The sequence below is a fragment of the Pithys albifrons genome, chromosome 7, assembly GCF_047495875.1.
Source record: "Pithys albifrons albifrons isolate INPA30051 chromosome 7, PitAlb_v1, whole genome shotgun sequence".
NCBI classification, from domain to species: Eukaryota; Metazoa; Chordata; class Aves; order Passeriformes; family Thamnophilidae; genus Pithys; species Pithys albifrons.
Window position 1 is genome coordinate 29,927,258 of NC_092464.1, and position 136,143 is coordinate 30,063,400.

At 37.1% G+C, this 136,143-nt stretch overlaps 2 protein-coding genes across 4 annotated transcripts in view; both read right to left on the reverse strand.

The window, feature by feature from the left end:
- Positions 1 to 14,070: 14,070 nt before the first annotated feature.
- On the reverse strand, positions 14,071 to 121,653 carry CRPPA (CDP-L-ribitol pyrophosphorylase A). Of its 3 annotated transcripts, XM_071560840.1 has the most exons (11): positions 121,345 to 121,653; positions 114,197 to 114,476; positions 96,824 to 96,973; positions 82,480 to 82,584; positions 76,361 to 76,406; positions 68,142 to 68,239; positions 64,342 to 64,431; positions 63,603 to 63,695; positions 60,707 to 60,835; positions 28,656 to 28,793; positions 14,071 to 16,663 (listed from the first exon to the last, which is right to left on the reverse strand). In XM_071560840.1, exons 1-11 carry the CDS (start codon positions 121,527 to 121,529, stop codon positions 16,559 to 16,561), a joined length of 1,419 nt encoding a protein of 472 aa, XP_071416941.1. In that variant the 5' UTR covers positions 121,530 to 121,653; the 3' UTR covers positions 14,071 to 16,558. The 3 variants fall into 3 exon arrangements, with proteins under 3 accessions (XP_071416941.1, XP_071416942.1, XP_071416943.1); XM_071560841.1 differs by lacking the exon at positions 28,656 to 28,793 and having other exon boundaries at positions 121,345 to 121,648; XM_071560842.1 differs by lacking the exons at positions 14,071 to 16,663; positions 28,656 to 28,793 and adding an exon at positions 20,498 to 21,207 and having other exon boundaries at positions 121,345 to 121,652.
- Positions 121,654 to 133,577: 11,924 nt separating this feature from the next.
- SOSTDC1 (sclerostin domain containing 1) overlaps positions 133,578 to 136,143 on the reverse strand; it is a 3,891-nt gene continuing 1,325 nt past the window's right edge. The window contains exon 2 of the mRNA XM_071560104.1: positions 133,578 to 134,897. Coding sequence (XP_071416205.1) covers positions 134,482 to 134,897 — 416 coding nt within the window. The 3' untranslated portion in view covers positions 133,578 to 134,481. The remainder of the gene's footprint in view (positions 134,898 to 136,143) is intronic.

Genomic DNA, 136,143 nt, shown 5'->3' on the forward strand with positions numbered 1-136,143 from the left:
AGGCTAATCATCTCACCCACTTTGGGAACTGTACTGCTGCCCTTTAAAGACCTGGAAAGTCTTCCCACTGGCTCAGGTGAGGGTTTGGATTGGGTTCCCCCATATAGGTACAGGAGAAAGCCTCTAACCAAGCAAATAAAGCTTCATGACATCAAAATATTTTATGGTTTGCAGTTCTGCTATAATGCATTTAATAATTGAAATCTTCACCATTTTGTGGGGGTTACATAAAAAAATGGAAATGAATGTAGAGAAAGATATAATGTCATGTATTATAAATAGGCAATTTTAGCACACACGGTAGTACAGAGGCAGAGATCTTCAGAGCCATGCAATAGACCATGGCAGCTATCATCTATTGTAGCTGACATATGCTTTCTAGATCTCATAACATTTGAAAAAATGACTGTCTAATACAGTACTGTGCCATGCCACACCACATCACACACCTCCTCTTTCGCAAACACTAGGACATCTTTAGGGACTGGTGAGAGAAAAAAAAAACTACTGGGGGAAAATGTTTGCTGACTTTGTCTGTTCAGTGTTGTTTGTACTGTTTTTAAATGCCTCAGCAAGTTGTTCTTAGGTGAAAGATAACAGTCTGCCAAGTCTAGGGAGTAAACATTTTAAGTTGGTCCATCCACACAGCATTTAAGTAAGAAACTGGAGTTTATCCAGTGCAACTCAGGTTTAACCACCTCATTTTCAGCACAGTTCACTCTTCATGGCCTTCCAGATCCTGGACTCTTCATGTTTGTTCTCAGCCTCCTGAACCTTCCGTACATGCTCTTTCATGTTTGACATTTGGCTTAATCAGACTTAGGTTATCATTATATTTGTGAGCATGTCTGATGAAGGTGCCTTTTTTATTACTCACCTGCAGTCTGGTTTCGAACATTAACATCTTAAATGTTGACAGGTTCTATTCTCATTCTCATTGTTTACATGTGTTTCTCCTAGGCCTATAGACATTAAAATGTAAACGAATATAAATATATATATATGTATGTAACTGCATCCATACACTTCTTATGTATATATTAAAGATTTTATGTATAGATAGATATAAGTGCATACTATATATATAATATACACATCTTTGTGCACATGTTTTTTCACTTGGATTTGGCTCTAAAATCAAATATTTTTGAATTTCTGAGCATCTATTGATCTCTCTGTAAGCTTATTTAACATTTAGTATGAACTTCTGTTGACAATAAAGCAGCCCAGAAGCTCACAGTGCCATATACATGAGAGCCCTTTCCACATGCAGCTGTAGCAAGTAGAAGAGGATTATATAACCAATGAGAAGAAAAGTGTTGTCTCTGATATTATAGAGCTGGGGAGGAAAAAAGTCAAGGGTACAAATAGTATTGTTCTAGGAAATAGAAGAGGGAGTTCCCAGAGATGGTTTCTGGTCTCTCAAGGAAACTGAGGTCAATGAGATTTTTCAATTCAAAGTAGATCAGGAAAAGGTAATCAGAAAACACACTGTAAAAGCACACCTGAACCTCGTGAAAGTATGGGGCTGGAGATGATGGATTTGAGGTCGACAACATCTGTCTATAAAGGGAAGAAGAGCTTTGCAGCTGGTGTAGCTGAAGGGAGTTTGGCCAGTGGGACATGTAGCTGAGGCACAGTCTGGAAAGAAGAGCAGCTGATCGAGAACTGCCAGACAGCCTTAAATATTCTGAGCAGTATGTGCAGTGGTAAGTTCTGGCAGTGGGTTCCTATTTCTCTCCCTCCCTGAAGCTATTTTTCAGCTACAGTTTCTACCTCTGACCTGTGCAGAGATCTCTGAAGGACACAAATCTCTGCAATAAGCCTTTATCTGAGGAATTTTGCTATTCTTATAGTAACTTGCTTGGAGATTACCATAGGTCATACATGTGACTTCAATCCTGTTCTACTTCAGAAGATAAGAATGCAGTGCTTTTACCGGCCAATACTGAGTTATATAGTTTCTTGGTCTCTGTTCCTCAGGAGAAATCTGATAAAGTACTTTGAACAATCTGTCAAAGCTTCTGCTCTTGTTATCTTTTTGGACCTGAGAAAATAGCCAACATTGAAGGACTCCAGACTGTTCCAAAGAAATAAAACTTGCAGAAGTCAATACTTCTCTCAAACAATGTTGTATTGACCCTCTTTTCCCAAGTAGAAAACCCACACTTATTCACCACATCTATGTCCTTCTAAGTTACCTCACCATGAGGACTCTCCCCAGGCTTTTCAGGGTTCTGCAACAAGCTGTTTGTTGGTGTATGCTCCTTTTCCTTCTATACCATGCAAAAGAGTATATTGCAGAGGGATTACAAGTAGCAGAAGCAAGGCTAACAGAAGAATCAAATTAACACAGTCGCATCAGACCTGTGTTGCACGTGAGCTATTAAGATTTGCAGAAGGTAGTGCTTATAAGTGTAATCTCAGTACAATATGCAGGCAGCTGATTTGTTTGAGTGATATTGTTTATAATCTCCAGAAGCAACACCTTGTACAGTGTAGCTGGGCCACTGCGTTACTGTGGGGGATATCAAGGCATGTCTCCTTTCTGCTGCCATTTATTTCTCTCATTGGTGCAACCATTACTTTAAATGATACCCTTTTCAATCCTTCACCCAGACAGCTGAGATTCCTCAGCTGATTTCAACATGTCTTTGTATTAGTGTGGACAACAGTGGCACTCTGTGAACAATTTGTTTACTTGATTCCAGGTGGTCAAAACTGCCCACTTCAGAGGAGCTTCACTGGATGGTCAGTGACTGAAAGTACAAGGAAATGTTTCAATATCAGCAGCTGTTTTCTCTTTCTTTGAACAACATATACAAAGACATAGGTGTACCATATGCTGCTTTACCAGTTGTACCTGGAGTAAGCTTCTGATATTTAATGTGGACACTCTGAGTTTTAATTGGAGTATCTGGGATCTTAGGTCTTAGTCATGTCTGGTTTTAAAGCATCAGCTAGCTAAATCCTTTGAAACAACTGGATTGTCACAGTCTTCTATAGAAATAGCCAATGAGATAATATGGATAGGTGGTCAAAGGAACAAACTATTGTTAAAAAAAGGTGGGGGCAGAAATAACAGCAATTCTTGAGCTTGTGCTTCCATCAAGAAGTGTGATTGCATTATCTTGCTGTCAAGGTGGTGGGTAAATCAAGACAATGACATTATGTCTTTCAGCAAAATGGGAACAGCTCTCCCTGGCCACTACACATTGCTTTGTATCATCTTTAATGAATATTTATAAAGTTCTTGGGTATCTTCCCATGCACAGGGTTACATATGAGCCACTGATAATTAACTTTTCTAATGTACTTGATTAAGTTAATGTTAACAGTAACTACTGGAAAACATCAGTCTCTGTGTCAAATAGGTCAAAATAATTGGAAAGAGATGACTGTGTAAAATGCGTACAATCTGAAAAAAGCCTTTCTGAAGAGTGTGGTGTATTCTCACAAATAAATGGAGAAAGGGAGGTTGTTATTTACCGGACCTGTATTTATAGATAATTTATATAATATATCATACAATATATAATGTTTATATAATATTTATAAATATATAATATTTATAGCATATAACATGTATTTATATATAATATGAAATATTAAGAATACAGCAATCTGACACAGCCAGTTGCCAGTCAGAGCATGTTGCACTGCTAACAGTCAGCACTTAAGTTGGATCCAGTATCTATATGATATTCAAACATCTTATATGTAAGTAGTCATTAGTCAACTTTAACATTGAGCAAAAGAGACCAATTGGCTTGGAGCGATGAGTCTTCTCTGAACTGGGGTGAAGCACTTGTTAACTACTCCTCTACTCCTCCACTGGTGCTTAAAATAAATGGATGCAACAAACAGTTCAAAAGAATAAAAAGATTGGTAACAACTGCAAATAACACTGAGTAGCCCTGTCTTAAACACAGGACCTATAAATTAATGTGTGTGCAGGTGCAATTCTGAACGTGCCTTTGTGCATGTGTGCTTATTTTCAGTGTCTGCCAGACAGTGTCTGCTATGGCAGCTCCCTCAATCCCTGCTTGGCCCTGGCAACAGTTGAGAAGCTGGTAATTGTTTCCCTAAACTACACACCAGGTGCAGCTCCATTGGCTGTAGATTGTCATTCACAACACTGAACTGCACCCACTTAGGAAGAGCCCACACCCTCTGCATACACCATCCTAAAGAAAGAGGACAAGTCAGAACCACAGAACAAGTACTTTGGTGTTAAACAGATATACATCTTCAGCCTTTGCTGGTTCTATCTCTAGCTATTAATATGTGATTGTATGACATTATATTTACAATAATAAATTATCACAAATGTAATTTAAAAACAAATTTTCTGTCAGATTGGTTGAACAATAGATTCCCTTGTTTTAAGCTTTAAGCTCAAATATGCTTTTGAAATAGCTTTAATACAATTTAAGCTTCATGAAACTACCCGTGAGGCTGGGACTGACTGACTAGGTCAGCGGGCAGAGATTTTAGGCTGTAGTTCCTCACCTGGAAGTCCACAACCCAAACGTGCCAGGAGGCTGCCCTTTCTCCCTCACATGCACATCCACCTCATGATCTCTTAGATTACTTTACATTAGTGAAACCCATCACCTAACCTCTATTACATACAGCATATAAATCACAGCTAATAGAGTTAAGCTGCTAAGGAGTTCAATAGGTGACGAGGTGTGCGTTACACGCGGCGGCGCGGGCCGGGATCCCGTGGGATGCCCCGGGAGCCGCTCCCGCCCGCTCCCCATTCCTGGTGTTCGACTCCCCCTGCAGGGAGAGCCTGTCCGCCGCGGCCACTCCGCTCCGAGCCCTCTCCCAGTCGTGTTTGCTCCCTGTGCCCTGCTTTCACCCCCTGTTCACCACCGCCTTTATCAGGAGTATCCCCCTGAAAAGGCTTGTAAGGACTAACACCCTACGTTTATCACAGGAACAATCTTAATCCCATCATCACTTACTCTTACTCACTATGTTAAGAGTTTGTCTGTTTCTTTGTGGCTTTCAAATACTTCCAGCCATCCCGTTTTCACCTTCCCTCCCTTTCTAGATGCCTTGGGGTACAGCCCCTTTCTTCTGCACCACTGTCCTCAGCACACCTCTCCATCATCCCTCTCACCACAGCTCTGCAGCAAGAGCTGAAGGGCACAGATTATTTTTATGTCCCTCCATGAGGACTGACACTTGAATCTCTAACCTAAATCAAAGTCAGAGAGCAGCACTTCCATTTTCTTGATATGACTGAGAGAAAAGGGAAATTTTGAAACATCTGCATGAGTATTTTCAATCAAACATCCAAATGCATCCAAATGCAGCTTTCTCCCATTAACAGCATATTGCCCTGTGGGAGGAATATTCTGCTGTTTAATGCCACATCTTATCCATGGAGAAGTCTTCCTGGCCGAATATCTTTCACAAAGGCTCAAGAGTCGTCCAACTTCCTCCCCGCACCTGCAGCTTGCTTGGGGGAGGGTCTTTGCTGCCCTGTGGAAGATGGTGTCCCACAGCCACCTGGCAGAGGACAACTGCAGGGATGCGATGAGGGCCTGAGCTACTCTCCTTCCATGTCAGCATAGTACCACAGAAATGCAAGGTTGTGGCTTTGGTGAATTGAAGACCACATGTTTTTAGCTGGCTAAAACCCCTGAATTTCTCTTATTTGGTTCCATGGATCATTTCAACTTTGTAGACACTGTTTTCCTCCAAAAAACTCATTCAGGTTGAAGATTCCCAAGGGTTTTCTCATCCTCATCCTACAAAATGTCAGCCTCAGCCCTGGGCAGAGAACAGGCAGCAGTGAATTGGGATGTGGGGACTGTTCCCTGCTCAGGGTCCCTCAGGGGAGCATGGTCCTGAGTTCAGCCACAGCCAAGCCTGCTGGAACAGGGGTGGGCTGAGCAGGGGTCTGGACTGGGCTGTGGGTACAAATGGGTGTAGAGCAAAGCCTGTCCTGGTATCAAGAAGGAGGCTCTGCCTGGAAATGGATGCCAGACAAAGAGCAAGGGAAGCCTGTCCCCCAGCCCTCTCCTGAGGCAAGTTGGCCCCCAGCTGGCCCCAGCCAAAGGGACATTATCATCTGGGGGGCACAGCCCAGGCCTGGCAGGGTTACACACACTCTGACCAGCCCTGCTTCCCTAGCACTGCTCACACAATTTGAAAGTCCAGTTTCCTCTATTAAATGTTTTTTCAAAAAATCACAGTTCTTAACAGCATTGTCATCAGTGTGACAATCCCAGGTCTGCCCAAAAGAGATTTCTGCTCAATTCACGTTGTTGATGCAGAACATAAACAGAGGTAAGCATTTCTAAATCTACTGCAAAACATAAAATGAGTCAAATGAGAAATATGGCTGGGTAATTTTAATTCACTGATAAATTCTGTGGTCCAAGGTCCTTGCATATTCTTCAGGTACATGAGTAATATCACCTATTATCTCTAGAGCCACTGGAAAATGAATGCAGGCAAAGTGAGATTTCCATGGTTCAACTAGTTAATCAAGGATTAGTAGTTTTCAGCAATCAAGTATCATCTCAGCAGTAATAAATTTTTTAAGACAGCACTTTAAAGCTTTTACAGTTTTTAATTTACAAAAGACTTCATGAACATGAATACGTTCACTGTAACAAATGCTGCTGTGAAGCAGCCATTATTCATGTTGCACAGAGGGAGAGGCTGGAGCATAGTGATGTTTACCAGCCTGCCAGAGCCCATCTTTCCCTAGTGCCCAGACTTTTTGGTCTGTCTTGAAACATGGGACCATGGTCACTACACACACTTTCCTCTTTTATGAGGAGAAAAGAGAGCAGTGAGATACAGTGGGGGACTAAGGGGTCTCTGTGATCTGGCATTGGCTGAATCATCCTGGGACTTTGTGTTTCCTCAAGCAGTCACTGGGTTTGTGGCCCTCCCGACTCCTTACAGCACCTGTGTCCAGCCTCACTCCTTGGGTGGTTTATTTAGGCTATGAAGTTCCTTCAAGAAGAGTCACTGTTTTAAAAGTGAGTGGCACATTAATGTCTCAGTCAAGATCAGAAACCTATTCCATTTATAGCAATATATTAGTTTCTTCAGAAATACTTCCATGAGACCAGTGTCTGAGTCCAAGTGTTGTTTCTGCTAATGAATATGGCAATGACAGTGACAGCCATAGCCCATAAAGCTTTCAGGAGTTATTATAATTTCAATTACATATATATATATATATACATATATATATTTATATATGCAGAGAACTGGAAGGCACAGGCAAGAAATTACCTGTTCTAGTCCATGGTGGAAGTCCAAACCAGAGTCAGTAACAGGCAGTTACTCTTGAAAAATATCATGGGTATGGCAAATAAAATATCTTTGATGTTTTAAACAGCAAATCATCTTCTCAGCACTGTTGACTTTTGCTTTTTTTAATTCTTTTTTTTTCATGATAATTATTATTACTGCTGGTTTTATTCATTCTTTCAATTATATCATACTTGTTCTTTCTTTTCCAGGAGACCTTTTCTTAGTACTTCAGGACTGACCTTTGGTACTGCAGAAACAGGGAAGAACATATTCCTCAGACTACTTTCTGATAAAACTTCTATTTTCATACACATGTGGCATCTCTATGGATAATGAGTATGGCATCCTTTGCTAAAATACTAAAATGCTTTGCCAGGGTAGGACCTAGGAAAGCTATTTACAGTCCTTATTTTCATCTGAGTGACCATTTCTTCTTTTACCCAATGAAATTTTTATGTACTCTTGCACATTTCAAATGTAAATAGATGAGGTATGATTCACTATATTACAATTCTGTATGTCCAAAAGTTAGACATCTCTTTGAAATTAGTTGAGTGTAATTGAGGTACGATCAACCGAAATAAGACACTTTTCCTCACCTGTTTTTATAACTTTTGAGTAGGATGAATCACTTCAACTGATTCTATGCAAAAATATGATCAGCACTCTCTGAAAGTGAGGCTAAAAAAAATTACATTAATGATGGACTCACGGTTGTTTTAAAGCAGTTTATACAGTCATCTGTGCATAATTTCTACCTGACAGCAAATACGCATGAAAATCCAGACTTTAGTGGAGATGGACGCATGCATGTAGTGAAACCTAGTCTGCACCAGCAAAGATCTCATACAGGAGGGCACCTCTCTTTACTTCTGTGCTCTCAGCTCTTGCTATGTAAGAGGTATCACAACTGTGAAAGAATAGGATCATCTGCTTTACCCTAATGCTTGCTAGATATGAGTGTATAATGAAAGTCATGACCTAGCCTACAGGTCGCTCAAAAAAATTCCAATAGTGTTTACTGTTCTACAGTTTTCATTAACCCTACATTCTGCAATCAGGGAAAACACATTTCGACTGTATAGATACAAAACAGTTTTGACTGCAGAGGGCATGAAAGAGCTATTGGAGAGCACAGTGTTTTACTTACAAGGCAATATTACCTGCAGAATAATTTTCTACGAGTTTGATTTCTTCCACCATGAATATTTACAATATCACATTTTGGTCATAAAAGATCCTCTAAGGATCCATCTGATTGCAGTTTTTTGGGAAAAATACAAACTTAATAAAGAATATAAATTATCAGATTAATTCTAAAGGATATGATAATCATGGATTAGAAATTATTCTGTTATCCTTGCTGAATCTAATGGATGTCACTTCTTACTGAGATATTCTTTCCTGCTTAACTTGACACTTAAAAGGAGTGGCTTGCTCTTTTTTTTTTAATTTGCATACAAGATTGCTAGTGTAGGAAGAGCTGACACTTACCTGCTTCCCACTTAATGCCACTTTGAAAACCTCCAGACATTCATGAATGCTTACTCAAGTCACTGACCACCTCCATCACAGTGCAGTTCAGCTATCTTCTAAAGTTTTTCTAGGCTTCTAAGGCTTTAATCAAATTTGGCCTCAGAGTAAAAAAAAAAAAAAAAAGGGGGGGAGCTGAGATTTTCACTAAAGTACAAAATAACATTCAAAAAAGCACTTGAGGATTCATAACTTGAACACAGAATTGTCCAGACCTTGCCCACTTGGGTTGTAATTTGGGGTTTTCCAGAAATCTGAAACAAATATAATTCCGTGTATGTTTTGAGAGGAATGAGAAAAGTCTGCAAAAACCACTACCAAGAATCCAGCCTGAGGCAGGTACATGCTGGCAGGAGCTGTCCCAGATGATAAATGCCTTGCCATCTTCCACCCACTCAACCTGATTAGCACGAATCCCGACTTTCCCATTAATCCACATGTTAAGGGTGTTTTCCAGCCTCCTCTTGAAGGTAGTTGCATCTTTATTATTTATGTTGTAGTCATTGGGACTTATGTGGGGCCGATGGCTGTGTAGCCCACACCATGCTCAGTGTTTTTTCAGCCCATTTTAACATCTCAGGTTACCACTCCTGGGAATCAGAAAAGGAGAGGAAAATACTGGCCTTTCTTCTACCATCAGCAGTGTTTGTCGATAGTTAAACTGGGGAAGATTTTGGATAAAACATTGACAGGCACCAGCAGAGGGTGCATTGCTGCCACTGTAATGCCTGTTATTACACTGTAAGTAACCGTAAATAACCATGCTCTGGTGTAGCAAAGCCTTGGACAAATCCTGCACATTCCATTTCTGTGGAGCTGCCTAATCAAAAGCAGGATTAAAGAACAAAGTCAGTGAAGCCAATTGGTTTAAAGAAGAAAAAAACCAAGAAACCAAGGAAAAGTAATGTGCCTTTTGTGCTGTGCACTCAAGGCATTTTGCAGCTTTTCTTGAAATATCTATCATAGTAATTCTTTGATCTGCTGTAAGCAGCCACTCCCAGAAAGAGTGAGAGACACCTCATTTCCTTCCTTCCTTCCTTCCTTCCTTCCTTCCTTCCTTCCTTCCTTCCTTCCTTCCTTCCTTCCTTCCTTCCTTCCTTCCTTCCTTCCTTCCTTCCTTCCTTCCTTCCTTCCTTCCTTCCTTCCTTCCTTCCTTCCTTCCTTCCTTCCTTCCTTCCTTCCTTCCTTCCTTCCTTCCTTCCTTCCTTCCTTCCTTCCTTCCTTCCTTCCTTCCTTCCTTCCCTCCCTCCTTCCTTCCCTCCTTCCCTCCTTCCTTCCCTCCTTCCTTCCTTTTCTTATCCTGACCTACCAGTCTGGAATGTAGTTACCTCTGAGCATTTTCAGATATATCATTTTCGGAGAGGTTTGCATGTCACAACACAAACGAAGGCTTACTTCACTGCTTACAAAGCCTGCACACGACAGCCAAAGAGAGGAGACATGTACAGCATGTGACCCTCCTGTGCTTCACTGGTGTATATGCCCTTGTCTGCAGAAGGGTCACAACAATGTTAGAATAACAAATATTCATCTCATACTCAACATAGGCAGGGTCCGAGACTGCAAACATACAAAACTAGTGCTCCACAGTACAGTCAAGTGGCAGTTTAGGCTCATCTATGATTCTGTTGCTGCAGCCCTACGTGCCTCCAGCACATCCCCTTGCAGCAGGAATCACGAGGTACCGCCTCCCCCAAAGGCATCCCATCTGGTGACTGGTGAAAGCTAATCACTTTTTGCAGTTAGTTTCCTCCTGGATAACAGTTTTCCAGCTTCCTCCACTGAATTGCTACACGCAGTATAGCCCTCAGTGTACAGGAATGAGGGACAAAACATAGTGTCCAGAGGCCAAGACTTCTTCTAATCCTGCACAAAATCATCCTTTTAGGATTACCGTGCTGTCACTGGATTCACAGTGAGTATTCAAAAGAGAGATTTTAAATTCCAAACTGCCCTTCAGACGTGCACCTATAATCTCAAGTACCATAGGCCTGTGGGTGCTTAAGCTGGAGTCACAATTAAATTCCAAAACATAGTTGGCATTTATCAAGAACATAATATTGCCCCACCAAATGGCAAGGGAGTTGAACACAGCATAAATACACACTTAAAACTGCAGCACAATAAAAATAATGATGATAATAATAAAATCCCAGCATAACCAGTATGGTTATGTGTGGGTTAGCTGAAGGTGGCTGGAGGGGTGAGATGCCAAGCATTCCTCAGTGCACTGCAAGGAACTTTCCATCTCATTGACTTCAGCAGGACTTCAGTGAGGCCGTGTTTCTGCTGTGGAAAGCAACTGCTTAACACAGCATCATGGGGTTCCTTTATTTTTGCCTCTGAGCAACTCCTGGCAAAGCCACTGTTTAGTAAGTGAAAACACTTTTCCCAGTCACCAGGACTGCAAGCCATACCTGGATTGGCTTCTTTTCTTTCAATTTTTGTTGCTGCTGCCATTCTGAGAGATTTGAAAACCTGACTCCTTGACTAGGTGCAGACTTTCCAAACCAAAGTTTGGCTACTGAAGCAGGGGAAGGGGGTGCCTGACCTTGGAGTGGATTATTTTCCCTTCAATGGAATGGCTCTGCTGGCAGCATGATGCCAGATAATAAGCGGCATTCAGTGTCAGCCCAGCAGCTGCCATGCAGGAGGTCTGTCCCTTCGGGCAGCTGCTGCTCCTCTCCCGGCAGCTGGCAGCGGAAGTGACATCTGTTTTCAGTCGCAGCTGTGAGCTGCACAGAGGTGCCAAAGCCCAAATCCTTCAGTTCTCGATCCAGGAGCAAGGAAAGGCTTCTGATGCCAGACCACAGCCTGGCTTGCAAGTCAAGGAAGGGGGGGGATCTCCTCCTTCAACAATAGTGGGCAGGGAGGAATGGAAAAAGAGAAACACAGAGAGAAAGAATAAGCAACAGAAGTAGGGGAAAGGATGGGAGAAGGCTGCAGAAGAAGACAGGAATGGCTGAAATGAAAAGGAAATATGAAATCTGAAGAGTCCAGTCTGAGGGACAGACTCAAAAGGAAGGAGGCAGAGTGATGCAAAAGAAAAGAGACGCAGAAGTAGCAACAAACAACTAACAAAGGGACATGATTATCTAAAATGGCTGCTGGATAGGAAAATGTCTGACTGAGCTGCCATTTCAAGTGCTACTGAATCTGGAAGGCATTCCTGCCTGCAGACCTTAGCCTGCTGTGCCATTCAAGGGGTCTTCCCTGCAGGTTTTGCCATCTGGAGGAGCTCTGGTATATTCTCTCTTGCTTCCTTGCTTCTCCATGTTATTTAAATTCACATCACTTTTTCCTTGTCCAAGCCTCTTACTCTCTCATTTATCTTTGTAACTGTGTTATAATTCAGTGTTGTGGCATTTTAACTGAATTATAATTTTAGTTTCTGAGACAGGAATAGCTGCAGGATGAAGGACAAGATCCATTTAAATCTGAAGATTGACAAGTATACTTAAATTAATCTTGGAATAAGTACATTAAGAAATGCCACTTTGCTCACCAGGTTTGTGTATTCAAGGCAAGTGAGTATATTCTATCAAAAAAGTATTTTCACAGTTGGGACTGTTTCCTCAGCACAGGTGCTGAAATTGTGTTTGTTAGATCTCAAAACTAATTCAGTATTCCTGGAAGAAATAACAATGGAAAATGTGTATTTAACAAGTGCTTTACAGCCCTGTCAATCAAAATCAACTTACACTGGGAAAAAATGCAGTCAGTGACTACTTCTTTCCCTTGGTGCTTGCCAGAAGCACAAGACAAACTGAATTGTGGTAAACAACTATACTGGGGAATGGGTCAAGGAAGATGGATGTCATAAAAAATTACCAGTCTGAAGTTGAAAGTGCAGGCATTTGAGGCACAAAGATTTGAACCCATTTTCATACTTTGCCTTGTAGACACCTAGAGCAAGGCATTACTCATCAAAATGGGTGCCATTGCAAATTATTCAAAATCAGTAGCAAAAGATGGGATTAATTGAGTTGGGCAGGAATAATGAAAGCAGTTTCTTAAGTCTCTCCGAATTCAGCTCTTCAAGACTAGCCTTAAATATGACTGCAGTTATAGTTGAACTTCTTTTCATGTCACAATTATATATTTCTAGAACATAAAGATCAGATGTACACTTACATATTAACATTTCATAACAGATTTTACCAGTGCAAGCCCTTGAAGATATTGTTCTTTTCACAAGTCTCAGCAGCTCTCCCTCTTTCAGTGAGAATTACTTGGGATTTTAATTAGTGATCTTTCAAACAAACAAAAGGAAAGTCCCCTGAATACCATTCTATCACTACCTACCCAAGGAAAAAACTGACCATCTAGTAAACTATGCATCTGAATCAATCAATCTAGTAACTAAATACTGGGAGTGTTTCCAGTTAGACAGGAATAAGAACAGAAAATAATCAGCAATCTTAAAAACGATGAGGCTGAGGCAGTACTAATACTCTGAAAGGCTCAAATTGTCTCATAACACACAGTTTTTAAAACTACCAGCCATGTACACATTCCAGTCAGGAAAAGTTGCTGTATCTTCAGAAAGTGCCAAGCAGTAATCAGAAACCTTACATGTCTTTGGAAGCTCCTCTTTGGATGGCATCTACAACAGCACCATGGCAATGTTGAGACTTTGGTGTGACATAGAAATACAAATTTGAATGCACCAAAACCTTCATGGCATACAGAAAAACTTTTTATTCTTCAGCCTACATTAATTATCAAGATAAGCCCAAAGTTTTTTTGCGATATTTTAAAAGTCAACTAAAGTTGACACTAGTATGCCATTGATTGCAATAGGGTAACATCTCACTTGGTTTCTCTTTGCTTTTTGGTTTGGTTTGGGAGTGTGGGGTGTTTTTAATTTTTAATTCCACCATCTATCCTTTTCATTCCTTCAGCCATTTTTAGAGGACCATCAAACCATTTTTTTTTTCCAAGCTAGGACTTGGCAGTTACAAAAAGCATTTCTGGGGCCATATTCTGTATTCTCTTTTCTGATGAACACTGCCCAAGGAATACTAATTAGAGTGCTTAAGGAGTAAGGTAAGCAAGGCTGGCAGAGTCTCAGCTTTTATTTATACTCTGTTATCTCTGTCCAAATGTTCAAAGCAATATGGGTGGTGACTGATTCACTAGTTAAATTCAAAACAGCATGTGTGTACAAAAGTCTGCCAAGTTTCTCATGCATACTGCTATTTGTGAGAAGCAATGCACAGACAAAAAACAATCAGCTTCTTAATTTAATTTTATGTTTTTATTCCCATTGTATGTACTAACAATCACTCAAAAGACCATTTCAATTTGGTTTGGATACACAATAGCATTAATCACAGTCCAGTTTGGTTTTTTCCTACTGCATTCTAGCATTTCATGATCTGGTTCAGTAGTTCTGTTGTTGGTGGATTTGCTTCCAGCAAAATAGATTTTTCAATGTTTGTAGATTATTTTAAAAGATTGTTAAATATTAAAAAATCCATAATGCAATGATTAACAGTACATTAGCAATTAAGCATATTATCTTCCATTTAAGATTAGTACTAAGTATATTTCATGACCCAAAACCTACTTTTTGTGGTGCGTTGTCTGTTCTCTTTTGAAAATAATTCCATAAACAACTATAATATATTTTTCACATTACAGCCATTCCTTGTAGTATCATTTTTAATTGGACTGAAATCCTTTTAGGAGAATAGTAGAAGTAAAACAACCCTAAAAAACGAAAGGTTCTGTTTAAGAAAATGATGTTACACACAAACCAATATTGAGGCAGTATCATGACGTATAAATTAAGAGTGGCTACAAAACATGAGGGATGTTCCAAATTCACTTGCTTATTAATTGGGGTAAACACATCACAATGTATTCTAGTCTTCAAGCAAAGAAGAATCACAAAATACAGCAAAGAGACATCTTTCATCATGTCTTTTAAAAGCCTGTGAAATGAATTCCTTCATCAAATTTATTAATGTAAAAGCAAATTCAGAAAATTCATTTGTGAAAGCTGTCTTGTTAAATTATGAATACAAGTAATAAATTCTTTAGTTCTTAATTTATTTGCATACTCTGCATATGAACAGACATGAATATATGTATGAACAAAATATGCCTATTGTATAGTCATACACAAAGCTAATATGAATGCTCATGCTGTACAGTGTCAGAAAAGGACAAATTATTAATCAAAGTAGAGAGGAGAAACAAGCAAAGAAGAAAGCAGATGATGCATATGAACTTTGTTACTTGTCTTTGCATGAATTCTGTGTGGAAGAAAATGTCTGCTTTGAAATAGAATCATCAGCTAAAACCCTCTTTATTTTACTATGCGATGATGGAAGTTTGGGATCACGATCAGCTTCTAAAAGGGATTTAAACTAGACATATAGGTAGTCGCATGAAGGGAAGGAGGAAGGGAATCAAGTGAGGAGCATGTTATCCTAAGTTTTGTCTGAGCATGAGAGAGTGTGGAACGTGATGGTAGGTAAGGGGAGAAATGATGCTTTTAGAGGGAAACTTGTTGAACTGATAGTGCTCTCACTCAGGACAGACTGAATCAGGGACTCACTCAACACTTCTGGTGGGGATACTGATCCAAGACCTTATTCCCAGTCACCGCAGGTATGTGAGGCGTTAATTGAGCCCCTTCAAAAATTGCAGGAGACATGGGATTCCTGAGTCTGATGCATAGCGAGGGACAGATGATTTCAGGGACTCTTCTTGTATTGCTCTTAATGATTGTGACACTTGAAGATACTCCACATAATAATCATTCACCATTTCATCTTTCTGTCCCAACTATTCACACTTGACTATCCATGGAGCATATATCTGAATTCATAACACTTAGTCTCTTTGCTACTATTTAATAAAAACATATGCTAGCCAGCAAGAGATGAAAATTGTATTCTTATAGAGGAACTAACAGAATCTTTGTATTTCTCCACTACCTACAGACTGGGTTGATTTTTTCAATCTAACCCTTTTCTCACCCTTCAAGCATTCATACACACATACATGCATATACATGCACAGATGGGCAAACAGTACTCAGTGGTCCTTCACAAGCTATGAATGATGGCACATGGGCACTGGAAGAAGTGTAGTAACAAGGAGGCTACAGCTAGAGCATACTGTGTCTGGAAAAGTGGGGTTTAGCACCTTGTCCCCATGCACATATTTTCTTTGATCTGAGGTTACCTTCATTCCATGGCGAACAGGGTTCTGACCCTTCCAACGCTTCTTGTGACATGCGTTTCTGCTGATGTCAGGAAGGCCACACTCGGTAATGGACTCTACATTCACTAATAGGTATTACAGCAGCATTTCAAAAATAATTTCACATAAAGTAGATGAGCTATGCTTTAGGATTAATTTATCTAAATAAAATTCAGGTCATGCATTCCTTGAGTACCACACACACACATGGTCAGAGAAAATTCTGCATGAATGCTTTGGTGTCCTGTGTGCACCTTTATAAATGATCAGTACCTTAAAAAACATATCATTCCTCAAAGTATGTACCCAGTGTATCTCAGAATTATTTGTGTTCCCTTTTTCACTTTATACCTAATATCAGACTTGCATTTTAAGTATCAAAAATATGCTGTTAGAGGATCTCAATTGTAAATGGCATAAATCCAGAGTTTTAATCAAAGGGTAAAATGACTTAAGACCTTTGGTGAATACATGACGAAAAGCAAACATTTCCAAAAGCTACATGTGATTTATGGTCTTATGCTACCAACAGCTGGCCAATCAACCCTGTGTTTCTGTCCTTTATTAATGCCATGATAAGAGTAGCAGCAGAATTTACTGTCTCCTGAAGCAGCAAAGGGTCCTGGAAAAAAAAAAAAAAAGGTGAGGGGAGCAGAGAAAATAATATGTTTACAAAAGTGGGGAAAAGTAAATATGAAAAATCAATTTTCAAGTATGCAAAATTACCATATTATTGTTGAAATAGGTAAAACCCTTTATTTGTACTTACTAAAAGAACTTCTAAAACTTATATTTAAGGAAGCACAACTTGATAGTAATAACCATTTTCTCCAATCTCCATGATGCAAAACTGCTAGAATTAATGTCATCTCTCCAGAGACCACCCAAGTGCTTGATTCTGTCACTTGGTTTCTAACTGATTTTTAAAAGCTAATAAAAAGGAGTAAAAATGTTGGGTTTGAAAAGATAGAACAAAATTGAGGGCTTAATTGAGTAGCATAGTTAAAGACCTGCAACTTTAAGCACCTACTGAATTTCATCAGTAATCTACAAACTACTCAAAGACATTTAAGCACTAGGACTTCACTGGTTTGTAGAAACTAACACAGGAAACAGTAATAAAATGACACATTGATTCCGTGCTTCTAACTGAGCACTCCAGCTCACATTGGAAAGTCTTTTGCCTAATTGCCAAGTTTTTTTAATTGTATTGATTATAAAAGTTTGGCCTTTTGCTACCAGTGTCATTTACAGTGTCATTTACAGTGTCATTTGCTCACTGGGAAAGTAGGTGTAGTCAGGCACAGAGACACCTCTAGATAAAGAAATGAGAGGACAATTTCTGTGAAGCAACAGAGAAAAAGAAATGTCTACAAAACTGTAGTGTAGGGAGAATCTAGAAGTTATAAATACTAAAGGGAAGTTACAAAGAGAAATCAAAAGCTGTTCTCCATAGCCATGATGAATAAAACTGGAAGCAATAGATTTTGACAGTAAGGACTGCTATCCAGTGGAACAGACATATTAAGGAAATTCATCATGAGGGTGCTGTAATATGAGACCTGCGTCCATGTAAAATGGGATGCTGCAGATACAGCTTTCTTCCTGGGGTAGAAGGATGGAACAGTTTTATTCTGTATCTTTTCACCTCTTTTTTTATTAAGATGCTACATGAAGGAAGAATTTGTACAGAATGTTTAAAAACTTAGATTAACAGAGAAGAAACAGTTTCCACAACTTGTACAAAAACATAGCATCCAAACATGCTTTTTAAGGAACAAGGCAACTGCTGAAGAGACCTACCTATTCAGCTAGCAGAGAGTAGAGCTGGAGATTAAGACATTGCAGTTGAAGGAAAAACCAAAAGTGGAAAGGTGTCCCTGGAACACTCTCAATGTGGAAGCAGGCCCAGAGAAGGGCCACAAAAACGGTGAGGGGGCTGGAGTAACTCTACTATGAAGAAAGGCTGAGAGAGTTGGGGTTGTTCCCCCTGGAAAAAAGAGGGCCCTGGAGTGACCTTACTGAAGCTTTTCAGTACTTTAAGGGGACCTACAAGAAAGATGGGGTCAGACCTTCTAGTAAGGCCTGTAGTGATAGGACAAGGAGTAATGGTTTTAACCTAAGGGAGGGTTAATTCAGACTAGATACAGAGAAGAATTTTTCTGATGGAGTGGTGAAATAACAGGGCAGGTTTCCCTGAGAGGTGGTGGATGTGCCATCCCTTGAAACATTCAAGGCCAAGTTGGACTCAGCTTTGAGCAACCTGATTTAGTTGAAGATCTCCCTGCTCACTGCAGGGGGGTTGGAGTAGATAACTAACCTTTAAAGGACCCTTCCAAACCAAACTATTCTATGATTCTATGATAATGTTCTTATTAACTTCATGATTTACGTAATTTACAGAAAACATGCTAGAGAGGTAACGATAGAATTAAAAATAGCTAGTTCATAACTGATTCTCTTATCGTTCCTGAAAAAAAAAGTTTGTATTTGACTAGAATTTTGTCCTAAAATTCATCAAATATATTACAATTTTTAACCATGCAAAAGATTACACTCCTCACAAATTCATGTTATATATTGTAATATGAAGTAAAATATTTATTAGAGTTCTAAAGAATTGTGGTAGAATAAAAATGTTCACCACGTATGTATCTTGCTGTTCACTGAGTGACGCTTCCTATCAGTTAAACAAGGAGTGTGGAAGTGTAGTTTAGGACGTTATGTCATGGATCAAGGGTGTAAAGGCAAACTCAGAATTTACTATTCTAGTTCAGTAGGACTTTCATTCCCTCATTTCCCACGGGTATAAACTACCATATAATGAATGAGGAGAGCCGAAGTCATGTACACACACCCACTCAGAGGGCAAACACTTGCAGTCACTTTCAAGATCGAACAACACATTTCTTGCTGTTCAGCAGTTCCAAATCTCTTTGTGCCCCTCATCAATTTTTGTTCAATTTGTCTTGAGAAGCACTTCACAGTTACAGACACTGTTTTCCAAATGGGCTCCCAGCCATATCTGAAGTTGGCTTGAGGTGTCTATTCTTTTTTCCATTTCACAAAAAGAAATAAAATACACCTGGCCAGGAATGCTCTTTATATTTCTCCCAATAAATCTTTCCACATCCTCTGTTGGTTACTGGATTCAGTACACATTCCTTTGTGGTAATAAATTATTTAAGATTTTGAACATAAAAGAAAGCAAGAGAAAGAAATTTAACTTTCACAAGAGAGATTGAAAGTGACACCATAAGATTCCTTTAGACTGAAGAAAGCCTTTTTTAAAGCTAAACCTAAGGCTTTAGTTATAATTTCCATGTTCTGAAGAAAAGACATCCAAAAAAGTATGAGTAATACTTTTAACACAGGCAATGCAGCAGACCAATCCATACAGAAACCTGTGTGAAGAAGTGGTCTATAAACCACCCTGAAATCAACTGCTGAATTGAAATTGGTTCAAAAATAGAAACACAAAAAGTAAGCAGCACAACTTAAAACTTGAAATTTTACAATTACTTCACTTCTAATAATGTGATTATTAATACTATTATTATAACTATTCAGGAAACTGACTGGCCCCTGTGCAGGATTGGTCCTTGTAAGTATGTTTTTTAGGAAATAATCAGACGCACTTTTCATTAAGGGAATATATATTATGTTACTAAATAGCAAATTTAATAGAAAATACATTCTTAATTCTTAGTATAGTTACAGTTAATGGTACAATGACCTCACGAAGCAGGTACTGTGGATTTCAATATCGCAATCCTTTAAAGTATTTATCAGAGGGGTTACTAATTTTAGATTTATGCTTCTGCTCCTTCACGGTAACATAGTGCCATTCTGATCTCAGGGTCACACATTCACTGAAAAATGTCCAGCACTTGGACTCATGAGCGTCTGAGCACAGGAGAAATCAGTGCCACAGAGGTCAAGCATGTTCTGACTCTAACTTGCTTCACTAACTCAGCCACAGCCTTACTGGAAAGAGGTAGTAAATAACACAACGCAGTGGTCTCCCAGGAATTTCAAAATCATTGTATATCCTGTATCTTTCAATATATTCAATAGTCATTGCCTGGCCATGATTTAAAACTTTTGCTGATCATTCCTAGTTATTATCACAAAAAAAAAAATCAACCAAAAAAAAGAGAACGGAAAAAGAAATTCTAGCAACTGAAAGGGAATGCATTGTTCAAAGTGTAGGCATAATGCCGACTGATGCAAGAGCTAAGGTATATCGTAAGCATTCTTTCTCTCCTCTGAATCCTACTGGGACTTTATTTAGGCCAATACTGTGCCCATAAGTAGATATTTGCAATGTGCTGCCATGATACTTAGCTTTTTCTTAAGTATTTATATGTAATTTGGACACCAGCAGTCTTTACAAAGAATATTGAAACTAATTAAAAAGACAGAATTCAAGAACAATCCAGGAAAATTAAAAGAATTGTGTGGGTCTTTATTAATTTAAACAAACAAGCAAACACTTCAAGTGCCCCAGCTATACCCTTAAGACACCCATGTTTTCAACACTACAATGTTATTTCTGGCAACAGTCCTGATTATAGCTGATAGGGTCTACAAAGAGGCTTCAATACAGATGCCAGGACAAATTTAATCTATCACACCTAACTCCATTGCACATACAGGCCTCCAATCTTCTTTTATATTCAATGGCATAGCACTAATCTTTCGAAAGTCTCATTATTAGTTGCAGGAAGTCAAATAATCAAGTAGAACCACGTCTTCACATGTCTAATTGCCTGATGTGTTTGCATATACTTTAAGCAAGATAAAGACCAGGATGTCAGAACAGGACAATCAATACAAATCCCCATGTCGCCCACAAGAGCTCTTGCACATTATGCACCCCCCCCACACACTGCTCTGAGCTGCCAATCCCAAGCAAAGAACGTCCTTCAGCACACCAGCCAGTGAGTGCACATCTGTGCATGAGCACAAACACGAGCAGTTCTTTTCCTTAGTAACTAAATTCTTAAAAAAGACTGTGACCTTTAAATAAGACTCAGAGGCAGTAATGAGTTTAATGAAGTAATAACTGAAGTTCCACAAGGTCAACTGGTGTGCCATGATCCCCCCAAACCATTGTGATATTCACTGTTTATTCATTTCATCCAGTTGATTTAAAAGATCCTCCTGTAAAAAGAAAAATCAACCCCACTTACATTTCTTGGCCATTAATAAATCGAATTTTTTATAGTTTGAACAGATTATTAACTAAATTTATATACTAAAACCAAAACTTTTACCACTTTATATTTATGTACTTTGGAAAAGAAAGTACTCAGAAACATTGCCAACCTTATAAACCATAAATCCACAAAACAGCACTTTGATTCCAAAATAAAATATCCACTTTGTCTGTTATTAAGCAGTAAAAATATTCCAACGTAACCATATTGTGTGATGGCTGTAACTTATACTCAGAATTTATTTGATGTAGAGTTCTGACCATAGGGGTTCTCTGGTCTGCAGACTAAGACTGGGAATGGATACAGGGACAGAGTTAAAGCTGTGTTTGGAATAAAGCAATCTGATATTTTATAAATGTGCATTTATTTAAGAAACTCTGAGGATATCTGAATATTTACTGACATTCCCCAGCTATTCAGTTCCTTGCTTCAATCTGTTTAGGATTTTTTTTTTAAACCCAGCTGGAACTTCACATACATGCACTTCAATTTACATATGTACTAGTTCAGTTTAAAAATAGCTTGAAAAACACACCTACCCTTTTTAGGTCAAAAAAAAGGAAAGCAGGTTCTTCTGCAGGTATTACCTCTCTCTTTTTCTCTCTCATCCTACATCCCACCAAAAGAGTAAAACTGCTGTGTTCCATTATTTGCACTCTGTTTTGCTGTAAAAGTATTTTACTTTCCATTTAATATTGTTTTTAAAAAGTAATAGAATTGTAATGCCACTTTTGATTATATGGCTTACACAAAACCTGAAAACAGGATTTAAAGACATTGCTAAACTTAGGGAACATCAATATTAACATGGTTATGTTTGTAACAGGAACGAGAAGAGGGCCAGGACATGCACTGGCATGCTGGCATGCTCCTCCCTGTGCTGTTCCATTGTAAGTCTGCTCCCTGGCACAGTTGTGGCTCCTGACAGCTAAGATTTTTCCAGACAATGACTGGGCATGGTTCAGGGGACAGCACAGACCAGGGACTGCTCCCAAGGCATAGGCTGAATGAGGCCAACCCCTTTTGGGAAATAAGAACTTAGCCGTATGGAGACAAAGCATGCTGTGCCTTTTAACCCCAGGACAAGAGAAACATCCCTAGCCTGTTTTACTTACCAGTATGAATGTAGCCTAAATATCGCTGGGAAGTCACAGCTGAGCCATTCTCTACCCAAATGCATCAGGAATACATAGAACAACAATCAAATAGTGCCCCCCAGAACAAGGCACAAATCCCGTGTAGCTAACATATAAGCACAGTCATTAAAGAAAAAGATTAACTACTCTGTGGACACCTTTCCTGTCAAAACAGAGGAGAGAGGGATGAATCGCACTGGAAGACAGCACTCCTGCCACTTTATGCTAAAAGGCTGGAGCCAGCAAAAGGAAGTCATTCCCACTGCTCCTTTTCATGGGGTGGGCAAGGGTGCAAACCAGGTACACCAAATAGTTTCTTTTCTGGCAAGCATCTTGCAAAATACTAAGCTGGCAGTACAAGAGTTAATTTAAAACTCCACAGAATGCTGCAATTTATACTAAGGCTATTCCAGGTCCCTCAAAAACTCAACTGATGTCACAGACTAAGTGTTTTATTTGCACTAAGAGAAACTGAGTAGAGAATTTAGCCTCAAAAACAATACTTGAAATTTTGTTTCTCAATTAATACTTTCCATTTAAACAGTTGTTCTGAAGAGGGACTGAGGTTCTTCCACTACCAGAAATCAACTGTCTAACATGGTTTGTTGTTTAGCCTCACCATGAGGAATTCACTGGTAGATTCACGAAGAAGCATTTTTTCCCACTCAAGATAAGCAGTTGCATACACTTACATATTAAAGCAACCTCCACTTCTGTAAAAATACAAATTAATCTGAAGTTTCCTTTCTTCTTAAAATGCTTCCACATCACATTTTTTAATCCATGTGCCAAAGGATCTATTGATAAGTGAAATCTCATACATAATATCAATGCAGCAATTTATCTCAATAAGATAGTTATGAAGATCACTCTAAAAGATAAGAAAACTATTTCTCTGAATATTTTGGGCTTCCTTTCAAGTACTATATAAGTAATTAAGGCAGCATTTGAGCTCAGATAGGTAGCTGCATTCAAAATTACTTGAGCAGGTTCATAATTGAACCTCTTAACACACAGCCGTGCTTCCATTCTGAGCTACGAAAATGCAATCAATTCTTCATTAGTGGATACTCGTTAAAATAGAAACAATTTTGAAATCTAGATACTGAGGATGCAACAATGATTAAGGGAAAAGATGAGTAGCACTGGAAGAACCAACCTGACACTATTCTAAAGTAGCCTAGCAGACCTCTTAGTTAATGAACTCTGACAGATCTGAGTTAAATCCCTGCAGTTAAAGAGTCGTACATTCATGCTAATCAATCCAAACTTCAATAAATTGTGCATAAATACGTGATATTGTACTGTATCTTCATCTCCTGTGCTATTTATCAACCATACTTCTTATAGTTTGTCCTAAGAAAATAGAGGGCCATTGACATTTAAAATTACTGTGTGGATACACTGAGAACAGACAATTTTTTTAAAATCTGGAGTCTGTGAGGATTACGTTGCTAGTGCTTTCACTTTTATCGTTTCACCTGCGATTTACAGATTTAAAATTGAAGGTTAATGTTGTTCTTTTGCTAAAAAAACTCCAACAAAACAGCACAAACAAACATAAAAACTCAAATAGGATTCCTTTCCCTACTGTGAATAGAATAGACAGATTTACCCTTAATCAGCAGGTTTAAAACAGCTCCATTATCTATATGGCCTGCAGCATGTAGGTGACCAGGGTTCAGTTCCCTTCTTTGCATGCAGTGGTTACTCCATCCCCAGTTCACACTGGTTTTAGTCTGGGGTTAAAAGGCCTGTGGAGGAATACCCATTTCACACACAGTTGCTGCATTACAGCAGAATGACAAGAATCCAGTCTAGATGCTAGTGCAGACACCTCACAGACATAAGCCTGGGGCCAATGTCTGTGTCTTGTGCAGATCTAGATTTTATATTTACTTGGATTTGTCTTCCCCAAGTTTTTGGGGGACTTTGTTTTTTGTTTTGGTTTTTTGGTTGTTTTTGGGTTTAGTTTGTTGTTTTTTTTTTTACCCTGTAACACTGTTAGCATGATCATACTGAATGATCAGTAAAAGTTCTTGGGCCAAAAAACTTCCCTGAAGAGTTTGTTATAAAGAACATTTTCACCACATTCAATCATTGCAACTTAAGCAAGAGTTTCATTCAGCACTTACCACTATCTGATTGAAGCTCTTGGCAAGAATGAGTGTGCCAGCAGTGATAACACAAATGCTTGTCAACCATCTTTCTCCCTAAGTTGCTCAAAAAACTACCTAATGCGTGAGCTAGCAGCCAGTTCTGCCACCTGTATGGGACTGGTGCAAAAGTACTGGCAGAAATGGGCCATTTAGCATATGTGGTTGCCTGAAAAAGTATATTATGTGTTTAAGGTTTCTTAGAGGTGGTCTCTTAATACATTATGTTACCAAATAAGTCTATAATATGAAACGGACTCATGTTATTATATGTTAGTCTGCTACTTATAGGCTCCATGAGGTATCACTCACTAACTTTGTAAAAAACACCATAAGGCATTTTAGGGGAAAGGAGAAATTGTTTCTTACTATCAATACAGGAAAACTGGAATGCTACCAAGACACAGAAGGCTTGCTTTCTCCTCTGACAACCTGCACTGTGTCCTGCTGAAAATCTAAGATTGGTCTGAAGTCAAATGAAGCTGTGGCAAGTGTTTTCTCCAGTTTCAGAAAGCTGTGGATCAATCTGATAGCATTAACAAATTCAAGTGGGAGTGGGATTTAAGCCTTCCATGCAGCAGCAGCATACAGAATCTTGCAATTACAGAATACCTTTGGTTGGAAGGGACTCACTAGGATCAAAGTTCAACTCCTGGACCTGCACAGGACAACCTCAAGAATCACACCCTGTGTCTGATAGTGTTGTCCAAACACTTCTTGAACTCTGCCAGGCTTGATGCTGTGACCACTTCCCTGGGGAGCCTGCACCAGTCCCCTACCATTCTCTGGGTGAAGAACCTTTTCCTAACATCCAACTTAAAGCTTCCCTGACACAACTTCATACCATTTCTTTGGGTCCTATCACTGGTCACTGGAGAGATCAGTGCCTGCCCTACCACTTCCCCTCAAGAGGAAGTTATAACAGCATTTTCCTTACTGTGTATGTGTGGTGGATTCTCTGCTGCCTGTTCCACTCTGAGAGTCTATAAATACTTGGACGGGCTGCAGCGTTAAGTTGTGCAGCAAGCCAGGACCACACAGCAGACCCACCACACACACACATGCAGCAAAAACGGGTTAAGTAGTTCTGGCCTCCTGCAAAGTATAACACCCCAATCATGCAAATCATTACAGACTGTTGCAGTACACCAGTCACTGAGCAAAGATGAAGCAGATATGGATCTGCATGCATGCATTTGACACATGGGCTTAGGAGCAGAGCAAAAGCAGTTCAACACAGTTTAGCTGGTTTTCTCCTATCATAAACTAAGAAATGCAGCACTTTCAAACTCCATTTCACTCAGTGACTGGTGTTTTAGTCCCAGTTGGCAGTAAGGAAGGCAAAAATGTGTATGTAGGGAAGACAGTGAGAAGTGATGGGGAAGCAAGTTAGAAGAAACCACAGAGTTAAAAGTTAAAGTACAAAAGTATCTCGATCCTCAAAATATAAAAAGATATGCTATTGCTAAAGATCAAGTAAGATTATATCTATGCTCTATCTGATAGGCAAACTGTGTCATATACTGTAGGTAAAATAAATAATTTTTTAAAAATCTTCAAAGAAGCACATAGGACATTTCTACCCAGTGAGATTTGAGGTCATCACTGTAATCATAAAATTATTTTTTTAAAACATACAAAAAAATCACAAAACCTACCTAATGGGGATAGAGCAAACAATATAGTGCTTGTTCATATAAATTTCTACCATGAACAAAAACGTATGTATTTTATCATACATTTAACACAGTATATTTCAATATTAGAGACTTTGCCTTTCTAGACCATATTTTATTCATAACACGGATTGGTTGTGTTACTTTTCAAGAAAAAAATGAACACAGTAGTTCACAAACATCTAAGTTTGCTAATATGCAGTACAAGACATGAAATGCTTTAGCTATCACAGGTTACAGAATTTGCATACAAATGTGCTACAGCAGTTTCATAAAGCTTGTTACATATGATTTGTGATTGTGACTATCAGTATCATGTAGAAAGACTGGGCAACTTTTAACTAGTGACTGTATCCAAATGGCACAATCTTTGAAAAGAACTAGTGATGCACTTGAATCTGCTGGGGGATGCTAAATATCAGTGCAGAGGAAATGTGAGCATTTTTGCTTTTTTCCAGTCTGAAGCATATTTTTCTTCCCTTCTATATGTGCTAACATCTTATGGAATATTATGCATAATAGGCATCCAGCTCTCAAAAATAAGAAGAGGCATATGTCCATTCATTAAAATGGACACATGCCAACATTCAGTCATTAAAATCTTCATTATACAACTCCTACAGACTGTGAATAATCTGAAATACAAGCATACAGCTGCAGTAACTAATTGATTGGAAACATTCCTCTTGATTACAGATAATTTATTTGAGATGGTTCAGAGGGAAAACTGTATAGCCTACTAAAAAATAAAATTAAAACTTCTCCTTTGGGGAATGAAGTAAACAAAACTGAAGATATTCTGAGTGGCAAAGTATGCACACACATGTGCTGGGCTATTGTTCACATCCAGCCTTGTGGCTTCCAAACTTTTAGGAGGATAGTATCAGTTCAGTGGGGTAAAGGCCACATTCCAATCTTAGTTACAGAAATACAAACCAAAGTAATGACAGTATTATGAGCTTGGTTATTTTGCAGTTGCAGAAACTTAAAGCTCTGTATTTTGCTACAGAGGACCTAATATGTAACTGGTGCTAAACTGCTCTCTCAAAATCTCAAAAGCAGCTTTAAAATAACCCAAATGTCAGTGTTTTGGGCAGTGAGACACAGTGAGAGGGAATGGCTGTCCAGAAGCTCCTTGTTAGGCATTTAATATCACTGATTTCACTAATTTGATACTCTTAACTGATTCTAGATAGTTGCATGCAAAGTGGATCTCAAGTTGCATCATCTCATCATTCTGTGAGAAGAGACCAATTGAGAATTAATAATAAAAACTTCATATGTAAGTTACATACTGAAATATGAAAACATCCTTACATCCTTCAATTACACCTTAACATTTAAAACTGAATGTCCATCCTACAGCTTTTACCTCCTCATTCAAATTCTACTTCTTTGACTAAATCTATGTGATGTTTAGGCATAGTTTATGTCCCATCTCTGATTTTCCTTTCCACAGCTGAGGGTCTACAGCCTACTGGAAGGCAAAAAATATAAATTCCTTACAACTCAAGACCTTTTTTAAGGCCAAGCGGGTCCAAACTGATGGAGAATTGTCCAGAAATGAGAAATTACAATGACATGAGGGGACATCTCTCCTTGAAGAGTAAGAGGAGAGAAGTCAGCAGGGGTAAAACAAGTTACAACCAAAGTTACTAATAAGATTCATTCCCTTTGTCTCTCACACCAATAAAACATTTTAATACACTAATTTTGCAGTAATTCAGATGTTTCTCAACATTCCTTTGCACAGAACACGGACTTGTTCCCTGCACCAAAGCAGTTTCCACGCAGTGAATATAACAAGCAGGAAAAGTAATAAGCTTGCATTTCTTGCAAGAATAAATAATTCCAGGAGTAAAAGAGCTCAAGCTCAGGTACCCTCAAATATACTCAAATGCATTCAGAACTGCTGGGAATGAAGGACCTGCATTTTCCTGTCTCTCTTGTTTTCTTTCAGATATGTTGCCTTCAAATGTTTACCTACTCACTTAAGACTGGACAGTTTATCAGTGTCACCATAGGACATGAACTCAGTGAATTCCTATCCAGTATCTAGGAGGAAATAATAATAATTTCTAAAAATATTGATCCAAACTCTGTATTTCTCTTATTCATTACATCTTTGTTCTCCTTAATCCATAGCCTACAGCCAGTGCAAATAGAGCATCTATCCTTGCTAAAGTTTTCAGCTAAGCAATGGGGGGAGCATATAAATTTTGAAAAATTAATCCTAGAGGAAAGATGAGTCTTAAAATCTGGTGTGAGCAGAGACTCTGGGTTCAGATAGCAGCAGCAGTCTGCATCTAATCCAACAGATGGGGCAGACAATTATCATAAAAACACACTAGAAAACTACTGTGGCAAAGAGCTCCTGTTGCACCAAGTGGCCAAGAGGAATGGCAAGTGCCAGACACACCATACCTTCCCATGGAAGTGTGGATGGCAGTAGTGCCATTTGCTCTCTACAGCTACTTGAAAGAAGGTTGCAGCAAGGTGGGGGTCAGCCTCTTCTTCCAGGCAACCAGTGACAGGACAAGGGGAAGTGGCCTCAAGTTGCACCTGGGGAGGTTCAGGTTGGATATTAGGAAAAATTTCTTCACTGAAACAGTGGTTAAGCATTGTGAAGTCACTATCTCTGGAAGTGTACAAAAAATGAGTACATGTGTCACTTTGTGATGCAGTTTAGTGGGCATGATGGTATTTTGTCAAAGGTTGGATTTGATGACCTTGGAGAACTTTTCCAATGGTAATGCTTATGATGTGATAGCTATTTGGAGTCTGACCCTGCACCTGATCATCTCTCCACTGTTAAATCCAGTGGGGGAATGCCTCCTGCCACTAGCTACTGATCAAACCATGGCATAGCTGGAGAATGTAGAGGGATTTCTTACAGAAAATGGCCACGTGAGTGATCCAGACTGTATTGTCTCTGTGAGATTGAAGCAGCTACCAGCAAAGAATAAACAAAGGCACAGCTGCTGCTGAGTGGTAAAGAAAAAATCACTCCCCAGGAGTTCACACAGCAACTCCCCAGATTTTCACACAAGAACTCTTGAAAGTTTCTCACAGGACTCTTGAGATTCACCTGGGAACCATTAGGATGTTTTATCAAAACACTGGACTTGTGAGATATGGAATATAACCAATAAGAAATGTTGCTTTATGGTGTGAAAATTACTATAGCCAATTAGCACATAGCTTTGACCCTATATAAACCACTTGCAGTGTATCAATAAATGGCATTCTATGTAAAACCATATTGGTTAGCTGTGTGATGTCCTTTGATCCTCCACATTATCTGCATTAGGAAGGCAAACAGCCAGTTTCAAAAAAACACCCTTTGAGTATAAGCCCAGTGATAGGAAGGCAGAAGCACATAACTTGCCTTCTAGCAAAACCCTGGTACACATAAAGCAGATAGTACCATTCCTCAGGATTCACCAATAAATCCTTACCCTTAACTGAAAATGTATAATCCTTATAGCTGTAAGGGGGCAAAATATGCTTGCTTTTAGATTCTAGTTTTCTCTTAGGCTATGAGATCCAACTACACCTCAAAGATGAGTTCATAGATATTCTCTTACAGAAAATCAGGGTTTGCCAAGACAGACTTCTTTTTCTTTTTGCCAACAACTATCAGTTCAAACTATATAACACAATAGTCTGTCTATATACAAAGGCACTCAAAATGAAAATATATTCAAATGATAAAACTCTTGTAAAAATAACAAAAAAAAGAGGTGCTACTAGAAGAAAGGCTATTTTAAAGCTCTAAAGAGAAACAGAAAGGAAGAGAATTAAAAATGAATGATTTTTGGTTTAGCAGGTGGATTAATTGTACTCTATAATTAAGACATTTTATTAGAAGTGAAGCAGATGAAAATTTTTTAGCTACGAACACATCTGGTTTTATGAGATTAGCATTCAGTGTTAAAGCTTATTCTTCAGGTATGTTGCATCTTGAGTTACATAACAGAAGAGTCTATGTTTTACAGTCTTTAACACCTTCAATTAAATTGTTAATAAAGTTTCCTTTCAAAATGCCCTAAAACCATCTTGTGTCTACTTGCAACTTTAAATATGTCTATGACTGGCTGCAAAGATAAGTTTTATTCTAGTACCTTCTTGTAATAGGCATTTGATTAAGAAACTATTTATGGCAGTTTCCAAGGGCATGACTAAACATCATGTGTAAGAGTTTACCCATCGCTTACTACTCACTTTAAAATTTGGGTCGTCCAACACTAATTGAAATCCAAGGGCTAAGAACAAGTTACCAGTGCTATTTTCACAGTGATGGATGGCACTAGTATTTTTTCATGACAGAAGGGATTGCCATTTTTTTACACAGTAAAAGAGGTCATATTAGTGTCTTGTAGACTCCCTGCATGTGAAGTGGTTTTGTTTTGAATATTCATCTACATTACTGATGACAATATTTAGAAGTGATGCAAGAATCATGATATTGGATATTGATACTTGTATAATTGACTTGCAGAATCTCTAAAGTATTTTAAAATATGCTAATTGTGAACTATCTTTAAAATAAACTCAAGAATAATTTAGACAGTTTAACAAAAACTGGATTATTTTCTGAATACAACAGAAATGAAAGCAAACAGAACACTAAGCCTTCAGTCTTATAGCAAAAAATTTGACAGCAGTTAGATCCCAGACATGAAAATACAGAGGAATTTTAAAGGAAATGTACTAAATTTTGTGGTGGTTCTGGTTTTGATATCCACAGCTACCAAGGAAATAAACCTCATGAAATGGTCAGTTACTCAAGTGAGAACACTGGATGGCAGAGATATGAATCCCAGCACCCACCATGTGAGCCCAGCCATCAGAGCTTGCAGAGCTGTTATGTTACGGATTTGTTTGGCTAAAAAGAAAAGGAATGTAGCTCTGTTTAAGCCCGATCCAGAATTTAAAAATAGTTCAGCTGATCAAATAAGTTAGTGGTTAGTTAAGAACAAATCTCCCAGTACTTCAACTAGAAAGCACAACTTTTACTCTTTCTCTGATTTTGACTCATTTTTTTTTTCCCTTCCAGTCAATATTTGTTTCCAAGTTCACAGCTGCACTTAGAATTGCATGTATCTTTTTACATGGACCCTGATTTCACATTGTTCATTTCCTCAGCCTGTATTGATTAGATGAATGTGTGGTTTGGCTTTTCACGGACACGTTTTAAAAGTTTCCCCTGCACAAAAGAAGTAATCTCAAACTCCATTTCCACTAATTCCTCTCTTGACTCAATATCTCTTTTGTCTTCAACAAACTATTCCCTTGTGCCTGCTCTTGGCCTCGGCATTTACCCTGCATGCTCTGGCTTCCATAAATCTGCTGCCTGTTCAGTCAGCAGCTATGTCTGCAGCAGTAGACATGCCACAGCCTCATCTCTTGACACTCCCAGTTGTCCTCAGTCACAATGTCCCCTTCACAATGACTACTGAAAATAATTTTCCATTCTTTACTTGAAGCTTACCTGTTAAGAACTTTTGCATTTTTTACTGCTTAATACCCTTTTATTGCTCAAAGTGAGGTTCCATTCTCTGAGTCAAACAAATCTAACAGCTACACATTCCCTTCAAGGTCCATTAACAAAATACAGACTGTCTTGTGCTTGAGACTGTCTGTGGACTTGTTCCAGTCCAAAAATGGGACTTAAAAATCCTTGCTTAGTTATTTCTTTTTCATTATTTCCCACTGGTTTCTACACATCCTTTCCTTTAACCAGATCAGACACTAGCTGAAAGGATTGTTTAGCCTAACCTTCATGTGAAAAAAATATTCTTGTCTTCATGCCTCAGTGATTTTACTCCTTTTAACATTAATAGTGCAGCACATATTTTTACTGTATACAAACTAGACAGTATTATAGAAATGTGTACTAGAAAAAAATTTCCTGACTTCCACTCCCCTGAAATTTTTGAAATTTTTTTCAAATCTTTGCTCTCTCTACCAATATCCTGGACATACCGTCCAGCAATGAGTTCCAAAACCTACACTTCTAAGACACAGATCTTGCTTTTATATAGAGAGCCATTAGGTCCAAACCCACTATTGAAATCTTTCATAGTAGTAATGCATATATATGCCAAGTGTATTCCTCTAGCTGATAGTAAATTATGTGACACTTTTCCTTTTATTTATTTTCAAATATTTTCAATACATTTCATAGGATTCTAATAGTAGATGGGAGATTTGAAGTGCCAATTTTAATTTTTGTGTATTTCTTCATGACCAATCTCGCTAAACATCAACCTAGGTATCAGAAATAATATATTTTAAAATTCAGAGCTATTTATAAAATAAATTGTAATTATGCCAAAAGTCATCTTTCCCAAAACACTTCTAGATTCACTCCAGGTCATTAGGATGCATTTATGGAAGTAATTAATTTAAAGAGCACTGTATATGAATCCTTGGTTCTGCAACTATAATCATATTGACTAAATAAATCACTGAATCATCAAGGTTGGAAGAGACCTTCAAGACCAGTGAGTCCAACTGTCAATCCAGCACCAACACAATCATCCCTAAACGATATTCCCAAGTGTCACATCCAGATGCAACTTGAACACTTCCAGAAACAATGACTCCACCACATCCCTGGGCAACTTATCCTGAGACTGAACCACTCATTAAATGAAATTTTTCTTTTTCTAATATCTAAATATGTGACAACCAAATTCATACACTGCATTCAGTAAATACCAGGAGCTCTAAGACAAATCAGTCCATAGAAGCAATCCTTTAATGTGCTTAACTGATACTGTTCTGAGAAAGCTGCAATGGGCACCACAATTCCGTAGTGTTGGCCATTGTGATGTTACTTTCTGATTCGATTTTAGTATGTGTTTAAAGGAACCAATACTGTATTTACACAATAGATAATACATAAACTGTAATAAGTTATGACAAGCATTGTATTTCAAGACAATTACAATTTGCCTCTAGTGGCTTTATAAGGCATGAGACTAAATACCTATTGAGTTTTACCACCCAAGAAGTACTGCTCTGTAGTGAAATGCCTGTATTATATTACTGATATAAAATGGAAAATAAGCTTCAAAAATAAGAAAAACAGGCCATATACTGATTTGTGAATGATCTCAGCTCCAGGACATCAATTTTATCAAGAAATCTGAAGCTATTTATAATTGCTATCAGTTAATTTTCGATTTCTTAACCTGTTAGGCAAAGAGAAATACAGTTTAGGAAAAGAACAAGAAAAGAGTCTCCTAAACAGCATTACAAAGCAGAGGTATTGCACGATTGTAAGATTCTGCCAGCACCCACTGTTTACAATTCATACACTAATATGATCTGATTTGATAACTTAGAATCTGAAAATAACATTTTAAAATGTTCAGATTTACAGTAAAGTGATCATTCATGGCCAAAGGGTCAAAATTCAAGAAACACTCATACAAAAACAGTCCATGAACCCTTGTATCTAAGTAAGGTAACTCAAACTGCCATGTAATTTGCAATTGCAGTTAAGTTTTGTTTATTCTGAAATCTTCTAAAGTTTATTTTGGAATCAGTTCCTTCCCTTGCAAGAACTGCAAAAATATAAAAAGCATCAGAAGCCATCAGAATATTTAGCTACTGCACAGACTGCCAGTCCTACCTTATGCAGAAACACACATCCAAGATTCAACATGAACAGATCATCAAGACTTGGTTTCATTCATTTCACTGGATGAAACCAAGTACTAGCAGAGGCTGTTGGCAATTACAAACTCAATCAGCCTAAAAGTAGGTAGACAGGTACTTGCTGACATCACACAGAATGAAGTTTGCTGTCATGTACTTCAGGTGCAATAACTGAGGCTGGCTCCAAGGAAGTGCACTACAAGGTTCTGGTGGCATCTCAACAACATTGTCTTTCTTGGAAAGGTATAAATACTTCTCATATAAATTGCTCATTTGTCACAAACATGTCCACAGAGTACTTAAGCTAGGATTCTAAACCTCTTATTTGTCTTAAGTATCTGTACCTCAACAGTATTTGAAATTAGTATTGATAAAACATGTAAAATGCATACCTTTGTTTCTACTATAAAAAATTTCAACTGCATCTTCAAATGTGAGCCATCATAAGGAGAAATCAGAATGAAAAATGTTATGTTCACCCAAAGTACACTTTGTTCACCCCTTCTGTTAGCTGTCTACTGTTCTCTCTTTTTGGCAAATTTTGCTTTGCAACGTGGCTTCAGACATCACATGAAAAGTAAAGAATGAAAAAAAAGAAGGTAGAACACTTCTGTGTAACCTAAACATAAGAACTATATAATCCTATTACATAAAAAAGTAGGAATCAGATTCTGAAGGCCAACATAAGAAAGTGAGAAATTTGGCTTGTATACCAGTCAGAAATACTGTTTCATATTTTATTTAATGTGAAAGAAGTTGAAAGTAATGGTGAACTACAGCCTTCTGGGGTACATGTATTAAAAGCAAGTGAATGACAGCAGAATTTACCAATAATACATCATGTGCACATGCTCATTCATAAAACAGGTTAATAGATGAATTAATTTCTAGTAACAATTAAGTCAATTTTGGATACAAGACCATCATTATTTCATAATGATTCTTCTGTTACTTTTTGTTCCGCATCCAAGTTCAGAACAGTTTGCAATAGGAGTTCAGAGAGAAGGCAAACAACTGGGCAGTTAAAGGATTAACACGGAGTTGATACAACTAATGGATAATCCCCCAAAAACCCTAGGTAATAATTTGAGGTGCCATATGTAGAAAAATGTTTTTAAATATATGTTTTTAAAATATCCTTCTGTATAACATAAGGAGCTCTCAGTGGCTATAGGGATGGAAGAGAGATGCAGCTACAAAAGCTTTCTTTAAAATCAGACAAACAGATTGACAAAATCCACAAGAAATCAGAATTACAAAACCAGACAAGGGGAGAACAGCTCATAACATAGTTCTGAAATTTACTCCTATATCAGATGACAGAATCCAAAAACATACCAGATTCAGACACAGATTCACAGAAAAGCTTTACGGTTTTCAATAGATCTTGGACAAAAAATGGGTGCTTAAGCCCAGAAGTATAGCTTTCAAAATCCAAGGACATCACATGTGTCTGACACTAATCTCCTGATACACTCTGCATTTAGAAGAACCAAAGTGCTAAAAATCAGAATCACTAAACCCAAAAATCTGCTAAAACTCTCTACATTTTCTATAAATTGTCTGACTTACTCTAGTCCAACATTATGTCCTCAGTTTGAGGAGCAGGTCCTTGCTCAGATCACAAGAAGCCCCTTCCAACCTGAACAATTCTGTGATTCTGTGACCTGGAATTATAGGGAAATAATTTCTGACAGTGATGTAGTAGGGATCAACCTGCAGGTACAACTGTCAATATTCATGAGATTATGAAGCAAAACACCAGTAGAAAAACTCAATGTACTTTATTATCATACTTTTGAAGCAGCACCGTTCCCAGCTGTAGAACACATCTCAGTGCACTAGTGAAATCACTGCACACATATCCTCACTGTTCTCTGAACACACTTCTTGCAATCACCTGCCTCTCTTTTAGGTTTTAGAATTCTATTTTGCATAGAGGTGTTTACTCTTAGATGTCATATCACAGTCCTGCTTTTTTAGTTTGGAGTGTGTGTGTGTTTCAAAAATGTGGTATTTGAAGTGCAAATAAGAGTATGGGTGGAGATACTGTATGTTGCTGAACAGCCTTCAGTAATTTATTACCACAAACAGATGTTAAAGTTCTAGCTTTCCTGAAATAGTGAGATTGCGTGCTTAATCAGGGTACAGTAATATTTTGTAAGGTATATGCACATTGCCATGCTAACTTAACATTTCAGAAGTAAATTGTGGTGTGGCCAGATGTAAAACCAGTATTGTACCACTGTAAAACAGTTTTCAATTCATAATATACAGCTACAAGAATGGAATCAAGTCTAAAGTCTCAAGTTTAGTGCTACAACTTGATGTGTTTCAAAACTCTGAGCAGTGTTTTCAAAATCAAAGCATATGTGAGTGTTCAGCTTCGATGGTAAAGTTAATGTAGATAAGGAAGGCTTCTGTTACAGTCTCACTCAAGAAATTCAGTCCCCACCATCATGAGGTTTCAGCAAAACTTTGTTTTAACAAAGTTTAAACAGCATTTATGGAGAAGTTTTTTAAAAAACACCTGATCAAACACATTATCTGGTTGATACTGGCTTACTATTGGTACTGGTTTGTATCAGCAGTAATGTGGCCAGGAGGACCAGGACAATTATTGTTCCACTGTACATGGCTCTAGTGAGGCCTTACCTCAAATCCTGTGTTTAGTTTTGGGTCCCTCACGACAAAAAAAGTCATTGAGCTGCCAGGGCATGTCCAGAGGGCAACAGAACTGGGGGTTGTTTAGCCAGGAGAAAAGAAGGCTCACGAGAGACCTTATCATTCTCTACAACTACCTGAAAGGAGGGTGTAGCCAGGTGGAGGTCAGCGCGTCTTCTCCCAGGCAACAAGTTACAGGACAAGAGGACATATTCTCAAGCTACACTGGGGAGGTTCAGGTTAGACATCACGAAGAATTTTTTCACAGTAAGGGCTGTCAGGCATTGAACAGGCTGTCCAGGGAGGTGGTGGAGTCACCATCCCTGGAGATCTTCAAGAAATTACGGGGCTTGGCACTTAGTGCCATAGTCTAGTTGACAAGGTGGTGTTTCGCCAAAGGTTGGATTTGATGATCTTGAAAGTCTTTTTCATCCTGAATGGTTTGGTGATTATTCACAGACAAGCCTTACAATTGTTCATAAAACCAGCAAGTCATCAATCATTTGTCTTATATACATTGTAAGACAGGTGTTTAAACTTGACAGAAAAGCACATTCTGCAGTCTGAGGACTAAAACTGACAAACAGACTGCATAAAGCTGTACAAAATTGCTATGTTAATACCAGTTGGCTTGCAATGTCCCTACACACTGTGATAAAATGCCTTTTTGGTAACTGCATTCCCACCACTTTCCAATTTTAAAACATTCTCTAGTTAATGACCAAAATACTACTTAGCAATAACAATGGCTATTGTTTTCACATTCTTTTCATCTTCAGTCTATCAAAATAAACTGTGATGAAAAAAAGATGATGAAGTCTGTTCCAACCAAGAGAAGATCCTTATCTACATGCATTTCTTTAAATTATAAATTTTAGATTATGCATGAATTAATGAAGCATTTCCCATTACAGTTTGTTTTGCACTCAATTTTAGGTACACAGTACCTGCACTGCCTGCAGTTTTGTCTTCCTTGCAACTACACTAGCAAGTACAATCCTGGATATCCGTAGGCAACGTGGGTTTGTGTCAGCTGCTTGTCTCACTGTAAAAGCATGTGAACAGCACTGAAATAGAGTCATAAACTCCCCTCAGGATCACACCACTCTTGGGTATGCTGCAGAACTATTCAGATTACCACACATACCCACTGGAGAGCGCTTACTGAACTTCAGGATATGTCAGGAAGAATTTCTGATTGTTGATATTTGAGCAAAACTACCTGTTGGGGCCAACCTCCTCAGGATATTTTCTCTTGATGAGGGACATGAACAAAATAACATCTGGAGGTCTTTTACAGCCCCACGCCTGTTTAAAAAAAAACCCAAAAAACAGAAAACAAAAAACCAAATGATTGTCTGACTTGATTGTTCTAATTTTTCTAGTAACTGTCAACTTTCTGTTGCCAATTATTTAAATATCAAAATAATATATTCGCCTGAGGCAATAAAAACCAATAAGACTTGGCAGTTAATTACTTCCATTTATAAAAATCTCGATCCAAAGAGTTCATCCAATTAGGGAAAGAATGAATTGTATAGTGTAATTTTAACTAAAGTGTTTAATGCTGTTTTCATTTAGATTGTATTTGTGAACAAGTCCAATAACAGTGAGTGAGAGTGACAGGGATCTATTTTGTAGATCCTGCCATCTGGCACAGGATCCCTCGGAAGAGTCAGAGAACAGCTATTTAAGTACCAGATGCTGTCAAGGGAGACAGAGTACTTGTGTGAGGGGCAAGAGGGGAAAAGATCAGTCAGATCAGTCTCACTGGGCTGGAAAATACATCCTCCCAAACAAAGCCTCTAGACTAGTGGCATCGAGGCTTTTTAGGTTTGGCTTGACCAAAACACCCATTCCAGACCACCTCTACTCCATACCAGTAGCCAGAGGCATAGGAGATGAGTGGAAACTTCCAAGCAGAGTGAGAAAGTAAGGGAAATGAAGATAATTTGGAGTAAATAATGAGGGTCAAAGGTAATTCCACTGCTGAAAGGAGTAAGGGGAAGGGACTAATTGCCTATAAAAAAGATGCTACTGCTGAAGGTGAAAGTAAAGAAAGGAGAATTTCCTGTAACATAAAGATGAAAGGTGAGCGGGAGGTTGCCTGGCAAGGAAGTAAAGTAGGCAGCTGTTGCAGGGAGAGGAGAGAGATGCCTGCTGCTTTCAAGTGCAGGAGGAACTAACAGCTGAAGTTCAGGCATAGGATGGCTTGGGTTAATATTTTAACCTAAGAAACTCAGGAAAAAGATAGTTCCTGGTGTTTGCTACGTTCAGACCTCTTAACCAAGTTGGGCAGCACAGTAACAGCAGATCAATGAAATGTAGCAGTTGCTGCTGAGGACTTTGCAATTACATAATATAAATTTTGGGAATTTTACTTCAGACTAGTTCAAATCTCATGCCCAGATCAAGTGTTCTCACCTCAGCAATTCCAAGGATAGCTATCCCACAAATCTTTGGTTTACAAGAAGCAGTTATATGCACTAGATACTCTGGGAAGTTTTTGTCTGTAACACATAATAATGCCAGGTGGTAGAGGCAGCAACATGCAGCTCCCTTATAAGCCTCATATATGGAGCCAACCCTTATTTCTGTTTCTGCTTCTGCTTTCTGTCTTTGCTTACACGGAAGTGCCACCATAAAGCTATCATGAATTCCCTGTCCATTCTGATCCTCCCTTTCCTACTCCTCTGTCCATAGTAGTCACTACATGAGAATACCCCATATGAACTGACTTCAGATTTCATGAAGGCACTTGAGTCTAAGGAGGGAATGTTTTCTAGGAGTCTCTAGCACCACTGCTGCTTTGACTCTAGTCTGATACTACCTGGAGGTGCCAGAATCTCTGGATGGGATCGTGTCATCCTGGGGCATGGGATGAAGTACACAGCATGTGCAGAACTTGAGGATGGAGAGGCACAGTCAAAGCCTTCTGGTATGAGTTGACTTTTGATTTCACCATATTCATAATAAATTTCAGATGCCTCTAATTGTGTCCAGTTACAGTACGCAAAGGCATAATCCAGATTTCTGGAGTCACTTTTTAAACCGTATTCTTTTAACAGTGTATACATAACTATATGTAGAGTATCTTTAACTTAGATGAAATAAAATCTCGAAATTAGAGATGATCACATTATTCATGAAAACTCTAGTGGAATTCATACTGGACATTGACAGGTAGCATTGAGGTCAATGGCAAAGACTATGAGGTTTTATTAGTCTATTGTGGTATGAGCAGAACATTTCGTTAATATATTCCATAGGCAGTAACACAATATCATATGATTTCACAGAGGTTCCCTTTGTTACAATAGTGTTAAAAATTAACAAACAAAACAAAAACAGGCAACATACTGTTAATATATGTAACACTTGTCAACTATGCTAATGTACTACAACATTAATACCAGTGGATTATCTTGGAAAGACTCACTTGGGGCTCTGCTTTCTATTCTACTCAAGTATCAAAGTGGTCTGAAAACATCTTTATTCTGACAGCCTAAAGCAGCAGTGAATAACTAAAAATCTTCTCCAAACCCTGTCCTGGTGTACCACAGTATAAATCTAAAATTTTACAGTAAAAATGTCCAGAAAATATAATCTACAACTCTAATGGGAGAAGCCTTATTCTTGCAAGTTCTTACAAATCTGCATATTTGATGGACTTGGGTTTTAAATTTTATTTTGCAATTTCAAAGGAATTAGTAGCCTTGCCATTACTTTTTGTAACCTTTATAATCTTGCTTTAAAATGTTATCATTAATAACTTTCCATTGTCTTCCGAATTAAAAATTTTACTTTGCTAATCTTATTTTTTACAGTATTATCAACCAGTCTGCAAGCATAGCAAGTTTTTTCTTTTCAATAGCATATACCAGCATGACTGAGGAATTCAGTTAATTGACACTAAAATTCTTTTTCCCTAAGCATCTGAGATGATAATTGGGTCTCCACTGAACATCTTCATCAGCCACAGAAAAAAGCTTTTTAACATGCATATGCAGTGAAATATGAATAGTCTGGCACAAACATTTTCATAACTGAGCAGCTGTTATAAATTCTATTTGCTTAAATAGCAGCATAAAACTAGAGAAAATCTTCATAGCCCTCCTGTTCAAACTCTTTCTCCTGAGCTATCCACAAACAAGATGATTGAAAAATGGAAGCACCATTACTATGACAACACAGACTGTAACACTAACTGAACCCTGCTTCTCGCAGCCAGGCATGCAGACAAACCCTCCGTTCTCCTAGGACTCCTGGGTTCCAGGCTTCTACCCAGTCTACTTGAAATTCAGCTTTCTTGAATATAATTAACCAAACCTCACAATGTTATATACATATATAAATACTAGAATGAGGTGTCAAAGTAAGTTCTGAAAGAGTGCATAAGTAATTTGGATGTGACAAAGAGAATATTCTTTTAAATTAACAGTGTTCTCTTTAAACACCATGATTGTGGAATATCAATAAGAAGAAAGAAATCAAAATAATGCAGGGTACAACAATAACAACGAAACAACGAAACAAACAAAAAAGCAAAATAGAATAAAAAAGAAACCAAAACACCATTATTCAGCCTAAAAGCTCAGAGAGAGGTAGAACCTTTCCTCTATTCTGAGCTTAGGATGAAGAATTCCTCACCACCTTTTCTTTCTTTTAAATCTGATCCTGTGTGTTCATTCCTCTCAGATCTTCTTACACAAGACAACAGAGAGACTAAGATCTGTATCTCCAGATCTGGCCAGACAGAGCATTCCCTAGAATGTGTTCCCCCGCACACAGCACAGCATCAGTGGTCCTGTCATCAATCACAGATGCCAAGAAATTAATATAAATATGTTATTTCTAAACCTGATAGCTTGTTGATACTTGAAAAGAGATAAATCACTCTACAAGTATCTCATAAATTATGTTCATTTACAAGGAAAGCATTAAAATATATAATATATATAAAGATCTATGCAATAGGCTATTCACCTATCATAGGGTGTGGAAAGGGAAAACTAATAGCATGAACAGTTCAAAAACTCTGAGACACAACAGTCTTCAAAGATATAAAATGCTGTTGGAGAAAAATGCAGAATCACACTAAGATCTTGTGAATTAAAGCTATGAATCCATATGCATTCCACTCCTCCGCAGATTCTTGCCTGGGGCTACTATATGTCTGAAAGAGGGTGTCTGTGTGGAGATTTATGAATTAACTGCACTTGATTTTCAAAAACTGTTATTCATCATCGTATCATTTTTTCAACGAGGGCAGTCAAGTTAAAATGTTTCAGCTGCAGCCACTAAGTATTTGCTAACTTGATATTGATGTCAATTCCAGGGTGGAGAAAGGCACAGAAATTAAGGATCATGGTAGGCCAATTTCACAAGAATTTTGCAGAGCACTATTTTCTGACTTTCACAGCTCCTTTCTGCTACTTGAACTTTTACTAGACTCACTCTTCCTCTTTGCTTATACTAAAAACGTAGTATCCTAGTTTCTTCTCTACTGAAAGATGCTGACAATCCCTAGCAAGTGGGAAAGACAGATTCACAAGAACATAATCTGCATCGCTGGTACTTTTACTTATATTTGAAAGTTTGAGGATAAAAGAACAGTTTTGTAGTTGCTCCCACTTTAACCTTCAATATACCATGATGAACAGATACTGTTAACAATATTAAAATAACACACCATGTTTCTTCAATATAGTGCATTTGTAATGCCTAGTAGGCCTGACTGTCCGTGCATGGATGAACAAGGATAGGAATGTCTTATTTCAAAATAAACATTAGAAATTTGAGTAATAAATATATAATTATCTTCTGGATAAAGTCAGATGCCTAAAATCCAATTGCCTCTGAGTATAATTATAGTAATAAAAGTATTGCTAACTGATGAAGAAATGTGCTATTTATGCTGCAGGACTGCACATCAAGACTTTTTTTATAATCAGCCAGGTAAAAATCCAGTCTGCATTATTACATTCATTAATATATAAAATTCATTGGTATATTAAATAATTTACCTTTAGACTGTAGTGATTAATCCTACTGGCTTTCTCCTCCTGTAATATCTTTTTACTATGATCTCTATTATTGTCATAAAAACAAACTCATCAATTCAAGACAATATTTGGTCTTTACTGGATAAAATATGTTTATGTAAAATGCATGCTCATTGTCCTAAATCACATCTTCAAAATATCTTTGATACATTGTCTCAGTAGATTAGAGCAAATATTTCCAAACATGCCTACAAAGCACAACCCTCAGAAATCTCCTAACTTATTTTAAAATCATATCTTTAATCTTATTTTGCTTACTATATCTCTGGAGTGAATATTAAAAAGAAGGCCTATTTTACAGTTGCCAAGTGGGGATATATCATCTCAACTGCAAATTTAAATTTAAATGCTTTAGATCTTTTAGAAATATTAAAAATGTGCATAGTGTTTTCATCTATATTTATGAAGTACTTATTGATAGAGTTTCCAGATTCTGTCAGTAGGGGTAGAAGATCCTTCTCTCATTCAGACATGATGTGGTTATTGCAATGTCTTTCCTGTTCTCAGTGGAAGAGTTGGAGGCAGTGGTCTAGATTCAATTAAGCCAGCTCATAATTAATTTTACATTAGTTCCATTTTTGAGAAAATAGGAAATACACTGTTCACTTATATGAATTTTTGATTTTAAAATATGAAGATTCATTTTAATGCCAGAACTCCAATAATTAAGGTGTTTCTGTGCAGACTATTTCAGGATATTTTTTTCATAAAACATTTTAATATCATATTGTTATTCACTTTTTCACCCCACAAGACCCATTGAGAACAGCACTGACAAGTGTGGCAGGCAGACTGCTAGGACTGATAAAATTATGGACTTCATTGTATACTCCATCTGTGCCACAAAAATCCATGTTCATTGCTACTGCCCTGCTTCCAGCCTTTTTCCTTTTTCTGTCCTGCAATGTTCACTCCTATCTTGCCTATTTTCTTCCTCTCCCACTAAAATGTCTCTTCTTGACACCAAGTGCCCAAGTTGAGGCAGATTGTGAGCACACGAAAATCATTCTACACCATGTCAACTAAAACACATTGTACAACAGTACCAAATGGGCACCATGAGCCGCACTGTGTTCCCTGGGGAAAAAAACCCACAACAAAAAAAGCATGTGTGGGGTCTGGTCAAAGGCCTTGTAGAAGGGACAGCCACAGAGAAAGCTGAAACCCAGGAACAATACTCCACAATGACTACAGAAGAATGTCTACAAATTTCAGAGTTGTAGCTTTCACTAGCATCAATGGGTGTATGTACAAAGAGAGAATGTTTATAGAGCTGCATCACTTGGCTAAATCTGGATTAATCATCAGTAATATAGTATCCTGAGCTGAAAGGGACCCACAAGGATCATCGAGTCCAACTCCAGGTCTTCCATAGGACAACCCCCAAAATTTTGTCATGTGCCTGAAAGTACTGTCTTACAGAAAAGGAGGAAAAAATATTCCTGATACTATGTTGACTCTCCCTACCAGCAAGTATCTTATCTTACTTATTAAAGAGGAAAGGGAGAATCTAAAATAAAATTTAGTCACTTATTGTCACTTCATTGCATAGTTTGGGTTTGGAAGGGACCCTTAAAGCTCAGCTAGTCCAAACCCCTCCAATGAGTCGGGAAATCTTCAAATAGATCAGGTTGCTCAGTGCCTCATCCAACCTGAACATGAATGTTTCCAGGGATAGGACAACCACCATGTCTCCGGGCAACCTGTGCCGGTATTTCACCACCCTCAGTGTAAAAAACTTATTTACCTAATCTAAATCAACTCTCCCTCAGCTAAAAACCATTAAAGTTTCTAGTCCTTCTCTGCAATAACATCACTTCAGCTTGTAAACTCAAATGCCTGTGCTCTTTTGTTGAAGAACAGCAGCAAGAAGGACATTCTGTTGTTATATTGTCAGGATATAAAGGGCTTTTAATGCCAAACTCATGTCCTGGGATTTAAAACAAAATTTAGCTGTATTTCAATGTGAAAACAATGTCAGGAGCCATGTGCAACTATCCCATTTCATATTGAACTGATGCTGTCTCAAATGATTTAGTGATATTTTAGGGTGGACAGAGTATGAGTCCCATTTTGACATAATTTAGTGCAAGCTTATGCTATAAATTAGCACTCTGAGATATTCTGCCCAATGTTCCCATCCCAGGTGAATCTGATCCTTCACATCCTTAATCATCCTGGCAAGTACTCTCTTAAATACAGCAGTACCGCTTCTAGAAAAATGGAATATTGACACAGAATCTCAGAAAAAAACCCAACTTGATGGTTTCACCAGTGCTACTACTTTTTTTAGGAAAAACCCTTATTTTAAAATATATTTCCTGTCCTTTTTTTATTGTGAAGAAAAAACTATTTTAGCTCTGCCCTGTTGCAGCACTTTAGTCTGTGATGGCCTTTGATTTAAGGCAAGAGTGAACATCATTTTCAAAAGGCAACATCAAGAAAGATCTTAACTTACAAGAAAGATGTATGCTACTGTGATTTGGACAGCTGTTTTTTAATAATAACCCTGAACATTTCTGTGTGTCTGTGAGTCCGAAAAGATGTTGCTCATGTCCCACTTAACTATGAATATGTAGGTGGTAATTAGGCCCAGAGCCAGTGAGTCTCCAAGCAGTTTCTCTTAATGCTGTAATATCAGTTAGCAAAAAATATGTTCCTAGGACAGGAAAAATATGCAAAGTTAATTACATAACAGTTTTTGAAACAGTGAAAAGCTGCAATGGATGGGTATACAAAACAAATGCATGTTTCAGATGAAATTTATCAAGTCATGAAGGCAAGATGGCGAAAGGCATTAAAACCAATACAGAAAGAAGGCAAAGAAAATAATATTTGTTTAAAGGAATAATCTTGCATGTAGTGTGGAGGAGCTGGATGATTATTCTTTCTGTCTATTAATTCCTTTCTTTCTGTGTATGAAGAAAAAGAAGCAATATTAGCCACCATTTTTATTCAGAACTGAACGTTCATTCTCTTCTACAAACAGACCAGTTTCAAGCTCTTACATACAGGGCTACAAGGAGCTGCTGGCACATGACATCTCTGCTCTTCCACTGCAAACCCCTAACAACAGCAAAAGCATCACTGCAGCTAACAAAACTACCAAGTTACCAATGCTATTGTTGTGTCTGACACACAACCTGACTATGAAAAACTTTCAGCAGCTATTTTCTTATACTGCTGAATTTTATTCTCACTCTTCTCCTTGGAACTACTTCAGCAAAGAGATTATATTATTTAGGAAAATTAATTCATCCAAGTGATAGAAAGATTTTTTTCAATCCATGCCTGAAAAAGTGGAGCGGCAAGGTATCTTGTAGCAAACCTTTACCAGTCAGATATGGAATTAGGGAAAATGAGGAAATCATCTGAGTTCACCAGGCCAATTATTCACTAAGTTCTAGAAGAACATTAACTAATATTCTAGGCAGTAAAGTGTACATTCTCAATCATCACGGGAAAAACTCAAAACAAACTGCAAAAAAATCACCTAAGTTTTCAGTAGAATGTTAAAAAGCTAAAGAGTTGCACCTACAGGCAACTATAAATGTTATCTTTTCTAAAATTTCTATCCATAGCAAAATTTATGCAAAATTTGAAATTACTGAGATTTTAACTTCTCTTTCTGTGACATACCTGTAAGAGTTATTAGTAAGTTTATCAGGGAAATCTTTACATCAACTGGATGTAATAAATGCTTGGTTAGCTGTTATTTGATCAGAGTGACGGAGCACCTCTCCTATGAGGAAAGGCAGAGAGAATTGGGATTGTTCAGCCAGAAAAAGAGAAGGCTTTGGAGTGACCTAATTGCGGCCTTCAAGTACCTGAAGGGAACTTACAGGAAAGATGGAGCAAGACTATTTACATGAGCATGTAGTGACAGGACAAAAGGGAATGGTCTCAAACTGAAGAAGAAAAGGTTTAGATCAGATATTAGGAAGAAATTCTTTACTGTTATGGTGGTGAGGCTCTAGGACATGTTGCCTGGGGAACTTATGTCCCATGCCTGGCAGCATGCAAGGCTGGGCTGGATGGGTTTAAGCAATCTGGTCTTGTGAAATGTGTCCCTGCTTATGGCAGAGGGGTTGGAATTAGATGATCTTCAAGGTTCCCTTCCAACTCAAACCATTCTAAGATTCTATGATATTTAACAACACAGCTAACTACTTAAAATTGGTTTTGGAGTAAACTTGAGTAAGCCAAATTTTGACATACAAACATACTTAATGGAACTTTACAAGCTCCCAAACAGTGCAGCAATAAATCACTCCCAAACATTTTGAAGTTTCATAAACAAAGCAGACTCATGTCCGTAGTGCCACTTTCAATAGAACTTTTTAAAAAGCATTTGGTGTGGCTTTATGAGAATGGGCTTAAATTTACTCTTGAGCCAGTGTATTGCACGACACAGCAGGGCAAACTACCTTTAAAACAGCTGAGTCAGATATCTAAGGCATGGACAAAATTTGCCTTTAAATCTGGCACATAACTAGTACCAAGCAGAGATTTATTGTTCAGAAGGTTTCCACCACTAAACTTTTAGTAGTAATTTAGCAAGTAAGACCTGTTGCAGAAATGTCATGGTTATACTCAGTTCAGAACTAAGCAGGTATCAGTTACAGACGCCTTAACTGCAAACCTATCACAGTATCAGAGTAATTATAACTGATCATCTACTCTTAGGCACACAGCAGACATTGTGGTTTCTATCAGGCCAAATCTGCCCAGCCAGAGGTGGAGGGTGAAGTCTGAGAAGTGACTTATGTGGGTCTCCCATCTTGACAGACCTAAAACCATACTCTATGTTTCATTTACTTCACCCTCTGCTATGGGATCAAATACCCATAGGTGGGTCTGGCTGAGCAGGAATTTATTTCCCCATAGTAGCCCACAGTAGACATAGTGTTGTGCTCTGCATTGGTAGCTATAAGAGTGCTGATAACACACCAATGTTTGGCTGAATACAGCACTGTAACATTCCTTCTTCAATCGAGGGTGAGATCCTGGGAGGGGACACAAGTAGGCCAGCTGACTCACACTGACCAAGGGGATATTCTATACCATAAGGTGTCAACTCAGACATAAAAGCTGGGGCAAGGAGCAGGAACAGGGGCATTCATTGTCCCTGATGGCTGCCTGCTGACAACCACTATGGGTGCTGGAGCCCTGCTTCTCAGAGGAGTGGCACCACTGCTGACCACCACTGCTTATGGAAGTAGAGATTAACTGTCAGCTCCTGCTTTGTGCATGCGCACTCACACTCCTTTGCTTTTCTTTTGGATAAACGTAAACTGCCTTATCACAGCCCACAATTCTGTGTTGTTTTTTCCTCCACCTTACTCTCTCCTGTGTCCAGCCAGGAAGGAGAGTGATAGAACAGCTGGGTGGGCGTCGGGCATTCAGACAAGGTGAACCCACCACACCACCTACAAATTTACCAGGTCATATATCTAACATTAGTAATCTGCCTTATCTCCCTTTGTGTTCCTGAAAATGTGCATGTTATTAAGTATTGGCTGCTACAATAAGCTTCTCTTAAAGATGCATTTGCAGTACAGCATAACAAAATGGACACACAGTTTGAGAGAAAATATGTCACAAAATCCTTTCCTATCCTAAAATATCTCCCCTCTTAGACTTCTGCTCCCTAATAGGATTCTAATAATATTATGATTTTTTTTCCTTCCTGACGGATAACATAATGCTTAAAGAATGTTTTCAACATAAAATATTTTATCTATAACAAGCACAGCATGCTCTGCTTACATAATTTGAAAATACTCTGAATACAAACTTTTCACTGGAAACCTTCCCATACAAATTTTGAGGTAACTAGATCTTTCATACCAACCACTGTAGAAAAGGTTCTGAAAAAATCAAAATCGGCAAGGTTAAAGTTCAGAATCTCAATATTTCAGTCTCTTTGCAGCAATGTAATTATTTTTAGGACATAATCATTTCAGTGTGTTTATTAATCAGGAAGCAAAATAAAAGTTATAATCCTGACTAATGCAAGCATCTGGAGCATTTTATGGATAGTTTTAAAAATTCAAGAAATAAAACCAAATTCTGAAACACTAATACCTTTGCTTCAGTTTTTTGTCTGCCCAAACACAATGTTTTAAGGGCAGACTCCTCCTCAGCTACTGCCACTACTTTTCAGAAACGGAATCCAGAATATTTTATCTCTGCTCTGGGTAACTGCATCATGTTTTGCCAAGTCGTCCCATACTTTACAGAACAAGGACTTAAACCTCTAAAAGTTATGTTGCTATGTAACATATACATCTAGTAGAGAAGAGAAGAGAAAATGTTTTAATTAAAATTTCTTATTTTCAGAACAAGGAAAAGCTGCACTGACCAGCAGTCAGCACAAGAAATGGAGCTTCAGCCTGACCCAGAGAAGGTGGTCATTGAAAGAAGAAATTTAACTTTTACAGAAGGCACTAACACCCCCTCTGCCTACAGAGCCAACATCAAAAGAGGTCATTTAGTCTCTGCTTCCAAGGAAAAGGCACATGCTATCCCTCTGACAACACCAACTATTTTGGTTCATGAACTCTATGAGCTTATAATGATCGTTATGCCGTAATTCCATGCAGAAATCTTTGTGCCTTGAACACTGCAAGCACAGAGCACGCTTTGAGGACAATAATCGAAAGCCGAACTATGGAACTGGTAACTGATATAGCTGAAGGAAAGTTCTGAAGTAATTTTACCTCATTTTGATTAAGGAAAGATTTCACAGGACAGGGAGAAGCATCTAAAATTGCACAGCTCAAGGAGCAAGTAGCCATAAAAGTTGGTGTGTAGTCAGCCTTACAAAGCATACATCATTTTACTGCCATTGTTTAAGTAGAAATCACACATTATCTCTGTCTCTCAGATCTTTTGGTAAAATTTTGCCTACAAAATTCAACATCTGGTCTGCTAAATTTAAGCACAGAACACTAGAATTAAATATGCAAGTGAGAGACACTTGACGACATAGCTGCGTAAGAATGAAAAGACTGAGTCAGGGAAAAAGTTGAAGGCACAGGCTCTGCCAAAAATGCACACTCGTGCTGCTGCCAGTACCACATAGGTTGAATAAAATTCAAATGTAAACAATCCCATTTTTTTAAAATATTCAGCTTGCTGGAAACTTCAGATATCAAAACAGTTATAAATCAAGCAGATTTATTTAAGTACATTGCAAAGTAATGGGCCATGACACTTAGTAGAAAGTAAGACTTCTGAGCTGATGAGAAAGTACACTGTAAGGCTTGGGAAATAGTTAAAATATTATTTAGAAGGATGAATAAGAATTGGCTTAGAAAAGCAAGTGCTCAAAGAATGTTTTTAAATCAAATATAATGAGTTCAGACTGAACATGCTGGAAAATCTATAATGGTGATATTTTACAATTAAATTCAATTAAAGTATCTGATAGGAAAACAACTTCCAGAAAATACTTCACAACAAAATCCAGATTAAAATCACTACCCAGTGGAGGCTTCCGATACCCTGAGATTAGCTCAGTTGGTTAAAACTTGGTTGTAATAATGCCAAGGTCATGGGTTCAATCCCCTGTATGGTCCATTGACTTAAGAGTTGGACTCGATGATTCTTGTGGGTCCCTTCCAACTCAGAATAGTCTGTGAGTCTGTGATAATCTGACCTCTGTTAAGCCTAAATCCATGCATTTTCATAGCTTAAGAGAACAGTTTAATCTAACTTCAAATGCTCTGTATCTCACAGCCTTGAGATATGAACATATTTTCATATTAAGATGCTCCAAAACATATTTAGGTGAAAACCAGCAGAAATGTTTAGAGACTTAACATTAGTGAGACAAAGTTGCCACAAGATTTGCTTCTGTTATCCTTAAATGATAAAAAATAAATAGCCCTCAGCAACCACAAGCTAATAGCAGAATGCACTCAGAGATTGTTCTGGCCTTATGACTGGTGAAGAGAAACAACATATATTTATCGGCTGTAAGTGAATTTGTTTGCTTGTCTCTCACTTGGACTAGATGCTGCTTTCAGTAAGCTCTGTGAGCTGCTTGGTATAAATACAGGTAAGCAGTGCTGAAGGAGCAAGGGCATGTTTGGACTTTGAATGCAGGAACTGACTGGATGAGGCAAGTGACAAACGAGAAACCATGGCTGACAAGGGCACAAGCATGCGGGGATCTGGCATAAGAATGTTCTCTCGTCCTTTCCCCATAGAGATAGACAGAAGATGACTGGAGACACTAAGTACCTCCCTTCCTAGGAAAGTCTAAGAGAGTTGGGGTTCCACTCGGAGAAGAGAAGGCTCCAGGGAGACCTTATAGCAGTTTTTCAGTACCTAGAGGGGGCTTGTAACAAAGATGGGGACAAACTTTTTAGTACTGCCTGTAGCAATAGGACAAGGGGGTTAATGGTTTTCAACTGAAAAAGGATTGATTTAGATTAAATATAAAGAAGAAGATTTTTACTGTGAGGATGGTGAAATACTGAAACACGTTGCTCAGAGAGGGAGTTTATGCCTAACCCCTTGAAACACTCATGATCAGGCTGGACAAGGCTCTGAAATACTTAAATTAACTTAAATTGGATAAAATTGGATATACGGAAAGAATTTAGAGGTGCATATATGCTTGCCCTGATCTGATTCCCTCCTAGGCATTTCCAGGTGATTGCTGGACACAAGACAATCACCTAGATAAACTTCTGATCTGATCCATTATGGCAATCTTTGATAGCACTACATTATACCCCAAAGAAACACAGGCCTAGGATCTATCAGCACAGATTCTTCCAGAGGAAATGGGTGACATAGTGGTACAAATCTGAAAAAGGCTCAAGTGCACAAAGGAGCTACTAGGATAGACAGGATATCATTCGGACCTGAAGGCTGTGAGTAGGCTGGGAAGTAAAGGGCATTTTTCATTGTTGACATTACATGGCTTTTGCCATAAAATGTAATATCACATATTATTTTTATATACTCCAACACTGGGTATGTTCCATAATGGATTACTTTTATTTGAACTATCTGATATAAGCAACAAACCGGATTTGGGGCTTAGTATCTCAAATCCGTATAGAAACTTCAACCACAGGCTTCCAGCCCTTCTAAAGCAATTCCCCAAAGTCAGCCTGAGGCTGGATTACCCAATTTCTGTTTCTAAATAGTAGGAGAGGGTGAAAGAGGAAATTAATACTCTTACTATAGATTTGATGGTCACTGCCTCTGCTGTCCAAACTTTAGGCACTACCAGACCATGAGGATTGCAGCAAAAGTCATAGAATGGTTACATTCGCTACAATTTACAGCTTGAAGGGAATTTCTTCTTGTGTTTAAAAAGCGTCCTAGTTGAGCAGGAGGAACCAGTTGACACTGTGTGGGGGTGATCAAAACTGTGTATTCTACCCCCTCCATTCATTCCCCAAGGACAATGGGCCATTAGCAGCAGCTGCCCAGGGAGTCATTATCACCTTCACACTCAGCCTGAGGGGGAGGAGCTGCTAATGGGCCATCAACAGTTCAATACCCCCTGGCTCCCAGAGTTAATCACCCATTGTGTGAGTCCCCGCCCAAGGGGAGGGACTGGGTGCTCCCTGAGGGTACATAAGTGGTGGGTAAGAAGACTTTGATAACTTCTCATCGGATCCAGAGGAGCAGCAGGACCTCGACAGGAGGAGATCACTGCTCTCACCCAGACCACAGCCCTTGCCTGCACCAACAGGTTTTTCATTTCCTTTTGCTCTGGACTTGGGGGAGCCACAGGGGTCTCAGCACAAGGGCAAACAAACCCCCTTAGGTTTGTGCCCCAGGACACTGGGTTATACTGCTGGGTTTTTGTGAGTTGAAAGCAATTTCCCTTTTGTGTCAGTGTTTTTGTTGCAATACTATTATTAAATTTTAGGTCTGACTTATAATCTCTCTCTCGTGGTGAGTTCATTTCCCCTGCTGGTTCACCTTTAAACCAGCACAAAAAGTTTAAGAACTTAGTAAGTTTACATGGTCAAATACAATGAAAATGAGCTACAAACCATGAGGGAGTCAAATAGTTGAAAGGGAAAGTTACACGGCATAGTAAAAAAAAAACCTAAATTAAGGCACAACTGATATCTTTACCATTGGATGCAAACAAATTAATGGAGCAGAAATTACTGATCTTTATCTATAGAAACCCTAAATTCCACAGAACTGTTATGTATCTTCACCATGATTATTTAAAATGTGCAAGAGAACAGAAAACACATCTTTCAGAGATGACTCTACAGTAAAATAACAATCAACTTCTATATTCACTAGCCAAGCTAGCACTGACTTTATATGAGTTTAATACTTTCTCTATAAAACTAAATTGCATTAAAACTTGTAAAAGTTATCTGAATAATTTTAGCCATATTTTTGATTTTTAAAAAGTGCATCCAAAATACAAAAGCTCATTAGAAAACTAACACAACAGCAAGTTGTTAACATTTTCAAAATGGTTCCTCAGCATACCTAATCATTTTAGTAAGTTTATTTGTTATTGTTTTGTCATCAGACCTATGACAGAAGAAACAGGTGTATTTTGTACCACAAGGGAGTAACTTAGTTATGGGCTAAATGATGCTTTTAGGGGACAGCATGGAAGTCAGGTGAGAAGACTAATTTTTGATGCCCAGTTTAGACAGTGAAAGAGTACAAGCACTGCTTTTTAAGTCAAGAACTGCAGCACTAACACCTCCAAAGTTCAACTGTCCAAAAACAGATACAATAGATTTCATAGATTTCTATTAGGCAAGCTAGCAATGGAAAAGTTAAAAGCTGTTTGTTTGCAAACAGAGTTTTGTGTCGAAATTCTTTCATCTTAAATGTTTATATGTTCTCACTAAGAGATAGCAGGTCAACAACAAAGCTTTCATAAGGAAAAAAAAAATCAGAGTAACTCGTACTAACAGATTTGAAGATGAAACTCGGATTTGACGCTCATAGTATTTGTTTTTGCAAATGGTTCCAATTCAATGTTTATTTCCTATTACTTTAAAGTATCTAGAATAATTAATACTTACCTACTTTTCTAAGTTGCTATATTGTACATTACATATTTTCCTTGCCTCTAGGAAGCTTGGCATTTCACCTTAAATTGATTTGTTACCTAATTCCAGTCCATACTATGAAGCAATTTTAGAGTAATATAGTTTATAAAATTAAAATATCTACAAAAGAAACAACTGGCAATGTTTATTGCCTAACATTGCCAGAATGGATGAACTGGGGTGTAAGAGCAAGGATGTTTGAAGACCATTTTATGAAGACAGGAACTTTTAAGACATATCTACCTGCCTTAATCATTTTTGTTGCCAAACTGATGGTAGGACTCCGATTTCTCCAATTATAAGTTCAATAGCTGAAACAAGTCTAAAAAGGTCATGTGTAAAAGGCATAAAACATTAACCTCATCATTTTCTGTGCAGCTTGTTAACTCCTAGAAGTTGTAACAGCAGAGACAAATTGAGCTACTTTCTGACCTTTCTCTGATAAAAACCTAAACAGTTCTTTAATAAAAACCCAAAAGGTTACCAATTATTTTTCTTAAAATCTATCCTCATCAGACTGGAAATTTGGCACTGCACTGCAAAGTTAGTTTGTGGAAATGCTTCATTTGAATGCCTTTAGTAGAGCTGCACAGTTGTAATGAATCCACTAACTTGTTACTTGTTTTGGCTAGAAGAGAAGGAAGACTTCAGAGAAAACAAGAAAAGGCAAGAGAGAGAACAACAGAGGAAAAAAGGCAGCAAGAGAAAACAAGCATTCAAGGTAGACACGTTAAAACGCTGAAATAAAAGAATAGCAGTCCCAATTCATTGATCAATATGATCCAGTATCAAGCTTCAGGATATCTACTACAAGAAGCAGTAGTACAGCCAAACAGCTGTGCTTCCCATACAGGGTGTTGCAAGAAAAAGTGAGATTGCAAGGTTCTGTGTTTATGACCTTTCCTGACTCAAAGCCCAAAGTTTAACCAACATTTTGGTAAATGTTGAACAAATATATTTCTTAACTGACTCGTGCTATGGAGACATCGTTTTAATTTCTTGACAACCTTTGAATAGTGCAAAAAAGATGCAGAAGGCTTATTTGATCAAACAGATTTTAGTTCAAAATACAAAGCCATCTACCTTGTTTGTGGCAGAAAAAAGTATTCACACATTTATTTCTGTGGGACTACTCAGCTTTCTGTCTTTCAAATGATGCCGAAAGGGTTTTTGTTCTGATTTTCACATTTTGTAGATTTTAGGAACACAGTAGTTGTAGATTTTTAGAGGGTTAATATTTCTAACAGTTTAATGCCTTTCTATCACTACCCCTGTCCCAGAACAGGGAGCTCAAATTCCTTTAGTTAATTAATCTTGTTTAGACTCCTTTCCAAGGTAAAGAGCTGAAGGATATCAGAAGGCCTACAGAATGAAACATAAACATAGGTCAGAGTGACCCAAAAGCCAGAATTGGATGAGCTCCAAGAGACCTTTGTGTGCCTGAGGAAGAAGAGCTGATGAAGACAGAGGGTCCTGACGACCCCAGACCCAATTCCAGGGGGCTGGACCAGGGGTGGGACTGGGGCTGGACTGAGAAATGTGTAAAGCAATGATTGGAGGGATCTTATTATAAAAGCCATGGAAACAAGAACTAAGACACATGCATGTCATCCTGTATTCCTGTGGGCTGTAGGCCCTGTGTTATTAAAGGACCTTTACTTTTTATCTTACCCTACACTAACGCGGCTCGAAGTCCTGTTTTTGGGGGGAAGGGTCATTCACGGCAACACAAACATTAGATTTAGAACTGATTTGCTGTAGATAAGTAGTATAATCATCTAATTGACAGAAATCTTAGAACTTTTAAACAATTATGATACTAATATTATAGAAATAAATTATGATACTAATATTAAATTATAGAAATAGAAAAATTATAGAAATATGTTATGTGAACAGGCAGTTGTCACAAATAGTATGACTAAATCTATATTTAAAAACTGTGCTATTTTCAGAAGTCCTGTATTTTCCTGTAGTTTATTTCAGAAGTCAGTGATTGCAAATCTTTTCCATCATGTCACTTCTACCTATTACAAAATATTCATTAATGGCAGACTACAGACAGTAGTAATAATTAAGGACAAAATAGTGTCCAGCCTCCATAAGTATCAATCTCTGGGTTTATGGGTGAATGACTGGCTAGAACTTTGTATTAATAAACTTACAGATGCTGATTTCTATGAGGTTACTTATCTAGAAAATTTCAAACTGATTTAGTTTCCCTGTCTGTCCCAAACTCTGTGGAATGAAGATCGCTCGGGCTAATCACACATTTGTAAAATTTTCCGTGATGAAAGGGTGAATAGACCATAGGATTCTGATACTTTGAAGTTCAGTTTTTGACTCTGGAAAATACTAGAGAGTAATTACTTGGCCCTAAGGAATTCTATGAATAAATTTAGGTTCCAGAATGAATACAATCTATGATGTCATTGTAGCTGAAATAAAAGAGTGCCATCTTGGGCGGGGATGGGGGGGGAGGGGGGGCAGGGAGAAAAAGGAGGTCTTCAGGCAGCATCCCTAATAATTTTAATCAGATTGCAATCATTTGACCAATTCAATGATGATTATTAAATGAATTAAGAAGCATGCAGGGGTCATGCAGGGCACGACTCATTTGTTTTTAATGAGTTTTCAAAGCTTTAGTTTGTGATCTTACTTCAATTGCCTTTCAGGCTTATTATCTCACTACTACTTGCCAAACCACCTTCTGCTTTGTGGATTACGCCCGTTGGGGTTGTGTTCCCTGTTTTGAGAACTGCTGCCTTAATGTTTGCACATAATACCATATCAAGTGATCTTATATTAAAAAGAAACCATAAATGTTTACTTTTAGGGTTTACTGAATCAGACAGAAAACACTTTCAGCATCCTAAGTATTTCTTGAGCTGTCAAGCACACTGTAGATGAGCCTCTTGTTTTCAAAAAGTCTTTAAGGTTCCAGTAAGTGTCCATCCAGCATGTTTACATAAGAAATCACCCACAGTTCAGTTTTCTTTTAGTCTCAAGCACCTTCATAAAAATTATTCTATTGTGTCATTTGTCTCTTTTTAATGTATGGCCAGTAATGTTTCTGGCTGTAATTGAATAGTTCCTTTATCTTAATCAAACAGAATTTTCAGAGGCAAAATTATTTGGGGTCCCCTTACCCCAGGCAAGCCTTAGCACGTGTTTGCTGTTCTGACACAACATTCTGTCAGTTGACTCTCTGAAATAGGATTATTTTAAATTAATACAGTTCCATAAGCAAGATATATTGATATTATTTCCACATTTTAACACTTCTGTGGCTTCCTCTGACCATCCAAATGTGCTTTATTTTGGATGATCACTGTTCCTTTTTATTCTCTGTGAAAAGTAATAAAGTTATTACTGAAATCTACAGACCAAGATTTTATTACTGTAACCTTTACAAGATGCTGAATTTGAGCTCCCATGCTAGGAAATGCTGCTTATATGTTCTTTTTAAGTGAGATGACTAATTTTTGTAATTTGGTTAAAAGACATTACTATTTTAAAAGGGAGATGAGCAGTAAATAAACAGTATCTTTAAAACTATTACTGTCATATTTAAGCATAAACCCATTCACTACCTAGGATATGTTTAAAGATACCTACACATGTGTGTGTGAGATAAAGGCCCAAGTGCACTACTACTCCATTGCTCAGAACATGGAAAACAAATTACTACCAAATGCAGCTGAGGTTTTCTCCCAAATCTTGTAGTTCAAATGATATAAACAAATGACTTTAAGATTAATGTATTTCCAGCCCTGTATAGATGCAATGATTTGATATTATCTTTCATATTCTTCGGGGTTTTAGCAGCTCTTGACTTCTAAATAAAATGTTGTTTATTTAAGAATAACTCTGCTTCTTTTTATAGGCTTTCCTCCTAATATTCAGAATTTTCTGTTCTGCCTTACATCCTACTAGACCATTATTAAAACAAAGATCCTTATTTCAATATAGAATAGTACCATAACAGTTGCTGCCATTTTCAAGGTGAACTACTCAATAAATCAAAGCAGTTGGTATTTCACTAACATTTTCATCAACATATGCCGGTAACATCTTCCATAAAAAAACGTATTTTTCACCCTACTTTTAATTGACCTTGTTTATCAGTCATTTCCTTCAACTGATCTGAGAAATCCTCAAAAACTAACTCCCTAAGTTCAGACTCTGGAATTTACTGACTACTCTTTTCCCCTTTGTATTTTGAATGAATAAACTATTTCTAACATTGCAGGTCTGTTAGAGAAAAGAAAAAAAATACAATTAGTTTCATAAGTGAATTTTAAATTATCAGTATTTTCAGGATGTAAAGTTATTATGTGGATCCAATCTTACTATTAATATCAGTAATCTGGTATTCCACACATGATGTTTACAAAAGAAATAACTATTTGTGTACCAGCTTATGCACTCAACTTTGAGCAAATGAAAGGTATAAAGCAAGTCATTTATACAGCACATTAAAATATTTTCCTTTAATTCTCCTGACTTGCTTCTTGGTCTATCAAATATTCATAAAAATACTTCATATCTTTTTCTAAATACCAAACTAATACTGCATTTAAGAAGTGAAAATAAAGACTCATCCTTTTTCTTAGAACTCCTTTAATGTCAACAAAAAAACACTCCTTGGTTCCAAAAGCATTTCATTTCCAGTTACAAAAGATTTTTAAAGAACTTATATATTGAAAAAATATTTATTTCAATAAATTTGCTTTTCTAATGTGCAGTCTGAATGAGTGCCCTCATATTCTTTTATACCAACATATCATCACACCCATTTAATCATATAACCTTTCTAAATGTAACATAATTTCACATCGTATTACCACGGTCATGCATCTCAGTAGATGTCTCATTCCTTACATTTCCTCTCTGTGTTTGAATTAGTAAATATGTCTATCAGCTGTGTATGTCCGGTAGTAAGGATATAAACCTGTCAACTAGAGGGAAGCTCCATGAAGTTATCTGTCATCACTCTTTTCCTGAAATAAACTATTGGTTTCCAGGACTTCTGGAAGGCAGATAATGACAGAAGTTATTGAACAATAAGCTGAGTATCCTGCATTACAGTGGCAGGTGCTTTTTGTATTTCCACTTCTTCTGGACCCCCCATCATGCCTGTATGAAATTTACCTTTCCATCTGCAAGCATGGACTGTGCCTATTAATGGCTATTACTACAAATGACATTTGTGACTCTCAAAAATCATGTGTTGGACTTAAAAGCCAACAGAAAATGTTTTAAAGATGTATTTTCATATAACAAATTGCTTTTGTTAGCAGTCTCTGTTTCACCCAGACCTGCAGTAAAGTTTGGGTTATGTCATTTCCAGATTTATATGTCAATTCTTTCCACAGGTTTTCACTAGAAACAAGTATATTCTTTGTAGATCTGTAGCCAAAAGAAAACCTGATACGTATGTCAGAAACATACATATATACTATCAAAACACTGACAAGCAGGAACTCAAGATTCTATCCCTGTCTTTGTGAGTAGGATGTGTTTTAAAGCCATTTTTAAACACAACAGATAGCTACAAGTAGTTTTCTTAGTCTGCAAAGTGTTTAACTCCAATTAATACTTTTTCCACACTAATAAATTATGACTCTGCCTGCAGTGATCTTAAATAATGATTCCAGCTTTTTATTTTCAAAAAAATGGAGGCAGCACTCTGCTGCAATTCTCTTACCACCAAGGATAAAAAAGACATCTCGTACATGCCACTTAATATTGAAATGTTTTGGTGCCATGATCATAAAAATTTACTGAAAATCTAAAAGTTCCTCCTTTTTTTTACAGTCAGCTTTACTAACTGTTGCTATCCATATATGTCTATCTGATGAACTTGCCTATAAAATCATATAGATACTTAATGAATTGTAAAAGGAAATATTGTAGTTCCACTAAAGCAGTATTTTTTCAGTGTTACTTTCTACCATGATAAGGTGCCTCTTAGAGCTCTTTCCAACAGTTATTCAAATGTTTCTTACCAAAGGAAGCCAGAATTCACTCTGGAAAAAAAAATGGGGTTTGATAGTACCAGAAAGAAGACTGAAAATTGTTGTATGCCCCTGTATGTTTTACAAACAAGAGATAAAGTAATGTCATATAATAGCAATATTCATATTCTGTTGGCATAAAAAGTCCGGAAAAGCCTAAACTGATAGGTGTTGATACTCATAAGCTCTTAATAAAGCCATAGAATTTGAAGTGAAAATCAAGTGTTTGGTAAATCAGAAAAAGTTACAAAACTATAGCCATATTAAATCTATTAGATATAAACCCAAACTCCTAACTCAACTGAAAAAGAATCAGTTAAGATTACATTTGTTCTTTTTGTTAAAATTTCTATGGAATATCTAACTTACTTCTTCCTTCACTCCTGACTGAGTTAAGAAGCTGCAAAACTCTATCTGCACTGGAGGCAAGGCAGCCCATTCTTCTGGCTGACAGAACACGTTTCCCAGGCAAAATGGTTTATTTTAAATAGCTTTCGTAAGTACAAAGGATGCTGCAGTGCTAACTCTTTTTGCCTCCAGCTGAGGCAATTTGCTGCTATTACAGACACAAACACTGTTTGTTTCAACACCTTCGTTCCATGCCCTTCCTGTCCCCTGAATACCAAACGCTGTTTTGATGAGGGATGCAAAATACTGCAGAACCACTGATTGAATGTACTTTTACTATTTCTTTACATTTTTATTGCTACAAAAAGCAAGTTTCAAAGTAGAAAAGAAAAGGAGTCCTGATGTTTTTATGTGCTTCTAAAAAATGTTTACCATTTATTCCTCTAAAATCAAAAAGCCTACATTTTTGCCTATAACTACAGGCTTGTCTGAATTTTGAACAAGAACAGGCAAGAATCTTCAAAAAAATCCTTTTCAACTCATATTTATTTCCCTTTGATTTTGTTTTAAATGAAGATTCTATCATTAATCATATAAATCGCAAAAGAAGATAATTTGCACATAGAAAAATAATTACATACCTTATATTGGATAAGGAGACCATAAACCAAAATGTTTTTCTTTTTAGTTTCTCTTGCAAATTTCTTGATGCTAGTTAGTTCTTCTACCCCAATGCTGAAAGAATTATATTCTGATGTATCCAAGTGCACCTGCAAAGGAACAAATAGGGGGGAAAAAATCCAATTTTCAATAGTTTGCCATTTTGCACTGCCAGTTTTATATTTTAGTTTCATGTTAAGCACACAAAAATACAGGCTAACAAAGGTTTTTCTTAGCTAGCTTCTACTACTAATGCATTTCACTACTTACAGATTTAGTGAATTATTTCTTTACAAAGCACAATGAAACCAATATGCCAGAATACGTCAGAACAAAATGTACTAACTGCATCTTAAAAACATTCAATTAAATCAGAAAACAAACAGGATTTCTTTCTAAGCTCTATTCTAACTTTCACAGGTGGTTTGGTTCAGGGTTTGTTTTTTGACTATCAGGATACTATAGAAATACAGGTGTTTTTCTTAAACATCTTGAAGGTTTTCAAGACAGAATTGCATTCTTTAAAATTTTGTTTTGCATTTACTGTCCTTTCAATATATCATCTTAGTTGCCTAAATTGCATTAATTTCATGATAAGACTTCAAGCTTGAAAAGCAGAAACCACTTCAAAAGAAGGCAGGGATATGACTATACTGAGCTCTTGATCAGGGAAAGGCTGGTCTCATATTCATCAGGGATGCTGCACAAACATGGCAAGTCTTACAGGACCCGAACTGGTATTTCCAGGGACATACCAACTAGCTCAACCCTTTCCCAAGGCTTATGTATTCCACAGTTTAACAAATTTACAAACCTTCTACTGACTGTGGAAATCAAAATTAGGATAATGATTTGTACATATAAAGTTTCAGCATCTATTAATAGCAGAAATAACTTTCACCCTAAAAGAAAGAAGAAACATTTTTCTGGTTGAATGATTCCATTGATCTAAAATTTATCTATAACCACTAGACAGAGGTAGGTTGCCCCAAAGACCACTGCTTGGGAAGATTATTTCAAGTTCTCTTTGTACCTTATGTTCAATTTATCCTGACAGAAAATAGGTCTTCACTCATTTTTCCTAGCAACACTTTCTAAAAAAGCTATTTATTGTCTAAATGCATACTCACCAGAAGCAAAGTTATTGTCTTTTACTGCACAAGCAAAGATTAATTTTCCCATACTCACTATTTTGTTATTTTTTTACCCAAACCAAAGCTAAGTACTGCTCATTTACAGCTATTTATAAGAAATTATAAACCCTGATATTTTTAGAGAACTCAACCTAGCTTCTCTTTATCATTCACCTGTTTCACAGCTTTAAAAAGAGATTTTTCTCCAACTTACTTTTGTACTGGTATACTAATTCCAACTACAGAGCTGAAGTACCAGCATTCCTTTCTTTCAAACCCTAAGTAATAGCAACAAAATAAAAATCATAGCCATTCTACAAACATGAACATGTATTGCTCTAAAAAGTAATGTCAGTTTAAGAATATGATTTGTTTGGTTATAGTAGAGTTGGAGAGGATATTGGCTCGATGCAAACAAATAATTGCATGACATTTACCTCTGTGCTTCCTATTTCTCCTGTAATATTGATCCTTCCTTTTGTTGAAATACAGTAATCCAACAGCTGCTTCAGGTTACAGAAGCCTCAAAATAATCCAGTCAGGCATCAAGATAAAGGACAGACTTCGAAATCCATAGCAAGTGATAGGTGGGAATATGGACAGAAGTCATCATGTCCAGCTCATCCTTTTACTGGGAAGTCTTTTCCAAACTAAATTATTATGTGATTCTACACAACTTTTTTCCTTTATAAAATTAATTGACCTTCACGATACCTCATTCAGTTGTAAGATCAGCAATGAAATTTCATCACTTAAATTTCAGATTAAGCTAAAATTGTGAAGTAAATGCTCAGTTTTACCCTCAGATCACAGACTATGGACTTCGGCAACTATTCAGGACCCATGAAAATATCTATTCCTTTTTCAAGAACTTCATATATGGAATTATACGTTAAAATCACAACATATTATCCTGTGTTATTGCTGGAGAACATAGTAAATGAAGTCCAGAGGCACACACTTTGTGAGAGATGGCATTAATAACACTCATTCCACACATAACTTCTCATCCCTAGCTATTTGTTCAGAAAACACAATGACAGTATTATTTGGAGCTGGTTACACTACATGGACACTTTCAAATCTACTCATATTTTCTCATTTTTAACAGTCTGAGTAAAATAAAAGTCATGTACAGCTTCAGTTATCATTTGTGCAAACTGGTAAATTATTCTGGCATTCATTTCAAATAAGTAGATTCATTATTACTCTGACATTCATTTCAAACAATGAGAAATTCAGTTAAAAGTACACCAGAATAGACTTTTCAGTCTTACAACATCTTAGTAAATAATGTGTGTATTTGTTATATTGCAAAGTAATTGGAAGTTAATTTTTAATTCTTGGACCAGAAAAGCAACAGTAATTTTAAAACTTTGAATAAACTACACATCATTAAACAAAAAAAAAAGAAGCCACTTAATTCTGTTTCAATCGAGCATTTAAACACAGCACAGGATTTGCAGCATCCCCAGCAGCGATGGAGCCAACGGCAAGGCAGGAGTTAACAGTTCAATACAACCAGAGAGTTTCGTAGAAATATACAACTAATAAATTGTCATTTGCATGTGTCAGTTTATTTCCTGACAACATGCACTTGTTGAAGTGCAAATGAGGCTCTTTGAGTCCAGCTTACAGTCTGAATTTACAATTTTATTCTGAGCTAGCACCAGTTTAAACTCAGTCTATCATTTAAAAATGTTTCATGAGACGCTTTCTACAGTAACTTACAGAAGTTACCTACCAAAATAAGGACAACTGGATAGAAGAGAGGAACATCTGATTTTTCCAACATATCCACTAGTTGCTGGGTTTCTTGAATGGCACAGTTTTTATCCTAAATGAAAATAAATGTTTAGAATTACTGAAAACATCAAACAATTACTTCATAAAAACTATAAAAATGGAATTACAAGATCTGTTATTTACAAAAAAAAAAAGATACATCACTTTTTTGTTTGAGAGGGTTTTGGTCGGTTAATTTTGTGGATTTAATATATTTGTAAAGGTATTGTTGGGTAAAGTTACAGCTATTTGAAAAAAATTGAGATTAATAATAATACTCTTAAGAAATATCTATATATAAAACAAGATTAAGGATCTTGATTAATCCCAGATATGGTTTATCTAAAACCTTCCTGTTCCCATAGAGGGTCCCAAGCACATATTGGATTGCACATGTGTGTCCAAAATGGGAAACACTAATTTTGACCATGGTAGCAATGGACCATTAGATGAGTACACATATGACAGACCTTTCCTTGAGACAATTCAATACAAAAGGAAATTTTCAACTATTTTTAGTTTCATACTTTTTTTTTCAAGAATTCACGGCTGGTTTAACAACATAGTGATGCTCAAAAGTCCATGTCTGATGTTTGGTGCACATTAGAAACACCAAATACCAAATTCAAATAATTATTATTTACCATCATTTAACAAGTTTAAGTGCAAAAGTAAAAGCAAGCATTCTTACTACTTACATTTACACAAACAAAATTGTAGCACTGTCCTGACAAGATGTTTTGTAGATGGCTATCATTTTTGCTTTGAGAGGTTGACACAGCTTCAACCTAATGAGACAAAAAAAATGCCACAAATTTTACTTTGTGCTTATCTGTCTGCTAAAGCTTCCACTATCATGGCAGAGTTTGTTCATTCAAATTATTTAAAGACAGCAGTTATTATTGCCACTACAAGAATTGAAAATTTTTCAAATTTTTAGGTGACTCAAGAGGGAAGCACGGAGTCCAACACATGCTGAGGCATACCAACAGAGAAAGCCATTCCAGAAACAGCCCTGGAAGCACCAGACCAAAGTGATTCTGCCTGGGTTAGGATGTTCAACTGTTCCCAGAGACAAAAATACTGTTCATAGGACCAAGATGATCTAGTGATTTTAGACTTCTAATTCAGAGAAAATCTCTATAATATTCAAATATATAAATATTTTGTCTTCATGATATATATGTATGGCCAAACTTCGTGAACGAAGATTTGGGAAGGGCTCTCCCCACGTGGGTGTGCCCTTTGAGCCTGCACAGTGGAATTTTTTAGGTGAGGTACAGTGTGCACAGAACTGGCCCCACCGTTTAAGTCCTAATGTCCATTTGTCACGGCTGAGCAAGCTTGGACAGTGACAGTGAAGTCCTCGGGACTTGTCACAGCACCCGGTACTAACCGGGGCTGACCCTGCTGAGCATCCAAGATGTGACAGGATGGGATGGCAGGGAGGCATTTAACTGCCAGGGGACGGTCCCCACTGAGACTCAAACTCAGGACCTTGGGATTCAGAGTCCAGAGTGCTCTCCTTTACACCACAGGACTTCCCCCTGTCTTCATGAAGTTAAAAATAAAATACATTAAGTATTCATGAAAGACCAGGTACACCAGTACTTTAGGATTCTGCATACAACAAGACTTATCTAGAGTTTCTCCTGAAAAACGTTTCCTCAATGAACACCCTAAAACACTTTCTTAATCACAGACATACTTATTTTGCAACCTTTAACACAAGCTAAGAAACTATCTTATCCCAGTTAAAATTAAAAGTAGATTCTACTGCATTATCAGCTTCAGGATTGCCTTAACTAAAACAGCACACCAGGTAGCAGAGCGGGACTTTTTTCCCTAAAAGAAGATAAGACTTTGAAGGAAATAAAAAAAATCTTTAAAATCAGTGAAAAAAAAAATTCATATTGCTTCTATTAAACCAGCAAACCCCCAAATGAAAAATTATATATAACAGCAAGAAACAGAAGCAATACACTGCTATGTTCCCTCCAAATGTCACTCAATCCACAATCCAACAGAAGTACAAATTACAACATTTAAAATGGCTTTGCAATGTTATCTAAAGCTGTATTTATTTTTTAACACTCAGAGAGCTAACTAGTTTGCAAATGAAGGCGGTTTGGAACCCAAAAGTTGTTATTTATGTTCTATGGATTTTAGAAAAATTACGAGTTGAAAACCCTGGTACTTTACAGCCTTGCACAAAGTTTGAGGAACAGGAGCATAGTGCAAGCCAGAATCTTTTCAGAAGGTATTTGGAACATGATCCAAGGCAGAAGGTCTACTTTTATTTTTTCCTTTGAAATTTTACAATACATGACACTTAAATATTCCTGAATATTTAAGAATTAACTTAGTGTATCAAAATTTTGATTTAACTTCAATAATTCAATAAAGTAGCACACTAAGCATTTTTTACAGCTGTATTATTCAGTAAAATTAAATCAAATTTTTCTGTTGGAAAACATAGCACATCTGCCTAACCAGAAGCTTCAATAAATCATCAATTAAATAAAATTAATTCTTACTCTATTTGGCATGTTAGTATCCTACACAAAAGTACATTTTATTAATTAAAATTTATATTAATCAATGTTATCAGCTACTTGAGAGAGCAAAAATTATCTAAAAATAACACCTCAGTGAAACATGATTGTAACATGTTTCAGTGTTTAAATAAAAAGGAGCAAATGGATTTGCTTAATTTCTTCTGGTCCTGGTAACAATTGATAGTCATCTAGTACTGAGAAGTAAACATGGCAAGAACATGTAGACAGGGATAATAAATATATTTTCTTTAATATTTTTCTACTTATCAGATGCCCTGTGCTATTCAACGCCTCCTTTCATCCAGTTGATTACATTTCATGTGACAGCAGCACCTTGCCACTAAATAAGCAGGAGTAATTTCCAGTCACAGAAGAAAACACCTTTTCATTTTCTTTGCCAGTTCAATTTTTAGGTCTTTTTTCCCCTGATACTGGCATTATCATGTTATTAAGAGTGTCTCTCAGAAATCCCTCTAACAAAATTTCTTTTAAATTCTTCTTCAATGATACATATAGGAGTTAAGAAATATCTTGAAAGTAAATCTGGCTGCTACTAAGAATTAGAGTATCAAAACTGACTAAAATGTTAAAATACATTTAGTTTAAATTTCAGACAATATGTACTCTACCAAATGATTCCCAGTTGTTCTGTTATTTAGATCAAATACCCTCCAGTTAGATCTCTGAAAAGACCAAGCTTTCAGTGCAGTAAATTAAATTGCTTAAAATGGTTATCACATTGCAAAAAATCAAATCTCTCTCTCTCACACAAGTTTACTGTGTTTCATTTAGGAAATAATAGGTCAGTGGATATCATACAATAATCGAATGGTTTGGGTTGAAAGGGACCCTAAAAATCATCTAATTCCAAGCCCCCTGCCATGGGCAGGTAAAAATTCCACAAGGCCAGGATGCTCAGAGCTCCATCCAACCTAGCCCTGAACACAGCCAAGGATGGGACATCCACAACTTCTCTCAGCAATCTGTTCCAGTGACTCACCACCCTCACAGGAAAGCGTACATCTATAGCAAATTTTAATCTTCCAGTTTTTATCCATTACTCTCTGTCCCACCAATACATTTTCTGATTAAAAGTCCCTGTTTGGCTTCCCTGTAGGCCCCTGCAGATACTGGAAAGCTGCAAAGAGGTCTCCACACAATCTCTTCTCCAGCCCCAACTTTCTCAGCCTGTCCTTTTAGGACAGGTGGTCTACTCCCCTTAACTTTGTGGCCCTCATCTGGACTTGCTCCAACAGTTCTCTGGGTAATAGAAAGATGTGATATCATCAGATAAGATATACTTAAGAATCACTCCAACACCAGTCAAAATTTAACCAATTACCAAATATTAATCATTTTGGGGAAAATGGAAATATGATAGCTCTATTAGAAGGAATAATGAAAAAGGAAAAGATAGTTAAATGCCAGTAGAAAATGCCACCAGTGAAGCAAAAGCTTCACTGTGCCTTCCCTAGGAGTGAAATGTACCCCTACTGCTGTACAAAAAAACCTGACCAATTTGATTTTCCATTCGCAGCTCTGTAGGAAAACAGCTTACTCTTTAATTGATTTAAACTTCAAGTCCAACTTCAAAGCAAAAAAAAGCATTTCCTCTGTAACCTATTTGTAACAATTTGGCCTTACTGAATTCATAAAATATAAAGAAAATGACCTCTCTGTTGTCTGGATTCAATTCCTCCTCTAATCTAATATATACATTTGAAGCGGATGTGTGAGATCCCCTTCTATGGCATAACTGGACGGAAGTCACTTCTTTCTTGGTAACTTCCACACCTGGTGTTAATCCCTGTAATAAATACTATGGTGACACAGGAAGTCTCAGTTTCTGTATTCACATTATTTAGACCATTTCTTATGAGTAGTGGAAACCAGAAATATTATTTTAATAATACAGTTGCCAGCCATAGAGTTGTACTTACTTTTATTTGACTTTTCAGAGATTCAGAAAGAAGAAAACCTACTTGTGCAGCAGTTTCCTTCGCATCAGTAATAACACAAACTTCTTGTGAAAGGTTGTCTGTGATCAAGAAAAAAACCTTAGTATTTCATGCAAAAATAAATCAATCAAAGTTTCTAATCTGCTAAACATTACCTTCAATCCATTTACCGCTGTCTCTTGACAGAACCCTCTCAACTGCTGTAAATTTAATTTTAAGATTACTTATTTCAAGGCACAGTTAATATAACTACATAATTTATATAACATACCTCTCAAATATAAAATTCAAGTTATATTTCATATGATTTTGTAAAATGTGAAATCATGTCATGAGGCCTGTCCCCATAGCCCATTTAAATAAGGGACTTCTCTTAGAAGTTATTTTTTAGGTCCACATTAACGACACTAGATGACAATCAAGAAAACTCTAAAACTTTCATATGACTTGTCATTTCAACAGACTACTGAATGCAATATTGAGAATATCAGTAATATGAAGAAAAGGAAAATAAGGCAAAAAAAACCCAGGAGAAAACATAAATCTGCTTCTCAACAACATACACAACAAAACTGCCCTCAAAAATGTATTGAAAATAGTGTTCAGGGAGACAGTATATATAACTATTCACCTCAACATCAAAGAGGTTGAGGAGTCAGTGACAAAGATCTTGGAGCAGGCAACTTCCTAGATCTTTTAGTGGTGGGGAAAAAAACATAGTATTTTGTTGATATCAAGTTTCAAGTTACTGCCTGCTCTGTTCCATAAGCCAATAGTTCAGAAAACTAGTATCTTCTTATGTTATTGAGTACAGTTTTTAGATTCAGTGAGCATTTTCCTTTCTTTAAGCAAACACTTCAAAAAATTTCAAGTGTGAAATTCTCAGTTCTACCTCAGGAATTTATCTTTTAGATGCTGAATTACTATGCTGAACAAAATAGGATTTCCAATATTTTTTGGGTAGCCATTTCATAACTAATGAGACATTTCATAAATGTAAAGTCTAATTATGTTTAAAGCAGACTTCAATGAAACCTCAGGGACAAAAATACACCAAAGACCACCACAAAATAAATTAGCAGAGACAGACATAAGAGAAATTATAAAAATATGGCCTAACTGCTCTTCAAACATGTTCTCAATATAAAGATACATATTTGTTGCATGTGTAAAGCTTTTTTTTAATTACATACCACACAATGAGTTCAATCAGATGCATTACTTAAGTAAACAACTCACTTCCTACTGTAAACTCAAAGACTTCTTCACAAAAATAGACATAAAGACCTGAAAATTAATTTTAAAGCTGCTGTAGAGTTACCATTATTGGAAAGTGACTTGTAATTTTTAAGCAATTTTTTGTAAGCAGGAAAAGTGACAACCACTGAGAATCACAAAAGATAATTAGAATGATTTTCTGAATCATGGGTATTTTTTACTTCCAATATTTATAATGTGACAACAAAAACAGTGGTAGCAACTAATTCATATTCAGTTAGCGAGAATGGGGAGGGAGGAAGAAAGAGAGAACAATAAATATCCGCTTATAAACCATCACAACCAGATGAAATTGAGAATTAAAAAAAATACATGGCCAGTTCTCACAGGACTGGAAATCACAGGATACCAGAACTGTGGGAGAAATTATCTTCCCATAGATTTACTGGGCAAAAAAATATATTGAACATGCATCATAGTTGTCTTCTACTTAATACAGAATAACTTCACCATCTGAAAAATGGATCAGTAGGAAACCATATTGAATTAATTTTTTATCAGCAAAAAGAAACCAGCGGGTAGATTTCAATCAGAGCAAGAGTCATTTGAATTTAATACTGTACATGGAATGCAGATACAAGATAGATATTACATAATAAACCAGACTGGCATATCGGATTTCAAGAACTCAGATTCTACTGAATTAAGTAATTTAATGAAGAAGGTCAGATTGGAGCTATTACAAAAATGCACATATGGAAGAAGTCTGTGGAACCCAAAAACATACCATAACTTAGGCTCACACAGTTCTTTTAAAAAGATGTCTGTAATCAACAGCAAGTGTCAAAAGTAATCTCACGGGAGGCTGCTCAAAGACTGTAGTTATAAAAACCCATCTCAATCCTCTCTCCAGCCCTCTTAGATGTCTGACTTCCTGTAACAAATGAGAAAGGAGAGGCAACCACCAAAAAAGCAACTAAGATTTGCAAGTTGAATTTCATAAAGAGGGAAAATTCAATGAAGTGTGGAAAAATGTATTTTTAATCTGGAGAAGGAATGCAATGTTATAAGGGGAAATCTATTAATAAAATATAGGAACATTAAAATAATGATAATACGCACATTGAAAGCTGCATGCTTTTAAATGATCAAGGAAATGAATAAAAAGAAGGTTGGGAAATCATAATTTATAAATCAGCATAGCAAAGCAACAGTTCTGTCCTAGCAGAGGCTCAAAATTCGGCTTCCATTTAAATCCAAACTCTTTCAAGTGGTCCAAAAAGATCCCAAAAAGATCTCTGCTAATTTAGACAGTTTGCACCCTTGCTGCATTGTGGGATGGAAGACTGAGTGGAGCCTTCCTCACCAGGACTGCCTGTGTCCCACCTCTGCTGTCTCTGAACGCAATCACGCTAAACCCGGTGAGCACATCTGGAGTGCTGGCTGGCAACTCCACGGATTTCATGAATTCTGCTGCCTGCCAGTAAAGCTAACTGCGTGCAGCATTTCATTCCTGGTTTTTAGAATTCTGTTTGGGTGAACAAAACAGCCATTCTGGAAAGCCACATCATGATAATGTTACAAACTATTTTAATACGCAGCTAAAAACACTGTGTTTTTCATCAGACCTCTGGGTTATTGAGGCTGAAAGGGACCTCAGAAGGTCTCTAGTCCAAAGTCCTCAAAGCAGGATCACCCATGGGGGCAGACCTGGTCACCAACACTTGGAGGCTCATGCCCCTCCAACACTTGAAAACCTTTGAGGACAGAGACTGCACAGTCTCTCCAGGTAACCTGTTAATTGTCTGATTGTCCTCACGGTGAAAGAGTTTTTCCTTTTATGGAGTTGGAACTTCACTTGGTTCAGTTTTTCTCTATTACCTTTTGCCCTCCCACAATACACCACTGTTCTACTTTATTTCTCTATTTTCTGCCATAACTTCCTTGTCATCTACCAAACCATTTTTTTTTCTCACTATTGCATTACATATCAAACTCTTTATCTTGCTTTGGCTCCCTCTTCCTCTATTTACTTTAAACTTATTATTGCCCTGGAAACCTCCTCTCACCACTATACATCTCTCATTAACTCTCAGCTTTTTTCCAGTAGTACCTGATTATGGAGTAACATTCCCCATTCACATGCATCACATTTGATCCCACTTTCAACATCCACTCAGGGCATATTTTTTGCACAATATAAAATACAGTTAAAACCTTACACTACCAAATTTCAACACTGAATTTCCCCACCAGATACTTTTTTTCATTAGAGCTTAATTTGATGCAGAATTTCAGAATTTGTTCCATTACACCTCCTTTTTTTTCCTCCATCAGAAAACTTCATTTTCAATTTTTCCATCCCCCTCTGTGATATCCTGAGAGCTTTAGATGACATTATGATTCGGTAACACCTGCCACAGTCTTTATCCCAGGATCCTAACCAATTGTAAATTGAAATGTGCATGTGTTTATGGAACTACCTTAGTTAGATAATGTAGTAAGTGTACTGTAATGAAAGACTTAAAAGTTTACCCTGAAAAGCATGCCACAAACAAGCAGCAATTAAAATAATATTTTGTTTGAATAAAGATCATAAATATCATATCCTAGGGAATTAACACCATAAGAAAAAAATGCATCTGAATGGCAAATAGGTTTTAGCCTACAGACATAAATTTTTCCTCTTAATTGCACATATATGTGTATACATACACTTGCTTTTGCAAACATATGCTCATACCACATCATTCTTGGTCTGCCATTACAATTCCTATTATTTTGGAAGCACATTCTACTTATCAAAATACTTTTGAAGTTTTAAGTGAATTCAAAGTAATAAATTAATTTACCAGAATTCCATTTTCACTTTCTACATATCAATGCCTTGACTAGTCTGCAATTTAATATGCTTTCCCCTGGCGTATTTAGAAACATCTTTGTTATGAGATGCTACCACTGTATGCATAAGAAAAATGAAATAAATACTGCTTAGCATTTAGTTCATTCATGCTCAACAAGTTTAAATTGCCATGTAAATAATACATGTAACCAAAAATATCTAACAATTTTTTGTTTACCCATTGCACAGATCTCTGCAGTCCCAAAAACTAAAAGCAAAACTTGACAGTGCTCCTACCAATATTTGTATATAAGAAAGAAAGGAAGATTTTATGGTAGAAGACAATAAAGAATGTTGTTTTCTGCTGACAGTAGCTATTCCAAGCATCTCTCCACCTGCCAGTCTATTTCTTTGCTTCACAGCAGTGAACAACCACTGGTTCATGGGCATGCCCATAAAAATCAGCCTACCTCATGTAACATCTCTGTCCTTTGATAGACAAGGCTTATCTCAATTTTTATTTTTATGAAAAGTCACATGGTTTCTTCACAGAACACAAATTGTAATATGTAGCTCTCAACAGCCATAAACAGTTGGAGGACATTAAGATATTTTCCTTGGCACTTGCAAAACCATAATTTTATCTATATCAACAGATTCTTTAACCAAATGTGAGGGTAAAACACCCAGTCTATAAGTGCAGTCTCTTGTGAAAAAGTCATTGAAAAAGCAGGGCCTTTAAGAAAAGAAAAAGGAGGAGGAGAGAGATTCAACAGTAGTTATAAACTTCTACTGAGAAGCTCCATTTAAAGTTTACATGTTGGAACTAGAGTTCAAAGATACCTACCCCGAGGGCAGTAGTCCTAATGGAATATTTTTAGGATGTTTTGTATTAACCTGATCTTAACCACATTACTAGATGAGTCACCCTTATTGTAAGACAATGTTTTCTTACTTCAAGACTATTAAAAATAGGCGTGTGTCACCTTGTCTGCATACTCTGCAAGTTTATACCTGCTTAACTAAAGGAAAGTGTTACATTTGCTGTTCATAAAACAAATTCAGACTTTCATAATACAATTATAAAAGAGAATTGAGGAAGTTAGCAAATAAGAAATGTTTTAAGAAAACAGTCTCAAAAGAAAAATAACTCATTAGTCTATTTACATAAGTGAAATGTTTCTTTGTATTGCCTTGAATAAGAATGATATATATACATATAAATACCTAAAGAACAAAAATGTATGTAGGTATGTATGTTTTTCTTAATTCCATCTGAGTCAAGTTTAGCCAGCTGAAATTTGTTGAATTGTTGAAAGAAACCAGAAGTTCCAAACACTAATAAATATAAACTCTAGATGACACAAAATTTGGAATAGTAGCCACAGAATTAAATGGGTGCTCTCAAAAGTTCTCCATCTCTACTGAATTCATCCAGTGATAAATTGTGAATCCAACATAGTAAATTGGAGAACTTAATAATAAAGACATCAGCAGTGAAGACTGGAACAGTTGTGGGAAGCTTGTGTGAGGCCAGAGCCCTTCACACCCTACACCCTCCTAGTACACACATTTAGCTTCTGGAACGTGTTCAGAGGACCCTGGCAGTGTGCAAGGTGGCCTTCCAAGAGCTAGCACCTTACCACTCAGCTTCACAGAGTCATGCAGCACCTCCCCTTCAGACACTCTACATGGCACAAAAGGGGAATGACAGGTAGAAACATATCATTTACAAGAGCATGTAGTGATAGGACAAGTGGGAATGGCTTCAGACTGAGATTAGGTTTAAATTAGATAATAGGAAAAACTTCTTTACTGTGAGGGTGTTGAGGTACAGAAAGAGGTTGCCGAGAGAAGCTGTGGATGCCCCACCCCTGGAAGTAGAATGGAGTCCTGAGTAATCTGATCTAGTAAAAGTCATCCATGCCTAGGGCAGAGGTCTTGGAACTAGACAATCTTTAAAATCCCTTCCAACCCAAGCCGTTCTATGATTCTATGATACAGTACCATGCAGTGGGTTCTGAACTCTCAAGAAAAGCAGACGTGATATAGTCAATTACTCAGCTTGTAGGAAAGGCCTAACTGAGCATGCCTTGGCTTGCAGGACGGTTGCCATTCTCTAAGGTGATCTATCCTTGAAGGTTCCCCAGAGGCATGGCACAACACAGTAGGACACAGCTTAGATTTCTGCTGTAACAGTAACAATCATGAGACTAAACAATGCCACACAGGCATGTGCGGATAAATCAGGATGATGCTCAAAAGGACAAAAATACATTCTTCCCTTAAATATGCTTTAAGTGTGTCAACTGTGAGTAAAGCACCTGCCTAATATTAATTTACATGATTCAACTGCCCACTACCAAGTCATGTTGCAGCCATGTGAAGATCTGGTGGTATTTTAAGCCTTTTGAAGGCTACAAAATAGATAAGGCACAACTCTCAAACTGCAGTCTTGGAGTATGAACAATTCAAAACCTCAGTGAAGATAATAAATTATGTAAGATAACTCTGTTATGCAGTGTCCTAATTTGCTTGAGGACTCACTATACTGCTTGCATAAGGAGCAAAGAACATGTGTGGCTTCTCCTTCCTAAACTCATGCAATGCAGCAAGAAACAAACATAAACTTCAATGATGTTAAACTACAGTTTTTCGTAGACACCAGGCAAAATAAGACTACTATGATTACTGAAGGATATATATTGCATGCTGCCACAGTAATGGAACACTAGATAAATAAAGGTCAAGAAGGGATTAGCCTGATTGACCACCATGAAGGTCTTCAGACTTTACACATTTTATTATAACCAACAGCTGGAAAAGATTGTACCGCCTTTAGGGAAAACAAAAAATGTGGTAACGATGAAATACACATATAAAATAGGTATCTATGAAGAGAATACCTGGTCATTAACAGCATCTTTTTCTCCATCTATAAACAGAAATTCAAATAAGCTGCATTCTCATTTTCTACTCAAGCAGTTTTAGAAAAGCTTCTTGGAATATATCCTAATTTTAAAATAAATCATAACTAATTTCCTTTAAGGACCTATTAGATTATTGAAGCCCTTGTATACACAGGAACATGGAAATTCATTTGGATGAAGGGGACACTTTTGTTTCAAGTTCACAATTTTTTGATCACCACTGAAGAACTTTGCATACCTGGAGGTCCAGATAAGCAGCTTAAAAGCTGCTTACCACAGAGATGTCTGGGCTCTCTAAGTTTTTAGCTTGTCAATAGTGACAGAGATGATCTCAGCATGGTTTAATTTACCCAAATCAGAAGCTAAGCCAATACTGTGCCTTGTAAAAACAGATGAGACACCAAAGTGAACAACTAGGCAGTCACTCACCATAGCACACAGGTTTTGCTCTAATTTCCTTCAATATGAAGTACATTATTTTCTCTGGAAAGATAATTTTAATCTCAAGGCAAGGCCCTTTCTCTTCATCAGTTTCTGGGGTTTTATCCCTCAGTTCTCAATAAGGAGTCAGGCAAGAGTCCCCTGAATCACTGCCTATCTGTTTACAATAACCATCGGTGTGTTCATTATATAGGACTTGAGAATTCTTCCTTTCTACATTGACTCACTCTAAAAACAATCAAGATAAAGGCTAAATCCAGTCTTTATGTTAAACTGCTATGAAACCACTGTTATCAGTACAAAAAATGTTAAAAACAAAAAAGAAATACTTATAAATTAATGAAACACCTCAATACCATACAGTTGCTGTATCAATTTAGGTAACAACTGACTGTATTTAAGGCAGTGAAGAACCCTAAAGAGTTAACATTTAATTTTCAGTCTACTACTTAGATTAGAAAGATGGAACATATTCAGAATTGAACAGCAAATGAAAGAAAAAAATAGTTTATTCCTTGTAAAGCTATTCAAAATTAATCTCTTTTTGACTGTGCTATACACAGCTTTTTATAAGGTTCTCTATTCTAAGATAAGTAAATAAAGGTTAATATGCATAATACAAATATTCCATGAACAAGCTACAACAATTTGCTTCAGCACATTTTATCCATCACAAAACCTTTCTTAAAGACATTTCAAACTACTGCAGACAAGATTCTTAATTAGGCTCAGTAAAATGCAATCTGACAGTCACAAGGAGAAACACATACCCTTAATAATCGATTCAGCTGCGTACAGATCCCGCTTGTAGGTCACCTGAAGGACAGACAAGCCTCGTTAGATTTAACACAGCACAAAGGAATGCAAGGCCAATAAAACAATGCCCTGAAGGCAATTCTTTACATTTTAAATACCATAAACAAATGATATTGTCAGTTTCTTAATTTTGGCAAAATCTCACTGGTAAAGTTACGAGAACAGAGGTTGCTGAAATTACTGGAGACTTCAGAGAAACCCTGCTTGGAACCAATTTGAAAACTACAACTATTTACAACCCTTTGAAGAATCATGAAAACATGATACTGCATCTATTTTCACACATTCATTCCACTCTAATTTTATTGTGAAATAAATTCATTTTAATAGAACTTGAAATCATATAACTGAAGGCCAAAGAGGAACCTAGTTATTACTTTTATTAATATAGATGTGATTTTTCAGTAGTGTAAGGCTATTACTTTTAATGAAAGTCCAGTTAATCAGTGGGAGTCAGTGAGACTACAAGGAGACTTTGTGTGAACATTCAAAGAATTAAAAAAAAATCAAGATTTTCTTGAAGATATTAACTAGATAAGGTTAGATGGACAGTAAGATGCTGAGTATTTACTTGACACCATTCATGTCTGCCTTTGCACCCTCATGGTGGCTGACAGTCCCAGTATTGGGCTTTGCAAATAAAATAACAGAAAATTAAAGACAGCATCTACCCAAGACATTAATAGTCTTTGCTGGTCATGACTTGTATCGACATATCTCTTTAATATTTGTGTTTGGTTTCACTGTAGCTTCCTTTAATGTTAAATAAAATTTTACTGGATTTTCTGAATTTGTTTCCATAGAGTCCAAATAATTCTTTTCTTTCTTATCAAAATGACCTGAATAGGATTCCAAGAGCACTAGTGCTGCAAAGTAAATCTTACAGCAGAAGGACACCATTGTATCTATCAGCATCTTTGTCTGCAAGTTATTATTGGATTTTACCATAAGGAGTCTTGTAACCACTTTCCTTTTGATCTCATAAATTATGCTCTGTACTGTAGTCAGAAACAGATGAATAATATTACCTTTCTCATTATTTCCCCAAGGCATTATATTCTTTTAAAATGAAACACTAACTTCCCTACAGTTTGTTCTGCAGGAGCAGCAGCCAGAGAATGAATGTAGCCTAAGAAACCCTAAGTGTCTGAGTTTACATACACACACTTACATGTCTACTTACTGTCGTGAAGAACCAATGCCTTGAAATTAATTTTAAGGATCAAGAGTGACCAACTGGGTGATGAATTTTGTTGCAAAGTTTCTTTCTATTTAACAGTTTCTAGAGGGTTTTTAAACTAAACTTTCAGTAAAGTGTAACAGATTATCATCTAAAAACCTTTAAAGAAACAAAAGTAAGGTCTGTCAGAAGTGGTCTCACATACCCTAAGGTTCACAATCTCTTTGAGGTGCAAAAGCACTTTTAAATAGTCTGATCTAAAAAAATTGTAGGTACAGTCTTCAAGAAAACAGAATGGAAGAATAAAAAATTAAGAATGAACCTTTAAAAAATCCCTTCCAAAAGTCTGAGTAGGACATCAAAAAATACTTTTTAAAGTGGCTTCCTGGAGAAATAAATCATCTGAGACTGAATCACATTCTCCATATCTATTTCTTTTATTGTCTTTCCTCCTTAAGCTAATTTCAGATACAAGTCTCTATAAGCTTTATGAAGATAGTAAAGTTGACAGAAATCCCCTGCCAGATACCACAGGTAATGACCACTTACCAGTCAGGGAGGGAGAGATTCTCTATACCTCCTTCAATAATGACTAAGATGCTAAATCAAACCAAAGTTTCTCTTAACTTATGGATATTCATAATGCCTCTGGATTTTCTTGTGTTGATTAAAACATGTTCTTGCAATTTAGCTGATACTTATGCAAAAAGGCAGACAACCACAGCAGATACACCCTTTGGTTTAATTCAAACCACTGATTATTTTAGTAAGAATGTGCTTCAAACAATTTAGATTAGTCAACACAGCAGTTTATTGTTCTGGGCAGCTGCACTGCTTTACCCATAGTTTCACTAAAGTGGATTTGCATTCTAGGTTCACCCCAGCTGGAAGCAATTTATATTTAGCCAAATCAATGAGGATACTTTAACTGACAATCTTTACCAGAAAGTAAGTTGTCCTTCTCCACTCTCTCAGCCCAGGTAAGGTGCAAGAAATCACAGTGGGGGGGAAAGAAAAAAGAAAAATTTTTAAAAAGCAAGAAAAATTACACAGGATCTCTCTTTTTGGAGAATACAGACCTACTACCTCATCCATTTCTCCTTTTCTTCTATCACATTACTAATCTAAATCTCTATATACTTATACAATTTAATCTTCTTTTTCATGTTTTTCTCTGAACGTTCCCTATTTATCAACAGTTGCTCAGAGCCTGAATCTGGATTTGACAACAGTATTCTAGATGCATTTGTAATACTAGAAGATCTCTCTTCTAATTTTATGTTCTTGTTTCCATATTCATGGCTGACAAGGTATTTTGCCCACACACAGTGGAAACTTGCTATCCTCTCTGATTCCTACACCACTTTCAAAGTCACTGCCTTCCCAGAACAATTCACTAAACATGATCTGTATTTTGTTTGTTTATAAAAACACTTATTTATGTTTGGCTGCAATGAAAAACATACCTTTCACTTAAACTCTTTGCTAAGCAATCCTTATCAATAGGTCACTTCTGATGAATTATATTTTTATTTATAAATCTTTAAATTTTTGTCTGCAAACTTTATCAGACAAATAATTAAATACCTTTGAAACAGTAACAGTTTCTGCAGAACTGTACATGGTGAGAATTATCTTTTGAAATATATCAATTATCTAATTTTTCATCTATTTAACGAGAACTAGTACAATTACAGTCATTCTATTATTAAGATGCCATGCAGTAACAAGTCAAACTTCTGCCGTCTATATGTTGTATCAGCCCTATCCCTTTTATCAGCCAAGATTACTACTGTATAATAACATCTTGAAGGCAATTTCACAAAATAAGTAAATTCCATATTGGCTGACATTAATTACATCAGTCCCTTAACTCTTTATTAATCAAGTCTTGCCTGTAGCAGTGGACTCTTTTTTGTTGATCAATATCAAACTCATAGGCTTCTAATTACTCAGATTCTCACTCTTCATGTGACAATCTAAGTTTTCATTTTCTCCTCTTGAACATCCAATGTTTGAAGATTTTCAGAATGTTGTTGCTGCAACTCAGAATATCACTAGGCCAAATACTAAAACTGAACACAAATACCTCACTGTCACAGAAGATGAAAACATGACCTGTTCATTTAGCAAAGGCTTTTCTGTATAATAAATGATCTATTGTATCTATTTAATAAAGTCTCAAAATCATGAAACAAGAGCTTGTTTGTTTTGCTTTGTATTCCTGTGAGACCTCTTCTCTCAATTGTCAGACTGCAAGTTTTCACTACCTAGGAAGATGTTCTTTTAAAAGTGCCCTGACGTTACTCCCACTCAACATTTAAAAGTCTTTTTCAAACTGATTTAGCTTGACAAACACTTCAGATTTACAAAACAGTACATTAAATGCAAAAACATAACTCTCTACCAAACAAATAGATTAAAGATATGATCACACATACACAAAATGTACTGCATTTTAGTTTAATGAAGGTTTTCCCCTCTCCTGCACTAAGATATCATAGAGATCTCCTTTGTGGGGGATATTCTTGTAGGATTAGAAAACAATCTGTTGCTTTTTAGAAATGGTGAGAATTTTTCACTCTGTCAGCATTGTCTATAAATACACATCAATTTTTAACTCTTCCCCTGCTCCAGCATGGGGCCCCTTCCCTTCACTCTTCGCATTATCATTTTCTTGTGTTTACTGTCCCCTTTCAAGTCCAGTGCTACTGCAATGTCTCCTACATACTAGAAGGTTAACAGCATCAGAATATTGTTTCATAAACAATGTTGAAATGGCACTAATGCTTCAACCAGTCTCTTTTAAAACAGATATGTGCACAAGCTCAACTCCAAAGTGTAACTGAGACTGCTTCCTAGTGCTGTTCCTCAGGGGGCAATACTAATACCTTTATAAATAACCTGACAAAGGGGAAATACTCTCAGAAAACTAACAGATAACAATAAAAGAGCAAGTATTCGAGATGCTCAAGGGTCCAAAATTTATTTAGAGGGATCCTGAAAGGTTGGAGAAAGAAGCTGACAGAAACTTTATGAAATATAACAAACAAACACAGCATCTTGCACAGGGACATAACAATCCTGGGCCACATTTCCACTTTACTGATGGAAAACACAGAAAACAGCTTTACAGGAAAGGACCTTCTGGACAAGCTGGACATGAGTCAGCAGCGTGTAGCAGTGCAGAAAAGGAGTCTGACAGGGCCGTATTAGTACAGAAGTAGACCTTATTACAGGTAATATAGGGATTACTCCTGCACAGTCAGCACTTTTGAGAACACACCAAGTACTGTTTCTAGTTTTGGGCTTCCCAGTATAACACCAAGAGGAACAAGAGGAAGCTGCTAAGGGAGCAGGAGAGGGCTGCTAAGGTGGTGTGAGAGAACTTGGCTTGTTTAGCCCAAAGAACAGAAGATGAAGGGTGGGGAAGCGTTCATTAATGGCCACAAAGAGTAAATTGGACTTCTCTTGCAGAGCCTTCTGTTGGCCTTTCATCCCTTCCCAGTGCAAGACACAGTAAGGGAAATGCTGATGAAATAGTAGGGAAAAAGTCTTCTCCATACAGGGCAATATGCATTGGAATTGTTTTCTCCAGAGAGTCTGTAAAATCTCTATTCTTGGAGATATTCAAAACTCTACTGGACAAGGCCCTGCATAGCCTAATCTAACTAACTTGGCCCCAATTTCAGCGAAGTGTTGGACCGGATGACATCTATCTATTTCTTTCAGACTTAAATATTCTGTTGCTCTAAGCTGCATTTATCTGCTGGGCATCAGTAGTATCAACAGATAATAAAGAACTAAATGAACATTATAAATAACTAAATGAACATTATTGGCATATTTTTTACCCTTCATGTAAGTACAATGCCTTGCAATGAGAACAATGAAACCACCCCAAAAAATTACAGCATGTAAATATGCATAACATAACCTGTCCCTTAGAAGACTAAATAGGAAAGCAGACCATATACTGTTTCAGAAAAATTATGTCCCCAGCAAGATATTGAAAGAAGTTTCTGTATGCAACTAATGCACGAGTAAATTTTGCAGTTAAAACTGCACAGGAAATTTCCACTGCAGAAAATGACCTTCCTTTGTAAGATTTATGGTCATGCTATTAGAAATCATGTCCCTTTGGAGGAAATTTACTGTCAAAGACAGATGGAGTGATTTGAGCAGCTTCCAGATCCTTCAATGTGGTAATAAATAAAATAAAATAAACTTTTAAAAATTGCATGACACAACAGCTACTGAAAAAGAATGAGTCACTACCCAAAACAATGAAATGCAATGCTTTCAAGCAGCAGGGATGTATACTTTGGCACCTGTACACACACCTGCTTTGTTAGTTGTGAAGAACCTATAGATTACCAGACAAGGTGAATTATGTTAAAAAAATTTTTCAAGATTGTTTGAAGAGATCTTAAATATTACAGTGTTACTGAATGTAAGAAACTGCTCTAAAAATTAAACTCGTGATAGCCAGGTATTTGGCATCAGTAAAACAGTGGTGTCCTCATCGGAAAAGTGGAGAAAAATAGACAAAAGATATAGAAATATCAGGAGAAAGCTCATATCATAAAACAATTTTCTTAGTTTTGGAGACTAAGGATTTATAGTTTTACAGATTCTCAGGTTAGACAAGTACCCAGCTGGTTTTTCCACTTAGAGAAAAATACTGTCTTCATTATCTCCAGTAGCATTTGCCCAAGTCTGTCTGCAACAACAAACTCTAAAAAGAGCTCATAATGATACAAAACCAATTCTGAAATTTGGAAGAGAGAAGCCTAACTTACAATTGAAAACACACCTGAAGTTTTATGATAACATGCAAATTTTATCAATTTTAAATTATATATAAAAGCTAGATATGATTATTGCCTTTACCTTCCAGAGGTCAGTTGTTCCTTCAACAAGTTTGGCATTTGTTTTACAGTATTTCAAAGCCAGATCCAAACATTCAGTTCCATAATCCAGATCATAGTCTGTACACTGTAGTAATTAAAAAGAAAAAAAATCCTTAATTAGCCGTAAAGAAATCATACTTTAAAGCAGTAACAGATTTTTTTCATTAATTAAGCACTACATCTCAACAGCCCCATCCAGAACAATACATCTGTATTAGGAAGACAGGTTCAGGATGGATCAGAAATAAAAAGCGTTCCAAGAAGCTTATGCCAAATTGTAGCTATCCAGCAAAGTGTTACATAAGTAAATAAACATTTTATAAGCACAGATGAATTTAATTAGGTGCTGCAAGTATCTTGCTAAATCTTTATGCTGTTAACTAAAGGAATGAGAAGTTATACGTATAAAAAGATTTTTGATGGAGTTGAGGGGAGGCCTCACCAAAAGACACCATTGACCTTCCAGTGACAAACCTTTAGAGCATGGGAACAAGTTAATAAACTGTAGAAGCATGACTCTTCAAATGCCATGTCTATGTTGGTTGTTGCATCATCAAAAAAGGATGGTAGTAACTATGAACCTCTGTATTTCTTATGTGACTCCCTCCATCTTTTTCTCCAGTTACCTGCACAAAAATATTAAGGTCTCATGGTGCTTCATGAGCCTTGCAGGAAAAAAAAAAAAAAAACAACACCAAAAATAAAGTTTGTTCACTTTTTAATCACCTAGAAAAGATGCTATTCTCTCAACACACCCTTCCCAAGCAATTCAGCTTCCTATAAGTAGTGATTATAAGAATCCTATCAGTGAAAAACTGAGTAGGGAGCAGAATCTCCTGAGCCAAAACATAGGTAGAAAAAGCAGGAACAGTATCCAGTCTCTATTAGAAAGTGACTAGCCAACAGTAAGAACGAGGTAATCATATCTTCTTACTTTCCCAGAATACTCCCTTGGCCTCATACAAAGCTATTATTCGGGCTTCAGAAATCCCTAAAATAAAAAGTCCCTGAGGGACACACTGAACCAGAAGTGACTGCCTTAACACTACTCAGTGAATTACAGGAATCCTGAATTCATCCAATTATTTTTTCAATAGCAATATTTTTTTTAGCAGCTGCATCAGGGAGAATCTGATTCATCACTCTTTTCATCACATGCTCTGTTGTTCTGACAGAAAAGGGAGCGCAAAACCATCTTCTCAGCCCTTCAAAATGCTTCGCCACATCTCACATCTTCCTACAGATAAAGAGATCAGTATCTATTCAGTAATTTCATTTGTGGAAGCTACTTCAAAACTTTGTAAAGGAGGGTAAAAGATTGATCATTTATCTGTGCTTACCTATGAATTTCTAAAAACTTTCTTAGCCCTCACCTCATCTGTACTTCCTGTTCCAAATTATTTATGCCTAGGTCTCAACACAGGCCATCATGAAACTCCATTGGTGACTTCCTGCTATGAGAACTGGACATGCACTTTACCTTATTTCTTATCTTCTAAAAATAATCCATCAAATCTTTTAAGTTTCCTTAAGGAGTCATTAGTAAAAGCTTCTGTGGAACATCTTGTTATACAAGTAGGTTGTTATTAGCTTCCAAAACCTCAAACAAGAGCCAGTTAACTCCTTAGAGAATGACAATTAGCTCTGCAATACATAAGCTTTCTTTTACAAAACTTGAAATAACCCTTCCACCGTTGAATTTTACCATGTGTCTGCAAATTCATGTTTCAAATATACCAGTATACTCAAGAAATCAAAATTGTCAAGAATGTAAAAATCCAAGTGGGTTAAAGAATAAAATGAGAGTGCTACAACTTGTCCTTTTTTTTTAAAATCATTTCCTCGAAAAGTTTAATAAAAGAGATGAACAAAAGAAAGACTTTTACTTTGCATTTTTTTAATATATGGGCAATGAATGCAACTAGGACAAAACTAAGATATTTCAACATTTTAGCAAGGTATTAGTTACAAATAATTAGTTGGGAGTGGAGAAGTTCCATAAATGGGCTAAAGCATCTTGAGGGTATTGCTGGCGTCAAGGGATGAAATGCAACACAAAGCAAAGTAATAATTAAAACCATATTTCACTAACATTTGTATATCATGACATTTACCATTCCTATTATCTGTAATTGTTTCAACCTAAACACATTGTCACTGTGTACTGTTCTACAAGTCTGATACCCTGATGTCAGAAGAGAACAATGAAATGAAGTATCAGCACAAAACCAGCTTTGTTTATATACCACCCATATGCTGAATAGCTTCACAAGTGAAATTTCAAATCCATATTTAAAGTGCAGAATTCAAAAGCTTCCATGTTGCTGTAAGAAATTCAGTTAACAAATTAAGCATTATTAGGGAGCACCTATAAGCTGTGCTTCAGGAACATCAGCCAGTCAGAGGAGGTGACTGTCCTGTTCTGCTCAGCACTGGCACAGCCACAGCTTGACTGCTGTGTGCAGTTTGGGCAACACAATGTAAGAAAGACAGAAAGCTATTAGACAGTACCCAAAGGAGGGCTACAGAAACAGTGAAGGGTCTAGAGGGAAAACCATATGATGACCTGAGGTCATTGATCTTGTTCAAACTGGAGAGGAGAAGTCTGACGGGAGACCTCACTGCACTTACAATTTCCTTGTGTGGAGAAGTGGAGGTGCAGACACTGATCACTTCTCTGTGATGATCAGCAACAGGACTTAAGAAAATGGCATGAAGCTGTGGTTGGATAATAGGAAAAGGTTCTTTACCCAGAGGAAAGGAACAGGCTCCTCAGGGAGGTGGTCACAGCACCAAGCCTGACCAAGTTCCAGAAACATTTGAACACTGCTCTCCTGTACATGGGTGTCCCATGCAGGGACAGGAGTTGGACTCTCCGTGATCCTTCTGGTTCTCTTTGACTCAGCATATTCTATGATTCTATGAAATTTCCAGAATATCTGTGAGGAGAATTCTTACTGACCTGGGTTTGCAACCATTCTAATCCTAAGTCTTCAGTATGTAACTTAGGATACATCTAGAGTCAAGTTGCAATACAAAAATCTGTTTAAAACTCCTATTTCTAAAGTCCCTTTATGACTGAAACCTTTTTAACATAAAGTTTGACAGTGTACAGTTAACTGAACTTGACATGCACATTTAGCTTTATGAAACAATAGACATAGTTTAAGTTTCAGACCACAGATTTGAAATGGTGGAAACAGCTGGAAATATTGGCGTAAAACATATTCACAAAAGAAAGAAAACAGTTTAGCTCTTTAAAGGACAGAGAAGAAAATATGTTACTTAAAAATGCTTTTGTACTGTTGAATATTCAAAGGCATTCTAATAGGTGTTTCCGGGAGACTTTTTTGTGGGTGGCTTTTTTGTTTGTTTGTTTTCCAAGAGTGGATGGTTGAATAAAATGCTTTGGGTGGAGTGAAATCTAGAATTTTACCATTATAACAATTCTTCTGCCCCCCCCCCCACCCCCCCCAATTAGTTTGAGAGTATTTTGAAAAATAGTACTACTTCCTAAAATGCAAGGTAAACTGCTGTTGCTTAGATGTAAACATGGAACAAGGGGTTAGAGAAAGGAGTAGCTACACAGCCTGTGTGTTCCTGGCACTTACTAATACCCTGTATGTTCTCTTGTTTCCAATACTCTAAAAACTACCTTACTGTATCTTTATAGTGATAAAAATTTTGAATGGATATATAGGAACCAGTGACAGAACCCAAAGGAATGGCCTGAAGTTGTATCAGGGGAGGTTTAGGTTGGATATTAGAAAGAGACTCTTCACCCAGAGGGTGGTTGGGGGCTGAAACAGGGACCTCAGGGAACTGGTCACAGCATCAAGCCTGACAGAGTTCAAGAAGCATTTATATGATACTCTCAGGCACATGTTGTGACTCTTGGGAATTGTCCTGTGCAGGGTTAAGGGTTGAACTTGATCCTTGCAGGGCCCTTCCAACTCAGCAGATTCTGTGATTCTGTAGTAACCATTTTGCTTCTTCACACAGGTATCTTTAAAGCTGCATACAACAAGCATTTACACTTTTGTAACAATTAACTGTGTCATCTTTAGCACTTTTTCCACTGTCACCAGGGTCTCTATTTTACTTTCCCATGTAAATCTATTCAATACCAGCATCAGAATACTTGCACTGAAAATGTGTAACTAATTAACAATAGCAGAGCTTTATGATTTTTCCAAATCCTTGAAAATCAAGCTTCCACTGCTGAAGTGCCAGAATACATAAGGAACATTCATCATCAGGAATATTTTACTGAGTTAAAAAGGAAGCTCTTGCTGAACCTGAATTCGACTATTTTTATTGTATTTCATAATGATATTTTTTGCCATGCTCATTACCATGGAAACCAAAAAAACACTGAATCCAACAGTGGATTTTCAGCAAGTGCTGAGCCTACAGCAATACACCACAGCTATATGAGAAAAAGCAGAAGCAGCAAAAAAAAAGGAGAAAACATGAATGAGGAAACACTGAGATTAATGTGAGTTCAGATAAGCTCACCTCTGAAACTATTTTTACTGTAGTTAATTATTAAAACTGCTGTGACATACAACCAGATGCAATAGTGCTTCACCGTGAAGAGAACAGATACAGCAATTTACTCTCAAACACAATTATGCAAGCCTTATAGACAATATGTAGCACACACAACATTTTTCTAATGTTACTTCCCCAAGTCCAGACAAACTAACGTAATGAAAATCAGAATACAAGATAGGTGAGGATAATTAATCAGATTGACTTCATAAAATGGACCCGGAGTAACTGTGAGAGAGAGTTGATTCTTCTGATATCAGAAAAGGAATGTGTCATGTGGGTCTCAGGTTGGACATTAAGAGGAATTTCTTCACAGAAAGGGTGATTAGACATTGGAATGAACTGCCCAGGAAGGTGGAGTCACTGTCCCTAAAAGCATTTAAGAAAAGACTGGCTAGTTGACATGTTGGTTTTCTCTCAAAGGCTGGATTCAATATCTCTGAAATCTTTTCCAAACTAATTGGTTCAGGGTGAATCTGTGTGATAAAGGAATCATTTTGACTATGCAGCTGAACACGGAATTTCAGACCTCATATAAAATTTCAGTTTTTTAAAAAGTCGTATTTTATTTACAATGTGAAGAAATAAGAAAAATATAATATTCCATGTGGCAACAGTAGTAGCCAAAGTACTGTGTTAGGACTCATTGTTCAAAGTTTTAAAATTATCTTCTAAATTGGAAAACTACTTGGAGAAAAATTATACAGACAAACCAAAGACAAGAAAAATCTTGTCCCAGTATGGAAAAATAAATATTACTTAGGTTATTCTAAAAACATGTAAAGAAGTAACTGTTCACATTCACCCAGTAAAAAAGATTTCTAAATATATCAAGTTCTAAAATTAAGCAGCCACCAGAGACTTTTAATCAAGCTAGGAAGCAGAGGTGAGCCAAATTCAGGCCAAGTTAAAAATGCATTTTTTTTAACAGGTAAGATTATTCACTCTTGGAATAATTTACTTGAGAAAAATCACTTCTTGAAATTATGCAAGATGGCCCTTTTCCTCACCTTTCAACCTATTAAACTGTCAATAACAAAGATATGAAACCCCCTAGCAGCATCACTACCTTGTCTTCTTCTTTGCTATCTCAGAATAAGCAACAGATGGCAAGTTAGGTGGGTGGTCTCCCATATGCTGAATAATGGGATTCTCACTCAGCATTCTGCATTTCCTGAGCCTGTGCCAAACAGGTACTTCTTGTGGATAGAGGACACTTAACAGTGCAAATCTAGTAACACTTACAGTATTTTCATAATCCAGTCTAACTTTCAACATGAATAATTGGAGCATGTCTCCTTAACATACACCTTCCAAATTATATCTGAAGACAAAATGCCTTTTTCACTGCCATAAAGATGCCAGACTTCACCAGGGAGTGGAAGCTTTGCAACATTGCACCAAACAGTTCCAAGAGCTAATATGTGAATTTGCAAAGTGCTGTGAGATCCTACAGGATGAGGAGTGACATGAAATGGAATTTTTTATCCCATTAGCAAAAAACCTTTTTTTCTTATGAAGGCATCAGATCTCCAAACATTCTCATGGCAGAAATTAATTAGGGCAAGGTGCGGATTCAGACAATATCCTGGCTCTCCCATTGTGCCAAAGAATTAATCAAGTACAGAGCAATCTAAACTAGCATATTTTTCTCAATAGACCACCAATCTAGCTACAGTTTTTGCATAAATGAAAGCACTACTGACAAAATTCATTTAGCGTATTTTTTCTGAAAATCATTTTGTAGAACTGGGTAGGTTTTAAGGATAGAGAATAAAGGATTTAATCCTCTAAATCTCAGGACAAAGTTGCCAGGATAAAGAGATGCCAGATGAAGTAACTGAGATCTGAGAACTACAACATGAAAACTGTACAAAATTAGGATATTCATTTAGGTGAGGCTGACAAAATTGTATTTAAGCAACAGTCTGCAAGCATCAGTCTGAAGATGAAAGGAGAAAGGCAGAACAAAATCCTCTGTAAAACTGCACTATTTAAAAAGTAGCTCTGTTACAATTTTGCATCTAAACAAACAAACAAAAATACCAGTTATTCACACAAATTAAATGGAATGAAACTCAGGTTCTACTGAAGTTCCAAATGAATAATTTTTTAGAATGTGACTACAAGATATAAAATTCAAGCTGAAATGAACCACAACAAGGAAAGATTGCTGTTAATGAAGCAGAAACTTCTCATGTAAGAAGAAATAAATTTTCTTTTAACATTTAGGAGCTACACAGACTTCCTTTTTGAAGAATCATATCTAAAGTCCTAATGACTCATGAACAAATCAGCAGAAAGGTTTCTTTTTGTTAGGTTATTTCACATGCTTAAGACCGCACATCAAAAAACTCACAGATATTTGCTAACTTGATATTAGTAGCACACAGCTAATTAAAATTAGGGGTAGGAATTTCAACAAACTGCTCAGCCAAGTAGGTGGACTTGGACCAACCAAGCAGGTAGCTAAACCAAAACTGTAATTACCTGTTACATATCACAGGCAGATGGAAGAACACTGCCTTTAGTATTATATATAAAGAACATTGGTTTGTAGTCTTGTCTTCATACAAATCATACAACAACATTACTATCATTCTAGCAAGCTGTAGCCTAATTCACAAATCACTTCTCGACTCAGTACTACAGAATAACTTTAATGAGGAAGAAAACCCATATGCACATACTATAATACAGAATTATGCAACAATGATGTACATGGCATATATTTAGAAGACCTGAACATATAACTACAAAATACAAAAGCAAAGTGGGGATGGTGGAAAAGGAACTGGATCTCCATACACATATAGAGAGCACATAGAAACCGCAAAACACATTTCAATAAGAATGAGGCAACATTATCATCCTTACGATACAATATACTGAATAAAAGATGTCTGGTGCTTTTTTAAAAAACAACAGCCAAGAAACAAACCATTACAGCTTATGATAAAACCTATATATCTTTTATACATTTTGCCATATTTTAAAAACAATTGTGATCTCTTTTTCAGTGTTTTTATAGTACAAAACCGAACAGCTCTGAGCCATATCACCAAATCCCAACAGAACAGTAACAGACAAAAAAAATTTCTCCAAGTGAATGTTTACAGGAGATAAATATTAAGTTTTTCAGCCTTGCCACAACTTATATGCCTTGACATACACACAGTTTCATGTTTAGTGAATGTTAAAAATAAAGGTTGAGGTGCCTTGAAGATTCAAATATCTGTAGTCTCAGTAGGGGAGGATGACCAGTGTTTTTTTTCAGGATTCCAGCACTAGAATTAAATGCTCAAATTCTGTCTCACATTTCGACCCTGCAGTCCTCTTTTTGAATCTGGCCCTTGCTCCCAAAGTTGCCAAGGTTTTAGCCAACAATTTGTCCGCTACTGTGCATCTAATCATCTGTTGCTCCTGGCAATAATAATGTAACAGACATTGATTCCTTTAATACAAAATGAAGCCACAGGAAAATTCCCAAATCAGTCTAGACATTTTGCCTCGAAGGACTTGCCTGACCTATGCCAAAATAATGCTAAACTGCTACAGCTGACTCCACTTTCCTACTACAGAGGATACTAAAATGCTTCACACATGTTTGAAAAAGAATCCCAGTAACGTTGTGCCCTTTCAAAAAGCACTTTAGAAGTTTACAAAATCCACATGGAATACACTCCCTATTATTTACATACAGAAAAGACAATCCTTCGAGCAAATACTTCTACAATGGGCCTAACAATAGGCCACTTCCTTTCTTACTCTGGCAAAATCTTCCCTGAACATTCGCAGGGGGTTGTTAAAGGAGGACAATTTGGGGGTTTCCTTTTCTTCCACTAATGATCAGGTTGGACAGTTTGCAGAATATCTCAACCCCATCTGCAGACATCTTGTAATGATTTTTTTGAGGAGTGGAATAACATCTGCCTCCCAGAATTCAGCATCAAAGTATTTGCATGATTCCTCCTGACATAACTATTGTTTTGTATCTTGTCATTACTGTGTTTATATATAGCAGCTCTCTCCTATGCAGGCAGAGGCTGTAACGCCCTGGAAGTAAATGTGATTGCTTATTATTCAAAAAGTGGGTAATGTTAGCTATGAACAGATGTACTAATTCAGTGTAATCCCAAAAAGTACTAATCTCTACACACTTTATATACAGATAGGATCGAATACCTAAGATCAGTCTGATCTGTGTGGGTATGTGTAAGGAGGCTATAGACATGTATCAGAGAAACATCTCTAAAATGTGTTGAAGCTCATTCTCCTTCAGTAACTATTTTCTGTTTCTTTTTTTTCTTTTTACTTCAACTTCATTCTAATTAGTTAAATATAAACTTCCATAATTTGCAAAAGTTTGCTATCAACAGCTGATTTAACTAACTACATATGCAATACAAACACCCCTCCTCAAAAAAAGTAAATTTTGTGGTAAATTTTCACAGGATGAGCAAATCTGGAGGATTATTGTAAAACAATGTATAAATTATTAGCAGGGAAAAAAGGTGTATCAAATAATTTTTCTCGATATTAGCACTGTTATATACTTATCTCTCTATTTTTGAATAGTCATCACACTTTGCCATGAAGGATTTCTGCAGAACAGCTTTCTAACATGTTCCTCTTTTTTTTCAGCTGTTTGGAGCTATTTTCTCACAAAATCCTCGGCTTCACTGGACTGGTCACATTGGTGAACAATTCTACAGTAGCCCCAGCATTCATGCTGACAACTCTCTAACCATCATATCATTGTCCCTAGGCTGTTTATTTACATCTCTGACATAGAAGCTGGTCGGCATCTTCTACATATCACTCCACTTCTTCTATTTTCAGTTCTTTCTCTGCCAAAACATGAAAGGTAAAGCTTTTTAGATGCTCCTACTACCTTCCTTGCTTCAGCAGATACCTTTCAAATTCTCAATGCTTTGTTAAATCCAGGTACTTCAGCCTTTATATATTGTGGGTGTGTTACTTGGTACAGTAATGTGACATGACCAAATATGTTTTGTGTTATAGAAAAAAGACCTCTGAGATCTCTGTGCATTTTACAATATGTCAGAAACAGTATTATAGAAATCAGTCTCAGCCTATCCTGATTAAAGGAAAAAGATGGTCTACCTGACTTCCTGATACTCTAATTCCTTAAAAAGGTCTGCTCCAGGGAACACTTGACTTCTGGTAAGTCAAGTCTTCCCCCTCCCTTGCAGGATCATACATCACATTTGTTCCTATTTAAAATAAAAAGTTGAACAGAAACATGAAACTACCTTAAGCAAAGATGAACAAGTCTGGTCTAAGGAATCTATTCCTTATTTACTATCTTTGGAAAGGGTAGATTTTCAATTAACACTTCAACTTTCCTAATTTCCCTTAGGGCTGATAGGCACAGAAAAGAAATGTATTTTAAAAGATCAGGAATTTAATTATTATTAACATACTAAAATATAAGTAACAAAAAAAATCCAACTGGCTGATTTTGTACCAAGTACATTAAAATTGAAGTAAATCATGGGTTCTGCCGTTTTTTACAACTTTTCCACAGGTTTTACTAGTTATTAGAGATTTGCATTTTTGATTTTAAAAATTAACTTTTCTACTACTATTATGTACTGTGTTTCATTACATTGTGCAGAAAATGAGAACTCACAAATATGACATATCATAACCATGTACTGATACAACATTACATTTATATTTATAGCTCCTCCTACCCAAAATCACAAGGAAAACCCCTGGCTAAGGTAAAGCCTCCTGCTTGCGAGACACCACACATATTATAAATACAGTTCTTTCTCCCCTTGCAGTTTTTGGCATCTATCACTTGTTCACCTTGGGTCACATAGGCATCGCGTCACATATGCTATCACATAGCACAAATAAAAGCTGTAACTTTTATAAATGTTATAGATTTTATAAATTTTACAAATTGAAGGGCATGAAAGCAATGCTGTATTTCCTAAGCTGAACACAGAGATTTGCAACAAGAAGGGTTAAGCAGTGCTACATATGATTAGGTGTCTGTATCTGCCAAAATCACACTATGCCTGTTCATTTATTATAGCTAAGTGCTCCATCTAATGACACGTAAGTCAGAGTAGTGAGGTCTTTTAAGATCAAGACATCATTTTAGCTCCACTGGCTGTTGTGGGCTCTGAACAGCTGCTTAATTTCAATACGGATGTTAAATGTTTTCAGTCTGTCTTATGTGATGTCCAGTACAGCAGACAAGAGGTATCCTGAGTTAAAAGTGGCAGAAACCTAATAAAATGTTAAAATCAGTGTCACTGCTCTGGAGCAGAAGGAGTAGATACTTCCTAAACTGGTCTTCTGATCCTGTTGCATTGGAGCGATTTTCATTTGAGGTAGAACATTGAAAAGCTTTCCCTTTCCTCTTGTACCTTCACTTACCTGCCTCATCAAAAAAGGCTTTTCACCAAGAAACAACAATGGTTCTCAAACTGATTGCATTCCCCAAATAAAAAAGTAAAAATATAGGACATCTGAATGCCTTTTTTTTTCCCTCTCTAACATATACACAGACATTTTAAAAAACGGTTGTTTTTACCACTGATGTTAAAACTGATGCTAACTGAAAGAGTCTGAGACTATTTTAAGGAAATATTTCCATGAAACTATACTATTTTTTCAGTATGGTTAAAAAAAATTCAAAATTAACCATTAGAAAACCTAACGGTATCCAGGACCTCACCAGCAAGTGATGAATGTTTTTTTTAATCATCTCTCAAAGCCATTGCAAAGACAACGGAGTGTATGCAATTTTTGAGCAACAAAATTTAAAAGGTTTGAAAAGCACTACTATAAAGTGAGAAGTTAATACTTATGTCAGAAATCTTGACATCATCACAGTGAAATCAGAAAATAATATATATCAGAACAAAGATCTGTTTAGAATATGTATGTTGTAGGCAATAAAGAAGACATGAGAGTGAAAACTAAACAGAGATCCAGCAAACAAAAATGAAATGCATCACAATGATGCATGTGAACACCTGTCTGAATGTCTTCAAAATCTGTGCTGGATTTTTGGAGCCAAATGTAAAGGTGATTCACTGTAGCACCCAAATACTTTAAGATAATATTGTAAACCAATCTTTGGTAGTTGTATATAAAATTAATTGAAGTAGATTCAACAGGGCATGTATTTTTTCCCAAATCATTACTATGATATTTTCATTTGAGCAAGAAACGGAAAATGTTTTCTAAGGAAATTACTTAATTTGGTTAAGATCACACAAAAGCACTTTTTCATATTTTGATAGCATTGATACCTCATTCCTTTCTAGTTCTAAATAAATTTAAAATGGCAATAAAAGGAGAAGGAGCTCTAGTCTGCTCCACCCAGATTGGTAGCAGACAAGAGGAGACAAAAATAGAGCAAATCTATAACGGTCACAGAACTGACCCTTAAATGAATTCTGCAACTTTGTGGTCAATATACTCAGCAATCTTTCATTCATGAAAGAGAACACATCTGGAAATAAATACTTTAAACCTACCTACTCACATCAGATGGTGCATTAAACAGAGATGGAATTTAAGAATAGTATTCCACATTACCCACAGTGTAGCTGAAAAGCCTATGTTACCTGAAGCAATAATTTAAATGAACAGTTTCTTTCTAAGGAATGCGTGTTTGACTGTTGTCTTTCCCTACATTGTTGCTGCAAAATGGTTTCAAAACTGTATAAAATACAGAGGACTGGGATCATGATCTCATGCTAAGTCAGTCAAAATTAATACCATTCCCAGCTTTGTGAATGACTTGAAACATGAGTAACAAAATTATTTTCTCTGTTTGGTTCATCTGTATGCTGATGCTTGCCTCCACCGGCTTGTTGTGGGAATTAATTATGAATATTTTAATATTTAGGAAGCATCATAAGCTGCATCCATTCCTACAAAAATCTGTCCTACAGTAGCTTGACTAAGTTTTTCAGGACAACGATTATCTTGGTTTCTTTACTTGTTTGTACAGTTCTCAGAACAATAGGGTCTTAATCCTTGGCTTGGACAGTTAGACACCATTGAAACATAAATAATTCGAAACAATATGAGTTGAGAGGTTTTAGTGAAGTGTTATACCTCCCAGGACTCCAAGGCACAAAACATTTAAACAACCAGAGCTTAGCCAAAGCAAAGGGAACTGGGGACAACGAACCATAGCTTTGGTTGCTTCTAACAACTTTGGTGGCTTGTTCTTGAAAGAACAGGGATACAAAAAAGAAGACTGATGGAATGCATATGTGAGAAAAGAACACTACTCAGAGGAGCATAGGGACTGCAAATATCGTTGTCTTTTGAGTGAGGCATTTAGGGCAAGAGATTTTTATGTACTTGACAGCTCTTTGCTATCTGAAAATTATGAGAAAACACAGTAGAAAAAATAGGCCGTTGTTTGGGGGGTTTTGAGAACCAGCACATAAACATGCAATTTGCCAAAAGAGATACTATACGAAAGAGTTGTATAATCAGTGGTAGCTGTTGTCTCTTGAAATGTGTTCTGTGCACATATAAGCTGTCTTTATCATGAGCATACCCACTATATTCAAGGTGCAGTCTCAGAAGTATTAGTTGTGTGTCATGATATACACCAAGAACACCCCATTGTTTCCTATTAGAAGTAAAAAGGTTGGAGCCAGTCCAATCACTCCGATAGCTCTTCACTTTGGACCGTCCTCATTTTCAGCATCTAACAGCTTTAAGTAGCAAGCAAAAGGGTATGACATGGGATTTCTGCCAACATTTCTAAGTATAAATTACTTAACAATTAAGTAACAGTTTCTTCTTCATTGCCTGTCCTCGCATTTGTTCTGTTGCTGGTGACTTCTAAGCTTTGTACTCTCTGAAAGTGATTATCAGAAATCTGGGCTTGTTCAGAAATGAAAGACTGATGGGAAGCATGACTGTCAGCATTACTGTGAAAAATAATTCCTTCCAAGTGACAAATGAAGAAATGCTCTGCTTCCAGTCAGTCTGGAAGATACCTGGAGGACAAGCAATTTCCACAAGGTGATGAATGAAAAGGAAGTAGAATGTTGAGACCAAAGGCTGGAGTGTTTCCAGTAAACCATGAATGCAGGGTGGGGCAAATGAAAGCAGTCTTCAGGGCAGATAAAGGCAAAAGTCAGGTTTAATACACCACCTACAATTTTTATTTTCCTACATAAAGTTGAAATTAAAGTAATATATTAGGAAAAAATAGAGAATTGCAACAGAGACTAAGTAAACATTATTTTCATCCACTAATCAAACTATGTAAAATATACATTCAACAAGAAACAAATTACACATTTACCTATAGTAAATTGATTATCCCAATATTTTATAACAGCCTGTATCCTATTAAATTTTTATAGAATATCATTACTACAGTGCATCCAAAACTCTTTGATACTCTCAGTCAACAATACATACTTAGCATATACCTAACTTTAAACATATTAACCCACTCATTTAAGTAATCTATTTAATGCATAATAAAAATGACAGCAAATCCATCTTTCCAACTGTTTAAACCCATCACCCACTCTTGTATTTGGCAGTTTGATATTCAAAAAACTTGAATAGATTAGACTGATAAGGAATTTTCAAAACATTGAGAAGTAATATGCACAGAGTTTGACGTGATCTTAATTAGATGCCAAATCTATTTTTGAAAGAAGGGAAATAAAACTATTTCTCTTGGTTTTTTAACTGAATTAAATTTTTAAAAGTCTTTAAAACAAGTCTTAATATCTTACCTGTTGATATGCTTCATAGATTACATTAAACAAGAAAGCTTGAGGCATTTCACTCGCTCTGTACCTGGCCCGTTCCAATGAGTGGTCTAAACAGCCATCTGCAGCAGAGGCAATGACAGTAGAAACTAGAGGACGAATTGCTCCTGCTGCCTGTGGAACAAAATACAAAGACAGACCTAAATGTTATCAATATTAATGTATATCAGATAGCTGTAGTCAAAAAAAACTTTAAAATACATTTTTTTCCTTCTTTATCTTTTCTGTATCTCACAATGCTAAGTCGCACTACCTAGTCTGTATGAGACTTTCAACATTAACATAACAATGAACAAGTACGTGAGAGACAATTTATAAGGAAAAAAAAATCTTAGGTCCCTCATAAACATCTATTGCAAATACATGTACAGACCTGAAATGTTCATTTTTCAGACTTCCTTCTGCATTCATAGTAGGCGTTTTCTGTAAGGGCTGTTCTAGGCCTATTCGAGGATCAAACAGCAGCAGACACACCTGAGAGGTCTCAACAATCTACAACACCTATTGCTTTTACAGATTTCAATTTAGCTTGTCTGCTCAAAAATAGAAAGAAAACTTTCAGAAAATTGATCTTGTTCCTTTGTGTTAAATTCACCATGTGAAATACTAAGCAACCACACCTATCAGTGAAATCACAGGGAACACAACACATACAAATCAATATCCAGCAGCACTGTGCTCCAGAAGAGATATTCAAATGCTTATATTTCAGTTTTAGTATTGCCTAGTTCTGAAATCAATTAAACATATATCTGTGATGTTTTCCTCAATATATAATATTAGACATCTATGGCATCTCTGAAACAGAATTCTCCTAGCTGGTTCTAGGCATTTTGATACCAGAAAGTCACCCACACTTCATCAGTCACTTGTCAAACACTCACATGAATTTTAGATAAAGCTTAAGGCCATTAGGACAGGAGCTGTCCATACAATAATGAAGAAAAGAATGCAATGGCAGAACACTGCTTATCAAGTCCAGGGCAAAAAGCATGCTCCCCAATTATGCTAACCACTGAAAACGGCATGTTCTCCTTATATTGCTTACTATCAATTTTTAAGAATTAAAAATAATAATTGATGCTATTTCAAAACATTGGGATCTATATGACATCTTACATCAGGATACCTAGACAATCATCCCCAGTGCTGAACTCTGGACAAATTTCACAGAAGCCACAGAAGATTTTCTGAGGTTTAGTGAATTTTGACACAGAAAAAGAATAGGTCTCTTGTCACATAAGAGCATTTCTATTACTTTTACTTATTTCTGTTGGCAAATCCTGCCCTCATAAAGGAGTCCTGTCCTTTTTTAGAAAATTTTTGACCTCAGATAAGCATACAACGGTAGAAGGAGATAAAAAAATGAGTCCAATTTTTTGTACTCTCAGAAGAAAAAGAACCAGATCTTCACTCTCTTTCACACTACTAAACAATAAAACAAAAGGGAATGCAGTCAGAGTGTTGAGCACTTTATGAGCTCTAAATTACAGTTTCTTAGTTCATTCTTTTCCAGAATGAGAACAGACATGTGAACCAATTTCTCATACCCGAAAAGTTCTGATATGCATGAGTTACCAGGGCAGGGTGAAGGGAGAGAAAAGATTCAAAAGATTGGTGTGACAAAAGAAATTTTTTAACTACTTTCTCAAAATCTGAAAACCACTTTTTCTTTTTAATACATGGGAAGAGATATCTACATAAAACACTACATGGAGCAAAACACTATCATCCAAAGGTAAAACGTGGCACAGAAAGATCAGCAAAAACTATGAACTGTCTGTAAAGGACCTCGAGAGGTAATCTAGTCCATCTTTCTATCCTAGGCAGGATCAATTTTCCTTCTGTACTAAAAAAGACAAACTGAGAAAACTAAACACCACTATAATTTTAGTAATACATCAATGAATTAAATGAGGTGTAAATTTAATAGACGTACTTAGAGCAAAAGCTGTGCATAGCAGAAGTAGAAAGATTAAATTATCTGCAACTGGTCCCCTGTTTCCTGTGATTCAAGGACATGGATTATTACATCTATATCCCAGATGCTGGGCATTTGGACTGTTATTTTGCTCTGCTGTCGTATTTTAATTGGTCACACACACATACAAAAATTGTAAACTTAGAAGGTCATGGGAAAAGAGAGAGAGCAGCATGCTAGCCACAGCTTTTCTGTAATTAGCTGTATATCTGAAATTTTCTCTCTGAAACAATTACCATTCCAGAAAACCAGTCAGCAAAAGAGAATTCCTTAGGCTGACCCAATATTTTATTACAGTTTTTAACAATCGTGTCATGTTACATTTTAAGCATAAAACAGGCTGAAAGAATACAATGTGACTTGCATAACCAAATCTCTCAAGTGAAACATCCACTCTGAGAAACAAAAACCCAAACTGCAATTCTAAATAAAATTGAATACTCAAAATTATATTCTTAAAAGAACTCTGAAAGACATTGTTTTCTTGCCATCTGGCTTATTGCACAATAAAAATTTATGAATGTCTGTATCAGTATCTTTGTGTTAATACTGAACCACAACTCCCGCTCTGCCGAAGCCTAGCTCTTCCAAAAGATTCAGAAAGAACTAATTTCAACTAAATCCAAATGCAACATTTTTTTAAATGCCCCCAATTAACTTCTCAAGTAATTGAAAGCTTCACGGCACTTAAAATCAAACAACTACAGTTTGGCTTTACATTACTTCAGAACTGAGTCCAGCATGGCAGGCTCAGAGTTTCTCACCTGCCTTCCCACCATTTCAATAAAAAATCACAAGTTGGGCACTCTTAAGATTTCTTCTGCAGTACGTCCACCCAAACTATACCTGACACTCACTTAAGACATGAAATGAAATACAACGAATAAGACTCTTGCCTGACTTCTAAAATCATGCAAGGGACAGAAATTCTATGTATGCAGTAACAGGATAATTAGCAGTCATTTGATTCAAAAAAACAAGCAAACAAAAAACCAGGTTTTATTCCAAAAAAGGACAACTCAGTCCACAACTGAAAGCTTATGAATAGAGAGCTGTAGTGCTTAGTAAAACCAAGAAATTTCTACTGCACAGAGACCTTCATATGATAAGCAGCCGGGATCCAAATGCCCCAAAACCATAAGCTAGAGCACACTTGCAAAGGTGCAGCACTGAGTCAAAATCTCAAAATCCTGAGACAAGATACAGAAATTGGTTGTTTGTTTTGCTCAGTAGTGGCTCACTTTTCTGCAGGACCTTCCTGTGTCTCAGTGCGCACACACACAGACTCCCTCAACCAAATGACGTGACCCAACACACAGGGTTGCACATACCACTTCAGTGACTTGTGAACCACGTAAGTTTCTAAGGCCTCTTTCAGACTGGGTGAAATTGGCATCAAGCAAGGGAAAATACTGGCCTGCGTATGCCCTGCAATGTTGTCATATGGCACAAGAGAGCGGAGTCCCTCACACACGAAACCTTTCATCTGCAGTACTGCTGGTATATGCCAACACAGCTGCCAAACCCACACTGGCTTACGCAGACCTCACCACATGTGCTTCTGCTTCCAAAACTGGCTCATGAGTATCTTCATTCATGGTGTGAGCAAAATACTTGGTGTGCAAAAACAGAATTGAGCTGTGAGTTTTGTTCTTGTACAAAGGCGAAGGCAGGGTACAGTTTAAGATGTATGGCTCATTCTGCGGTATTTCCTTCTGGTTAGTGCAAGTCCCCTTTCTACTCTGAAAGGCACAAAACCTTTTCTGAATTCCACTCCTAGCAGCCTTGCGCTGAACTGCATAGGCAATTTAGGAGCTTATGACAGGTCTAAAGACTAAATTTTTTAGTTCAGAAACTTAAATATTAGGGCACAGTGAGGAAAATAATACATTAAGGCACTACTGTAGCTAAAGGGACTTTTGTCCCTGGTGATTATGGGGTGTAAGTGAAGAGCACAATCACCCAGCTAGTCTAAATCTATTCAGTTACAATAACAAATATTTTATTCTTTGCAAGAATTTTTCATGTTGGCTCTTGTGTAAATCAGCATCAAATAATTATTTCCATATTAGAAAAGGAAAGTATATACTAAGTCTCAGATATTTGAATTTTATTTGTTCTAATCTGAGAACCCTTAACATCAGGAATGCACAGCTATTTGGCCCAGTTCTCAGGCAAGAGGTTAAAACATGAACTTAAAAAAAATGAATCAAACAAAGAAAATCTGTTTTCATTTAAAATTATAAGTACTTTTTAATGTCACTGTAGTTTTACAAATCTTTTTTTCACTTTGAATTAGCATGCCACAAAATACAAATCCTGTGAGTCTAAAGGAAGTGCTTGGGTCTTATACTGACATTTCCCTGCTCAAGAGTTCTCATCTTCCAGTTTCTAATAATTTTGACCCAGGTCTCAAGCAGGTTTGCTTTCAAGATCATATACAAAATGCATCATACACCCTTCCTGAATCTGAAGTGGAAAGCTAATCTGAATTTCTGTAAATGTCCACTTTACAGCCTTCAAGCCACTCTACTCCAAATGCAGTTAAGCACTAGTTTTGGTGAACCTTGCCCGTCCAGAAAATGCATACACTTCTTTCCTCCATTTTTGCACCTTTTGTTTAAATAAATCAGGTAAAGAATCAAAATATCAGTGGGCAAGCTCTTAAAATATTCCTTCATAGCACAGCAGACATTGATGAAAATACTGCTGACAGGTTAGTTTTATTTTGCAAACAAAATATCGGAAGAAGAAACATCCTTTTAATCTATCACTTCCTTAAAGCAACCCAAAAATGTCTAAGAACACAGAATTCCATAAGCTGTAGGGGAAGTGACAGACTTGTATCATTCAGAAGCAAGCTCACAGATTCATCTGCTCAAACTGAACCCACCTACAGATGCTTTCAGCATCAATGTCTTTTATGACCAATTTAAAACAGCACAAATCAAAAATGTTTACAAACAGGTTCTCAGTTTTGTATTGTTTTTTTTCTAGATCACAGTATACATTCAAGATTTAAAGATTCAATGGTGACTGGAAAGAAGGTAGAGAACGAAGTGCATCATGCACTTCAGTGTAAGAGTACCTCACAAGTATGTTCAATAGATCCAAGGCGTACTAATTCACCTTTTCACTAAACAGGAACACTGTATTGTTCTCAGTTTATTACACTTCTACCCTAACAAGAAATTGTTTAGGTGCATGTATTCAGTGAACCCATAAACAGGGTGTGCTTTAAGATCAGACAACACAGTCAGTTCAAGGAAAGTTAAATCCAAACAGTATTAATGACATCTTTTACTACAAAATGAAGGATTAATGTTTAGGACCACAAAAGCCTGCACACAACACAGCAACTTGGCTAACACAAAGTAGTTCTACTGAATATTTATAAAAAATTAAAATCTTCATTTTGTTTCAAATAAGATAATGTAAGGTAATAAAACAAAACCCTAACAGAACCCATTAAAATTTTTATAAGGATTATAATAATTATAATCTTCATCCAAGATCAACACTCCCCATCTACAACACAGCATACCAAGAACAAGCTATCAAAGAGCCAGAATCTCCAAAAGAGCATGAAAACCAACACAAACACATCGCTGCTCTGGTCATTTTGGGTAGCCAGATTTGAAACAGAGCAATGCTAAATAGCTGCAAAGCTCAGTAAGTTGAATTATATGGATTAGGAAGAAAAAAAAAGTTGCAGTGGCCTAAAATAATTTTAAAAATACCACAACTACAATTCCTTTTGTTTTAGAACACTTGTGGTAACAAGCTCAGACAACCACAGATCCTGCAGGCCGGCATACTAAAAAAAAGTACCCTACATCTTTGGCATGCCCTTGTCCCCAGTAGGTCCCAAGTACTAGTGTAGATCCACAAAATCCACTTACATGGCCAGTCTGCAACCCTGAACTTGAAGTGAGTGGGAATCACATCTAAAACTTTACAGAGTGTAGTCAGAAACAAGTTGTCTTCCACCCCTCTGACTCCCTTCTACTTTTTAATTACACCAGCAATACTCTTTTTCCTGATCCAGAGCCTCTATCTCTTCTGAAATTCGTTTTCCCTATGTTTTCTGTCTTCTCAGCTGTCTAGTAGCATTGTGTACATTTTCTATTTATTTTATATGCTCTTACATATTTTCTCAGTATTCCTATTTATAAATTTTAATTTTTTAATCAGAGTTGTTTTCAACACTGACAAGCAAAATAGTACTGAGGCAAGACTCACAAATAATTTAACCACCCTGTCTTAGAAAAAATAAACTTGCATTGCATATATACACTGAAAATAGAAGTACATTAGAAATATATTTTCATCATTTCAAAGTAGCTGACCTCTTTGAAATTCTATGCTAGCAATTGTGGGACTTGTCACAGTTCGTAGGACAAATACATCTATCTTGGACCTCCATTAAAGTCAGTTTTATAAAGGTAAATTTGATAAACATACAAACAATTTTATCTTGCTTTTCCATGAAGACAACGATTGCATTAGGACAGTGTTGAATTACATAACAATAACAATCAATGATAATTTAGACAAACTAGGTATCTAGCAGTTTACAAATACATCCTGGAATATTTTTTGTTGGGTGAAAGATTATCTAAATGTATCCAAACACTACCATCTCATAAGAATTTTGGTCTAAATTAGGTCTGGCTACAAAGCAGCAAAAGAAGCTCAGAACAACTATGATTAATTTCTTCTCATTTTAGTCCATCAAACTGTTTCCACATGTTACTACAGAGAAAGTATTCTTTTATACAGATCAAACTGCTTGCCAGGAAGGGCATTCACAGCCATCTACAGTATGAAAAAAATACAGAAATAAACACAGTACTTGTGATGCATGAAACAGGTAGAAACTTGTATTTCTATTCAGACATCTGCACTCAAACTAATTGTATCTATAGTAATCAACATACTTCAGCCACACTCAGTAATCACCATTTCAGTTAGACTTGTCTCTACTGATTTATTTCATACTTATCAAACAGCATCTTGAAAGCAAAATTCAAAAACTTAATTATAAGATTAAAATATTTCACATATTTAAAAGGATGTTCTTTTCAAATTTCTTCCATTATAAATCTGAAGGCGAGAATATCTAGTAAAACAAAGGCACGCAATTCTTTTCAGAAAATAAAGCAATTAGAGAAATACTTCTAATGCATATTCAGGGTATAGCACTGAAATACCATATCTTACTTTCTTATGTTTCTTTTTTTCTTTGCCTTTCTGCATTTTGTATCCACTTCTTGTCTTGGGCTACATTTTTTTCTCTATAACCAAAAGTTTTTATCTACAAGAAGTTTCGTGATTCCACTGGAGAGATGAAAGATTTAGAGTATTTCCTCCTCCAACCTACAGAAATTCTAGCAAAACAATTCTATTTTGATGAAAAAGATGGGGGCATAAACAAAGTAATGACACAAACTATAAGCCACCATCCTATACAGAAGTGTAGTTGGGAACAATTTTGACTATATGAGCAAAGCTTTCTAAACTTAGGTGTGAACATTCATTCAAGCCCAAACTAGCCAAACTTCCAAACTGAAGTAATACAAGCCTGCACATAGTCCATAGAGTTCATAACCTCATTCTGCACCCAGAACCCACCTGCTTTGTGTATAGCAAGGCAAGGCAGTGCTCTGGCTGCATGGATTCAACTCCAATCAGTCACCAACTGCCTCCGTAACTCCTTCTGTTAATGTCACGTCCCAGAGAGCCCCCAGCCCGGTACCTCAGCTGCACACGTCTCTTGAGGGACCAGGTACAGCACGCAGTCAGTCTGGACTGCAGGACAACCAAGATGACTCCGTAAACCATAGCAGAACACAGTAAAAGTAGAGCTACTCTCACTATCACACAGAAACATACATTTGAATCCAAAGCATGACATACTTTCACCCACACTCGCCCCCAGACTCTACCATGTAGCACAGACATAACTTGTGGGACTGTGCTGTGGTGGGGCCAGGATTCCTTCTACCAGCAAACAAGTATGATGTGCAACCCAGACATCTTCTAATGTAGCCACTAGGAACTAAGACTGAAAAAAATAAAGGTTGCCAACTTTCTGCCAGGTATCTTCTGCCTACATACTCTGTAAGAAAAAGAATACTTCTTACATTACCTTATTTTTAACTTTGTTGGGGAAAAAACCCCAAAATTGGCAATCCTTACAGGCACAGCATGTTTGATTCTCATTAGTGAGCACCAAAATTTCTTGTATGTAAACAGTATCACCAGCAACTGCAATTCCAGCTACCTTGACACATTTGCTCTGGCAGCTTCTAATTGCCTAAGGACAGAACTGGTTGAAATGTTAAACAGGACTGGTCTAACACAGATATTAAACCTAATCATCAGCCAGACAAAAAGAAGGTTAATTAGGACACATGTCAGGAGTTTTGAACACTACGAAAAAAGGCTTGTATGCTAAACTTCACCTAATTTCCTTCAAGTCTGTTTACCCAGCTGGCTAGAAGCAACAGTCAAACTCACTAAAATTGGGCACATGTTAATCTTAAACCCACACCAGGAAGGAAGAAGCTATAATTATGTTTATTCCTAGCTGCAAAAGAGGGGATGTTTAATCAGAAATTTAATATACACTTTGATCCAATGTTAATGAGCTGACACTATGTTGTACATTGAACTGACTTCAAAGACACGGGATGCCTTAAACAAATGTAATGTATATTTATAACACTGTTTAAGAAAAAGAAAACATTTCTTCTAATGAGGTCACCTTTATCAGAGCATACTATCTGAGTAACTGGGGATGGTACATGTACATCAGAGACACGTCAGAGCCCCAGTTAGCTATGGCAAACTAAAGAAGATAACAGAAACTGTTGCTCAAAAATTAAGACCGCAAATGTTTTTACTTTACATAAAATCAGTTCTTTGCATTTAAAGCATTTACCCCTAAGCATCAGTAAATATTGTTTTGCTCTAATCAACCACATGCTAAATTCTAAATGTTATTCTGTGGAAAAAGTAAGACTTCTCAAATTAAATAAAAAAGATTCCCTTCAAAAAGAGAACGATAGGAATACGCAACTGAAAATAAATGTGTATAAAGTAGATGATGAAAGCAAAACTAGGCATATCACAGGCTGCAATTTTTCAACACAGCACTAAAAACATGATCAAAAACATACAGCAGGAAAAAAGCAAAACCAAGAATATACATATGCACTAAGAAAAGGTAAAGACAGTACTGCAAACAATGATACAAGTGCGCAAAGTTTTGATTTCATACTAAAATTGGATTTTTTTACAAAAGCAGACTGCAAGAATTCCATTTATGTTGCTTTTGTATCATGAATTGCTGCCATAAATTTTTAATACAATAAAGCAAAAAATTACAAAAGTTAGCAGCATTAAACCAATATATACAATTTTAATGTGTCAGAAAAATTAGCATTTCTTGTGCATTCCTTGTGAGAAACTCAAGAATGGCCAAGGAAATTAGTGTTTTTCATAGATATAGTACTGTACATTCCATAAAATACATTTTGTCATATTATTAGCCAAAAAAAATCTTACTACATTAGTCAATATATTTCACTATTTTATTGTCACAGTGCAGTAACTGGTAATGTTTAAGATGTTCTTATTTATTAAGGTTCTGTTTTGTGCTTCATAGATGTTTTAAAAATATTTTAAAGTTTGTATTAAGTCTGTATAATACTACCAAAGATCCATACTAAGTACATGATCCAGACCACACAGAACATCTCCCACCTCAAGAGCAGCACATGCTGGTTTGGAGCTTCAAGACTTTCTTAAAACGTATTTATTCTTTTCAGTTGTCAGCAAGAGTTGTACTTTATACACAATTACGATGAATTCTATAAGATGAATCATTCAGTCTAAGCAATCCAAACACTTCAAAGCAAATCATGTGGTCAGTTTGCTACCATCAGTTTTCCATATATTTAGAAATATTTTAAAGCATACTTACAGTTTTACATTTTGGCATTCATTCAACATAACTGACAAGAAGATGATAACTGATAACAAGTTAGCACATTCTTGTTCTAACTTGAGCTATACTGCAAATCTAGGCAGTAAAATTAAACAAAATACTTGCTATAAAAATTAATGAACTGTGAAAACAGTAATTTTTGCCTCTAAAATTACTAAGATTGTTTATTTTACTTTGGCAGCATAATATTACCTTGCATTAACAACTAATGAAATACAACTTACAGTCAGCGAGCCATCTGTTCTTAACACCACAAATACTGATTTACATTGCAAAAAGCTATCAGTGAGCGTACACTGTGCCACAAATGATTTTGCATATTAGTGCAAATCAACATAAAGATAAGTTAACACTTGTATTAGTATAATAGAAATCTTGATGTTACTGCCACAGGAGTTATAATTGCATTTAAAAACTTTCTTCTTGAAGAATATTTTACCTCCAGACAATATACATCACTACAAAATCAGCAATATCATACGTGAATGATACTACTCCATTGCTTATCATTAAACACATGATTTGCACCATATTATAAAGAAAGAAGAAGAAAAATCTTGAGGTGTTGCAGGAAGACTCTTGTACAATTTAATCAACCAAATGCAAAACTTTAGTGTTTAATTTATAACTCTTTCCCACACAGAGTATTGAGCAACCAAATGCACAGCACTATAGTTTGTGGTCATACACTGCTCTAAACCAGCTCTGCACCTGCTTATCAAATGTTTTTGCCTTCTGAACTTGCTCGGCTGCTTCTCTCGGAACTGCTTGTGCCCTCTGCTTGCAAGAAACCTTGCACCTGAGCTTCTTTTTCTTACAGCCCATTCATTATATGAAAAATTTCAAGTCACCTCCTCATATAAGCTTCAGCTAACACCTTCTCTGTTATCCAGGGCCTAGTAAAACAGATCATTACACCTTACCATGTCAGTTTGGCTCAAACAGTGACTTCAATATGCGCATGTGTGAATTTGATACCTCATGAATTCTCTCCTACATGCTCCAAGGCTCCTCAAGGCAGTTTTAGTTCTATCTGTATCACAGCCCACTTGCTTCTTGGAAACAGGATGATAAGTACAGAACCAGTCCAGCAAACTATTAGACCATGTGAAACAGGCCAAGTTGGCTTTCAGAAGCTTCACCTAACCTGCAGGGCTGGTGTTCTCCCTGCCACAACCACCAAGATCATAAACTCTGCCAAAATGCAGCTGGGAATATTTCTAGATGAAAACTCAGATAATGTTTCTTTTCAGTGCATTATTTGGTGAAAAAGGGAAAAATTTACATTCCTAATCCTTAGCCAGAGAGATATGACTAAGGATATCTTCCAAACCTCACCCTGTAGGCATTGCTAGAATGATCCAAGGCCTTTACTCATGCTGGACAAGGTAAGATTTCCCTTATTTTAAGGAACTGTTCTTTAATCCTTTAATCTGCTGCAGGAAGAAATCTGAGTGACTAAACAGACACATCTTCACTAACTGCTGCTTCATTTCCCAAAATTCATATTGTTTCCTCAGATAAAACACATAGATTTTAACTAGGCTCAAAACAACAGCCGTATCATACATGTAGTTTCTCTAAATTTAAAGGAGGTACATTTTATAGACGCTAGACAAAAACTACCTCAGCAACCACTTAAGTACAGGAAACTATACTCAAATATTTTTTTCAGAATAAACTAACTCTCTTTAAAAAAAATAAGGAAAAAAAAGAAAAAAAGGAGGGTAAAATTACTATTTGCATAGACTTCCAGAAGGCAAAAAAATGGTGGATCAAGTCACCTTTTAAAAAGGATTAAACACTAGTTGTGTTAGGCACAGTTGGCTCTGTTAGCACAACACAGAAATGCTGCAAAAAAGAAAGGGAGATTGCAATTTAAGTTTCCATCTATGATATATGTATTTCAGTTTGTTGAGTTGCATCCTTCCTAAGAAATGCAATGAATCATCTAAATCACTGAGATTGGGAAATGACAGAGCTGTTTCTCCCCTTACCAATGCTTTGCCACCATCAAACACTACATCTTGCTAGAACTAAGACTTCAAGTATTTAATAACAATACATTAGTTCTCCAGTCAACACAGAAGACAATTAACAATTTGACTGAGAAGGTTACAGCTTTTCATGGGACCAATAATGCCATAAGCTACGGAAACATCAGTATGCTTTCTATAGCTATCCATTAAAAAGGAACAATGCATTGTATAAGTATTTCTGTACAACAACAAAACCACATTTCATTTCTTCACACATTCAGAAAAGTTCTAGGGCTACTGAAGAGCTTTGGATGTTCACAATAATGTAGAATCACAAAATAGTTTGAGTTAAAGGTTATATAGTTGGGTTAAAAGTTATGTAGTCCAATCCCACTGCAATCAGCAGAGATATCTTCAACTACATCAGATTGCTCAGAGCCCTGTCCAGTCTGACCTTGAATGTTTCCAGGGATGAGGCATCTACTATCTCTTTGGAAAACCTGTTTCAGTGTTTGACCATTGCCATGGTAAAAAATTTCTTCTCTATATCTAGTCTGAATCTACTCTTTTCTAGTTTAAAATGATTACTCCTTGTCTTATTTCAAGAGACACTGCTAAAAAACTTGTCCCCATCTTTCATATAAGCTCTTTTTAAGTACTGAAAGGCCACAATAAGGTCTCCCCAGAACTTTCTCTTGTCCAGGCTAAACGAGCCCAACTCTCTTAGCCTTTACTCATAGGATAGGTGTCTAATATCTCTGATAATTTTTGTGGCCCTCTGCTGGATTCACTCCAATAGGTCCTTGTCTTTCTTCTGCTAAGGGCCCCAGTGCTGGATGCAGTACTCCAGGTGGGGTCCCATGAAAGCAGAGTAGAAGGGTATAATCACCTCCCTCACCCTGCTGGCCACACCTCTCCTGACTCAGGACACTCTTGCCTTTCTGGGCTGTAAGTGCATATTGTCAGTTCAGGACTAGTTTCCACCCACAAGTACCCTCAAGCCCTTTTCCAAAGGGTTCTCTAAATCCCTTTACCCCGGACCCTGTATTTATACCAGGGATTGTCCCAGCTGAGGTACTGGAACTTGCACATGGCCACATTAAACCTCAGTGTCCTCAGAGGCCCCCTGCTCAAGCTTGTCCGGGTCCCTCTGAATGGCATTCCACTCTTCAGGCATGTCAACCGCACCACTCAGCTTGGTGTCATCTACAAATTATCTGAAGGTGCACTTGATCCCTCTGTTTGTGTCAATGCTGAAGGTATTAAAGAGTACTGGTCCCAATACGGACCCCTGAGGAACATCACTAGTCACCAATCCCCACCTGGACACTGAGCTGTTAACCACAACCCCCTGGATGCAACTATCCAACCAATTCCTCATCAACTGAACAGTCCACCCATCAAATCCTTCTCTCTCGAATTTAGAGAGGAGGATAATGGAGAGGACTGTGTCAAATGCCTGGAGAAGCCCAGACAAGCAACAGCCATAGGTCTTCTCTTGTCCACTGATGTAGTCACTCCATCATAGAAGGCCCCTAGGTTGGTTAGGCAGGACTTGCCCTTAGTGAAGCCATGACAGCTCTCTAAAATCACCTCTCTGTCCTACATGTGCTTTAGCATAGCTAGGGGTATGCAGACCTTATAATATTTTATTCTAAAATTGCTACATAATAATGAATTGGTACATTTCACTCATAAGTTTTTTCACATTGACATCAGACACTTCCCTAAACTACAGAACTCATTCTATCAGTGAAATAAAAACCATATCAAGATGGTAATGTGCCTTCAGTTCTTGATTCTGATTCTGCAGAAGGGTCTGACAGGACAACTGGAGCTTCCCAAAGCACCAAGTATACAACAAAAGTAGAACTTTTGAGAACACAGAGAGAGGATGACGTCAGATGATCCAGGGCATCTGTCACTGATGTAGCCTGTACAGCTGGATAAAATCAGTCTTTGAATATAACAGTGAGGACAAATATAATGTGCAAAATATTCTATATAGGACAAAACCAGAGGAGATAAGAAAACATAAAAAGATACTCACTTTCAAAAGAAAAAGTACAAAGGTCAGAATGGGCAGAACTGCTCCAGCATTCCATCCCCATTCAAGTACAACATACCAGATGACCTTACTTATCCACTCAAGCCCCCCTTCAACTTCAGTGGAGAAAAAGAGCTGGAGTTTTGGTTTGCCATCAACCAGGTTTTGCTGATGTAACTCAACAATCACAGATAACAAAATAAAGTGTCTTTTGTAGCTGGCTGAAATAACAGCATCTGCACAGGTACCTGTTTTCTGCTCCAGCCTTTCATTACAGTAAGGAAGGACTGAGAAGGGCAGCACTAACAGGAACAGACTGAGCATAGCATGCAGTGTTTTCTCTCTGGGGGTATTATTTTGACTGACTGCATAAAGCTGAGAATAAAGTAATGATGTTAGACAGCTTCCAGAAAACAGCTTTTAAAAGTGCCATTTTGACTCAGTCTTCCTGAAATAATAAACTATACTTTCAAATCTAGTTTATGTTAACGAGAGAAAAAAAAGTCTTTGATTGTATGTGCCTTCTTTTTTTAAATTCTCAATAGCAGAACTGACAAGTTCCTCCCTGCCTTCTTGATGTTTTTTTCTTGTAAGCATTTTTCTTTTTAGTTATGTTCTGCAAAATGCAATGTTGGCAATGAGATATTGCTAGAGGCTTTGGACTCATGCCTTCTAAAGCTTCCACTTTTCCCAACTTTTACTAGCAATAAAGAATTTGTGTAGAGAAACATGTAATTTTAATTGCAAAATTACCCCAAAAACATAAATGGAATTTAATTGGTTACAAAGTAATATTTTCTCATAATCAAGGAACTGTTTGGAAGATTTAAGGCATAATTTATTAGTTCTGGTTAAGGTGCACATTTTGATTCCTACAGGCAAATAACAAACTGATTAGTAAGTGTAATAAAGCAGTTTATTTGTCTGACAATTGGCAGCTAGAAGTGCAATAACTTACTTGATCAATTGCCATTTTAAAGAACATTACAGCTTCTCATAATTACGCTATCTATATGGTATGCAGATGAATAACAATACAGCATTACCCCTATTAACACAAGTGATTTAGTATCATGTTTTTGCCAGGTTTTCTACCTTTCTACATAATGCAAAAGGAAGTAATTACTTTTGGTACTGAAAGACTGAAGAACTGACTCCCTTTCAGATACACAAAGAATCTGATAATAGGAAGAACTATAGACGGAAGTTTCTCTTGATTCAGTTTTTTCTGTTATTTAAAACCAGGTGTATCAGTTCTGAGAAGAGTCATAGCTTTCCATTTTTCTTCAGCTTTCCATTTCTTCAGAATTCTGCAGCTGTCAAGTGAAGACAGACAACTGTCTCTGGGAGGAAGCTTTTCCAATTCATTACATAAAATGTAGTTCTTCTCATGTTATTTAATTCAATGACTCTGTCATCAATAGCACACAGCTCTTGGGAGTCCAATCCTGTGATGGCCCAGCCTCACTAAATTCTAAGGATCTACATCAACTGAAAAAGCCACAACAGAGCAAATAAATACTGTGCACATTTCAGAAAGGCATTACACAACAAAAAAGACAATGATACATGTAAGGATTATCTTTTTGAGATCAAGTGACACTTCAGTGATCCAGGTAAGGAAATATTTACCAGTTGGAAGTTCAGATAAACTAGAGTACACTGACTTGAGAACATCAATGGAGATTGCCTTGGTTCTCTGCTGTTTTACAGAAAATGTCTTACACACAATTAAAAAGAAAACTAGAAGATTACATTAAAATCTCACGAGTTTCAAGAAAAAAGTGAACCAGTTAAAAAAAATTAAACATAAATTCAAATGAGATAGGATTTACCTTAACATGCAAAGACACCTAAACACAAACATATTCAGGAAAGTTATTGGCATTTCAACTCAACATCAGTCCAATTAACCCCATTCTTCTACCACTCTCAAAGAATCGCATTTAAAACCTATGCACAAAGAGGATTTATTTCAAAGTCTTTGGCAGAGAATCAATTCTGCAATGCTATTTTGTGTTATATGAGAAAGGTCAAAAACCTTGTTAAAACTCTAACAGAATTTACGTTTTAGTGACTGGAAACTTATGTTCTGTATCACTGACAACTAGAGAGCAGAGTTTCTATTTTATTACTATTTCTTATTAAGCCTATCTACAAAAGTACAGGCCTGCTAGTAAGAGGCTCAATATATTCAGATTTCTATCAATGTTCTCAGAGACCTTGCATAATTTGATTTTCATAATAAATATTTTAGCAAGCTATACATTCCCCTTTCGCACTATGAGCTTTCAAAAAATGGTGAAGGAGCACTAAGAAAATACTACAGTTAATTTTTCAGAGTCATTACTCCACTGCCAATGAATGTGACTCATCTGTCAATTAGCTCATCTTTTAACACATTTTCTGGAAAAGACAAGCGTGGTAAATTTTCCTAGATTTCTAGTACCCAATCTGCTGTCACTAATGACTTCTACCTCAAACCATCTCATTGAAGCAGGGAAGCATTATGCTGTCTTATTAATGGAAAATTCAAGTACAAAGTAAGGACAGAAAATTGTTACAAGCAAGTCTGTGGCTAAGTCCTGATTTCTTACATCTCTGCCTTAGCCAGTTCTTGTTGCTAGTGCATACCTTTCCTAGTCTTCTACTAGCATAATACAACTTCTACCAACTCTTACACTTCAAATATCACTTACTTTCTCAGAAATCTTTCTGGTTTCTGTGAATAATCCCAGTACTCAGATGCAGTGATGAACAGGAGAATACCCAACCTACGGCTGGAGGCTTCCCACTGCCCATTTCACAGCAGTTTGCAATGCTTACAAGCTCTAGAACAATTTAGCATTACTACAGAGATATTTCTCTTGCTGCTTATTCAAGATTTGCATATAAGTTTGAAATTAAAACAAAGGTTGAGAGTCAAACGATGCAGTACATACATCCTTTGGCCGTTGCTAGAAATCACTGACAGAACTACTCTCGTATTAGGTGATCATTCTGTATGAAAAGAAAAGGCAAACTATCATTATGCAATCTACCCTTCAACTAACAAATTGCCAGTTAATTCAATCTCTTACTGACAGTCTCTATGGCAATAACTATTCCCTGTAGAAAATAACATCTGCGGCATTTCAAAGTGTCACCTTCCTCCACCTGACTTCTTTGCTTAATAGGGATTCTGGATCTGTTCTACTTAAAAAAAACCAACATCTCACATTAATACAATTTCTAGAAAAGTCCTATTTATCAATCATGATTTCATGTTGTACAGTATGAAACACATTGCAGAGTTGCCTTGCTGTACAGTACATACCCCATGTTCTTTAGCAGCCATAACCACTTTTGAAAGAATATCTTCTTCAACAAATGGCCTCACAGCATCATGGATAATCACTACTTCTGGTTTCTGGAGCAGATGGCTGGAAAATTCCTTCTCTGCAAATACTTTCAGTCCATTAAAAATTGACCGGTGACGAGTTACTCCACCTTCTACTACCATAACTCTTTTGTGGCCATATTTTTCAATTATAGTCTTCATTGTTGCAATATTTTCAGAAGAGACCACCACAATAATGTCAGATATCCAACTTATCCTAGAAGAAATAGCACAAAACCAGAGAAAGTAGGTATGAATAACTACATAAAAGTAGAGATATATGAAGAAAAGAAAATAGTAACAAAATTTCAAGATGGTAAAATAAAGCATCTCTCAATATACTCAAATCCATGTTTTCATACTCCACTCCTAAAGGGAGAGCTGTAACAGAGGATTTCTACCACTACAGGGATAACAACCAATAAAACTGGAGTTCTGGGAAGGCACTTGCTTCCAACAACCACTTTGCAGAGGGGCATCTTCTAATAACCTTTCCAAAAGCCTTCAAAGCATTTCCTACTCCAGCCTTGCTCCTAGCTTCAAACAAAATTTCTAAATCAATCAGTTCCAGTTAGTTAATCAGTTTCCAATAAATTGGTACATCCTGGGACCTGGAATACTCCATGTTCTACAGAAGTACACTGTGCACAAACAAATAAGAGGATCTAGAAAAACTCTAAAACAAAGATCACTATGAAGACAGCCATGAGCAATAATTGACAGATTGCTAATGAATGATACTGTAACATTTGAGTATTGATGGGAAATATTATACCAGGAGTTTGAAGCAAAAATAAATATATATATATAAACACACAGAAATGTTTCTGCTCCAGTGCTCTAGGAAGCTAGAATAATGTAAAAACATAGCTGTGCTAGTTAAGAATATCATAATATGAAAGACATATTGTTGGAGAATTTCAGGCTGGTACTGTTGCTTTCAGACTGGCTCTACACTTGAGGGGTCGTGTAGGGGGAGAATGACCCACAAACCACAAGACTAAAACCAGTCATAAGTGAAGGAAGGCTAAAGTCATACTTGTGTCAAAGGACCCAAGAATACAAATTTGAGTCACACGTGGCATACTGTACTTAAAAAAATGGAAATACCATACACCAAATCCATTTTAGTGTCTTATTTTTTAAATGCTATGTAGAGAACATTAAAAAATACTTTAAAGTGTCTTCACAGATGGCAGGAGTTTTTTAACATGTCAGACAAGAAACTCATCAGATGAGCAATGATTAAAAAACCCAAAAACCAAAAACTTACTATGTTAAAATCACCCATGTATAACCTACACGTCCAACTAGAGAGAGACAAGTATGATACACCCTCTCAAGTAAAACTAGTAAGGCTATTGAAACTCATTTTGCAGGCACAGCAAGAACAAAGGTGCTAAATATTTCCAGTTATAAAAATAACAGTAAGACATTTACAGTTCAGAACTACACAGGCTCAAGATACTGATTCCTGCAATAACACAGGAGAAGGCATTGCCTGTCAACCATCCTTACTCCAAAAGCAAAGACATCTGTGATACAAACAAGTCCCCCAGAACCACAAGAAACAAGAGCATCTTTCACCTTGCCTATGGCTTGGGTTTTTTGCAATTAAAACTCCATAGAAAACTATTTCAATGGATTTTAAAATAACTATTAAAAATAAAATAAATGGAAGTGCTATTAGTATTCTTCAAAAGAAAAATATTTGTCCCTGTGTTCATTTTATCATTAACAAAGGCAGAAAATAACAGCCAAACCACCATATTCTTAGTGCTTTTAAAGTATTGAAGTTCTTCAAATATAACATCTGAAGAAGCCATGTGGTTTCAAGTTTCATTTCAACTTGTCACTCACCATAGGATCATCAAAAGGTTTTAAAACCTCTCAAATGAGTTCTGGCATAGTCTTACATTTACCCACAAAACTCAGCATCTCTGCATGACTTCAACTTAGAACTAGAGCAAACTAACTGGATTCATCTCAGTTCTTCTTTTGAATATTGAGAGCCAGTCATTTAAATACAGCAAAATCCAAGAAGAGCTATTTCACACTAAATGAGAACAAGAACTCTGCACTTCTATTTGCAGAAAGATGATATCCATACACAGTTACCAGAAACGGTGGACATTCTGCACATTCACTGGTAATTGCATAAGGAGAGCACTGACATTTCCCTTTCTGAAGTCAAAGGAAACAGATTATGAGGCAACTGGGTAGTACACAGTATCATCCAAGAAGAAGGGAAAACAACAGAAGTAACTGGCCAGCCTGTGATAAATCTCTGCACAGGGTGGGCAGAATGGCCCAAGGCCCCCAGTGGTACAATACACCAAAAAGTGACAGGATGCGGTCACAGCTCCACCCTGTGTCTGCACAAACACATTGGTAAACTTGAGTATGTCCTCTTTAAACTTATTCCAGACTCATGTTCTACAATTAGAGCTGGGATTTAGGGATGTAACCTATTCATATGAGAGTATAAAGGTATCCTCTAGATAGATTACGTACCAGAACAGCTCAGGTTTTGTCCCATCAAAACTCATGGAAAATACTAATTCAGTAAATATAAATTTTAATCAATAAGGAATGTGCACCACACAGGTGCCTGCTTTTTCAAAGATCTGGTTATGGAAACGTTGCAAAATGTTTTAATGAGGTAGAAATGTATCAGTATACACTCAATTTAGCAGTAAATGAATTTGGGTTTTTGTCCCTCTATTTGTCACATCCTTTTCTTCAGAAAGATTTCCTACTGAAATAATAAGCAGAAGCAGTTCAGGACCTGCTCAAATACAATTTAAAAACACCATTTCAATTTTATAACTGTAAAATTAAATCAAGACAGCACAAGCTTCAGCAACAATCAGCACGATGCACGAAAAAGATCATACTGTACCCCAACCTGCTTTAACAATACAAAACTCTAGTGCTTCAATTCAGTATAGGCTGTAGTTCTGAAGTGGAAAATCAGGTCTGACCAGATGAAAGAAAAATAGCAACCCCAGTTATAATCACTTTACAACTGCCCTAGGAAGACCTCAGTATCAGTACAAGGAAAATAATGAGGCAGAAAAGGACTATATGTTTATTTCCTGCAACTATCCTTCTCATCATCACCTACAGACAGACCTACTGCCTAGTAGAAAATAGCATTGTTTCATTAAATTTCAAACAAAAGAACATTTACAGTAGCTGAGCTAAAACTCAAAGTAAAGGAGCTCACTAACTCAGCAACAGAGTAAGGTATTATGTGACTTCACAATACAGACTGCAGAAGAAATTATATAAAACAAAACACCTTTGAAATTGTATCACCTAAATGGCCCGGTACAAATGTTACCCAGGTTTAACCCTCCATCAGTTCAGGGTGGAGCCTGAAATCTGGTGTGAGGCTTAAATACTCATAATCTTTTGCAACTCTCACTGTGCCAGGAACAAACTATTCAACAATATAACCCATCAAGACCAGCAAAGCAAGGCCAGGACCAGGCAGTTGCTGCTGAAATGGCTTTAGCAGTGTTAGACAGGACCTTCCACTGCCCCAGAAACTGCCCAGAGGTGCAAGACAAATCATCATATTACTTCTGCTGATCTTCACTAAATGAGAAAAAGAAGTATCAAAACCAAAATGCATTTGGAGAATGCAAACACAACTTCCCTTTTGCTCCATAACAGCTTTGTTATGACTTCATTGGTATATGAAAAAATATATGAACATATGTATCTTTTACATACAAAAATGGAAGCAGGAAGCTTTTAAGTCTGATATATTAAGGAAGTTTGGAGGATCTCATGTACAGAAGCCATTCATTTTTCCAGAAATAAAATGTTCCTTATGAGTCAGAGAACATAGCAAAGATACCTCCATAATGTTTGTTATTAATACTTTTAGCTTATAAACTATTTCAAGAATAAGCTAATGATAACTGGAGAAAAAGAACTATCACAGTAGATACATTTAACAAAACTGTAATTGTGTGACCTATAGAGCCAGTGAATATGCATAAGCCAACATAGAAAAATACTTGGCAAACAAACTATGCAAGACATTTCCAAAGAAGTGTTCCTTTGGAGGCTTCATGCAGGTGATTTCTAAGAGACCTCCACCTGTTTTGAGAGACTACATTAAAGCAAACTAAGCTGTCTGCAATCTTTAAAGAAAATCTTTATTCTGTCAGTAAACATATTAACTCTTCTTTCCTCTTCTATAGCTTCTCCCTGTACTTTCAACAACTGGTAACATATAAGCACAGCAAGAATAGCAGCACCTTATTTGTCCCACAATGATTTTAAAAATCAGCCTCCACCTTAGTCTTTTCCTCTCTATAGCTTTAGTAAAATAACATGTGCACACATGCAGAGAGCCAAGACTCCTCCCTGTCTCAGAAAAGGAATTAGAAAGGTTCTAATTTAAAAAAACATGCATGCATTTAAAAAAAAAATTCAAATCCAGGAAGAACCCTACTAATTGTTACAGAAGTAAAAAAAAAAGAGAAATGCCATTCTTAATCAGTTGAACTTGTTGCAAAAGCCCTCAACAGTTCAACAAAAGCAGAAACAAATAAAATGGAAAAAACAGACATTTAAGTTCTCTAACATACTGTAATTTTAGAGCCAAGGTAAGACCTGACCTTCCTATCAGTGCCACTGTACTGGCAATGAAAGCCAATCATTTCTCCTAACCCTAGTTTTGCTCATCTCCTCTCCTAAGGGCATCATCTGTAATTGCTGGCAGGCCCATGTTCTACACGCTGTCATTCTATGCAACAGGATGCGCTGCTTAATCTATGTCTGCTCTTGTCTTATCTGCCTATTTTTCCACACTGATATTTAGGATTCTCACTACTTTCAGCTCAACAGCATAAAAATCTTTTTCTACCAACTTCCAAAATGCACATGCAAAGCAGCTTGCACATCCTTGAACTGCTCATGTTTGTCTATATATTACTACATTTTCCCCAGATTAAAAAAAGCTCAAAAACAGTAACAGTAGCTGAGATAACCAGTTCAACAGAAGTTATTACAGGCTAATGGGTCAATGATTCATTCAATTACATCAGGTCAACAACGGACATCAGAAGACAGTATCAAGCTAAACACAAAGTCTGCCACTTCTGGGTGACAGACTATGCGACAAACTGGAGTTCCTCAATATCACATTTTAGCTTTTACATTCTCACAAAGTAGAAAAAAGGCACATCCATTGCAGTTTCAGACCCAGAAGTAATAATGTTAAGATGAAAGTGAAAGCCATTCAGAGCTTTGGAGTACATTGGTTCCCAGCTCCTCATACACATTTATACCAGTCAACATGCCAATTAAGCAGAGATGGCAGGAAGCTCTGCCTGTCAGAGCACTGGCAGCAGTTATTGCACTGCAAAGCTAAAGCACATAATTGTTTCTCTCACAATCACCTTAGCTGGACTGCACAATTGAATTCAACCTTCTAATTTTTGGAGCTTTAGGACATAAATACAACACTACTGCTCAAAGTACAGTTATTTTCTCAGAGCTTACTGGCAGTAAAAATAAAGATTTTTTCTTTTGCTTTATTTTCCTGCAAATATAATTTCTTTCCAAACCTCATTCTGTTCTTGTTTACAGGTCTCCAATATACTGAGTGAGGATATTATTCTACTCTGTAGATTCCCATGACATTTTGGCAGAAATTACCGCTGTGGCAAGCTTTGGATGGGAAGTTTTGCTTACTGATGTGCTTTGTGACTGGTTGCTGCTGAAAAATAAATAGCGAAAATAAGCAATATTTCTTTCATAAAGTAACAAGTGACCTGAGGGAAGCCTCTCTGGGTGGATATGGAAAAAGAGTCCATAATTCGCAAGTTTCCATAAATTCGGAACTTTGGGAGATGCTGGCAATTTCATTTTTCACCAATCTCCACTCCTCCTTTATTCTCCTCATTTATTCTTTCTAAAAATCTAAAGTTTTGTTTTCCTTCAAGTTACTGCAACACATCCAGAACACACCTGACACTCTGCTCCTACCTGTGGTGTTTCGAGTGACACTAGAAACTTACATTATGTCAACATTTGACAACAATATATTAACAGTCACATGCCTAAAATTCAACAGCCTTACGAAAAGGAAAAACCTAAGATATCCTATTACTCTTAAATCCATTGCTCCAGCATGGAATCACAGAATGTTATGGGTTGAATGGGACCTCAAAGAGCATTTAGTCTCAACCCTCCTGCTACGGGCAGGGACACCTCACACTGGACCACGTGGCTGAAGCCCCATCCAGGCTGGCCTTGAGCATGGCCAGGGTTGGAGCACCCACAGCCTCCCTGAGCAATCTGTCCCAGGTTCACCACCCTGAGTCAAGAATTTCTTCCAAAAAACCTAACCTAAATTTCCCCTCTTTCAATTTGTACCTGTTACTCCTCGTCCTATCACTACAACATAAAGAGAAAAGTTACACGCACAGCTTTACGCTACATAAGCTTCCAGTCCAGCAACTTAACTTAAATGAACCTTTTTGCTTTAAAGTTTTAAGGTTCCTGCTGATGCAAGGTGTTTGCCATAGCACAATGCAGTGCTATACACCACTGAGGAGTGGCCCTTTCTTCGAGGTCTGTTACAAAGCCCACCCCCAATGGCTGTGCCAGAATAGATCTTTCCGCAAGGCTGATGGAGAGCAGCACTGTGACTGTCTCCAGCAGCTGTGGTAGGCTCGTAGCTCACTGAACCACTGCAGCTACGGAGACCTTCGAGGCTGACGGGGCCTGGAGCCGATATTCTGCGGCATCCATGGAATGTGCCACGGCCTCGAGGCACGGGCCGGGCAGGGGCGCGAGCAGAGTCCGGGATGGCAGTGCTGGAGCCCTGCTGGGCCGGGGAAAGCGCCCAGGCCCCGTCGGCACCTCTGCCCAGCTGAGCAGGCCCAGTCACACTCGCTCCCTGCCCCGCCTGCCGCTCCCCGCACGGTCTGACCGGGCGTGGAGGGACCGGGAGACACCGCAACGCAGACCAGACCCGCCCGAGGCGAGGGCAGCGCGGCCCTGCGGAGCCCGGGGCATGGCGAGGGCCGGCCGGGGGCCGAGCGGCGCCGCCTCGTTACCTCTCCATGGCCCGCACCGCGTAGCTGACGAGCGGTCTGCCCTGCACGGCGCAGAACTGCTTAGGGGTGGTGCCGCCCAGGCGCTCCCCGCTGCCGCCCGCCGGCAGCACGGCCGACACCGACACACCGCGGGGCTCCATCTCCGCTCCGCGCCCCGCAGGAACGGCGCGCCCGCCCGCCCGCATGTTTTATTCGCCCGCGACGTCCGCGATACAAAGAATCCAGCGCCCGCCCGCTCGCCTGCCCAGCGCGCACCGGGCCCTACTCCGCGCCCGCCCCGCCCTGCGAGAGGCCCCGCAGAGGCGCTCCCGGGCGCGGACAGACCCGCGGAATGCGCCCGGCCCCGGCGGGGCAGCGCCCGGGGCTCCGGGGCAGAGCACACAGCGGGACAACGGGGGCACCGGAGCGAGGGGCCCTTTAAACGCCCGGCGCGCGGGTGACTCGCGGGGGCGGGGCGGGGCCGGGCCACGCTGGGGGGCGGTGGCATTCCCGAGATTCGCGGGATTAGCGGGTCAGGGGTTCTGTAAGCAGTGTTAAAAGGAAGGGAAGTAGAACACACGCAGCAATCTTTCTGAGGCATAGATCTGATCAAAAAACCAGCATGGAAAGATGGAAAGAAATTTGTTATGTTCCAGCTGGGCTGCTTTGCCAGTGCCAGGTGTGGAATGGGGTAAAATGATCATAAGGGCTTGCAGAGGCATCATAAGTAAGTGTCATACAATAGGAGTGAAGAGGTACCTCCTAGCAAAGGCAAGAGTTCACAGATATCCTTGTTATCTGCAATATCAGGAAAGTCCTGGAAAACTGGACAATGCTGGGACAACATGGATACTTTACATGCAGAGGTGTCTTGACAGTTCTGACAACAGAAATCATATCGGCTTGTACCATGCAGTGAAACATATGAGGGTCTGACGGCAAACCTTTTGAATGGAAACATAAAGATATGCCTTCCAGATAATGATGTCTCAAAAGCTTCTGTAAGGAGCAAATGTATTATCATGGGCATTGAAGGAAATGGGCATGTAAAAACAAGAGGAAAATGTGTGAATTTCGCAGATTGCTGGAAAACTTACGTAATGGAGACTCTTCATCAGTGAAGGCATTAGCTAGAAGTTGAACTGTCTTCCTCCTGACAAGTGTTGGTCTCATTGTTTTCAGGGCTGTTTATCATGTGGGATTTTTTTTTTCAAAAATTCATTGCTCAGAAACTGTGTTTAACTGTTCATATTCTTTTTTAGTGGGTCTTATATTTTCTTTTCTTGTAAAATATTTTACTACACCTAATTCCTGACTGATGACATAGATTTGTCTGTTATCTCTTCTCAGGACTTCCAGGTTTGCCCTGTGAGTCCCCCCTGTGCAGACTGCCATCAGTAGAGTATCACTTCTTTATTATCAGATGGCCAAAATGGATTTTTCTTCTTGAGATAGGCACTTCCAGTGTCCAAAGTCATCTTGGATTCTACTTTTTTCTTGCAGAAGTTCAACAGAAACATATTCATGGCAGCTTGTTCTGCAACATTCCCATTTTTTTTCTTTTTCAATGTAACAGTCATTCTGAATTCCTGTCTCAGGTCTTCATGTTTCCATTCATAAAAAGTACAAACATTGGTCAACTCTACCTGATTTTCCAGACCTTTTTATTGTTTGCCTTAGTGTAAGGAGCAAAATAAGGTCTTCTTAGAGTCCATGGCTCCTCCCACTGTACATCAGTTCTTAGGGATAAGTAAGCAGGATATTCTTGAACACCAACACAACCTTCAGAACTATTTTCCCCCTCCTTCTTGACACGGTGGTTTTAATGACCCAGCCAAAAAGCACTTTGAAGCTGCTTTTGGCTGCACTTGAATGTCAAATATTTCAGAAGTTTACATAGTCCCTATGTAGTCAAAAGATTCTTCTCTTGTGTTGGTAGCACCTGTTAGTTTTTCTAGAAGCCTTTCAGTATAGATTTTTGGGGTCTTGGTTATACTTAACTTTTTACTGCCATTTCTTCTTTTATTTTCTGTTTTCTTAGACAATGATGTGGAAGAAAGAGCATATTTAACATCCTTATCCATTTATGCTGTGTTTGACTCTAAGTTAAGAAAACTGGGATTTTGGGGTTTACAACTTTTTAATATTCATTTGTTAATAACATGCAGTGGAGCACAGTGACATTTTGCAAATACATAAATTGCCTTCAGTTCCATTTTATTATGCAGTTTGTATTGAGTCAATCTAATATTTTGGTTCATGTGCATATATATTCATGCTCATATATAAACATTTAAAGTGGAGTAAAACATAAATTCACACATATTGGAAGAACAATTCTACACAGTTTTTAATTGGGTAGAAAGGGAGAGAGGCAACATTTACCTCAAAGCAAGTAAAGAGCAGGCTAATCCATCATTTCTGTGCAGGGGAATGACATCTGAAACCACAGCAGTACTTTGCCATTATGCAGTAAATATGCCAATCATATGTTTGAAAAGTGGGGGGTTTTCTTTTTTTAATTGAAGAAAGAAGATATATACAAATTGGAATCAAATTACAGTAGTGAAATTCACCTGAAAATTTGAATGCTGGGGAAAAAAATCATCTGTATCTATCACTGACATTCATAGTAGGGTTTTCAGAAAACATTACGTTATTGGGTGGTAGAAATCATTCTGAAACGTTTTTGTGAAAAATTAGTAAAAGAATAAAATTTCTTAATTTGAAATTTCAGTTGAGTCTTCTGTAGATGTGTTATAAAATAACTGAGAAATCATCCTTTATCAGAGTAAATTTTAAGCTCTTGAAGCATTTTATTTTTAATACAGGCAAAATAAGATGACTTTGCCTTTTCTTGACAAGCAGCAAGTTTCATTATTGTGTGTGTTTTAAAGGAAAATGCATACAATCAAGGAACATTTTGCAAGTTAAAGTGAATTGTAAAAGCAAGTGCAAGATCCGTAAAAGACAGCATAAAGCTACAACTATTTTAAATCTGAAAGCCATTCTTCAAGCTAACACAGTACCCACAGCATTCTGAGCAGTGGTGCAGGCTTTTAACCTGAACCTTGTGTTTGCAGGCTTATATTTCACTAATTTTATCCAGATACATAAATTATTACTTCAGTGGTGGCAAGCCATAAAATCCAGAGCTGTAAAGATGCAAGTGGAATGCCCATTGTATTTAGAGAGGTTTTCTGTTCAAGTAGGATAGCAGTCTTGGCTCTCTTGAAGTCACCAGTAACTGTCTCTAACTGTTGAAGTCACTGTTCACAGGAATAGACACAGGCCCTTTGCATATCTACAAAGATTTGAAAGTCCCCCAAAAGACAGAATTTCAGTTTTTATCTTGCATATCTGTTGCCATTTGTAGCACTTTATACAAGATCTCAGTCTTAAGCTTCATGGAAACCATAGCCTGAGCATTGTTTCCAGATATTTTATTTCAGTTCTGGTCACAAGAAAAAACAATCATGTGATGGTTTTATTTTATGCTCTTCACAATCTTTTACTTGTTGCCTGAGATGGCTGATCAGCTGATCAGCCCTCCATGTAGTTCTATTGGACTGACTTATGTCTTTGCCATATCAGTCTTTGTTGCACAGCAGCTGCGTCAAAGTATTTCCTATGTGGTGACAGTGGTTCCCACATCAATATCGTGTCATAGGGAATACAGAGCTTGAAGCAGTATAATAGGTAGGGGAATGCTGAAAAAAGGCAAAAATATTTTCTTTAACACCTTCAGGGAAATCTTATCTTATTTCACATTAGCATATATTTATATTTGTGTTTTTACAAGTATGGTTGCAAAGGCTTATTTCGTGCTCTGAGATTGATGAAAGATGCTATAGATGTGTGGAATACTTAGATAAAGTGTTGTGCTATTGATTTGCTCCTATTGCTATGTGGAACTGAGATCAAAACACCATGTATTCAGCAAGGGAGTTACGCACATGCATATCTTAAATGATGTAAATAATTGACAATCAAATATCAAAGAGTGCTTACGTTCTCCATATACAGTGCACATGGATTCACCTATAGATCAGATCCCTAAGGGGAATTCTAGGTGCTATTGCCTTCATAGGAAGTTCTGCAAAATATGGAGTTTTAATAGCTAAAGTATAAAAGGAGAATATGAATGGTACAAATGCAAAGGAAATGTCTTTTAACAGAGTGAAGTGTTTTCATACTTGCATGTCATTGTAGATGTATTGAAAATCATACATTGAGTTTCACCTGCTGTATCCTGTGTGGTTTATGTCACATTTTTGGCATTGTTGTACATGGTTCTGGTAGCTCAATTTCTTCAAGAGCTTATGGATACTTGATACACAGAGGAAGCATCTTGCTTATGTTCTGTGCAAGTGCTAGAGAAAAAGTTGACAAACATTTCACTTGATGTTTGACACACACTTTAGAGCTTCACCCTAAAATGTTATATTCCACCTTAAGTGTTTATCCATCCTCTACCCACTAATCCTCTAGGTCTTTTATCTGAGGTATGGAAGGTTAGTTAAAGAGCTAATGAGGATTTTGCTTACACAAAGTGAAATAATTTAAAGATAAGAGAATTATCCCATAGCACGTAATCCAATAATTCATGAGAGTGAGAGTCTCTGACTGCTGGAGTTTTTGTGAAGTTCAGAAAGGTTAAAGACTTGAAGAAGGACTTGTAGTGCTTTGGGGAGTACTTTGGCAAGTAGATGACGAGGTGGAGGCCTCTTAATTTTTCATTAGAAATTGCTAACTAATCTTAAACACTTGGCTTTGGAAGGGTTTTTGCAGATTCTGGGTGCGTTGGTCAGATGTTAAGTAATGCGAGGTTTGGGTGGGCATATCTGCTGCACTTTAACATCACCACGCATTGTGCTTGGTAACAGGAGTTGTGGTTTAGGGTCTTTGACTGTTGGAGTGCATTGGATGGTGACACCAACAAAGACATGGCAGTTGAGGTACAGAAATCCCTAAGATGGTTTTCCACTGTCACTGTGACTTAACAGCAAGAACCAGCCATTACGATAGTGGCCTATCATGTCAGTACAAAAAGAAGTGTTTAATTTATTCTTTTTTACTGATGTCGAGCCATGCCTGGAGAAACAGTTACCTCTGAGGAAACATTAATGGCAGTTTCCTTTTCCCAAGACAATTGGAAGCAGAGATAGCCAATGAACTCACTAAAAAAGTGGTGTTGAGCCACAGATGTCAAGATGCCGGTGAGACAGAATCATGTAGTGAAACATCAGAGAGTACTTTAAGAGCTGAAGTTAGATTTGGAATAGAATTGGGATCTTCACTGCTCCAAATTTTTGTTTTGATTTTGATGTGTGATTATTATAATGCTGTGTTTTATTGTTTTACCATGTTCGGTGTTATATCCATGGAATGTTTGTGAAGGAATATTAAACAATTCATCAGACTTCAAGTGATGGAGAGAATTAAATGAACACCAAGGAAAATTTGCAGATTTGGTATGAATAGGGGTACAAACTTTACAATTTATTACTATACTGAAAGCACTGCTTCTGCATCTCTTGTCATGTTAATAATAGTTCTTACTTTAAGAATGCCAGGAATGTTATTCATTAGTCTTATGTCTGAAGAATATAGATAAAGTCAGTTTGTCAGAGTTCATGGAAGAGGAATTCCATCCATGTAAGTTTTTACTTAATAAATGAAGACTGGTCCTAGCTATGTCATCAGGGACTGACATTGCAGCAGGCAAGACAAGATACTATCCAACACAAAAACTTGACTTTGCCTTTATTGTGGATTTATATGGTATACATTAGACAAAAAAAAATCATGTGGAGGTAGTTCAGTTTTCTGTTGTGATTTTTGACAGTTTGTATGGGAAGTGCCTTAAAATGCAGTCTGCCTTGTGGTAAGGTTTATGAAACTTCTCTTTTTCTAAGCAATTGCTTTATAATGAGCAAAACAAGCAGGATAGTCCTTAAAAACAGTAGTCTTGTCATAATCCTTTTCCTCATCCTTTGCTGGGTTGTGTAGTTCTAGCATGAAAATGTCAGATTAGAAAGGGTCAATCCTTTGATCCTGTTCAGTTTTCAGAAAGGTCAAGGTTACAGATTTTTCCCAACTGCAGCAGTGTGGCTACCTGTCATCCAGCAATTATATAGAGACTCAGCTTGTTTAACATACACCACTGAGCAACCATCAAAGGTTAACCATTTTCCAACATACAAACTACTTAATGAAAATTGTTCTATATCCTGTTACTGTTTTTCTGAGTAAAGCAGTCCAACTCACCTGATTTTAAAAATTCTTCTTTGCACCTAGCTGTGCCAGTACACTTGTGTTTCTGCATACATTGTTTTCTTCAGTACTGAACACTTAAGAAAATGGATAAAGTAATGCATCCTTCTCTCTCTCTCTTTCTCTCTCTCTCTCTTTCTCTCTCTTTCTCTGTGTGTGTCTGTGTGTCTGTGCGTCTGTGTGTGTGTGCGTTTGGAAGAGAATTGTTGAACAAGTAACCTGACTACTGAAAAGAAAAGAGTTTGGTCATTGAGACACCATGAGAGAGAGGATTTGGGTTTTGCTAGAGCCAGAAATTTCAAAGTGAAGGGCAGAAGCAAGCAGGTTTGCAAGGGGCTGCAGTAGATGAGTAGAGAAAGAGTACCACAAAGCACTACATTCTTGAGGTTCAGACAGTGTCTTGAATGGGCTGTCTAATGAGGGTTTTTATGGAAGAATTATGCAAAGAAGTATGTAATTAAGCAAATAAAAATAGAAATCCTTAATATTTACTTTATTCTTGGCAGAGGATTTAGCAAACGTTTTCTTCTGGCAGATGTGTCAAGATTCATAACCGATTACAAAATGATCAAAAGAAAACATGGGGACAATTGTTGCAGAGCACCTAGAAGAAGTTTTATGGATAATTTACTAGTTATATTATTGATGTTCTTGTTCACAAAATGAGATTACTGTAATTTTATACTTGTATATGATATATAATATATGTAATGTAAGCAGGATTTTGAGCCAAATTCTTCAACAAGGAAGTCCAGGCTGATAGCTAAGAAACCTCTATGTGAACCTTTTCAGCTTAGGCAATATTCATTCTCCTCAGAAAGAGGAGGCCATGGTCACCCACCAGAAGACATGAACAGTGCAGTGAAATACACGTTTCTGTGAAGATGGCAGATTTTAAAGTCTCCTTGACTTGTCCCGGTTCAGTATGAAATGATAGAGACACACTGTGCTGCACATTCTTCCCTTTGCTTGGGAAATGAAGACACAAAGCCAGAAATGGTTATCTACCATGTGTGTTTAAACCTAGCAGTTTGCTAAATCCCAAGGATGGCATGTTCATGGGCTACTGTTTGGCTTGTCATTCTCCAGACAGAACAAGTCTTTTGAAGTTTCATGAAAACTTATGAGGATCAGAAGAAAATGAAGAACACATAGGACATATTGTCTTCCACATGTCATTTTGTTCCACTTTTTTAATCTATCTTCTCTTCTTTCTCCTCTTCTAGACATACCCAAATTCAGGCATTTCAATATCTGAAAAGAGAAGATGCAGTGCAGTGATACAACTAGTTACAGGTGCTATAAGCTGTTCTGACTACTGTCCTAAAAATTGCAATAAAGATGCACAAAAGCAAAAGTTTCAGCAGGTTTTGTCGGTGGGGAAAAGATTAAAAAAAATTTTAAAAAGGAAACAAAACAAAAAAACAAACCCCACCAAAAGCAAGTGTTATTTGCTATAACCAAAATTTTTGCAGCTTTACATTTTAGAAACATTCAGACCTCTGTTCTCCATCCCAGCTTAATGGCCATGAGGAATCTAAAATGGATTTCTTCAACCCATCCCAAACTAAATGAATACATAAATAAGCAAATAAATAAAATAATAATCTAACAAGCAACAGATGTTTAAACTTGCTTCAGCTGCAATTAAAGCATAGTCTTTGTGCTTTTTGTGTTTCAAAGCTTTGCATAGTCCCTCCATTTCAAGTACGTTTCTCCTTAGCTCCGGTCCCTCAACTGTCCACTGTTTCATATAAAAGAAGTTTAATGATGTGCCTGGCTGGCTGTTCTTTAGCCCGCCAAAGCACTGGACTTCACAGAATGGTTTATGCTTTTACTAAATTCCTTTACAATTTCCTCGCCAAGTCACTTCTCACTAGGGGTAACAAAACAAATCAAATGTGGAACTCCTAGGCCAAGTCAGAGCATGACTCTTCCTCTCAGTAGTCAAAATTAAAAAATGTTACATCCTATCATTCTAAAAACAGACTTAAATTATTTATTAAAATATTTATATGTCAAAAAGCAAGTGTGCTGTATTGATATGGTTCAGAACAGCTAAGGATTGAAATAATGACATAATTGTACACTATTGTACAACTACTAAAATAGAGCAGGGGAAAAGAAATAGTCAAAGTGTACAACTAAACATTTTTGGGGGTTTAATATGTTTTACTTAAGTAGATGGTAGCAAAGGTCACTCTTTTGGCAGCAGTTATCTTGGTTTAGTAAGCAGAACTATATTATTGTTTCAGGGAATTATGATCTAGGCCTCTTTTCTGGGGAGCTGGCTTTTTTTTGCTTTCCCTATTAGATTAATGAAGTACCATATTCCACAAACAGCCCTATTAAAGAAGTCATCCCGATTTTCATTTCTATTAAGACATCCTCTGTATCGCTTTGGTATTGTATAGAGGCATTTAGAAGGCCTGAACTCCAGCCAGGTCATGTCACTGTCACATCCACCCAAACTGAGTTAAGAAAATGGAAACCACCAAAATGGAATTACAGTCCAGTGTTTGTAGAGGTTTTTCTCAGCCATTAGTACAGGCTACTTATTTTTATGATGTGAAGTTCAATACGCATTAATTTAAAAGGAGGAGTGTTTTCTTATAATGAAAGCACTGAGGAAGGTAGATGTTTGAATGTTAACTCAGTGGTAGGCAATATCATTTGTAAATCACACTTTTCTAGTATGTCAGCCCACATAACTCATACAAGGAGTGAGCTGAAAGGCTAAATGTCTTTCAGAACGATGCATGGGCAGGCTTTTTGTTGTGGAGGCCATGTTCAGGCAAAATTAACAAATCAAGTGACAGAATGTCTGCTTAACTCATAAATCTCTGCAGAATTTTCAGGTTTAGCCTGGAGCAATGTTTATATGTATGTCAACGAACTGAAAATCAAAGCCCCTTGCCTGGCCTACGGGAAAGGAAATGCATCATGAGAATAGGATACCTTCCAACTCTAAGGATTCCTTATAATTTTCAACTGAACACCTCCAGGTTAATACTGCAGCAACAAGACTCTCTCAGTGGAATGTATTGAACAGCCCTTTCTTGATTAATGCTATGCTTCTTCAGGAAGGATATTAAGGTCAAGGTTAGAAGGACTAAAGTGATTTACTAGCAGAAATCTGTTAGGTATTTTGAAGGGTGTTATTCAAATGTCTGCTTTATTTCCAAACAAATGACTGAGCTTGGATTTGGGGGGGTTTGATTCCAAAACTGATGGAGAGAGCAACAGATTTGTTACTATTATTAAAAAACTGAATAAATAAACTTCTCAAGGGCCTTTCTAGTATACACTGCAAATGTCAGGCCCTTCTGACTTGCACAGTTGATAAACATCTTAATGACACAAACAATCTACCACTGCCTCTATGAAGTTTGCCTCTGAGTGCTACCATGTTATCAAAACAATCAGCATCTGGCTAACTTTGTTTCTAGTGTTGTCTAAGGAAAATTGATTTACATTCATTATAAAATAATTTACCCCTTAGCTCGGGGCAGATGTCATCAAATCAAAAGGAATGAAATAGTGATGGCAGATTATCAGATTATTTCTAATTTGTTCACTTTTAGTTTTCTAAAGAAGCAAGTATGAGAATTTATAAAATTATTAGGTTCTTTTTAAGTTATATGAAATGCCTTTTAAGAAACCCTTGAACTTAGTGTTCTGCCCATGCAATCCAACATCACTGAGAAAGTCAACTTCTACATATTGTTCATGTACTAAATCTAGACTATGGTCTAATTTATGTAAAAACTTAACTAATCTGCATCTACATTTTACTTTTTCAAAACATTTATATGTTTCTCATATGTGTTTGGTTTAATATTTTAGGTGAAAACTAAGAAAATTTTAGCATGTTTGTCTTTCCTTTTTAAGTCTGAAGTAAACTTAAGATGTATCATATTTAAAATTATTTTAGTTTAAGCAGTACTATTTTGTTCACTAAGTCTTTGTTAAACTTAGGCCAGATTCTCCACTGTCTCCACAAGAGCAAGTGCCCATTCCTTCCCCACCACAACTTTCCATGTTGGTAATTCTCCATACAGAAAAGAAACTAGTTAGATGTACTCATATAATGAATGCCTTTTTTCTGTATCCTTGCATAGACCCCTGTGAGTTCACATATAACAGGATGAAACAGAAGGCGCATTGTATATGCCAGACTGAAGCATTCAGAGCTAGGAGTTGCATCACAAAGAATAACATTATTCCTTCAGAAAATTCAAGATTAACATACTTCTAATGCTGCTTTCCTGCAGATCTCTCCCACAAAGGGCCAAAGTCATGGCCAAAGAAGAGACTGTAGCTAACTCAGGTGGCACTTCAGAGTTAAGTTGCTGCAGATGGACAAAGCTCCTGCTGGCTTCCCTCAACCTCCCTCAAATATGCCAGACTTAGAGATAAGCCCCATGGTCTTTCTATAGCATGTTCAGCAAATTTTATGAAGTCATTTAAGCAGGAGCATGTCAGATTATTCCCCCTTGGGTAGTTCTTCATGAAAAGACAAAACAGAAGCTATCATCTCTATTTCTAAATGCAAACTCTTATTAAACATGCACATTGTTCCTACAGTAAAACTTCAATGACTGGAGAAGAGTTATGAGCAAGATGTGCAGGTTTTTTTCACCATCATAATTGCTGGGAGTCAAACACAGAACAGGTAAGGCAGCTTTACTGATTTTAGTGACTATGGGCTTTGGAAATAATTTGGGTTAAATTTTGGTCCATTATCTTAATCTTTTGCGTTTTATTATCTTGAAAAAATAGCTGGATAACAATTTAAAAATGGATAGAAGTTTGGCATTTGGGAAAAAATTTTCCCTCATGAAATGATTGAATAAGGCTATAATGCCTGTTAAAATAAAAAAATAATGTATCCCTAGGTCTGCTGGACTGATATACCTAGAAGCAATGCCATGTCACTTCCCTCCCTGCTAACTCCTTTACTCATCATCTCTCCTTTTATGCTTAAAAGAAGCAGCTTTAAGATCAGAGAAGTTAAATATACATGGACTTTGGTCTCATCATTTTGATATTTTCACAGCCACAAAACTAAATATTGAAACAGCCAGGTCATTAATGCAATGGGGTTTTTTAACTGTGCTACCATGTAGATCACTTAAATTGAATTAAAAAATATATATCTTTTTTACACAAAGCAGATTTTAAAGAGAATTCTTGAAAATAACTTTAGGAAAAATCATTAAATTTTGTTGATAAAATTCAAGATTCAGTAAGTCAAACAGTAGCAGTGATTTTCAAACATTTCTACTACATTAATGAACAAGAAAGATCTCTGACAAGAACTTCATGATGAATCTTTTGTAATTAAAAAGCAAAATAGGATAAGATAAAAAGAAGGTCAAAGAGAGCTTGTGTGAGACCTTATCAGGCAAGAATTTTCATTATTCTTCTCTTGTGTAATTTTTACTTTGGGTGCAAATGGTTTGTAAAATTTAATGATTTAAGAACAGCAGAATCCCGTGTTGAAATCTTGCCCATAGTGTTTCAATATAGTTTGAAAGATTAAGAACAAGTGATCCATACACTATGTGTTGAAAGGTAGATTAATTACTATGTATTTTCTGATACATTCCATAAGAATTTGTGGATAAATGTGAGGGACTCTACTATATGTAATTTACACCATTGGTCCTTGACTTGGTCATCACTAACAAAAAAGAAAAAAAGTGGTAGTGTTTCACTAGCTTGTAAAACTTCCCAAATATACACTTCTTCTGAAATGTACAACTTGAGAACTGTTAAATAAGAACCTGGCTTAGACCATAATTAAGCACCATCTGTTAAGCTGTCATATAAGATTTTTACATCCAGAAACATTATTTTAATGTTAAATTTCATGGATAGATTTTTTTAAACCAAATAATGTTCTCCCTCTTATTAAGATTAAATGCTGTGACTTATTAAAATGTATGCATTTTCATACACATGGCCAGACAATACAGGTTGTTAGTGGTGTTTATTTTTGTAAAAAAAAAAAAGAAACCAATGAATTTGAAAGGAAGTCATATCTCTCTTTAGATTGCACACTTTTTAAACAAAAATAATACAGGGTGCAGAATGAAAAATACAATTTTTATGTTGCTACTTCAACATAACACCTAAGTCTATGAATGTTCAAAATTAAAATATATATACCAAGAATGCTAAAATATCTATTTTACATTATCTACAGCATTATGTTCTAATCCAGCCACAAATCATAGGAAAATACTTTGCTACATAAGAAAGGCTATAAACATAAGGAAATTTTGAAGGGAAATAACACACATAAAAGCTCCTTAAATAATTACAACAACAAATAAATAGTTTGTTCAGCTTTACTTTATGATTGCTGCCATGCATATTTTAATTTTTGGTATACTGAGATAAGAGAAAGGTGAGCATGCAAAGTATTTTTTTAGAATGAATCTGAAAGCAGATACAAGGTGTTGTATTTTTAAGCCTTTGTCAGAAGTTCATAAAACATGATATAGAAGGCAATAGATGTGATAACTGTACTCAGGAAAACACACAACAAAGCATCTTTTTACAAAATAGACTTCAGTGAATACTCTGCAAATTTTCTTTGCCTCCATGGCTGGAGAAAACGTAAGAGTTCATAATGTGGGTTTAGAAGGCTTGTGTTATTCCCCATCTTGAGCATTTGGAAAATCACCCAAAGTGTCCATATGCTGAAAATGCCCCTTTTGATTTTGGTCAAAGCACTAAGCATGTAGTGTCAACTGAGAACATAGCAATGGCAGACTTGTCTTTAAGCAGTCAGAAGGGTTAAGCAAATGGTTACAGGTGAGTTCAATTCTGGCACAAGGAGAGGGAGATGAGAGAGGAGAGAACGTTTGACTTCTAACTTGTGCTATGTTTGCTGGATTTACTGGCTCTTTTCCTCTCTTTGTGGTGCTGGATAGGTTTTGCTTGAGAGGTTCCCTCAAAGTTGTGGCTGGACTCATTGTGCTGCCTAGTGTATCGCTTGCACTTGCAGGCTGTGACCACAGTTATTTTGTAGGTTCTTATACTTCCATCTTGACACTGAAGCTGGATCCTCTGAATGCGAGTTTTGTCGTTGACACATCTCCACTCTTGCGAGCTCCGCCTGCTCCAGTACTTTGTTCCATAACCTCCTCCAATCCAGTTGGGGAGCAGTGGCAAAGGGAGGCATTCACCAGCACACACCAGTTCCTTCAGGGGATTAATGCTGGTGCACTGGCCATCTGAAATGTACTTGGTGGATCTCAGTTCCCGACAACCAACTTGAACGCGATCTGTAGAATGCAGAAAACAATAAACACTGAGATTCAGAATGGAGCAATTTCCTTAGCCAGTCATTTTCACATTAACCAGGTATGTTTTGCAGAACTTAAAGTAGACTGTAATCTTTACAAGACATCTCTTTACTGTTGAGTCCCCCAACACAAGGGCCTCAAGTTGCGATGGTATCTCTGGGTAATCCCAGAGCATAAAGAAATCCTAATGAAATGCACTTCAGCAGTTGTGGTAGAAGAGGCAATTTTATTCTCTATCCTTCTCAGGGACATACCTTTTAGAAGAGAAAAAATGCCCTGAGGAAAGAAATGTTTCCTGTTTGTTCTCAGTCTAGGGAATCTGCTCTGTGATGTTTACAATTACGTTGGATCATTAGCAAGGGGAAAGTAGTGCTTTGGAAATGATTTATATGCTTCTAAATTAATTTCAAATAGTGTGTTTTTTCTCATTCCATGGTTAGAGTGGACTGCATCTCCCATGAACTCTGGCTCCAAACACAGATACTGCAGAGGTGGTAACAGCTGAAGTTACCGGGAAATGATTTCTGCCTATGAAGTTTGAACCATTAGCAGTAACAATTTCAGTGGGGTCGTTTTGCCCTTAAGATAACACTATCTTTGTATCTGTAGTAGTCTGTATGTTGCATGTAACATAGAGGATCCTGCAAATTCTCTCAGGCAACTGACAGAATCAACATGCAGAGCTTCTCATACAGGCATGTTTGTACCCGTCTACATGTGCGGCTCTGCACCCTGCAATAAACACAACTGTTTATTTCAGTAATTACACTTTGAAATAAACGCCCACAGTGTGCTTAATTTTAATAAGCAATCTTTACTGGCTGTGCTCTCCCTCTTTCTAAAGGACAATTACGGCACAGATTCTACACACAATGCAATTAACTAACGCTTTTAAAATAGAAGTAATTACTAGAAACATTTCAGAGTGAATCATAAAAGACTTTGAAGGTACATCTACATATCACAGCTACTTGGCTGCTTCTGTTTCTACTTGGATTTTTGGCAGCAAGTTCTGAACAGACACACTGCATTAAGATTACTTCACCCTGTCCCCTGTGTCTCAAGGTGGGCAGGCAGAGGAACTGTAAATCTGCAGGCTGATCCCAGAGACTAGTGACAGGACTGGTCTCCTGTTGCCTTGTAGAAAAGATTCAAGCTCACCTTCCTGCAGCTGCACTCAGGAATATACCTGGAAGCAGCTGGTCACAGATCTGAGTTTGTCACT

What these genes read in the sequence shown, in the direction of transcription:
- CRPPA (XM_071560840.1), bottom strand. Translation starts at nt 121,529, where the DNA reads ATGCGGGCGGGCGGGCGCGCCGTTCCTGCGGGGCGCGGAGCGGAGATG. An exon ending in GCGGTGCGGGCCATGGAGAG is followed by an intron (nt 114,477 to 121,344) that starts GTAACGAGGCGG and finishes TATTTCTTCTAG; the next exon opens with GATAAGTTGGATATCTGACA. An exon ending in AGCTGAATCGATTATTAAGG is followed by an intron (nt 68,240 to 76,360) that starts GTATGTGTTTCT and finishes TCTTGATCACAG; the next exon opens with ACAACCTTTCACAAGAAGTT.